Here is a 143,760-nt window from a genome sequence, read left to right on the forward strand (position 1 = left end):
GTAAATACTATCTGGACAAGCGTATAGCCATCTGGAAAAAAGGAGAGCTGAATCCATCTCTCACACCGATATCAGGATACCTTTAAACAGATCAAAGATTTAAACAGGCCAGGCACAGCGGCTCACGCCTGTAATCCCAGCACTTTGGAAGGTCAATGCAGGGGGATCGCTTGAGCTCAGGAGCTGGAGACCAGCCTGGGCAACATGGTGAAACCCTATCGCTACTAAAAATACAAAAATTTAGCCGAACATGGTGGTGTGCGTCTGTGGTCCCAGCTACTTGGGAGGCTGACGTGGTAGGATTGGTTGAGCCCAGGAGGTGGAGGTTGCAGTGAGCTGAGGTTTTGCCTGTGATCTGGGAGAAAGGTAGATGCTGACCGAAGGCAAAGACTCAGAAGGGATTTGGTTGGCCAAAGGCTTGGAGAATTGGACCAGGTGCAGACTGTATGAGATCTTGAATGCCAAGATCCTAATCAGCACCTGTCACGATGTACTTAATCGTTGCAGTTGCAAAACACCCGTGTACATAATCACGTTGGATCCTCAGAGCAACCTAGGGACATTTTCCTTGGTTTGATTTTTAAACAGATGAAGGAAGGGGGTGAGAGGTTAAGGGCCCTGGTCGTGGCCAGGCGCCATGGCTCACGCCAGTAATCCCAGCAATTTGGGAGGCTGAGGTGGGTGGATCACTTGAGGCCAAGAGTTCAAGATCAGCCTGGGCAACACAGCGAAACCCCATTTCTATTAAAAATACAAACAACCAGCCAGACATGGTGGAACGTGCCTGTAATCCTGACTCGGGAAGCTGAGGTGGGAGAATCGCTTGAACCCGGGAGGCGGAGGTTGCAGTGAGCTGGGATTGCATCACTGCACTCCAGCTTGGGCGATAGTCTTGCTCTGTTTCAAAAAAAAAAAAAAAAAGGAAGAAAAAAGGGGAAAAAGGGGCCCCTGGTCACACAGCGAGGAATAAAGGCCCTGGCCTCAGGCCTGCGATCTCATGCTCTTTGTCCTACATCACACTGCTCCTGAGGGGCAGGAGCCTGGACTTTGCCCTCTTTGGACAGGCTGGGGAAAGAGGCAGGGTGGAGAGACAGGAGGAAGTTTTGTGGCAGTGGGGAGAGGGGGACGAGGGGCCGGGACCAGGATGGTACCAGGGAGCATTTCCCTGCAGCCCTGTCCCTGGAGCCCTGTGGCGTCCCTGGTGCTGTGGACTCTTGGCTCACCTCCTGCTGCTCTGGCCTCTCTCCTGTGTGCTTCCTGCCTTCCCCTCGCCCGGCCCTCAGGGTTGTGCTTCCTTATGGGGACTGGAGTATGTGAGGCCTCACCCGTGGCCATGGTTTCAGGGCCACCTCCACACTGACAACACCTGGATCTGGATCTCCTGTCAGATCTGTCTCCTGAGCTCCAGGTGAACACACCCTGCTGCTTTCTAGATGTTTGTCCTCAGGCACCTCAAATCCAACCCTCCAGCCTTTCTCTCTGCTTCACCCCACCCTGCCCCTCTTCCCCTAGTTCCCCATCTCAACAAACAAAAGCCACAGATCCCCCCACTGCCCTGCAGCCATCTGGACCTGCCTTTCCCTCCACCCCAGGTCTTCCCAGCTCCTCCTAAATAAGCTCAACGCCCTTGGCTTTCTGCCGCTCCCTTCACTGGGACATCATCAGCAGTTTCTTTTCTTTATTTTTTTTAGACGGAGTCTCACTCTGTTGCCCAGGCTGGAGTGCAATGGTGTGATCTTGGCTCACTGCAACCTCCGCCTCCCAGGTTCAAGTGATTCTCCTGCCTCAGGCTCCTGAGTAGCTGGGACTACAGGCACACGCAACCACGCCTGGCTAATTTTTGTTATTTTTAGTAGAGACAAGGTTTCACCATATTGGCCTGGCTAGTCTCAAACTCCTGACCTCTGGTGATCCACCCACCTCGGCCTCCCAAAGTGCTGGGATTACACGCCTGGCTAATTTTTGTTATTTCTTGTAGGGGCAAGGTTTTGCCATGTTGCCCAGGCTGGGGTATATGGTTTCTTTTGGGGTATGACAGTGTTCTAAAATGGATTGTGGTGGCTGGCACAGTGGATCATGTCTGTAATCCCAGCACTTTGGGAGGCCAAGGTGGGAGGATCGCTTGAGGACAGGAGTTTGAGACCAGCCTGAGCAACATAGTGAGACCCTGTCTCTACTAAAAAACATAAAATAAAATGGATTGTGGTGATGATTGCATAACTGTGAATACTAAAAAACATTGAGTAATATACTTTAGATGGGTCACTTAAAAATGTTACATTGATCATATCTCCATAAAACTTTTTTTTTTTTTTTTTTTTTTTTGAGACAGAGTCTCACTCTGTCGCCCAGGCTGGAGTGCAGTGACGCCATCTCAGCTTGCTGCAACCTCTGCCTCCCAGGTTCAAGTGATTCTCCTGCTTCAGCCTCCTGTGCAGCTGGAATTACAGGCGTGGGCCACCATGCCCGGCTAATTTTTGTATTTTTAGTAGAGACTGGGTTTCACCAGGTTGGCCAGGCTGGTCGTGAACTCCTGACCTCAGGTGATCTGGCCCCCTCGGCCTCCAAAAGTGCTGGGATTACAGGCATGAGTCACCATGCTCGGCCTAAAATCTTCAAAAAATTTAAAAATTCGCTAGGTGTGGTGGTACCACCTATAGTCCCAGTTCCTTGGGAGACTGAGGTGGGAGGATGGCTTGAGCCCAGGAGTTTGAGGCTGCAGTGAGCTATGATCACACCACTGCACTCCAGGCTGGGCCATGGAGCAAGACTCTTGTCTCTTAAAAAAAAAAAAAAATTGGCTGGGTGCGGTGGCTCATGCCTGTAATCCCAGCACTTTAGGAGGCCGAGGAGAGTGGATCACCTGAGGTTGGGAGTTCGAGACCAGCCTGATCAACATGGAGAAACCCCGTCTCTACTAAAAATACAAAATTAGCCAAGTGTGATGGCTCACGCCTATAATCCCAGTTACTCGGGAGGCTGAGGCAGAAGAATCGCTTGATCCCAGGAGGCGGAGGTTGCGGTGAGCCGAGATTGCACCATTGCACTCCAGCCTGGGCAACAAGAGCAAAACTCCGTCTCAAAAAAAAAAAAAAAAAAAAAAAGGCTGAGCACAGTAGCTCATGCCTGTAATCCCAGCATTTTGGGAGGCCAAGGCAGGCAGATCACTTGAGGTCAGGAGTTCGAGACCAGCCTGGCCAAATTGGTGAAACCCCGTCTCTACTAAAAATACAAAAATTAGGCCACGGGCCAGGCACGGTGGCTCACTCTTGTAATCCCAGCACTTTGAGAGGCCAAGGCAGGTGGATCACGAGGTCAAGAGTTCAAGACCAGCCTGGCCAGCATGGTGAAACCCCATCTGTACTAAAACTACAAAAAAATTAGCTGGGCATGGTGGCATGCCTGTTGTCCCAGCTACTCGGGAGGCTGAGGCTGAAGAATTCCTTGAACCCGGCAGGCAGAGGTTACAGTGAGCCGAGATTGTGCCACTGCACTCCAGCTTGGGCGACAGAGTGAGACCGCATCTCAAAAAAAAAAAAAAAAATTAGGCAAGGTGGCGGGTGCCTATAGTCCCATCTACTCAAGAGGCTGAGGCAGGAGAATCACTTGAACCCAGGAGGCGGAGGTTGGAGTGAGCAGAGATCGTGCCACTGCACTCCAGAGTAAGACTGTCTCAGAAAAAAAAAAAAAAAAAAAAAAAGGTCAAGTGTGGTGGCTTATGCCTTTAATCCCAGCACTTTGGGAGGCTGAGGCGGGAGGATCCCTTGAGTGCAGGAGTTCAAGACTAGTCTGGGCAATATAGTGAGACCCCATCTCTGTGAAATTTTTTTTTTTAATTAGCTGGGCATGGTGGTGCGCACCTCCAGCTACTCGGGAGGTTGAGGCAGGAGGATCACTTGAGCCCAGGACTTCAAGCAAGCAGTGAGCTATGATCATGCCACTGCACTCCAGCCTGAGACAAAGCAAGACTTCGTCTCAAAAAAAAAAAAAAAAAAAAAAAAAAAAAGACATTCAGAGAGAAATTGGCTTGTCCTATGCAGCTAGGTCTGGAGAGTGGGGTTCGTGCCGAAGAGCCAGCCCCGTCTGTGAGGAGATGGCGCAGATGCTGGTCTTATGAGAGCTGTCACTGCTGCTTCCTTCTATTTTAGATGACAAGCAATTCTACTTCCTTTTCCAAAACCTCATGTTTTTTTCTTTTCTTTTCTTTTTTTTTTTTGAGACAGAGTTTCACTCTTGTTGCCCAGGCTGGAGTGCAATGGCATGATCTTGGCTCACCACAACCTCCACCTCCTGGGTTCAAGTGATTCTCCTGCCTCAGTCTCCTGAGTAGCTGGGATTACAGGCATGCACCACCATGCCCAGCTAATTTTGTATTTTTAGTAGAGATGGGGTTTCTCCATGTTGGTCAGGCTAGTTTGAAACTCCCAACCTTAGGTGATCCGTCCTCCTCGGCCTCCCAAAGTGCTGGGATTACAGGTGTGAGCCACCACGCCCGGCCAAAACCTCATATTTTTTCTGGGCCTCTCAAGTTTCTCCCCAGGTCCTATCCCCAGCATTGTCCCTGGATAGGCAGTGTGGCTGCTGTAACAGACACCCCTCCTCCCCCCGTCAGTGATGCAACACAGCTGATATTTGTTTTGTTTTTTTGAGACGAGGTCTCGGTCTCTGCTACCCAGGCTGGAGCGCAGTGGCAGAATCATGGCTCACTGTAGCCTCGACCTTCCAGACTCAGGCAATCCTCCTGCCTCAGCCTCCTGAGTAGCTGGGACTACAGGAGCACACCACTGTGTCTGTCTAATTTTTTGTAGAGACAGGGTCTCACTATATTGCCAGACTGTTCTCAATCTCTTGGGCTAAAGTGATCCTCCCAAAGCGCTGGGATTACAGGCATGAGCCACTGTGCCCCGCCCCAGACATGTTCCAAATCTAGCAGGTGCTCTGGGTCTTCTGCTGGCTCTCCTGCATCCACCCACAGGCAAGAGAAGCAACAAAGTGGGGAGGCCACAAGGCCCCAAACACACCACACACGTCAGGACTGGAGCACATGGCTGCTTGGAACTGCAGGGAGGTTGGGCACATGGGCCAGACAACTGGTTGGGAGACAGCCGGGTGAGCACTGCGCAGGCTCTGCTGCAGAGCCTGACTTCACTCAGCTAACACGACCCTAGCCTCTTCCAGGCTATCCAGATTCTGGTCTCCGCACCACTGCAAGTCAGATGTTCCTAAAACTTATCTTTCATCGTACCACTGATCTATAAGAGCTACAGAAGCAGCCAGGCATGGTGGCTCACACCTGTAATCCCAGCACTTTGGGAGGCTGGGGCGGGTGGATCACCTGAGGTCGGGAGTTTGAGATCAGCCTGGCCAACATGGCAAAACCCCATCTCTACTAAAAATACAAAAATTAGCTGGGCGTGGTGGCGCACACCTGTAATCCCAGCTACTGGAGAGGCTGAGGAAGGAGAATTGCTTGAGCCCAGGAGGCAGAGGTTGCAGTGAGCTGAGATCGTGCCACGGCACTCCAGCCTGGGTGAGTGAGACTCTGTTTAAAAAAAAAAAAAACTACAGAAGCCTCCTGTGTCAACAGGCAGAATGGGCATCGCTCAGCCTGCATTCGAGTCCCCCACAAACCCCACCTGGGCTCTTTCTTCCTCGTTGCAGGAGGCTACTCAGGCTCCCTCAAGCCATGTGTAGGCAGGTGCTCGCTAACACCGCCACGCCTCTACTAGACCACCTGCTCTGGGTGTCTACTGTCCTATTAGTAACTGTCCAAACTCATTTCACCCAATCCCCAGGGCAAGTCCCATCTGCCTCCAAGCCTCCCTGTGAGCCTGTGCTGTCTACATTTCCTCTTTGAGTCTCTCATGCAAGGGCTTGCATAATACAAGAATCAGGACTGAAGAGTGCGTCTGTGCCAAGGACAGAAGGCTCCAGTGGGGCAGTTTCCAGTTTCAGAGTGACTCAGGGCAGCAATGCCACTGTGCAGGAATGGAAAGCGGTGGTTGATGGTGTGGGAAGACATGGGGGCCCTCCTCAGCCTCCAGTTAGAGGGGAGATAATTGCCTCCAATTCCACACGCCCCAGGAATGACGTTCACCATCAATCCCTACAGGTGTGGGCAACACATGTGTAACAGAGTAAATGAAAAAGGGTACACCCTTGCCCCTTGCTTCCCTAGCACAGAGCAGAATGAGGGGTGGGGTTACAGCAGGAGGCAAACGTCCACCCTTTCACCCCATGTTCGGGCCCTTGCACAGGCCTGCAGCACGAGGCGAGCCCTCAGGACCTGGCAGCTGCTATTTTGGAGGCCAACACTGCTGACGCCACGACTCACACTCAGAGAATGGCTGCAATAGCCGTGCTTTCTCAACCCAAATCCAGGAATGTTAAAAAAAAAAAAAAAAAGGCTGGGGCAGGGCCTGGTGGCTCACGCCTGTAATCCCAGCACTTTAGAGGCCAACGTGGGCAGATCACGAGGTCAGGAGATCAAGACCATCGTGGCCAACATGGTGAAACCCCATCTCTACTAAAAATACAAAAATTAGCTGGGTGTGGTGGCAGGCGCCTGTAGTCTGAGCTACTCAGGAAGCTGAGGCAGCAGAATCGCTTGCACCCAGGAAGCGGAGGTTGCAATGAGCTGAGATGGTGCCACTATACTCCAGCAACAGAGCCAGACTCCAACTTTAAAAAAAAGAAAAAAAAGAAAAAAAGAAGGCTGTCCTTGGAGACCTAAGACCAGTGTTGCTCTTGGGTGGGCCAGAGTCGAGACTTAAAATACGTCTTAGTAATTTCTTTTTTGGATGGGGTATAGTATGGCTTTTAGTGTTAGTTTTAAAAGTAGTGTTTGGAATGCACTAAGCAGTAAGTGGCTTAATCAGTATCACTATCATGTAATATTGATCTATCAGTGCTGTTGGCACACAGAATTGTACTTTTTTTTTTTTTTTGAGACGGAGTCTCACTCTGTCGCCCAGGCTGGAGTGTGATGGCGCGATCTCGGCTCACTGCAACCTCTGCCTCCCGAGTTCAAGCGATTCTCCTGACTCAGCCTGCCGAGTAGCTGTGATTACAGGTGCCCGCCACCATGCCCACCTAATTTTTGTATTTTTAGTAGAGACAGGGTTTCACCATGCTGGCCAGGCTGGTCTTGAACTCCTGACCCCAGGTACAAAAATTAGCTGGGCGTGGTGGCAGGAGCTGGTTATCCCAGCTACTTAGGAGGGTGAGGCAGGAGAATCACTTGAACCGGGGAGGTGGAGGTTGCAGTGAGCCAAGATTGTGCCACTGCATTCCAGCCTAGGGGACAGACGGAGACTCTTGTCTCAAAAAAAAAAAAAAGAAAAAAACAGTATTTCCAAGACGCATAAAACAGGTCCACTGTCATTTTTTCCAGTTATCCAGGAACTTCCATAAAGCGAACGTTTTGGGCTGAAGGTCACCCACCCCATGAGCAGTCAGGTGGAACTAGTGCCCAGGGAAGGCAGGCAGCCTGCGCCATCATGGCCTTTGGCTCAGAGGCCACCTAAGCAGCCCCGCGCTGTGGGTCACCACCATCTCCTCCACACTCAAGTCTGAAGGTGAGCCTGTCAGGGGCTCCCAGCTCACTGGGTGGAGGGAAGCGTGTCAGGGAGGGGTGGGGGGGGTGTGCCCTGAAGAGCGAGGCCATGCGTCTACCTCCAGCTTTTCCCCTGACACACTGAGCGACTCCCGGCTGCACGCCGGCCACAGGGCTCCTGTAAGATGCTGGGAGGCTTCCCAAGGCACCCCGCCCAGATGTCTTCCCAGGAATCCCGGATCCCTGAGGAGGGAAGATACCATCACTAAGAAATCTGTGACCAAACTGCTGATCACAGAAAAGGAGTGATTTTCCCATTAATTCTGAAACAGTTAGTCAAACACGAGGGAGGGGACAAATTGAGCAAAAAGCCTCAAATGAGGCTAAATGAGTCACCACGCCCGGCCTTTTCAATTACATAGCTCCATTTTGTAAACTTCTGCTCAGCTTCAAGGAGGCCAGCCCAAGTGGACCACAGGACTAGCAGCCTTGACTCTTGCTGGGTGAAGATCCTTCCCACACATGACTGCTGCAGGGGAAGGTCAAAAACGTCCCAGGCCAGGCACAGCTCACGCCTGGATTCCCAGCACTTTGAAAGGCCAAGCGTGGGGGGATCTCTTGAGCCCAGGAGTCTGAGACCAGCCTGGGAAACATAGACCCCACTGTACAAAAAAAATGAAATTAGCCAGGTGCAGTAGCGTATGCCTGTAGTCCCAGCTACTTGGGTGCAGTGGCGTATGCCTGTAGTTCCAGCTACTTGGGTGCAGTAGTGTATGCCTACAGTCCCAGCTACTTGGGAGGCTGAGGTGATCACTTGAGCCCAGGGGATTGAGTCTGCAGTGAGCTATGATTGCACCATAGCACTCCAGCCTGGGTGGCAGATAAAGACCCTGTCACAAAACAAAACAACCCACAAGCCTCCCCTGCTCAGTGTGGCTACACCAAGAAGAATTCAAGTCGAGATTTCTTGGGTATTTTTTTTTTTTTTTGAGATAGGTCTCACTGTCTCTCAGGCTGGAGTATAGTGGCATGACTCAGCTCACTGCAACCTCCACTTCAGCCTCCTGAGTAGCTGGGACCACAGGTGTGCATCACCACACTCAGCTAATTATTGGTAGAGATGGGTTTCACTATGTTGCCCAGGCTGGTGTGGCATTCTTGAGCTCAAGCAATCCACCCGCCTCAGCCTCTCAAAGTGTTAGGATTACAGGCGTAAGCCACTGAGCCTGGCCCTTATTACCTTTTTTTTTTTTTTTTTTTTTTGAGAGGGAACCTAGCTCTGTCACCCAGGCTGGAGTGCAGTGGCGCAATCTCGGCTCACTGTAACCTCCACCTCCCGGGTTCAAGCGATTCTCCTGCCTCAGCCTCCCGAGTAGCTGGGACTACAGACACCTGCCACCATGCTTGGCTAATTTTTGTATTTTTAGTAGAGATGGGGTTTCACCATGTTGGCCAGGCTGGTCTTGAACTCCTGACCTTGTGATTCACCCGCCTCAGTCTCCCAAAATGCTGGGATTACAGGTGTGAGCCACCCTGCCTGTCCCCTTTTTATTACTTTTTCGAGACAAGGTCTCACCCTGTTGCCTAGGCTGGAGTGCAGTGGTGCAACCACAGCTCACTGTAGTCTTGACCTCCTGGGCTCAAGTGATCCACCTCAGCCTCCCAAATAATCCTCACTACAGGCGTGCGCCACTGCAACTGGCTAATTTGCTTTTTGTAGAGAGGCAGGGAGTCTCCCTATGCTGCCCAGACTGGCCTCAAAACTCCTGGGCTCAAGTGATCCCCCACCTTGGCCTCTCAAAGTGCTGGGATTACAGGCATGAGCTACCATGGCCAGACCTCATTTCTTTTTTGTTCAGTCTTCTTTGCCTCTGTAGCCAACGTGTTTTGTAAATATGCCTAGTCTCACCCTAAAAGCAGCCTATTGAGCAAACAAGTATATTTCAGTTACTCAGCATATTAAAACCATTTCTTCACAGGTGTTTCTGTCCTTCTTGTTTAACACAGAAAACAGGAGAACCAAATAAGCCAAGCTCTTTATCTTCCCAAAGCCCTTGGTCTAGACCAGAGTTCCCAAAGCATGGTCAGTGGTTTCTCTACATCAGAAACAGCGGGCGTGTCTGTGTCCTCAAACGCAATGTCCGAGGATGTGAGGCGGGGTTTGCGATTCTGTATTGTTAACAGGCTCCCCAGGAGTTCCTGACAGCCAACTGCAGGCATCGCTCCCAGGAAGGCCTGTGAGCCCCACATGCTCCCCTAGGGGGATGTAAGCTGGGTGATCACGTCTGAAATAAGGACCCAAGATTCCTGACTCCCCGATGCGGTTTTTAAATTTTTAAGGCAGGCAAGGGGAAAAAAAGATACCAAGTGAAGAATTCATTGTATATTTATTATTCACAGTTAATCACTACCTACCAAATGCTATCCGCAGAGTTAAAGGATTAAGTACATAGGTCTTTATTTAAACACTGATTTTTTTTTTTTAAATATATACACACAAAACTTAGTTCAGCAAGGCTTCATGATATACACCAATTCCAAAATAAAACAATCAAATGGTCCAGGTGTAGAATGCCAGATTCCTTTTATCATCTGCGAGGAAAAGAGAAGCAGGATGAGGAAGAGTGAGGGAAGGCGGGGACAGGCTCTGCCCAGAAGAGCTGCCGCCTCCTGGCACAGCAAACGCTCCAGGCCTGGGCCCTGTTCATATCTGGAGTCGGAGGGAGACTCCCATTGGCCGCTTTGGGACTGAAAGGCCCAAGGCTGTCACCAGCTCCCAGAAGAGAGGGAGGCAGTCTTGTTTTTGTCGTGGTAAGGGGTTTGGGTGGAGAAAAAGATTACAGGCACATCACCACAGGGGACCAGAGGTGGAGAGAAGACAGAGTTCTGCCGAGGCCTTGGTCTTCCTGTCTTTCCAATCTTGCCTTTCCCAACTCTCCCTGCTTCCTGGGACCATCGGTAGGGGTGGGGAGCAGCAGTCAACACAGCCCACTGGGAAGGGAGGCACAAGCAGCACTCCAGCTTCCCAGTGCTGCCCTCACACTCACCTGGACAGGTCAGGGGACACAGGATGAAAGCCATGGCCCAATCTAAGAGCAAGACAAGTGAAAAGTGAGTACTCTCACTGTGTACCCCAGCATAGGAATACAGTGAAACCTGCTACAACTGGAGGCTGCATTCCCACGACTTCCTCCTCCGCTCTCCTTGACTGGGACTTGCTGGTTCCAGGGGTGCATATAGGGAGGGGGCGGGGGCCACAACCCCCGAGACGGTGAGGACAGGCTTCCGACCCCCCTGTAAGCCAGATCCAGTGGGATGTGGGAGAGCTGGGCGGTCACCTTCCCTCTTGCCCCGGTGGCCCATCACACTCACACTGCACCCTGGGCAAGCAGTTCCCTGAACCCCCAAGGGGCTCACAACCCTTAAAGCTGGAGCTTAAAGCCTCCTGGCTTAGTACAAGCAGGAGAACGCCTCACCTTCCACTCCTGCTTGTCTCCTTTGCTCTACCCTGGCTCCCCTGCCCGGAGGGAAAAATATTTACACAGAGTAGGAGACAAATTGGCTGAAAAGCTCTGGACTGTCTTTAACTTATTTTAAAACAAAACAAATTAAAAAAAAAAAAAACACCACTCAGAAGCAACCCTTGAAATAAGGAAAAAGGCACTATGAAAAAACAACATGCTCGATAATCCCACTGGAAGGGCCAACAAAGTGGAAAGAGACAGGCTTTCAGGTGGGCTTTTTTTTTTTTTTTCTGAGACGGAATCTCGCTCTGTCACCCAGGCTGGAGTACAATGGCACGGTCCCAGCTCACTCAACCTCCACTTCCCAGGTTCAAGCGATTCTCCTGCCTCAGGCTCCCGAGTAGCTGGGACTACAGGCGTGTGCCACCACACGCGGCTAATTTTTTATTTTTAGTAGAGACGGGGTTTCACCATGTTGGCTAGGTTGGTCTCGAACTCCTGACCTTGTGATCCGCCCACCTTGGCCTCCCAAAGTGCTGGGATTACAGGCGTGAGCCACCGCGCCCGGCCCAGGTGGGCTTTCTCAGGAAGCCATGGAAGCAGAGACATGCTTTCCTTCTACCCCACTCTACTGCGAACTTGGACAAAATACACTGGGGGTCTGGGCTGGAAGGCAGATTCCTGCAAGTCCCCTCCTCTGGAGGAAGCTAAACAGCAAAGGCGTCGAGCGGCCCTGCCCGCTCCTTTTTGTGTGTATATACGAAGAACACAGGAACAGCTGTTCTTCTTTCAGTCATTCCAACTAAAACAGACATTTTGCATAGAGAGAATACCAGCCCACTTGGTTTCTTGTTTTTTATTATTGGCGTCAGCTAGGACTATACGTGGCCTTAAACGTCATGCACTGATGGACAGAAGAGAAAAAAGGATGAAAAAAAAGACAAAGGAGGGGAAAGAGGAGCAGCAGTGAAAATTTGTAATAAAAACTCTTCTTAATTTATAGGTAAGTTTTGGCATTTTTAAATCCAACGCCCCCTCCCACCCCCTAAAGTTCCAACCAAAGTGAGAGGGTCACAGGGTGACCCGGCCAGGTGTTCTGCACTCCCTCACAGGCTGCTGTCAGAGGCAGCTTGTGGGTTTAATTCTTTTGTATGTGTTTTACATTTTTCACTTTCTTTAAATAATTGCTTCTTGACTCTTAGACGTTCCGGTTCACGGGGGTGACATAATTGCGGGGAAACATGCCGGTCTGCCCGTGGCAAGCTCCTTTCCACCAGTTGGGGTCTGAGTTATCCATGACATGGATAAAATCTCCCCGGCGGAAGCCCAGCTCTCCATCCTCCTGGGGATCAAAGTCAAAGAGGGCCTGGACGTATGTCGGCTGCTGCAAAACAGGAGCAGGAAAAACCCACATTGCATTCCTGGTCTGTGACTGGCCACCTCTGAGGCCAGATGGGTTCCAGGGGGAAACGAATGCGTGCCAAATTCTCCATGTTTCTTAAACTCACCTCCCATCTCCCATCTCCCCGTTTATTCTTACCTATTCTAAGTTTACAGGCCAAGCAGGTTTAGTGTGATATTTCCCAGTGCTCAGAAAATATTAGAGTATGTCTCCCAGAGGAGGGTGGCCAATTATGCCGTATTATCAAGTAGAGGGCAGGCAGTGCTTGGAGGAGAAAGTTCTTCAGAAACAGCCATCTGTGTTTAGGCCGTGGGCCCAGAATCTGCAAATCCCTTCTACGACACCCTTAAGGTATTAAAGCCTAAAGTTCTGGAGCTCGAATAACATAAGGGGCTCTAACCGTAACTTACAACCAGGGCTCGAGGGACAGGAACGGGTGCCGACTCCATTCCCTCACAAGCATAGTTTTCCTCATAACTTGCTTCCAGGGACAGGATCTTTGGGTGGGTGTGTTAAAGACCATCTCCCTAGAGAGGCTGGCAAGCTGGCTACACACTACCTCTGGAAAAGCAAAAACCTTGTATTTGAAACAACAAATCTTTTTTTTTTTTTTTTTTGAGATGAAGTCTCCCTCTGTCGCCCAGGTTGGAGTGCAGTGGTGCAATCTCAGCTCACTGCAATCTCCACCTCCCGGGTTCAAGCAATTTTTCCATTTTAGCTTCCCGAGTAGCTGGGACTGCAGGTGTGCGCCACCACATCCAGCTAATTTTTGTATTTTTAGTAGAGACAGGGTTTCACCATGTTGGCCAGGCTAGTCTCAAACACCTGACCTCAAGAGATCTGCCTGCCTCGGCCTCCCAAAGTGCTGGGATTATAGGTGTGAGCTACTATGCTGGGCCAGAAAAAAGAAATCTTTAGTGTGAATGGAGGGTAACATTTTCAGTAAGGAGCACAGAAGCCCCAGCGGCAATCCCTGAAGGGCGCCTGCATGTTGAGGGGCGCCTCCCCTTTCCTACAGGAATACACACTGAGGAGCTATTCTTAACTAAAAATGATCCCATCTCACCCTGATGAGGCTTACCTGTGGCACCTGTTCTATGTCCCGCAGGAATATCTGCTGGTTTCTGGAGACAGATGTAGATCTGTGATAATCCACCAGCTCATTCAAAGAATTGAACTTCACCACCCAGAGGAAGTACTTCCCGGCTCCATCTCGGAGCACCTTGAAGTGCTGCACATCGTTTCCAAACCTGGGAGGGACAGAAAGCACATGTGACCGGCTAAAGGCTCTAACTTGGCAAATCGAGGGTATTCCCATATAGGAGATATCTCGAGAGAACCACTGTCCCAGCAGCACTCCTCAGGGACTGCAGAGCAACAAGTTTCCTCACTGCGTGTCCCTGGGACGGACCTCTCCCTATGACTGATGGGCACCAGGACAACATCCAGAAACCAGAGAGGGACAGGCCATCAGTCATTCTCATTCTGAAGATGTTTGTAAGATAAAGAGTCCAGGCTGGGTGCGGTGGCTTACACCTGTAATCCCAACACTTTGGAGGCCGAGGTGGGCAGATCACCTGAGGTCAGGAGTTCGAGACCAGCCTGGCCAACATGGAGAAATCCCATCTCTACTAAAAATATAAAAGTAGCTGGGCGTGGTGGTGCATGCCTGTAATCCCAGCTACTCGGGAGGCTGAGGCAGGAGAATCACTTGAACCTGGGAGGCCGAGGTTGTGGTGAGCTGAGATCACGCCATTGCACTCCAACCTGGGTAACAAGAGTGAAACTCCGTCTCCAAAAAAAAAAAAAAAAAGTCCATGTGCCCTGAACCCTACCAAATAAAAACAGCCGTACTTAAGACAAAGGAGTGTGACTTAACATCCTTTGAATCAAAAAATAATTAAAATCTTATATGCAGGAAGAAGGTGAGGAGGGCTGGAAATACTTTCAACAATTCTCTCGTAACTGGGAATAGTTCAAAGTAATGTTTTCCATTCAGGAATTTTAGCTCCACTCATGGGGAAAAGGTCTCTGAACAAAAGGACATACTGGGACAATAAAAGAGGCCCAGACTTCAAAACCCAAAAGCTTCTCCTTCACTAGATCACACCCTTTTATACTGGCAAGCAAAACCGGCAACAGCGTGGCTGGCTGGTACTAGCTCACAGGGTCTGTCACAGAATATCTGGCTAGAACACCAGCCTAGCAAGGGCGCATCTGCCTGTCCTGTTCACCTGGCCGGGCACTGAAAAAGGCATTCTCGGCCGGATGCGGTGGCTCATGCCTGTAATCCCAGCACTTTGGGAGGCCGAGGTGGGCGGATCATAAGGTCAGGATATCGAGACCACCATGGCTAACACAGTGAAGCCCCGTCTCTACTAAAAATACAAAAAATTAGCCAGGTGTGGTGGCAGATGCCTGTAGTCACAGCTACTCGGGAGGCTGAGGCAGGAGAATGGTGTGAACCCGGGAGGAGGAGCTTGCAGTGAGCCGAGATTGGGCCACTGTACTCCAGCCTGTGTGACAGAGTGACACTCCATCTCATTTAAAAAAAAAAAAGGCATTCTCTGAGAGTGCTTGTTCAATGAATGAATGAGTCCCTCCTCTCCTTCAGTCTTTCAGCTGATGGAAACCAAAGGCTTCAGAAAATCAATCCGGCAGGTGGCAGCACTGAGCCTCAATGAAGCCACTCAGCACAAGATGCCTCGCATTTGGAAAAAATACTGCTTTACATGTAAGACAAAATGTGGAAGGTGAGAAAGCTTCATTAGCAAGGGTATATTCCACGGCACTTCTGGCCCCACAGAGGCCCACTTCCACCCATGCAATGCAGGTGGTTTCTAAAAGAGCCCAGGGCCCTAATAATGAGCAGTGTTTCAAATCACAGGCTCAAAACATCCTAAAACTAAGAAACATCTGACAACTGTTGATTCTTGAACCTCTTTTGCAGAGGTGTGTGTGTTGTTAAAGAGAGTCATGACACCTGCTTTGCTTCTAAAACAATAAATGCATTAAATCCTTAAAAGATTCTACTTGAGAAAATGGAAGTTTGAGAGTTTCTGCTGAGCAAACAGGCAGCATCCAGCCGAGCACGTGGCTGCCCCCGTGGTTTTGGCCACCACCCAGTGATTTACTGCTTGTTCCCCTCATCTTATAAGGTTTCAGTTACACTTGGGTCAGTATAAAACTAAAGAAAGACAGGTGTCACACATGTTTTTCTTTTCTTTTTTTTTTTTAAAGATGGATGGAGTCTTGCTCTTTCACCCAGGCTGGAATGCAATGGCTCAGTCTCGGCTCACTGCAATCTCTGCCTCCTAGGTTCAAGTGATTCTCCTGCTTCAGCCTCCGGAGTAGCTGGGAATACAGGCGTGTGCCACCACGCCCGGCTAATTTTTGTATTTTTTAGTAGAGACATGGTTTCACCATATTGGTCAGGCTGGTCTCAAACTCCTGACCTCATGATCGGCCTGCCTCAGCCTCCCAAAGGGCTGGGATTACAGGCGTGAGCCACCATGCCGGGCCACAACTATAAATTTAAAATCTACGCTTCAAAAAAAAAATCTACATTTTAATCACACATTAAGTGGTTCTAAAACCAAATAAGATATTCAGTTTGTTTGTTTGTTTGTTTGTTTTGGGAGACACAGTCTTACTCTGTCACTCAGGCTGGAGTGTAGTGGCACGATCTTGGCTCATCTGCCTCTCGGGTTCAAGTGATTCTTCTCTCTCAGCCTCCTGAGTAGCTGGGATTACAGGCACACGCCACCACGCCCAGGCCATTTTTGTATTTTTTTTTTTTTTTAGTAGAGACAGGGTTTTACCATGTTCGCCAGGCTGGTCTCGAACTTCTGACCTCAGGTGACCTGCTTGCCTTGGCCTCCCGAAGTGCTGGGATTACAGGTGTGAGCCAGCGCCCCCAGTCTTTTTTTTTTTTTTTTCTTTTTGAGACAGAGTTTTGCTCGTCGCCCAGGCTGAAGTGCAATGGCGCCATCTCGCCTCACTACAACCTCCGCCTCCTGGATTCAAATGATTCTCTGGCCTCAGCCTCCCAAGTAGCTGGGACTACAGGTGTGTGCCACTATGCCTGGGTTATTTTCTATTTTTAGCAGAAATGGGGTTTCACCATGTTGGCCAGGCTGGTCAGTTCATTTTTGAAATGGAAAAGTCTCACGCTTTACATCAGTTATAAATGGGAAATGGTGGCTGGAAGCAGTGGCTCCAGCCTGTAATCCCAGCACTTTGGGAGGTCGAGGTGGGCGGATCACCTGAGGTCAGGAGTTCAAGATCAGCCTGGCCAATATGGCAAAACCCCATCTCTACTAAAAATACAAAAATAAGCCGGGCGTGGTGTCAGGCACCTGTAATCCCAGGTACTCGGAGGGTGGGGCAGGGAGAGCTGCTTGAACCTGGGAGGTGGAGGTTGCAGTGAGCTGAGGCATGCCACTGGACTCCAGCCTAGGGGACAGAGCAAGACTCTGTCTCAAAAATAAATAAATAAAATAAAAGGAAAATGGTTTTCTATCCCCCATTCAAAAACAAAACAATCTTAATGTAATCTAAACTAAGTAGTGATCTGAGTGTTGAATCTAATCACTTCTCTCTATATAACTGATGAAGTGATCTGCTGGACTCCTGGGGAGGGTCCTATGATAATACATTAACTAGAAAATAACTGAAAGTAAAAAACATATGGAAGTAACAATTTAATTCAAAATCCCGACTTCACAGCTGAGGTGTAAATTGTTTAGAATCTTCAAGTGCTGGTTTCTATTCTCCACACTCTCCATGGCGGCAGAACTTCCTGTCTTCTTCATTCCCTGCTTACCTGCTCCCTTTCACACCTGAACTTTCCACCGGGGAAATGCAAGCCCCAAATCCCCTGCAGCAGCCTTCTTAAGTGACTGTGAGGGCCTAGGATGGGGCTGGTGGATATAAGTCAGTGGACCTGAGCAAGGCAAGCCAAGGCAGCCGACAGGCGCTCCACTATCCCATTAGAGAGAGCTGCGGGAATCCCTCGGAGGGCAGAAGCTCAGGAGTGCTGGGCACTAGGGAAAACTGGCAGGCTCCAGCTGGCTGCAGGGAACTGCTGCTCACCTCCTGAAGGCTGTGTCCACGTGGGAATCTACATCCAGTGCTTCTAGAACTCATTTTCAGAGGAGCCAGAAATTAGGATTTTAATGTGAAATGAAGATACTGTTTAGGCTAAGCCTCCACCATTTTGTGTGTAGCCAGGCACCTGACCAACGGCTTCACAATTTGGATCAGTCAGAGACAGGATTCCAGGCAACTGCAGCAGGAAATACTTACTTGACAGAGAGGGAGAAGTCCCCAGGAGCGCTCTCACTCTCTCGGATAAGAAAGGCCCCATCGTGCCGCTGTTTGCTAAGCATTTCTTCTGCCTTGGCTCTGGGGATTTTGCCAAAAAACCACCTAAGGAAGGAAGGCAAGCTGGTCAACATCTGCTTCCCCACAAAGAAACGGGATATCCAGCCTTCAAAATGTGAGTAACACAACACTCCTTGCCAGAGGAAGGGGCCTCCCTCCTCATCCTCCAGCCTCACAGTGCCCAAGATCGACACTGGGTTGGGTCCCCAGAGATGGACCTTCAAAGGTCTTTAGCCTACTCCATTTCCCAGAAAGCGACTCACCAAGGCACTAACCGTGGGTCACTCTTTCTATAGAGGGAGACATTTGAAAATGGGCCCCCCAGGCCAAAGCCCACTGGACTCCCTACTGACTCATGACAAAGGCGCCTGGGGAAAAGCTCAGGCCTTTGGGCTTGGTGTACGGGATGAACTGCCAAGGAGAGACTGGCCCCTTCCTGCAGCCATGTGATAAGATCACAGCTTCACCACAGTGGGACTAAGGGAAAGTGGGGAGGAAACCTGGACGGCCAGGAGCTGGAGGCAGGGTTACTTTTGCTAACAGCCCAAAGGCAAAAGGTTCAGACAGTATGAGGGTGCCTCTACCAGTAACTAAGGTCAGCATTCCTCTCAAGGCCTGCCTCTGGGGCCACTGCTCAGAGTTCAGCTTTCAGAAGCCACCAGGAATATTGTAATTTACCATATGCTCAGCAGCTAGCTGCAAAATTCAGATTTTTGAGGCAAGTTGCAGACTCTTCTGCTCCCAATTGCTGATTCACCTTGGCCAGAAGAAAAAGTGGCTAAATTCATGAAAAACTGTGAAGCAACTGGCTGTGGCTTATCAAGAGGAAGAGGAGAGGAACACTTCTACAAGAGCTTCAAGTCAAGCTGCCTCACTATTTCAAATGAAAACTATAATTAGGAAGAAGAAACTGTGAAAACCATGTTCTCTTCTCAAAATTGTCTTTAGTTATCATTTTTAAAAGCAAAAGTTATAGCAAATAAAGACCTATAAACATGGAAACTGGCATTCATTTAATATGCTAATTATAATATCAAAAGTTCTTTTAATGGACCAAATAGTCCATTAAAGTTGTAAATCTAACTTACATATCTTTTCTTTTTTTTTTTTGAGGAGTCTAGCTCTGTCACCCAGGCTGGAGTGCAGTGGCACGATCTCGCTCACTGCAAGCTCTGCCTCCCGGGTTCACGCCATTCTCCTGCCTCAGCCTCCCAAGTAGCTGAGCAGCTGGGACTATATATAGGCGCCCGCCACCATGCCCGGCTAGTATTTTGTATTTTTAGTAAAGACGGGGTTTCACCATGTTAGCCAGGATGGTCTCGATCTCCTGACCTTGTTGATCCGCCCGCCTTGGCCTCCCAAAGTGCTGGGATTACAGGCATGAGCCATTACGCCCGGCCCTTTTTTTTTTTAAGATAGAGTCTCACTCTGTCATCAAGGCTGGAGTGCAGTGGCACGATCTCGGCTCACTGCAACCTTCGCCTCCTGGGTTCAAGCAATTCTCCTGCCTCAGCTTCCCTAGTAGCTGGGATTACAGGCGGCCACCACCACGCCCAGCTAATTTTTGTATCTTTAATAGAGATGGGGTTTCACCATATTGGCCAGGCTGGTCTTGAACTCCCGACCTCGAGATCTGCCCGCCTCAGCCTCCCAAAGTGCTGGGATTACAGTCGCGAGCCACCACGCCCGGCTAATTTACATATTTACTTATAAGCAACCATATTGGAAGATGTCCCTAAAATAATATACTATACTCAAATTCAAACAGAAAGATGTGAACTGCTAGGAAGGATACACTTAGAAGCTGCCCTTAGTAACTTTGTCCTTGTGTGTGTGTGTCAGCCTCTAGGGACTCTTAGTAACTCTGAATAGTCCGACATCTACCTGCTGGAGTCTTTCTCATTTTGCATACTCTACTGCCAGGCTGCTGAGGAGCTGGGACAATAGATCCTCCTGCTTCTACAAATAACTCAAGGCTAGGGCCTGCAGTGCCTGGAAATCAGGCCACACAAGAGAAATCACATATCACTAGAATAGAATGCTCTCTAAATATAAAAGGACAGGCTGGGCCTGGTAGCTCATGCCTGTAATCGCAGCACTTTGGGAGGCTGAGGTGGGGTGAATCACTTGAGGTCAGGAGTTTGAGACCAGCCTGGCCAACGTGGTGAAACCCACTCTCTACCAAAAATACAAAAATTAGATGGGCACGGTGGCGGGCACCTGTAATCCCAGCTACTCGGGAGGCTGAGGCAGGAGAATCACTTGAACCTGGGAGGCAGAGGTTGTAGTGAGCTGAGACTGTGCCACCGCACTCCAGCCTGGGTGACAGAGTGAGACTCTGTCTCAAAAAAATATATAAATAAATAAAATAAAAAAGGAGGCTGGGTGCGGTGGCTCAATGCCTGTAATCTCAGCACTTTGGGAGGCCAAGGTGGGCGGATCACCTGAGGTCAGGAGTTCGAGACCAGCCTGGCCAACAGGAGAAACTCCATCTCTACTAAAAATACAAAATTAGCAGGGCGCGGTGGCGCATGCCTGTAATCCCAGCTACTCGGGAGGCTGAGGCAGGAGAATCGCTTGAACCTCCTGGAGGCAGAGGTCGCGGTGAGCCGAGATCGTGCCATTGCACTCCAGCCTGGGCAACAAGAGTGAAACTCCATCTCAAAAAAATTAAATAGGCCGGGTGTGGTGGCTCACGCCTGTAATCCCAGCACTTTGGGAGGCCGAGGCGGGCAGGTCACAAAGTCAGGAGATCGAGACCAACCTGGCTAACACGGTGAAACCCTGTCTTTACTAAAAATGCAAAAAAATTAGCCAGGTGTGGTGGCAGGTGCCTGTAGTCCCAGCTACTCGGGAGGCTGAGGCAGGAGAATGGAGTGAACCTGGGAGGCGGAGCTTGCAGTGAGCCGAGATCGCACCACTGCACTCTAGCCTGGGCGACAAAGCGAGACTCGGTTTCAATAAATAAATAAATAAATAAATAAGGACACTTAACGGTATTGAGACCATTTAAACCTTCTCATATCGGGGGGCCTTGGGTTTCTAATATAAGTGTATGCAGCATGCATCTGACTGGGTACAGCAGTGAAAATCCACACATGGCCTCGGCTGGCTCTCCCCACACTGCCCCACACTCCCCACCATTGCCACTTCCAATAGCAATGGTGAGGGTGAAGCTTCTCAATCAGTAAGACTCTCTTTCCTCCTAGGCCCCCAAGATCTCTCCACTAGGGAGGTTTTTTCCCATTTGTAGGTATAAAATAATGAATGTAAACTGAAATAGCCTAGATGTACATGAAGCAAACATAAAAAGTAAGATGCTTCCCTCAAACTCCCCAGAGGCAGCACGTGTTGGCAGTTCTAACACTTAGGTTTCCAGACCTTTCTGTCTGGTGTCACATAGACATGGCTGCTGTGTTTTCTTGCCCCCAGCTTAAAATTAACGCAATTTTATTTTCAATTAAAAAAAATGAATTGTAGTGAAGTACAAATTATAATGTTTAAAAAGTACTCTAACTGGAATTTAAAAAACCAAAAACCAAAAAAAACCACAACTCTGTTATAAGCACCCAGATCAAGAAATAAAAAATCTGGCACCAGGCGCGGTTGCTCACGCCTGTTAATTCCAGCACTTTGGGAGGCTAAGGTGGGAGGATTGCTTAAGCCCAGTAGATCAAGACCAGCCCGGGAAACACAGTGAGACCCTGTCTCTACAAAAAATAAAAAATTAGCCAGGCATAGTGGTGCACAGCTGTAGACGCAGCAACTTAGGAGACTAAGGTGGGAGGATAACTTGAGCCCAACCTGGATGACAGAGCAAGACCCTGTGAATAGCTGTCACTACTAAAACACTGAAATACCACCATTCTACATTTCTATAGCATTTTATATCATTTATAAATTTGACTAACTTTTTAAAATGATGATATGTACATGTGACTACATGCTTACGGGTGAATTTTTTTTTTTTTTTTTTTTTTTGAGACAGAGTCTTGCTTTGTTGAATAGGCTGGAGTGCAGTGGCATGATCTTGGCTTGCTGCAAGCTCTAACAGGCAAATGTTTTGAAAGTCTTTAAAAAGATGGGCTTTGGGCCGGGTGTGGTGGCTCAAACCTGTAATCCCAGCACTTTGGGAGGCCGAGGCGGGCGGATTAGGAGGTCAGGAGATTGAGACCATCCTGACCAACAGAGTGAAACCCCATCTCTACTAAAAATACAAAAATTAGCCAGGCATGGTGGCGCATGCCTGTAATCCCAGCTACTCAGGAGGTGGAGGCAGGAGAATCCCTTGAACCAGGGAGTTGGGGGTTGCAGTGAGCCGAGATTGCGCCACAGCACTCTAGCCTGGCGACAGAGCGAGACTCCATCTCAAACAAACAAACAAACAAACAAACAAACAAAAAAAAGATGGGCTTTGGCAGGGTGCGGTGGCTTACACCTGTAATCCCAGCACTTTAGGCCAAGAGCTCGAGATCAGCTTGGCCAACACAGTGAAACCCCATCTCTACTAAAAATACAACAATTCGACGGGAGTGGAGGCACGCGCCTGTAGTCCCAGCTACTTGGCAGGCTGAGGCACAAGAATCGCTTGAACCCAGCAGGCGGAGGTTGCAGTGAGCTGAGATAGCACCACTGCACTCCAGCCTGGGCAACAGAGCAGGACTCCGTCTCATAAAAACAACAACAACAACAAAAAACAAAAAAAATAAAGGTGGGCTTATACAACAGAAATAGCAAGGGCGAGTGCTAAGGGGGTGAGGGGAGAAGGCTAATTTTCCAATATAATTCTTTACTACATCCCATAGGCTCCCATCCATATGCATTTAATGTGAAAAGCACATATTTGGATCCACCCCTCAAGCATATACAACTCATGCTGCAGCACTAATGCCAACAATCATTTTGTAGTCTAATTTGTTAACTTGAATGCTGCATTAGCTGACATGGTGCTATATTTTATGCTTCCCTCTTCCTCCATAACCCCTGCTCCCCACCTCCACAAACAAACAAACAAACAAACAGGAGGTGGTAGGATGCGGAGGAGAAGGCCTGGTACTGACCCTGACCCTATACTCATGAACATCCAGCCACAGAGCAGCCCTATACAACAGCAACTACATCTGCAAGGCCAAACACCTACATAGGCACAAGCATGGTCTTTGTTAGCAATATGGTAGACCTGAATAAATAAGGGTTTTTAAGTTGCTAGTTGCCTTTTCAGAGCTCAGAGTGGCTGAGCACTGCCCACCCTTTGGGCAGAGTCTGCAAATAACAACACAGCTGAGCCTGTGCTGGGTGCTTCTCCATCAATTCTTCTAAAGTTCTTCATAGTGGGGACAAAAGGTCAAGGCAAGGGAGTGACTGTCCCAGTCAGCCTGGCAGTAAATACAACTTTCCAAGGAAGGTAGCCTTTCCTATCTTTCCTCAACAGTCAGACTTAAATGCCTGTGTCACCCGAAACACTGAAGAAAAATAAGAATTTCGAGCCACAGGCATGTCATATAAGAAGTGTAGTATGATGTTCTGTTGAATTCCCTTTCAATCTGAAAATATGAAAACAAAAGGGAACTGAAGTCGATGTTATGTTTGGATCTAATGAAGGAGCCAGCAAACAATAATGGCCTTCTGCCTAAATCTGCCCACAACCTAAGACTGTTTTTTAAATTTCTACTCGATTGTTAAAAGAAAATTTTTACAAGGAATATTTGACAGGATTGTATGCAGCCCACAAAGCCGAAATTACTTGCTATCTGGCTCTTCACAGAAAAAGTTTAGCCAACCCTTGACCTACAGTTTCTTTTGAGGACGACTGAAGGAAACAGAAGTACACAAATTATGTGGCTTATATGGGACCTGGGGAGGATGTGCTGTGATCCAACAGGCCCCTCCCACTCAAGATGTGACAAGCCACCTGAAAGTCTCCGCCACCAGCTGCTGTAAAAGCAAGTGGACAATGTCCAATGGCATTCTAGTCTGAGCGTGGAAAGCCTCGGCTCCCCTGACACACTTGTAAGGCAAGCCAACAACTGCTTCTGCGCTAGGAGCAGGGCCTGTGAATGAGGGGTGGGTGAGGATGGGAGGACAGTGGTCTGCAGGGGCTCTCAGGGGTCCACTATGTTGCGTTATTAATAAAATCGTGACAAGGGTAGCTTCTGAAAAAAAATTAAAAATATTCACTGCTCCCAGCAGCCTGGAGGACAGCATATTTTGTTCTCTTGTAAGTAGGAACACTAAGATGGAGGGATAAACATTTATTGAGAACTATTAGATGCCAAGCACCGTGCTGTGGGGATACAAAGATATTAAGATACTGTCCCACAGGATTAGCACATATAAACACAAAATCATCTAAGCACCTTTTCTAAAACTCAAAAAAAATGCAGAATTATGAAACACATCTGGCCCTAAGACATATTTAACAGAAAAAGAATTACGGACCTGCACCAACTATGGTTTTATTTTTGAAGATCACTGACAGTTATTATCAATCTAAAACATATAATATTATTGACTATATTATTATATACTATTAACATGCACAATCAATATCCTTTGTTAATTCCCTAGAAACGTGAATAAAAAGTATGACATCCATCCCAGTGATCTCAATTTTAAAAAGAGTGTTGGAAACAAGGAGGTGGGTCCAACCCTTCCAAGACTAATGGAGCTCAACTTACGGATGTGGTTTCATTTCTATGTAGTTCTTGGGAATGAAGCCGTCTTTTCCATTAAGCTCTGCCTTGTACCAGTTCTGATCACATTCTTCGTTCAAAACCTGAAAATAAATAAGACAACAAAAAAACCCAATCATTTCCTTTTCCCTTTCAAAAGATAGTTACAAGACAATTATGCTATCTTTTAGGTCTGTGAACGGTTTCACTCGAAGTATTATCAGTTATACGGATACAAGACTCCTTTTAACTTCAAACAACCAGCATTATGTTAAACTCTGTTAAAATGAAACAGAAATTATCTCTGAAAATGAAAATTCAGGCTCCCAAACATCTGGAATGAAACCCTCAGTAAGGAAGGAGAAAGAAGAATGGCAAGTATTAGCTTTTTTTTTTTTTTTAGACGGAGTCTTGCTCTGTCGCCCAGGCTGAAGTGCAGTGGCGCGATCTTGGCTCACTGCAACCTCCGCCTCCTGGGTTCAGGCGATTCTCCTGCCACAGCCTCCCGAGTAGCTGGGATTACAGGCGCATGCCACGTTGCCCAGCTAATTTTTGTATTTTTAGTAGAGATGGGGTTTCACCATGTTGGCCAGGCTGGTCTTGAACTCCTGGCCTCAGGTGATCTGCCCACCTTGGCCTCTCAAATTGCTGGGATTACAGGTGTGAGCCACTGTGCCCGGCCAGTTTTTTTGTTTTGTTTGGTTTTTCTAAGAGAGAATCCTGGAGAAGAGGTTCTGGAAAATGGCAAACACATAGGAGAATAAGGGAGCCTGACCAAGACAAAGTCTGCTTTCTGGGAGAGAGAGGTGTCACAGCAGAACTAAGCAGCAACAGAACCTTTTATTAGACTCCTCTAGAGATCTTCCAACTGACCTCCAGAATCTACAGTGATACAGTCCTGGATCCCCTCATGGCTTCTCTGGGTTACCGCAAGTACGGGTCACCCACCAAACAGCTCCAGAACACTGCTGCTTGTGAGGACAACCACATGCCCTCGTATGGGAAAACTATTTTCAGGAAAAAGCATGGCAAATCCTACTCAGTTCAATAACCCAAATGCCACATTGTATTAAAGTTAGATAGTGCTGAAAGCATATCAACCAGCAGAATTCAGGCAGATGCCTTGGAAATCCTGGAACTGAACCACTGCATTCTACAGATGTAAAAAAACAAGATCAATAGTCACCCCAGGTTACGAGGTAGTGACCCCACAGAGCTAACATCACGCCCAGACTTTCATATTCCCAATGACCGTTCTCTCCAATGCTGCCTCTTGAATTGCATGTACCAGGCCATGCATAGGCTAGGCCATGACGCTGTAATGTGTAGAGTAATACAGTAGTCCTCCTTATCATGATGGATACGTTTCAAGACCTCCAATGGGTGCCTGAAACCGTGGATAGTACAGGACTCTAGATATGCTATGCTTTTTCCTACACTATACACATACCTATAAGTTTATTTTTTTTTAGATTTATTTATTTATTTATTTTTGAGACAGAGTCTCGCTCTGTCGCCCAGGCTGGAGTGCAGTGGCGCGATCTCGGCTCACTGCAAGCTCTGCCTCCCGGGTTCACGCCATTCTCCTGCCTCAGCCTCCCGAGTGGCCGGGACTACAGGCGCCCGCCACCACGCCCGGCTAATTTTTTGTATTTTTTAGTAGACGGGGTTTCACCATGTTAGCCAGGATGGTCTCAATCTCCTGACCTTGTGATCCACCCGACTCGGCCTCCCAAAGTGCTGGGATTACAGGCACAAGCCACCGTGCCCGGCCGATTTATTTATTTTGCCCAGGCTAGTCTTGAACTCCTGGACTCAAGGGATTCTCCTGCCTCAGCCTCCCAAAGTGCTGAGATTACAGGTGTGAGCCACCATGCCAGTCCTACCTATAAGTTTAATTTGTAAATTAGGCACAGTAAGAGATTAATGATGACTAGTAGTAAAATAGAAAAGTTTTAACAGGCCAGGTGTGCTGGCTCAAACCTGTAATCCTGGCAGTTTGGAAGGCTAAGGTGGGAAGACTGCTTTAGCCCAGGAGTTTAGGACCAGCCTGGGCAACATAGTGAGACCCTGTCTTTATATTTAAAAAGTGTAAAAGAAAAGTTATAACAATATACTGTAATAAAAATTTATGTGAATGTGTTATCTCTCAAAATTTCTTTTTTTTTTTTTTGAGTCAGGGTCTTGCTCTGCTGCCCAGTCTGGAGTACAGTGACACCATCACGGCTCATGGCATCTCAACTTCCTGGGTTCAAGCAATCCTCCCATTTCAGCCTCCTGAGTACCTGGGACTATAGGCACTTGCCATGTTGCCCAGACTGGTCTTGAACTCCTGCGCTCAAGTATCTTCCTGCCTCAGCTTACCTAAGTGTTGATATTACAGGCGTGAGCCACTGCGATTGGCCAAAATATGTTATTTATATGTTGGATTGCAACTGGCTGCAGGTAAGGGGGGACTAGTATATACGGAGCAGAACAGAATCAGGTACAGCGTGAAAGCCACCCTATGAATTCTAGACTTACAATAAAAGGCAAAGGGCAGAAGGCATAAAGTTGGTAAAAGATAAAACAAAAATGTGAATACAACCCCAAAATGGTGGGCCCAGGAAAATGTTGGCTAGTACAGTGGTAATCTACACTACATAACAAAGTTCTGAGAGGAAACTGGTAAAATTCTTTACAAAATGATTTATTCAAGATGTTGAACAATGCTGTACTCGTAGCCAATCAGAAGCTGGATTGCTCTAAAGTGAGTGCTGTCTGTGTACTGCCATGCAAAGTGAGATGCAATAGAAAGGGTAGATAAGAATGACAGATAATCAACAACTAGCCAGGCTGCATTAATGACTACGCTTTCTTAACAGAGGGTATGCCCTGCAGAGCTTTGCAATGCTGGTGCTTATCTGCTATGCTTACCAAACTCTGACTGCAGGTGCCAGACACTGGGTTTCAATGCTTAGGATAAGGTGATAAATCCTGCAAGAGCTAATAAATATGTGCAGCAAACTCTCAAAAAAAATTAGCTAGTGGTAAATCCCAGTGTATTCAAAGTTTCCAAGAGTCACATAAATATTGATAGAGTATTGATGAAAACTTTCTTCTAGTCATCATTTTGTTTCTCGTAAAAAAACCACATCAAAGACTGGAATGAGATAAAACAATATATGCAAGGTACACTCATAATTTTTAAGTCTTCATTTTAAAAACACTGCATTGTGCTGCGGCCAGCAATGGTGCTGTATTGATAGACAATTATAAAGCACACACCAAGGACAAGTTTGAGGAGGGAAAGTGCGCTTGAACCCTGCCGGGCCACCACCACCTGCCCCTGTACTGGCAGCACAGAAAACTCTGAATAGCCTTTGAGAAAAGGAGCTACTTTAAAAGTTATTTAAGGCCAGGAATCTGTTATCTACCAAAAATTAAGGTCTAGAAGGAAAATGTGGTCTAATAATGATCTTATAAAGAATCATCCTATAGTAATAATAAAAACCCCACAGGCTTATAAACAATATTTATTATTTTATTTCAGAGACAGAGTCTATGTTGCTCAGGCTGGAGTAGCTGGGACTACAGGTGCGTGCACCCATACCAGCTATGAAGAGTTTTTGAAAATGTCTTAACTCCTGAAATGGTGAGGTGTGTCTACTTTTACTGTATACACTTGTTCTTGGAAGATAGAGAGTCAGACTGACAAAGAGCTGCTTGTAACCTATTTGTGCATCAAAACAGAACAAAGTAATCATTAGAAAGGGACACTTTTGATTTGTGACCAATAACTTTGCAGAAAAAGATAACTCTATTTACCTGGCAGGAGTTCATAGAGCTACACTCTCTTCTTGTCACCTTTACCAAGACAGAGGCAAATCCCTCTAAAAAGTGTCCCCTCCCCCAATAAACACAACTCCAGGGCAACTCCTAGATTTGACATCAACTTAGAACTATGGCTGTCTACAGAACAAAAATTATTACTTGGTGTTTAGTATGTTTTTCTCCCCCAGAAAGAAGGAAAATATGAAATTAATGCTTTTAAAAATGTAATTTTTTTTTTTTTTGAGAGAGTCTTGCTCTGTTGCTCTGTCACCCAGGCTGCAGTGGAGTGGCATGATCTCGGCTCACTGCAACCTCCACTTGCCGGGTTCAAGTGATCAAGTGCCTCGGCCTCCCAAGTAGCTGGGATTACAGGCATGCGCCACTATACCCAGCTGATTTTTGTATTTTTAGCAGACACGGGATTTCACCATGTTGGCTAGGCTGGTCTCATATTCCTGGCCTCAAGCAATCCACCTACCTTGGCCTCTCAAAGTGCTGGGATTATAGGCGTGAGCCACCATGCTGGCCAAAAATGTAACATTTGAGTACATGAATGGTTACGATTTTGGTTATCTGGAAAATTCTAGTATCCAGAATATCATGTTACCAGATAGCCCAGGTATTGCTGCACATACCTCTAAACCTCTTCACTCTAGAATTTCAGAAAAAGCTTGGTTCTGCCGGAGGCGAAACACAGGAGGAATAATGCAGCTGCAACCCTGAGCCAGAGACCAGGTCTTTCAACCCAACTGCTCCACCTGCACTGGGAGCTTGCACACAGAAGCCCTGAAACTGGAGTGATGTAATTAGATGCTTAAAAATTAAGTTTTACTCAAATGTTTCAGTATACAAAACAGCTACTGAAGTGTCAGGTTAAAAAAAAAAAAAAGAAAGAAAAAGAAAACAAAACAGCAAAGAACACAAATGAATGTTGGAGAGCTCGAGGGGGCAGAGACCAGAAGCATCTGTGGATGAGGCTGCGCCTACAAAGATTGCTTCATTTGCTGTGGCTTTAGGTGAAAGCTCACATCCTTCACAAATAATTTTTATTTTATTACTATTACTATTTTTTTTTTTTTGAGATGGAGTCTCGCTCCTTCGCCCAGGCTGGAGTGCAGTGGCGCAATCTCGGCTCACTGCAAGCTCCGCCTCCTGGGTTCAGGCCATTCTCCTGCCTCAGCCTCCCGAGTAGCTGGGACTACAGGCGTCTGTAACCACGCCCAGCTAATTTTTTGTATTTTTAGTAGAGACGGGTTTCACTGTGTTAGCCAGGACGGTCTCGATCTGACCTCGTGATCCACCTGCCTCGGCCTCCAAAAGTGCTGGGATTACAGGCGTGAGCCACTGCGCCCGGCCTACTATTACTACTATTACTACTACTACTACTACTACTACTACTACTATTATTATTATTATTATTTATTGAGACAGAGTCTCACTCTGTTGCCCAGGCTGGAGTGCAGCGGCACAATCTCGGCTCACTGCAACCTCCGCCTCCCAGGTTCAAGTGATTCTCTGCCTCAGCCTCTCGAGTAGCTGGGATTACAGGCACCCGCCACCACGCCTGGCTAATTTTTGTATTTTTAGCAGAGATGGGGTTTCACCATATTGGTCAGGCTGGTCTCGAACCTCTGACCTCAGGTGATTTGTCTGCCTTGGCCTCCTGAGTAGCTAGGATTACAGGCGCCTGTCACCATGCTCAGCTAATTTTTGTATTTTTCATAGAGACGGGGTTTCACCATGTTGGCCAGGCTGGTCTCGAACTCCTGGCCTCAGGTGATCTGCCCATCTTGGCCTCCCAAAGTGCTGGGATTACAGGCATGAGCCACCGTGCCCGGCCACAAATAATTTTTAAAGGCCTAGTCAGACTCCTGAGCACGAGCAAGCTGCTCCCATCACTGTGTCTTCACTTGCTTATTCACTCCCTCTGCACAAATCTACGGGTGAGCTCACAAAAAAAGTTTCCTTCAGCTTTAAAATCTCCAAGGAATGTTTTTAGCTATTACCCCACAGCTGCATTTTCTATTCCAACCCCCATATTCCCTCGAGTTATGACTTTGTAGCCACACAAGACACTTTGGTTTAACGGAAGCAGATTGATCAAGAGATGAGATTATAAAAGGAGGAAGAGACAAGTTTCAGTGAAGACAGTTCTTTTTGTTTTTTGGTTTTTTTTGCAAAGAGACTGAAAATAATGTTAAGAGCCCAAATCAGGAAGAAATTTAAGAGATGAGGAATGAGGTGAGCTTTATACAGAAGAATTAAAAATATACAAGTCCTTTCTGTGCTGATAGCACTCACGCAAATGGTCAACGTTCCTAAAACTCGCTGGACTTTCTCTAAGAAGTGTGGCAAGCATCAACCCCACAAAGTGACACAGTACAAGAAGGGCAAGGATTCTCTGTATGCCCAGGGAAAGCGGCGTTATGACAGGAAGCAGAGTGGCTATGGTGGGCAGACTAAGCCGATTTTCCGGAAAAAGGCTGAAACCACAAAGAAGACTGTGCTAAGGCTTGAGTGCGTTGAGCCCAACTGCAGATCTAAGAGAATGCTGGCTATTAAAAGATGCAAGCATTTTGAACTGGGAGGAGATAAGAAGAGAAAGGGCCAAGTGATCCAGTTCTAAGTGTCATCATCTTTTGTTTTATTATGAAGACAATAAAATCTTGAGTTTATGTTTTTTTTGAGACAGAGTCTCGCTCTGTTGCCCAGGCTGGAGTGCTGTGGCACGATCTCGGCTCACTGCAAGCTCCGCCTCCTGGGTTCACGCCATTCTCCTGCCTCAGCCTCCTGAGTAGCTGGGACTACAGGCGCCCACCACCACGCCCGGCTATTTTTTTGTATTTTTAGTAGAGAGGGGGTTTCACTATGTTGGCCAGGATGGTCTCGATCACTTGACCTCCTGATCCACCCGCCTCGGCCTCCCAAGAGTTTATGTTTACTTCAAAAAATATATATATGTACAAGTCAATGGAAGGGGACATGAAGGAATTCTGGAGGTGCTGTTTATCTCACACTTCCTGACCTGGGTGTGTTGTTTGTGAAAATTCACTGGCCTATAATGATATATAAATTTTCCTTTTCCTTTTTTTTTTTTTTTTTTTTGAGACAGCTTCAGTTTTCACTCTTGTTACCCAGGCTGGAGTACAATGGCGCCATCTCAGCTCACTGCCACCTCTGCCTCCTGGGTTCAAGTGATTCTCATGCCTCAGCCTCCCAAGTAGCTGGGATTACAGGCATCTGCCACCACACCTGGCTAATTGTTTTGTATTTTTAGTAGAGATGGAGTTTCGCCATGTTGGCCAGGGTGGTCTTGAACTCCTGACCTCAGGCGATCCACCCGCCTCGGCCTCCCAAAGTGCTGGGATTACAGCTGTTAGCCACGGCGCCCGACCCTTGCACTTAATTTTCTATACAAATTATAGAAAAAGGTGTCATTTAGAAAAATGGCAAGTATTTTGTTTATAGATTGCTGCATTTTGAAATAAGGGGATATTTTCTGGCCTGAACATATTCAGTCATCTGTAAACGAATAAAAAATAGAAATCATAATTTTTTTAAAAAGAAATAGGCTGTACAGTTATGGTCCCATCAAGCCTTTCAACACGCGCTCCAATTCCAACAGCTTGCAGAAAGTTCAACATTTCTTCAGGGAAAAATTATTCAAAGTTTTATCAATCTGTGAAGCAATTTGTGTGAGAACATTTGTGCATGAATGATAGGAAGAATTGCATTTTAAAGCTCTTAACACATAAAAAACCAAAAACACCATTTATAGTTGGTCCCTGCAGTGCAGAAATTCAACATAAGCCAGTGAGGTGTCCCCAGTTCTTCAAAGAACCCAGATAAAACTAGTCTAACTCTTGAGTATCACTCAGGCAATCCCAAAAGAGCGATACTGAAATACTGCCATGACTTGAAAACAAATTTCAAGAATTCTAGTGACATCTACTACATAATTTCAAGTTCCTAGAAAAGAGAAAACACACATGCATGCATGCTTTTAAAAGACTTTAGCCCCTAAGAATAAATTCTAAGGGCCCTGGCTAAGGTAACAGTAATGGGAGAGCCACTCAAAGTCAGTTCTCTTCAGGTGCCTGATTACGTATTTTATTAGAAGCTATTACAATGTTCTTCAACTTCCCTTAGTATGGATAACTGACTCAGTTTCAAGCTATAGTGATTCATTACTAACACTTTAAATAAGTGCTTTACAATCACCACCTCCATCTGTTACAGTTTTTCTGCAACATGAAAAACATCTTGGCAATGCTGCCTGCTATGCTGTGTGCCAAATCATGAAAAACACCCACAGTGTAGATAAACTATTAGGAATTTTAGTGATGAGATAACCAGCAAAGGTAGTTCAATAATTAAGGTTCCTGGTCCCACAGAAAGCTTGAATTGCTCACCCAGGAACACAGAGAGAACAGTTCTCACATATGCCGAGCAGATCAGTCTCCATTTGGAATGACCGCAACTACAGCAAGGCCACAGCTCAATAAAAATCTGAAAAGCATCTTCACCAACCAGGCCAGGTGATACGTACTTGGCTTTTAACAACCAGAAAGTTGAGAAGAAATGAAATGCATTTATGAAGTTTTAAAACTCTCCTGGCTGGGCGCAGTGCCTCACGCCTGTAATCCCAGCACTTTGGCATGCTGAGGCGAGTGGATCACCTGAGGTCAGGAGTTCGAGACCAGACTGGTCAACATGGTGAAACCCTGTCTCTACTAAAAATATAAAAAATTAGCTGGGCTTGGTGGCACGTGCCTGTAATCCCAGCTACTCAGGAGGCTGAGGTAGGAGAATCGCCTGGAGGCAGGAGAATCGCTTGAAGCCAGGAGGCAGAGGTTGCAGTGAGCCGAGATCACGCCATTGCACTCTAGCGTGGGTGACAGAGTGACTCCATTAAAAAAAAAAAAAAAAAACCACAAAAGAAAAACAAAGGGTATTTGTTAGTCAGGTATACCTCCTGACCCCTGGTGATGGAATGGTGAGAGGTTCTGACTTAGCACCTTTTAAACGTTTTTAAAGGAAAAGAAGAAAAAAAAGGGAAGGAGGAAGGAAAGACAGGGAGGAGGACAAAGTCCCCAAACTCCAACTTTCCATGGTAAAAATCATTCATTACTTTATACTTCCCTCTGCCTATGAAGGAAGGAGTTGTGCCCCATGAATACTGCTTTCTTTCCAACTGCAACCTTTCTGAAAAGTAGCTGCTTAAAGTGGAGATCAGTGTGACAGGGAAACACTGGTGAGTCAGGAGATAGGGACCCACCAAATGTCCAGGCAACAACGCTTAAGTGCTCCAAAGTTAACCACCACAATTTTTCTGTTAAAAAGCCTTAAGTATCCTTCTACAAGTGCAAATACAGTCTGGCATTCCAGTTTTCATAATTTGGCCATCACCGACTATCTGCTCTGATCTCCCATTGCTTCTCCAAATGAGCCCTGCCGTGCAGTCAGCTAGTCAACTCACCGACCTCTAAACACACTGTACTCCTCCCCACCGCCTGTCTGTACTTTTCCTTGTCTACCGAAATCTTTCAAAATTCAGTTCAGAGCTTACAACCACCCTGGTCACCTTTCCCTCTGCTTCAATCTTATAGTATTTAATGGAGGATTACTGTCAATAATATAATCCCTTATGGGATCTCGTCTATCACTACTTGGACCATGTGCTGCTATGTCTTGGCCCCCTCCCAAACTAACCCGCAAGCAATGAAGCTGGCTCCATACCCAGTTCTCATTTGTCTTCCTCACAGCTCTTAGTATGGTATCTAGCATATTTTGGGGAACTGACTTATATGTGGGGGCTTTGTTCTAAGTGTTCTAAGTAATACATTTAGTGCCCTAGAGCAAGCTGGGTCTACAACAATTTATACATTCTCTCTCTTCTTTTTTAATAAAAAATTGAGACGAGGGTCTTCATATGATGCCCAGGCTGTTCTCCAATTCCTAGGCTCAAGTGATCCTCCCACCTCAGCCTCCCAAAGTGCTGGGAATACAGGCATGAGCCACCGCACCCGTCAATTTATACATTCTTGGTGATAAACAAGAACCTCCTAAATAGATCCTAGAAAGACTGCCATGAGTTTGTTGATCCAAGCAAGGAGAGGTAAAGGAGGTAAGAGAATTAAACAATCAGTCTGCCTGGAACATAAGCACCCTGCCTAAAGGCTATGTGGAGTACCTTTCCACAAGGCCACCTACTTCTTTGTCTAAGTAGGCTGGGTGCAGTGGCTCACGCCTGTAAAATTTCAGCACTCCAGGAAGCCAAGGCGGGAGGATGCCTTGAGCCTTGGAGTTTGAGTCTAGCCTAGAGGGTACAGGGAGACCCTGTCTCTACAAAATATTCAACAATTAGCCTGGCATGGTGGTGTGCACATACAGTCCCAACTACTCAGGAGGCTGAGGTGGGAGGATTGCTTGAGCCTGGGAGGTCAAGGCCTGCAGTGACCTGTGATTGCACCATTGCACTCCGGCCTGGGTGACAGAGAGAAACCTTGTCTCAAAAAAAAAAAAAAAAAAAAAGGTATAAGATTGGGAAGGAGTGGGGGTGGGGGGGTAGAGCAGGGAACTTTCAGTATGACAGGGATAAAGGGGGCTGGACCAGGGAGAGAGGAGGTGTAAGTCTGTTTCTACACATGTCCTATAATCCCTCTCAGGATGGAGCGCTTCCTGGCAATGTGATGTCTAATTCTGATTTGGTCTGCCTGTCTGATTGTGACAGACTTTTGCAGGGTGCTAATTTTAATAGCTACAACTCTGCCAGCAAAGTTTTTATGGAACAGTCTGCAAGACCTTGGATTTTTTGATTCACCCACTGACCAGCAACTAGGTTGATGGAGAAAAATGATCATATTAAGAGACCAGGACTATTCATGTATTAAAAAAGTTTCTTTATAATGTTCATACATGTTAGAAGATCAACAATTAAGACGACTAACCAAATTACAGGATATTTCTTTCTCTGAGAAATATTTTAGTTCAAAAGATAACTAGGATATGCTCATCAACCTCTTCAGTTGACCTCTTATCATCAAGAGAAATTGCTCTTGATATTTTTAACAAAACAGGAAGGTAGTTCACACTTATGTGATATTACTCCACCCAGATAAATCTGGAGGCAGTGAAACCTAAATGCATAGACAATACCCCAAAATAAACTTCTACCAAAGGGGTACAAAAAGTTCCCATTCAAAATAACTGTCTTGCGTTTTGTGACATGTGGAAGTCCTATTTGGTGGAGCTGAAATGCTCTTGGAATGTCAGAATTTCAACTGCAGGAGCAGGGAGAAGAAAGGAGAGGAAGGGAGGGGGCAGGAAGAGACCGACACAGAGATCAAGAGGTTTCAAGAAAAATCTGTGTATTTGAAAAATTCAACAATCATATGATGACCTGTACTAGACAAACACCAAGCCCTGGGCTAGGTGAACTGAGGATAAAATGGATACCCTTCCCAAGGAGCTTAGGGGACTAGAAAGCTGCCAGGTGCATCACAGTGTGACAAATGTCAGGAGCGGGGAGTTATGGGTACTATGTAGGCATCAATTCAATAGAAAACATCTGACTTCCAAACACCAAAGACGATGACTTAACTCCAGGTTAGGGGGTATCAGGAAAACATCCTAGATGAAGTGTGAACTTGGTTATTCCCTGTCTGCATCTTTAGCTCTGCTTAGTCTGTGTGGATTGTGAGTAGAAGGAACATGGCAGACTCTGCAAGTTTCAAATAGAGGGATAGATTGTTCTCTTGGCCAGATTTGGCTGCTATTAACTAAAACACTGGTTAAGCTTCTTTTAGCTTAAAGGTAAAATATTTATTAATGGTATCAGAACTTCTAACTGGAAATAACCTAAATAACCTCAACTGTAGCTAATTTTTTTTTTTTTTTCAGACAGAGTCTTGCTTTTGTTGCCCAGGCTGGAGTGCAATGGCGTGATCTCAGCTCACTGCAACCTCCACCTCCCAGGTTCAAGCGATTCTCCTGCCTCAACCTCCTGAGTAGCTGGGATTACAGGTGCCTGCCACCAAGCTGGCTAATTTCTGTATTTTCAGTACAGACAGGGTTTCATCAAGTTGGCCAGGCTGGTGTTGAACTCCTGAGTTCAAGTGATCTGCCCACCTCGGCCTCCCAAAGTGCCAGGATTTACAGGTGTTGAGCCACCGCGCTCGGCCTCAACTGTAGCTAATTCTTTACTTTAATGACACATATTTAGCAACTGTCCTTTTCATCCTTTCACTAACAGAAGGAGGCTTTTACTCTTACGTGAAATCCTACACTCCTCTCTTCAAAAAATAAAACACAAAGCCTCCCCAACCCCCCACACCCCCAACGCCCCGCCTGGGGGAGCAGCTGTTACTCATGTTTTGTGATGCTAACAGGCAAACCCGCTCCTGTGTGTCAGTTCCACCCTCTAAGGTCTCTACTCACTTCCCACTGCCTCAGCATAAAGCAGAAAACAGGAGCTCAAACCTCTCCCCAGAAAATTAATGACAACAGAGGTTTTTTTTTATTTTATTAATTATTATTATTTTTGAGATGGAGTCTTGCTCTGTCCCCCAGGCTGGAGTGCAGTGGCGCAATCTCGGCTCACTGCAACCTCCGCTCCTGGGTTCATCCCATTCTCCTGCCTCAGCCTCCCGAGTAGCTGGGACTACAGGCGCCCGACACCACGCCCGGCTAATTTTTTTTGTATTTTTAGTAGAGATGGGGTTTCACCGTGTTAGCCAGGATGGTCTCGATCTCCTGACCTCGTGATCCGCCAACCTCAGCCTCCCAAAGTTGTGGGATTACAGGCGTGAACCACCGCACCCCGCCCGACAACAGAGTTTATTTAATTCCACGTAAGACTATGATTCAAGGGGTCAATGAAAGGACTGATCGATTTTCAGTCATTCTGTGACCCAAGAACCACCTCAGAGGATGTTATTGAAAGAAGAAAACGCAATGTTGGTCACAGAACTATTCACCAACGTGTGCATAAGGATACAGGACTGAAAAACTCAAGGCTGGGGTCCTCCCACCAGGACACCGTTAATTTCCAACTCAAAAAGCTAGTTCCAAATGCATTTTCTACTTCTGAAGCAGTTAATCTAGTTCCAAATCGGGAAAGGCTTGTTATAATCACATGACAGAGGAAGAGGAACTGGGGTGGAGTGGCAAGTCCCTACCCCCACCCCCACCCCCACCCCCAGGGTGGAGGCGAATGCAGAGAGTTCAACAGGTAATGACAATACAAACTGCAAATGTGGATTCGAGCTAGTGGACAGGGTCAGGGAGCAGAAAACACAGGGACCTAAACTAGTCTCAGGGTGGGGGCTGTCTGAGAAAGCCTCCTCAAGCCAGTGACATGAAGGGAGATCAAAGGCTCTCCTGTGGGTGGTCTGGCAGAAGACCACAGTATGCAAATTAAGAAGCTCAAGCTTATATGTTACAATCATCAGAAGTCGCTGAGAGTGACATTCAGGTTTGCATTTTTCAAAAGCTCCTCTGGCTGACTGTGAGATGAACTGCAAGGAGGTGCAGGTGGGTGGGGCAGTGCGGGAGAGAGGAGAGAGTCGAGGTATTTCTGGAGGTACAATCAAAAGGACTTGGTGATGAGATGCTGCTCAGTGGTCTTCCTCTCGGCCACTGATTTTTTTTTTTTTTTTTTCCTGAAAACTGCTTTAGAAAAACTGCTATATTGGCTGGGCACAGTGGCTGATGCCTGTAATCCCAGCACTTTGGGATGCCAAGGCAGGCGGATCACTTGAGGTCAGGAGTTCAAGACCCGCCTGGCCAACATGGTAAAACCCTGTCTCTACTACAAAATACAAAAAATTATCTGGGCATGGTGGCGGGCGCCTGTGGTCCCAGCTACTCGGGGGGCTGAGACAGGAGAATCGCTTGAACCTGGGAGGCAGAAGTTGCAGGGAGCCGAGACTGCGCCACTGCATTCCAGCCTGGGCAATAGAGTGAGACTCCGTCTCCAAAAAAACAAAGACAGGTATCAATCTTATGCTGGTATCCTCCATCTGTCTCTCCAGATCCAGTTACACCTTGCTTTTCTTGCTTTTTTTTTTTTTTTTTTGAGACAGAGTCACACTCTTCGCACAGGCAGGAGTGCAGTGGTGCAATCCTGGCTCACTGCAACCTCCACCGCCCGGGTTCAAGTGATTCCCCTGCCTCAGCTTCCCAAGCAGCTGGGATTACCACACCTGGCTAATTTTTGTATTTTTTAGTAGAGACGGGGTTTCATCATGTTGGCCAGGCTAGTCTCAAACTCCTAACCTCAAGTCACCTTGGCCTCTCAAAGTGCTGGGATTACAGGCATGAGCCACTGTGCCCAGCCTGCTCTGACTTTTTGGCTCTGTAAGAACCACATCAACAGGCTCCCTCACTCTCTGGCTCCCAGTGCTGTTAATCAATGGGGAGGCCTGCAGAAGGTCAGAGGAAGGGAGGGTCAGGTCAGGGCATTCATTCTCCCAGCTCCCACCCTGGGAGTGTCTGTGGACAGTCTTGGACTCTCAATTGAAAGTAAGTCCTTTCCTTCTCCAGGTTTGGGCAACTCCTCCCCCTTCCTTCTCCCTGTCGTAGGCCTCATGGTGGTAACCTGATTACCAGCTGTGGACACTGCATTATCCCTGTGGTTTCTAGAGAAACTTCGCCCACACTGATAGCGGCAGGAGGCAGACAAATGCCTCACAGGGGCGGGTCCCCAGTGAAACCCCACCTCTAAGCCAAAGACAACTGAAAGCCTGAAAGCCACACTACAGATCAAATCCATGGACCGGACTGAGAACCCATCTTCCCATTTGGTAGGCTTTCCTCTGATTGATCCCCACTCTTCACCTATTTTACATCTACCTACCCTTTCCGAATTGATTTTCTACACTGCCATGCCCACCTTTGAGTGGTGCCTTTGCTTTAGCCTTTCTTTGCATGCCCACAAACCATTCAGCATGCATGCCCCTGTTCTGAGCCCATAAAAGCCCCCACCCAGCCACACTGGGAGAGAAACCATCAGACTTCAGGGGTGGGGAACCACTACCCCCTCCGCTCCTGAAAGCTGTTCACCGCTCAATAAAATTCTTCTCCACCCTCCTCACACTTAAATTGCCAGTGTAACCTCATTCTTCTCAGACACAGGACAAGACCTTGGGAACTGCTGAACCTGGGAACAAGCCATAACACAGGCGAGCTGGGGCATACCCAGCCCAGCCATGAGCTGAGCTGGTGCGCAACCAAGACTTAGCCTGAGTGGGCTGAGTGTGGAGGTCCCCAGCTGGGGTCAACACCTTGCAAATAGTCTCATTATTAAAATCCTCTCAATTTAAGTGTGTCAGGTGTTCTCTACCAGGACTCAGACTGAAATTAGCCTAAAATCAGTTGTATATGTCTTTTGGAATGCATTAAGGACATGCTCCTTTATATAAAGTGACATTTGTTACGGGGCAGAAAGTATCCAAATTCTACCAACTACTTGGGAGAAGAAAACTATAAAAGAACCAAACAATTCTGTTCTGTTAACTGCTTTTTCAAAATTTGAGACAGGGGTCTTGCTCTGTGGCCCAGGCTGGAGTGCAGAGGCACAATCACAGCTCAATGCAGCCTCAACCTCCCGGGCTCAAGTGATCCTCCCGTCTCAGATCTTCCCACAAATAGCTGGGACTACAGATGCGAGCCACTACAGCTGGCTACTTTTAAAATTTTTTTGTGGAGGCAGGGTCTCACCATGTTGCCAAGGCTGGTCTGGAACTCCTGGTCTCAAGGTATCCTCCCATCTCAGCCTCCCAAAGTGCTGGGCTATAGGCATGAGCCATAATGCCCAGCCCTATTCTGTTTACTATTAAAAGTTGAGAAAGGGGGTGAAGGTATAAAAACCTGAGATTTGTAATCTGACCATTACTAGACTGGCATAATGTCTTGCAGTAGCTGCCCCTTTGAATTGCACTTTAGATATTGTTCAAGTGTCTACTACACTGAAAGCATTGTGTTAGGAAGCTGAAAAGGGAATAAGAATAAAAGGCATGGTCCCTGCCCTCAGAAGTGTTTATGAGCTAAGGGAGCTATGTGTGTAAATAAAGAGAAAATAAGTGAAAAAGTGAGATAAGGGAAATTGCTGATTTTGAGTTGGACACAGAATTCACAGCTACATGTTTCTATTTACTTTTCAGTTTTGGAGACAGCGTCTTACTCTGTTACCCAGGCTAGACAGGGCAGTGGCACAATCTCTGCTCACTGCAGCCTCTGCCTCCTAGGCCAAGTGAACTTCCCACCTCAGCCTCCTGAGTAGCTGGGACTACAGGTGCACGCCGCCACGCCTGGATAATTTTTGTATTTTTTGTAGAGATGGGGTTTTGCCATGTTGTCCAGGCTGGTTTCGAACTCCTGAGTTCAAGCAATCCGCCCACCTCAGCCTCCCAAAATGCTGGGATTTCAGGCATGAGCCACTGCGCCCAACCCAGCAACATGTTTCTAAATTAGCTGCATGGCTGACATGGAAAATTCAACTCATGTATGGACGTTCTAGAAAAAAGGACAACTTCAAATAGTCTACGAATAGGGCAAGAACCTAAAGGTAGAACAGTTTATAACAGGTGAGAGGATATAGTAAGCAAAGTAATTTTCCCTCTTGTATTTTCATTGAGTTTAAATAAAAGAAGCCATTCTTGTTTAATCCTACTGTCCTCTGCCAGACTACACATTGCTCTCTTTTGATGGAGCTGTCATATGTTTCAATGATAAATGGTAATTACATACACTTGGGCAGCTGGATGTGGCTCAATCCAGCAGGGTCCTCTCTTACAGGTAACCATGCTGGCCATGTTACTAAAACTACTGCCTAACAGATAAGACAAGCTGTCCTCCCTGTTGCCTTTAGCCTGCTAAGGCTGTAAAACCTGAGAGCCCAGAAACCTTCGAGGACACATGTAGGCTTGCCTAGAATAACTAGATCAAGGGGCTTGTTCGAGCCTTCTGTTTTCATAACTCAGACTTTTTTTTTTTTTTTTTGAGGTGGAGTCTTACTCTGTTGCCCAGGCTGGACTGCAGTGATGCGATCTTGGCCCACTGCAACCCCCGCATCTTCTGCCTCCCGGGTTCAAGCGATTCTCCTGCCTCAGCCTCCCAAGTAGCTAGGATTGCAGGCGCCCACCGCCACGCCTGGCTAATTTTTGTATTTTAAGTTGAGACGAGGTTTGACCATTTTGGCCAGGCTGGTCTTGAACTCCTGACCTCAGGTGATCCACCCGCCTCAGCCTCCCAAAGTTTGTAATCCTGGGATTACAGGCGTGAGCCACCACGCCCTGCTGACTCAGACATTTGATGGCCACCCACTGCCTCACTTTGGATGATCATATTGGCAAAGATGAAAATAAGTTAATACTCAGTGATAGGGATAGTATCGGTGGGAATATAAAAAGGTATATGGCTTTATGAAAAGTAATTTGACTGTATGTATTAAAGATCTAATGTTCATACCTATTAACCCAGTAATGCCATTCTTAGGACTCTATCCTAATAAAACAACCAAAAAAAAAAAAAATACATAGTCAAGACTAAGGGAGCAGCTGGGCACAGTGGCATATGCCTGCAGTCCCAGCTACCTGGGAAGATCCCTTAAGCCCAGCAGTTTAAGGCTATAGTGTGCTATGATTGCACCTGTGAATAGCCACTGCACTCTGGCCCAGGCAATATAGCAAGATCTCATCTCTGAGGGGGGAAAAAAAAAAACAAAACTGAGTAAACAAGTATGAGTGAGTGCCTATTTTGAGTTAGGAGCTATGCTAGGTCCTGGGGATACAATTTTAAAAATGAGCCTTACTTTCAAAGAGCTGACAGTAGGGGAAGCCAAGTTCACTACAACTTCAGGTGTAAGTTCTATGAGTCCAGAGTGCTCTGTATGAAAGCACGTCTTGGGGAGACCGAATCTAATCAATGCAAGGAAAGCTCACTTGGGCGGTAACATTTATTTATTATTATTTTTTTGAGACGGAGTCTCGCTCTGTCGCACAGGCTGGAGTGCAGTGGCGCAATCTCGGCTCACTGCAAGCTCCGCCTCCTGGGTTCACACCATTCTCCTGCCTCAACCTCCCAACTAGCTGGAACTACTGGCACCCGCCACCACGCCCAGCTAATTTTTTTGTATTTTCAGTAGAGACAGGGTTTCACCGTGTTAGCCAGGATGGTCTCGATCTCCTGACCTCGTGATCCGCCCACCTTGGCCTCCCAAAGTGCTGGGATTACAGGCGTGAAGCACTGTGCCTGGCCACTTGGGCGGTAATATTTGAATGGAAACCCTCAATGTAAGTAGGCTGTAGTGAGGCTGGGGGGCAGGCATTGAGGACACAAATGAGAGCAAGAAACATTCCAGGCAGACGAACGGGCAGGTGCAAAAGTTCTCAGGCAGGAAGGGGTGTGGCATAGTCTAGGGGAGACCAGGGACAGAGAACTGAGCCCGACTGTGCAGGGCAGAATAAGGACTTGGGGAATTTGCTCATTAGGATGATGGTTCTGGCTTGTGTGTGGCACACAGCTCTGAGGGGACAAAGAGCAGCAGCAGGAAGATCAGGTGGAGAAGGGGTTACTGCAGGGAGCCAGGAGGGAGCAGACAGGAATTGAGATTAGGGTAGGGGGCTTCTGACTGTTCTGAAGAGAATCTAAAATGAACACTGAAAAACCCACATGCATTATTTTTAAGAATCTAAGTTTATCCCTCCCTCCCAAAAGATTCCCTCTGTACTTCTGTAGGAACAGGGTGCACAGGACCACACAGGATGAGACATCAAATTCCATGTCATATCATAGGCTTCTCAAAGTGAAAAAATTAAAAATTAGAGGAAGACGGCCAAGTGCTGGTGGCTGACACCTGTAATCTAGCACTTTGAGAGGCTGAGGCGGAAGAATCACTTGAACCCAGGAGATCAAGAACAGGCAGAGGGATATAGCCAAGACCTGTCTCTACAAAAAATAGAACAAAAAAGTTAGCTGGGTGTAGTGGTGTGTGGCTGTAGTCCCAGCTACTCTGAGACTACAGTGGGAGGATCAGTTGAGCCTGGAAGGCTGAGGCTGCAGTAAGTTATGATCATGCCACTGCACCCCAATCTGGGTGACAGAGCAAGACCTACCTCCAAAAAAAAAAAAAAAGTTTAATTATTCTCCACCATAAACAAAGACAAAGAGAAAGAAAATATATTAAAGGGATAATCCCTCACCTAGAAGGAATGATCCCATTCTTCCAGAATATAGGTGATATCTTAATTGTTGTACAATTAAAAACAGCTACACCAAACTGCTCATAACCAATTACCAATTCAAATAAATATATAGAAAATCTTTACAATCTATGAAAATTCTAAGTAGTACACTCTGACACATTTTATTCACTTATCACGTATAGTTACTTCACTTCAAAGAGTGACATTAGGGGGCTTACAAGACCCCAAGTACAGGCCTTTGCATTAAGAAAATGGACATCAGGGTTCAGGATATAAAAACCTTTTCCTAAGCATCTCTAATGGAATCGGAGACAAATATAACTATTGTTAACAGGCAGGCTAAATTAACTACCTCCTTTTGCTGCTAGACCAGAGGCTTCTCTAGTAATTAATTACCCGGGTCCTGGCCTCCTTCAGGCAGCTACACAGCTCAGGAGGAGCAGGTTCAGGTTCACTGGGAGGGCTGGGGGGCAGGGCAGCCGCAGCACAGCCCCTGCTCTTGGCAGGCACCATCATGAAGAGACATGCCCAGCCTTGCTCCGCCTCTAGTTCTTTCTCTAAGCACCTACACGCTGCTCTATGTGAAAAATCAGCACTTTTGTCCCACAGAACTGTCACAACCTGCAGAGAAGAGAGGGACTAAGACGGCTAAATGATAGGATGTATTAACGCAAACAACAGGCTTGTCAGACCCGCAACTCCACGTTACAAGAACAACTTCCTGATTTCATGTTGTGCTTAAAGGAGAAACGTGTGTACAATCCCATGATTCTGGGTCAGGCCCCAGTACCAACAGAACATCCACGCTCCCTGGAAATGGAAGGGTGACCAGGCATAAACGGTTCATTCTCCTGCTCACAATAACAAGTAGTTTCCCAAAGGAGAAAAGCGATCAGACATATTATGTGACAACTAAGATATCCCTACTGTTTGCAGCTACAGCCTGGTATCACTCAGCCTTATGATCCCCTCTATGCAGTAAAAGTGTTTTAATGTCACGGATGTCTATGTATAATAAATCAATAATGATTAAGGCTATCAACTCTGAACTGACTAGCACCAAAATTTCCAGTTTTCTCTAGTTGAATTTTCATCATCAAGCTCACAAGACCGTTCTCTGGGAGAAAAAGTTAACTTGTTTTTTTTTTAAAAAAAAGACATAGTTGGCCAGGCACAGTGGCTCACGCCTGTAATCCCAGCACTTTGGGAGGCCGAGGTGGGTGGATCAGAAGGTCAGGAGATCGAGACCATCCTGGCTAACATAGTGAAACCCTGTCTCTACTAAAAATACAAAAAATTAGCTGGGCGTGCTGGCGGGCACCTGTAGTCCCAGCTACTCGGGAGTCTGAGGCAGGAGAATGGCGTGAACCCGGGAGGCGGAGCTTGCAGTGAGCCGAGATCGCGCCACTGCACTTCAGCCTGGGCGACAGAGCAAGACTCCGTCTCAAAAAAAAAAAAAAAAAAAAAGACACAGTTGTACCTTGTATTCATGGGGGACTGATGCCAGGAACCCTGCATATACCCAAATCTGTGCATACTGAAGTCCCACAGTTGGCCCTCTGCGTAAGTGGGCTGTGCATCCTGTGAATACTGTCTTTTTGACACACATGTAGACTGAAAAAAATCCGTGTATAAGCGGAACCATGCAGCTCAAACCTCTGTTGCTCAAGGGTCAACTGTACTTCCTTTACTGGTTGGCCTTCTGTATTTCCTCGAGTTTCTATGCCCTTAAAAAAAAAACCATTTTTACCGGGCGCGGTGGCTCACACCTGTAATTCCAGCACTTTGGGAGGCCAAGGCAGGCAGATCATGAGGTCAGGGGTTCAAGACCAGCCTGACAACACGGTGAAACCCCGCCTCTACTAAAAACACAAAAATTAGCCAGGTGTGGTGGCACATGCCTGTAATCCCAGCTACTCAGGAGGCTGAGGCAGGAGAATCGCTTGAACCTGGGAGGCAGAGGTTGCAGTGAGCCGAGACTGCGCCACTGCACTCCAGCCTGGGCAACAACACAAAAAATTCTGGCCAGGTACAGTGGCTCATGCCTGTAATCCCAGCACTTTGGGAGGCCGAGGCAGGCGGATCATCTGAGGTCAGGAGTTCAAGACCAGCCTGGCCAACATGGAGAAACTCCGTCTCTACTAAAAATACAAAAAATTAGCCAAGCATGGTGGTGCATGCCTGTAATCCCAGCTACTTGGGAGGCTGAGGCAGGAGAATTGCTTGGACCCGGGAGGCGGAGGTTGCAGTGAGCCGAGATCACACCATTGTACTCCAGCCTGGGTGACAGAGCGAGACTCTGTCTCAAAAAAAAACAAAAACGAAAGGGTGCGTGAGGGGCAAATGTTTTGAGTCCTTGCATGTCTGGAAATGTCTTGATTCTATGTTTATACTTGAAGGCTATTTCGGCTGGGTATAGATTTCAACAGAATCCTGGGCTGAGCAGCATTTTCCCTCAGAACTTGGAAGAGACATTGTTTTCTGGTATTCAGAGTTGTACAAGCAAAGTTTATTCACGGTCTTTTTTTGGGGGAGGGGGGAGATGGGAGTTTCACTCTTGTCTCCCAGGCTGCAGTGCAATGGTGCGATCTCTGCTCACTGCAACAACCTCCACTTCCCAGGTTCAAGTGATTCTCCTGCCTCAGCCTCCTGAGTAGCTGGGATTACAGGTGCCTGCCACCACAACCGGCTAATTTTTCTATTTTTAGTAGAGATGGGGTTTCACCACATTGCCAGTGCTTCTCGTAGGAACACAAACCCTACTGTAAACTGCTCACGCGAGGGATCTAGGTTGCCCGCTCCTTGTAAGAATCTAATGCCTGATGATCTGAGGTTGAACAGTCATCCCGAACCATCTCGACCCCCTACTTCCATGGAAAAATTGTCTTCCATGAAACCAGTCCCTGGTAGCAAAAAGGTTGGGGACTGCTGGATTCAAGAATTGCTGGAAGAGCCCACTGCAGTCTTCCAAAAGATGTGACAGCTATTATTCAAACTTCCAGAAAGAGAACAGTGAAAATAGAAGAAAAAACACTACGAAATGTTTTTTAAAAAGGAAAAACTTAACTTCTCATAGCTGATGAATATGAATTTTCAGATAGGAAGGGCCCACTGAGAACCCAGCCATAGTGAATAAAAACAGATCTATGGCCGGGCGCAGTTCACGCTTGTAATCTCAGCACTTCAGGAGTCTCCCAAGTAGTTGGGATTACAGGCGCATGCCAACATGCCTGGCTAATTTTTGTATTTTTAGTAGAGACGGGGTTTCACCATGTAGGCCAGGTTGGTCTCGAACTCCTGACCTCAGGTGATCCACCTGCCTTGGCCTCCCAAAGTGCTGGGATTACAGGCGTGAGCCACCGCGCCTGGCCAGGACCTGTACTCGTACTTTTGTCCCTGTTCCTAGCAAAACAAAATTCTACGAAGGTGCTGAATCCCATCTCTTCTTGCCTGCTCAAGGACATTAACTCAGTTATTTTCCTTTCTTCTGCATCATCAATTTTAATTAAAATCTCTACTGGATTTTTCTAATCAACAAATAAAAATGCTGTCATTTCTCTCATCTCTGGGAGTGGGGTGAAAGCAGACTTCTTTTGACTCTACTGCCTCATCTCTCTGTTCCCCTTTAAATCAAAACTTCCTGGAACAGTTGTCTATACTCTCTGTCCCAGTTCTCTCCTCCTCCCCAAACATCTTGTTATAAAAGCTTTCAAGCATAAAGCAAAGTGAAAAGAATTTTACAGTGAATACGTTTATCCATCACATAAATCGGGGATGTCCAATCTTTTGGCTTCCCTGGGCCACACTGTAAAAAAAAAAAAGGTCTTAAGCCACACATAAAATACACTAACACTAATGATAGCTGATGAGCTTAAAAAAAAAAAAAAAAAAAGCAAAAAAATATCATAATGTTTTAAGAAAGCACAAATTTGTGTTGGGCCGCCTTCAAAGCCATCCTGGGCCACATGTGGCCTGCGGGCTGTGGGGTTGGACAAGTTTGACTTAAATTATTTGCTCTGTCACATATCTATCCATCTATATACATCCCTCTCTCCTATTGATGTATCTTAATTTTCCTTTTTTCTTTTTTTTTTTTAAGAGACAGAGTCTTGCTCTGTCGCCTAGGTTGGAGCGTGGACTACAGTGGCGTGATCTCGGCTCACTGCAACCTTCACCTCCCGAGTTCAAGCAATTCTCCTGTCTCAGCCTCTCGAGTAGCTGGGACTACAGGCGCACGCTGCCATGCCCGGCTAATTTTTTTTTGTACTTTAGTAGAATCAGGGTGTCACCATGTTGCCCAGGCTGGTGTCGAACTCCTGAGCTCAGGTAATCCACCCGCCTTGGCCTCCCAAAGTGCTAAGATTACAGGCATGAGCCACCGCACCCGGCCCTATCTATCTTAATTTTTAATGCATTTCAAAGTTACAGATATGAGTACATTTCCCCCTAAATACTTCAATATACATATTATTACCTATATTTAAATATTTGGGCCACGTACAGTGGTTCATGCCTGTAATTCCAACACTTTGGGAAGCTGAGGCAAGAGGTTCGCTGGAGCCCAGGAGCCAAGACCAGCCTAGGCAACATGTTGTGAAACCCTGTTCTCTAAAAATTAGTTAGGTGTGGTGGTGTGTGCCTGTGGTCCCAGCTACTTGGGAGGCTGAGGCAGGAGGATCGCTTGAGCCCAGGAGGTCGAGGCTGCAATGAGCCATGATCACACCACTGTACTGCAGCCTAGGTGACAGGGCAAGACCCTATCATTCGTTCTTTCATAAATATTAGTTTGCATGTATAATTTACATATCTGCTACCTTCGAGATAAAGAACACATCTATCACCACAGCAAGTTTCCTTGTGCAGCTTTCCCTGTGCATACCCATTCTCTCTGAACCAGCTTCCAAGCACGATTCCGCTCGTACCACTCTACTGAAACTACTCAAGGTCACCAATCAGCTCCTGTTGCTGAATCCAAAGGTCAATTCCCTGCCCTCGTCTGACTTGGCCTATAAGCAGGGCAAAACAGAAGTGATCATTTCCTTCACCTTGAAGCACTGTCTTGGCTTCCAAGACACATCATTTCCCAGCTTTTCTTCCTACGTAACTGGCCACTTCCTGTTGGGTCTCCTTTGCTAGTTTCTTATCTCACTAACTTTTAAACATTCAGGTGCCCCAAGGGCTCCATCCCTGGAACTCTTTTCTTCTCTATCTACACTCATTCCTTTAGTTTCCCCATCCAGGCTAATGGCTTTTATAACATCCCCAAATGGAACACTTTTCACTTTTACCACCATCATTCTGATCCGGCCTATCATTATCTCTGCCTTGGATTACTGCAGTGGCTTCCTAATCCGTCTCACTGCTTTCACTTTGCCACCATCAGAATCTTCTGAATCCTGCAACCAGAATTAGCATCATTAAAATGTAAGGCAGACATGTTTGAGGTTTTTTTTTCTTTTTAATTTTTATTTCTCACTCTACACTGATGTAGTTAAGTCAGAAATGTCACAGCCAAGAGGCGTCTAGAGAGACATGATGACTAGGTATAATGTGGTGTCCTGGATGGGACCGTAGAACAGAGAAGGACACTGGGAAAAACTAAGGAAATACTGAATCAAGTATGAACTTTAGTTAATAATAACGTATCAATATTGGCTCATTAGTAGTAAATACGCCATAATAATGTTAGTAATAGGTGAAAGTGAATGTGGGGCATATGATAACTCTTTGTACAACTTCTCTATCAATCTAAAATTGTTCTTTGAAAAAATAAAGTTGTCTTCTTTTAAAGTTGGACTGTCAGGTCATTTGGCTTAAAATCCTTCAATGGCCCAAATATTCCATTCCTCAAACATCTGGTGCTCCCTGACGGTCTATTCATGCTTAAAACTGAGGCAGGCCAGGAGCAGTGGTGCACGTCTGTAATCCTAGCACTTTGGGAGGCCGAGGAGAGTAAATCACCTGACGTCACAAGTTCGAGACCAGCGTGGCCAACATGGTGAAACTTTGTCTCTACTAAAAATACAAAAATTAGCTGGGCGTGGTGGCAGGCGCCTGTAATCCCAGCTACTGGGGAGGCTGAGGCAGGAGAACCGCTTGAATCTGGGCAGCAGAGGTTGTAGAGAGCCAAGATCGCGCCACTGCACTCCTGCCTAGGCGACACAGTGAGACTTTGTCTCAAAAAAAACAAAAAACAAAAACAAAAATTAGCTGGGCGTGGTGGCGCATGCCTGTAGTCCCAGCTACTCAGGAGGCTGAGGCAAGAGAATCGCTTGAACCCGGGAGGTGGAGGTTGCAGACGACATGCATGAGCCACCATGTCTAGCCTGAAATTACTATTGATGTAATCTAAATGATGGTCTTTGCTATGTTAGTCAAAGGTGAGCTCTCTGGAATTGATTTTTTTAATCCTTTAACCTAATTATTAGGTTCACTGTACACACAAGTATAGAGGAAGAAAATAGCTAAGTAAATAAATATTTAAACCAAAAATGTGGCCACAAGCCCTGTTAAAATTATTCCAAATTGCATTTTACCTAAATTGCTAGAAAAGAATTCAAATATTTAACATTTTGACTAGAGTTTTAAAACTCCAATTCATGTTACTAAATATCTCCTACACTATGGGTGGAGTGTGTTTTTGTCTGTTTTAAATTCCAATTTAAGTTGCATTCTAGCCTCTTTCCATTATTTATCTGTGGCATGCTCATTCCCCATTACCTTTGAGTGTTTGCTGAGTGGTTAGCTCTGTATATTCATGGCATTATCCTAAAACGGAGAAACATGTTAACACTGACAGAGCTGTCATTAAGATCATTAAGAGTAACAGACAGGGCCAGCCGCGGTTGGGCATGCCTGTAATCCCAGCACTTTGGGAGGCTGAGGCAGGCGGATCACGAGGTCAGGAGATCAAGACCATCCTGGCCAACATGGCGAAATCCCATCTCTACTAAAAAAAAAAAAATACAAAAAAGTAGCTGGGTATGGTGGCGCATACCTGTAATCCCAGCTACTCAGGAGGCTGAGGCATGAGAATCACCTGAACCCAGGAGGCAGAGGTTGCAGTGAGCTGAGATTGTGCCACTGCACTCCAGCATGGCGACAGGGCAAGACTCTGTCTCAAAAAAAAAAAAATTTTATATATATATATATATATATATATATAAATAAAATAGGTCAGTGGCTCACACCTGTAATCCCAGCACTTTGGGAGGCTGAGGTGGGTGTATTACCTGAGGTCAGGAATTCAAGACCAGCTTCACCAACATAGTGAAATTCTGTCTCTATTTAAAAAATGCAAAAATTAGCTGGGTGTGGTGGCACACGCCTGTAATCCCAGCTACTTGGGAGGCTGAGGCAGGAGAATCCCTTAAACCCAGGAGGGTTTGAGACTACATCTCAAAAAAAAAAAAAAAAAAAAAAAAAGAGGAATAATAGACAGTACAACTTTGGTTAAATTGTCTCCAAATAGCTGATGGCTCATACATGTGATCTAGCACATTGGGAGGCCAAGGCAGGAGGACTGCTTGAAGCCAAGGGCTCAAGACCAGCCTAGGCAACAAAAGTGAGACCCATGTCTACAAAAAATACAAAAATCAGCCAGGCACGGTGACACATGCCCATAATCCTAGCTATTTGGGAGGCTGAGGCAGGAGGATCACCTGAGTCCAGGAGTTCGAGGTTGCAGCGAGCTATGATCATGCCACTGCACTCCAGCCTGGGTGACAGAGTGAGGCATTGTCTCAAAATAATAATAATAATAATAATAATAATAATAATAATAATAATAATAATTTCAGATTGGTGTGAGTAAGCACAGCACTGAACACAAAGCTCTCCATGGCCCAGACCTTGCCTAACTCCCCAATCTCCACCTGCCAGTCCCTGTCATCTCCTGCCTTCCTGCCTTGAACTCCAAGTTTCAACAACACTAAAGCTACCTGCGGTTTCCCAACTGCCAGAATGTTTTATGATTTTCACACTTGTATATGTTGTTCTCTCTGCCTAAAATGGCAAACTCAAGACCTAATTTAAGAATCACTTTCTTCCCACCACTGAACCATGTATACCTGTCTCAATATACTCTTTTCTCTACTAAATTGAACTACTTGTGGGTAGTAGCCTCGGCTATTAATCTTGGTATATACTCAAGGGCATTCAGTAAGTGTTTGACTTGTCTTGGAAAGATAAATGTTGTTGGAAAAAATGGTGTGTTACAAAGTTGTCTTAAAAAAAAAAAAAAAAAGACAGACTGGGCATGGTGGCTCATGCCTGTAATCTCAGAAATTTAGAAGGCTGAGGTGGGAGGATTGCTTGAGGCCAGGAGTTAGAGACCAGCCTGGGCAACATGGTGAGACCTTGTCTCTAATATACTTAAACAGTCAAATTAAAAAGAAATGATAAACGATCTCCCAAATGTAAACAAGGAAAAGTGATTATGATTTTTTATTCTGTTTTCTTTTTATTCACAATAAACAAATGCATCAATAACTTAAATCTCAAAAATATGTTTTCAACAGATTACAAGTTTAGTCCTCCTATTACTATCTTAGAAACATAATTCTGGACAACAGGAACTAGTTTTCTGTGTCTGGAACAATTCCTGGTAATTTTAAGCCCTTCACACACAAAAATCAAAGGACCAGATGGGATTTTAGAGTATTTTCCAATCCATATTCCTATCATAAAGCCTAGTAACTGAAGTCACAAATACAAGCAAGGTAATTATCTGATTTTAGAAGGCTTCCACAGAACTCACAGAAATGTAATCCCCTACTGATTCAACTGAGGTCAAACTCAGCACTAGTTCACACAGGACAGCAAAACACCATCATTACCACTTGTGTCTGTACAGTAAAGAGTGACCTAATACAAAAGCAAGGTTTGTGGGGCAAAAAGGACACACAGGGACCTTGTGGCATGGGCCCAGCTGCTCCTGCTCACCTTGCTCTCTGGCCACTTGGCTTCTCTGGGCCTCAGATAAATCCCCTTATAAAATAAGAGTCCTGTGATGCTATGTTCTTTTTTACTTTAAACTTTTTTCAATTTTTTCTGAGACAGGGTTCTTGCTCTTTCACCCAGGCTGGAGTGCAGTGGCGTGAACACAGCTCACTACAGCCTTGAACTCCCACCTCAGCTTCTGGAGCAGTCAGGACTACAGGCATGTGCTGCCACGCCCAGCTAATTTTAATTTTTTTTTTTGGTAGAGATGGGGTCTTGCTCTATTTAACAGGCTGGTCTCAAACTCCTGGCCTCAAGCGATCCTCCCACCTTAGCCTCCCAAGTGCTGGGATTTCAGGCATCAGCCACTATGCCTGACCTAAAGTCAAACTTTTAAAAGGTACAATATATTGTGTACCTGTTACACTTCCTTCCTGTATTAAAGGCAACCCTTCCCAGAGATAGTACTTTTATTTTACAGATGAACAAACCAGAGCTCAAAGAGGTCAGGTGTCTTGACCACAAACAGCTAATAAAAAGAAAAAGTGCAATTCAATTCAAATTCCGGTCTGTGTTGTTCTCAAAAACATTTTGCGAACCTGTCTTAAACGAGGACAAGGGAACAAACTAAACTACAGAGTGGCAAAGATCCAAATGCACATCTTTCCTTCAGGCAGTATAAGGACGGAAAAATAGGACAAGATGGTTTCCTATGCTGTGGGAAAGACAGGGAAATCCTCAGAAAAATGGGTCTAAACACTTGACTCTTAAAAATGTCATCATAAATCCTATCGTCTCCTTACCAACTAACTACGTAATTTATCAGGAAACACTACTTCCTTCATCTATCTAGACTTATCATATTACAAAGGTACCAAGTTATCTACTTGCAAAAATACCAAATATGGTATGAGGGAAATACTCATACACAGAGTCTGAGGAGCCATCCTTAAAAATTACAGAGTGGGGAGACGGTGATGCATGCAGGGCAATAAACTCCCCACCAAACGAGGGGAAAAAGCTTCCCAATTTACTAAGTTTTAATATCCCTGAAAACATTAGGATTTCATGAGCAAAATATACTACGCTCATTACATGTCCATTACTAACTGAGCAACTCTATTAAAATGAGAGATGAGAGGACTGCTTGAGGCCAGGAGTTCGAGACCAGCCTGTGTCTTTATTAAAAAAAAAAAAAAAGGATTATTAAAATAATATTCATTTCTTGTCATACTTGGTATTTTTTCAGATTTTTTCCCTCATGTTTAATGCAACCACTAGGCTCTCCAATACAAGGAAAGTATGTAAAGCACTGCTTGTATTCCTGGTAAGTGTCAGAACCACATACATTGTGCCATAATAATCCTAAGAGTACCCACTGGCATTCCTGAAGCACTTCAGCTAGTGACACCATTCATCACCCTCAGGCCAGTTTTAGAGATGAGAAAAATAAAGAAGGGCCACTAGCCTCTCCAGGACACAAATACGTAGGTCCTACAGGTCCTCAAAGGGGAGAGCCCCATATCTCAGTCTTTTTATTAATCATCATCACCTCCGCCATGTCTTTGTAGACATTTTTTCCTTAATTACCACTTCTCATGAAATTCTGATACCACAGATGAAAATACACATATATGTATGTACTGTACTGTTTATCTGTGCTTTATGCATAAAGAGTTGAGTTTTGTTTTTTCACCCTCCAAGAACCAAATTTCAATCCTTTGAGGGAAAAATCAAGACCTAGCTCATTCACTCCACCAAATCACTCAGAACACACGTAAGTCAGAAACTATTAACAAGTTGGGAGCCAAAAGATATTTTTTGATGTGTTGGTTTTACCAGTCAGCAATAGATACAAGGGCTTAATAATTTTCACTTTATCCCTGTTCTTAGCATTTTTATTGCTGGGTGTTAAACAGAAACAGAAGTTCTATCTGTTGTAAAGTTTATTCCACTGGCCTCATTAGGTACATGGTTTTTGCCTTACTTTAAAAATTCTAAAACTATACATGCTCCCACCCACAATATCATGCTTTTGTATTCAAAATCTAGCCAACTTGCTCTGCTCCTGTGTGGGTACCTAAGTACAATGGTGTGTGGGCCAATCTTAAAAAGGGCAGAACAGCCCCCCACCTCCAACCAAGCTCACCCAATTACTAATGTGACAAATACTGACAGCCAAATAAAGTACTACAGTTAAATACTAAAGGCTTTACCATTTTGGGGGTAGAGGAAGGAAGAGGGCTAATCCTAGGGAATGGAAAGGAAAAAAATTATGACTGCTTGAGGTGGGTAATAAATGGAGACAGAAGGGAGAGTAAGTGCTCTAGGTGCCCAGCAGAAAGTATAAAATCCTTTTAAAAGCCCAGCAGACAGTTTGTTCTGGACACCATATTTCATAATCTATTCCTGTCACAAAGTATGTGTATCTGTTTGATTTGGGGGAAAGGGAAGGCTATTTTCCATCCCATAGATCTCCTGGTTTCTAATTTTAAGAGCCAAGAGTCCCATTCTCAAAGATAGGGTAGCACCTCACCTAAATTATCTTCTTTGGTCAATGTGTGCCCTGTACCCACTCATAAATAAGGAACTGCCAGGTCACAGGTCACCTCTAAAATCAGTTACAGAGGATAGGCTACTTTTACTTCCACACAGTCTCATTTCATTTTCTGCTTCTAAACTTTCTCCATGGAGTATCTTTTCTACTCTGGAAAGCTATGTGGATTGTGGTGAGGACAGTGATAGATACACTGTCTATTATTTCAGGAAACCAAAAGTACAACAAATGCAAGGAATGTTATACTCTATTTACAAAATGCTTTACTAAGTCTCACGCTTATTAAATCACAACTCTGAATTTTTGCTGAGCTTAAGAGCAAACTAGCGGGCCGGGCGTGGTGGCTCACGCCTGTAATCCCAGCACTTTGGGAGGCCGAGGCGGGTGGATCACCAAGTCAAGAGATCGAGACCATCCTGGCCAACACGGCGAAACCCCATCTCTACTAAAAATACAAAAAAATTAGCCGGGCATGGTAGCGGGTGCCTGTAGTCCCAGCTACTCGGGAGGCTGAGGCAGGAGAATGGCGTGAACCCGGGAGGTGGAGCTTGCAGCGAGCGGAGATCGCCCCACTGCACCCCAGCCTGGGCGACAGAGCAAGACTCCGTCTCAAAAAAAAAAAAAGTTTGGCATTCCTCAAGGTTTGCTTTTTGATACTGTTCTCACTCTACAGTTTCACTTTAGAAAGAGCCAACCTCTGCACAAACTTCATTGCTGCCTATATTCTATTTGGATATGCCCAAATCTCTGCAGCCTAAACCAGCATATCTAACAGCCCAATACATCTCTTTCCCTCTATGTCTCACAAGAACCACAAACTTAACCATAACCAAATGGAACTCAGTATGTTCCAAAAAATATTCTATCTCCCATATTACCTTGCCCAATTAATAGTACGCATAGCCACCAAGTTGCCTTGTACATTGCCTCTACTAGTGAACTCAAACCAACTGGGCTTAAATCGCCAGCCCATATCCTTCACAGTAGTGGCTGTGGTTTTATTACATACCTATGTAGACACTCAACATGTTTGAGAAATGAGTTAGTCTCTCCTTTAACAAACAGCAGCTTACATTTAGTAAAGATTTATTATGTACCAGAATTCATGACAAATTAGGCCATTTCATCTTCACAACTCTGTAAGGTGTATAGGTACTATAACCATTTTACAGATGAAGAATCTAAGGTCCACCCAGAAAAACCAGATACCTTGCCCAAGGAGACAGAGCTTACAAGTGGAAGAGGCAGGACTGGAACCCAGGTTTGACCAATTCCAGAGTCCATGTTTGTAACCACTATGTAAACTTCCCTCCCTGTGTTGTTTTATACCGTCTTTAATGGACCCCCAAAGATCATCGTCCATACTATTTCTGACCAGTACTTCCTGTAATCAGTCATCTGATAGGTTTCTATTAGGGTTGTCTATTTTCTGCAGCTGTAGGGGATGGAGGTATTTCAGATTTAAGACTGTTATGGACAATGAACTCAGAATAACAGGATTACTCTAAACTGCTTCACAGACAAGTATCTAGTACCCAATCTAATCTCTCCATTCTATCCAAACATAAAAACCCAGCCAAGCAGAAAAAGGCGGTGTTTTGAGGTCCATTTAGGAAAAAAATCTACTAACTACTTATTTACTTAGGTCAATTCTCAAAGGGAAAAAGCATCTCTCATTTTTCAGAAGACAGAGCAGTCTGAAAACATCGAAATTGTTTTTATTTGGTAGTTTTGAGCCTAACACCCAAACTTCTAATGGCAGACCATGAAGAGTAAAATCAAACGAATCTTGTACTGGCCATCTTTATTTTTAGGACATTCTCTGGCAGTTCTAGTATCAAATGATTGCTATAATGAGAATATGTGAGCTCCACAAGCTGGCAGGTGTCCGACACCAACCCCACTGCAGCTCCATCTGCTGCCCACCCAGAGGCTTATGTTTACAGTGGGAAAAGTCCATCAAGGGGGCAGAAACGAATGGCTCATCTTACGCTAGATCTCCTACGGTTAACTTTCTCAAAACAAAACAAACAAAAAACAAAACCCCGAAACCTCTAATTAGAACCATTTAAATCTTCCTGGACAGAACTTTATATCCAAGAAATTCTAAATCCTACTTTAATGAATTCTACTTTGCTATAAATAATGGTACAGAAAAGTCAGCTATTCTTTTACTCAGAATAAATCAGTTTTGCATTTTTAATAAAAGTGAAACACAGAAGACTAGATGGGGACAGGTTATTCTGGTAAGAAGATGACTTAAAAGGTTCACCTTATACAACTGTGGTAGTAATGGATTGCTTGGTTTAACTTGAAAAGGAACATCTGGTACAATCTATACCAAAGCGAAAAAGTTCAAATTAAAGTACAACAAAGAAAAAAGGAAGTACAATGGAACTAGGGGGGATAGAAAGAAAATGAGTGAAAGAAAAAAAACCGCCAGTACAATGAGTCATTAAAAGATAAAATAGAAGTGATTAGAAACAATTAATAACCAGTGGGTGCCCAGGGGTTGCTCAGGAGCACCAAAAAGATGAACAGAATGGCTAGAGGAATGGACTCACACTCAGCATGCCCAACCCAACCCATCAGCTGCCCATGTCTCCCTTCTACTGAAATTGCCCATTTCTACCTGTAGAAATACCATTTTTCACACTATTTCTCCTCTTTCCTCTTTCATAGTCGTACCTAATCACATATCAAGTCTTACTCTTCCTTTAAAACACATGTAAACACAACAAGGATGTTTACCTAAGCATTATTTTAATAGTGGGAGGCAGAAAGGAAACACCCTACAATGTCCAGTAGTAGAACAGTTAAATATTTATTTATAGTGCATTCATATAATGAAATACCTTGCAGCCGTTACAAATTTCAGAGCAGAACTTGGAAAAAAAAAATCATGGAGATGCTGAGCTTCAGCCCTGATCAAATCTTATCTGATCTCTATACTACCTTTCAACGTTTTGATTATGTGAGCCAATACACACATAACTCGACTGTGTAGGCTAGTATAACACATTCTGTTAACTGCAAATAACAGTGGCTTAACACAATGGGAAAATGTTTATTTTTCTAAAAGGCAAGTTATATACAGTATGAGCTCTACTTTTAAAATGCCCAGGACAGGCATAGTGGTTCACACCTGTAATCCCAGCACTTTGGGAGGCTGGCACAGGCAATCATTTGAACCCTTGAACACAGGAGTTTGAGATCAGCTTCCAAAAAAAAAAAAAAAGGCCAGCTGCCATGGCTCACACTGTAATCTCAGCACTTTGGGAGGCTGAGGCCGGCGGATCACTTGAGCCCAGGAGTTCAAAACCAGCCTGGGCACCTGGGCAACATGGCAAAACCCCATCTCTACAAAAAAACAAACAAAAATTAGCCGGGTGTGGTAGTGCATGCCTGTAGTTTCAGCTACTTGGGAGGCTGACGTGGGAGGATCACCTCTGAGCCCAGGAGATGGAGGTTGCAGTGAGCCATGATCGCATCACTGCACTCCAGCCTGGGTGTCAGAGTGAGACCCTGGCTCAAAAAACAAGAAAGTAATCCAACAAATTTTTTTTTCCCTGAAATAAGCCAATGAAAACGAAAAATACTTCTTAAATCTCTAATAACTAGATCACCAATAAGCTTAAGGTTCCCAGGTAAAATTTCCTGTGATATATACTAACAAAAACTCAAAAAAGAAAAAAAAGGAAAAATACGTGAGGCTTCAGTACATGAGGGTCTTACAATTTAGATGTGGGAATTCTCACTCGAATCTATCATTTATAGGGCCACACTATTCTTACGAGGCACAAATAAAATTAAGGCTTACTATAACCAATTCAGAAAGTCTATGGTAATGGGATCTAGTGTCACAAAGGTTATAATCAGACCCACTGCTCTTTTTTTCCCCCTATTCAGGACAGGGTCTTACTCTGTCACCCAGGCTGAAGTGCTGTAGCGTGATTATGGCTCACTGCAGCCGCGACCTCCCAGACTCAAGCGATCCTCCCACCTCAGCCTCTGGAGTAGTTGAGACTACAGGTGTGCACCACCACACCCAGCTAATTTTTTTAAAAAACTTTTTGTAGAGGTAAGAGTTTTGCTGTGTTGCTCAGGCTGGTCTTGAACTCCTGGGCTCAAGTGATCCTCCCATCTCAGCCTCCCAAAGTGGTGGGATTAGAGGCATGAGCCACTGAGCTGGGCCGTTACCCTCTTTTTAAGGGAGATCATGAGGTAGAAACTGCCTAGAGCAGTAAAGCCTCAGAAGTGACTCATGTTTCTCAAGGTTAAGGCTGCTTCTTGCTGGGAAATATGCATAAAGAAGTTTACCTTGTGAGAAATGAGTTCAGCCCTTCATTCTTTACTTGATACAGGAGTGGGCAAAGATTCTAAACTATCCACAGTACTTTTAGTCAAACTTTTTCCTATGGTTTTAGCATTCAGTATCTTCCTTTCTCCAATTAGATAATTCCTAATTTACTCATTTCTGTTAATGACACCAATATTTCCTCGGCCTCAAAGCCCTGGAATCCTCTGGCTAAACAGAATGTCTCATCTAATCATTAAATCCTGTTATTTCTTCTCTTAAAATACCCTTTAGATTTTTTTCGTTGTTTTGGTTTTTTTTTTTGAGATGGAGTCTCACTCTGTAACTGAGGCTGGAGTGCAGTGGCGCGATGTCAGCTCACTGCAACCCCTGCCTCCCAAGTTCAAGCGATTCTCATGCCTCAGCCTCCCAGGTTCAAACGATTCTCATGCCTCAGCCTCTGGAGCAGCTGGGATTACAGGCACTCGCCACCACGCCTGGCTAATTTTTGTACTTTTTGTAGAGACGGAGTTTTGCCATGTTGGCCAGGCTGGTCTCGAACCCCTGACCTCAAGTGATCCACTCGCCTTGGCCTCCCAAAGTGCTGGGATTAAAGACAAGAGGCACTGCGCTCAGTTGTTTTTTTTTTTTTTTTTTTGAGACAGAGTCTTTCACTCTGTCACCCAGGATAGAGTGCAGTGATGCGATCTTGGCTCACTGCAAATGGTCAAGCGATTATCCTGCCTCAGCCTCCCGAGTAGGTGGGATTACAGGCGCCCCCCCACCGTGCTCGGCTAATTTTTGTTTGTGTGAGTGTTCTAAGCAGAGATGGGGTTTCACCATCTTGGCCAGGCTGATCTCAAACTCTTGACCTCGTGATCCATCCGCCTCAGCCTCCAAAGTGCTGGGATTATAGGCGTGACCCACTGCGTCAGGCGTTTTTTTTTTTTTTTTTTTAAAGATAGGATCTTGCTCTGTTACTCAGGCTGGAGTGCAGTGGTGAGATCATAGCTCACTGCAGTCTCAACCTCCCGGGCTCAAATGATCCTCCCAGATCCTCCCACCTAAGCCTCCTGAGTAGCAGGGACTACGGGCACATGCCACCATGCCCGGCTCATTTTTTTATTTTTATTTTGTAGAAACGGAGTCTCACTGTGTTGCCCAGGCTGGTCTTGAACTCGGCTCAAATGATTCTCCTGCCTCGGTCTCCCAAAGTGCTGGGATTATAGGTGTGAGCCACTGCACCCAGATAAATATGACTCTTTTCCATTTCCACTAACATACTCCATCAGCTTGCCTGAAACAAAACTGCTTCTTATATACTTGCTGTTTTAAGTGCTTCCATATTTCAGTTAGTTTAATCCTCACAATATCTAATGAGTCAAGGACCATTATTATCCCCATTTTTCCAGTGAGGAAATTGTGACACAAAGAAGTTTAAAAAAAGAACAAAACTTGCCCAACATCATGATCATGGCAAATGGCACAGCCAAAGTTTGAACCCAGATAAGCTGGCTCCAGCCTAGGTCCTCTGTATCTGGCCTCTCCCCTACTTCAATCCACACTACTCAAAGTCATCCTTCTAAAACACAGCTTTGGTATATAAAAAGAACATCTTAGAAATTTAATAATTAATGATTATCCTCATTTTGCATCAACTTACCACTAGACATTCCTAACCTAGGAGTTCACAATGGGACATATCAAAAGTAACGTATTTAAATGATTTTAAGCTGGAACAGGAGTAGCAGCACAATGTTATAGGAAAATTGAAGGTTTCTTTACACCACAGTCCATGAGCCAAAGATATGAAAATTTAAGAAGGCAAAATATAAGAAGGCATAGTCAACCTTATATTGAGAAAAACTCCCATTTATTCCTTTGCTGCTCTGAGCTCAGCTGTTAGATCAGAATGTGAGACTGAGACAAGGACTCTGGATGGATGGGTATGAGTTGCACTGGTTAAAAACTGTTTCTGGGCCAGGCGCGGTAGCTCACACCTGTAATCCCAGCACTTTGGGAGGCTGAGGCGGGCTGATCACTTGAGGTCAGGGGTTCAAGACCAGTCTGGGCAACATGGTGAAACCGTCTCCACCAAAAAAAAAAAAAAAAAAAAAAAAAAATTAGCCGGGTGTAGGGGTGCACGCCTGTAGTCCCCAGCTACTCAGGAGGCCGAGGCAGGATAATTGCTTGAACCAGAGAGGCAGAGGCTGCAGTAAGCCAAGATCGTGCCACTGCACTCCAGCCTGGGCAACAGAGACTCCGTCTCAAAAAAAAAAAACTGTTTTTGACTCTGGCTGATGGTATTTAAGAACTTACTGACTCTGATGCAAATGTACCTACCACTACCAGAAAAACAACTCAAAGCATATATATGTTCCTTTGCTTAAAGGATGGCATTACTTACTCAAAACATGGACCATCACAGTACTAACTAAGAGACAGGGACACTCAATGAATGAATGCTTAAAAGTGATGCTCAGACTGACTCTCGAGGTAATGGCTAAAGCCAGGTGCCATGAGAAATGTAAATTCATTATTTTGTGGATATCATATGGTTAGCTGTTAACAGAGGTCACTGATGCAATGTTCAAGCTCCAAGGTTGCCACTAATATTCATACACCCCAAAAGCTGGCTACTATGGGCAAATTTAAAAAGATATTGGTGCCTTGTTGGCTGAAACCCACTATTCCAGGCCTGGAAGAACTGAAATGTCAGTTGATGAAAAAAATTTTCAGAAGTGTGTCAAATCTGTCCGCATGAATTTCAATACGAAGGCTTTCCAAACTCTGACTAAGAGAGAATTTGTACCACTTGTTCCTTCTGACTTCAATATCTTGTTTGGTTTGGATACCTTCCAGGCTGGTACAGCTATGTTTGGCACCACAAAGCATGCCAGCCAGCCCTAGCTGTGTTGCTAGTAAGAGGTCAGAACGCATCCCTGGAAATACAGAGACACAATTAAGACTTCAAACAGCTGTTTGTTAAGCCAAGTGTTCTGGCAAAGCTTGAAAAAAAGAAAACCTTCCCCTCAATCCAGCTCACTTTTTTAGCAGCAAAGTAAACTCAAGAGAGCCATCTGATGCGAAGGGACTCTTCTTCCCAGGAGGACTTCACTCCTCTGCAAAGCTGTTCTTTGGCACTTTCCCTAGGGCTATGGGTTGTGTAAACTATGTAAATTAGAACGAATCTTCACAGTTCCTTCAAACTCTCCCTGTGAGTTTTATTCTTGTTTTTTATACATCCAAAGAATAAAGAACAAATTCAGGTGGGAAAGCCAATGTGTTCGACACCTCCTTTCATAGTTGATCTTTCTTATCCATGTTTGGACAATCTACTAAAATATAATGCCACCATGATGTTGGATGGAACAAATGTCCAAAAACAAAAACTAGTGGAAACTTGGAATGTTTATTGGGCAGTGACTTTAAGAAATAAAAGTGAGGCCAAGTGTGGTGGCCCATGCCTGTAATCCCAGCACTTTGGGAGGCCAAGGTGGGAGGACTGCTTGAGTCCAGGAGTCCGAGACCAGTCTGGGCAACATGGCAAGACCTAATCAATACAAAAATAAAACATAAAAATAAAAAATAACACTGATTAAGTATTCTTTAGATCGTAAGCACAGTAAAGTGTAATTATACTTTACAAAGACTCAAGAAAAAAGTAGTTAAGAAACCTAACCAAGGTGCTGGCAAGGAAAATAAAGTAATAAAAAAAAAAAAATTCAAGGGTTTCTATTTCTGGTCTGTTGCCTAAATAAAGGCAAAAGAGCTGCCGCAACGTAAGAACTAAGCCTGAACTCAGGCAGGACAACATTGAGTGACACAAAGAGGATATCAACTACAGACTCAGTTCACACTGAGTAGGATGAACATGGTGTGAATTTCCTCCCTTCTTGCCTCCAACACATTAAACTATGTTGCTAGGCAACTGTGCAAGATGCTGATAGAGGAACCTACTGTGAAATGGAGAAACAAAAGCACACTGTGGCAAGAGGTACACAATGGTGCTCGGGGCAGCAAAGGGGAACCCGAGGGAAAAGAAGAACACCCAGAAAACCTTCTGGAGATTGGGTCTGTTCTAAGCAACGAGAGGTGGCCAAGGCACGTAAATGCTAAAGGTTACACCACACAAAAGGAACAACATCACTGAAGACCAGAAATACGAGATAGCCCAGTGGTCAGGGAAAACAAGCAACTAACTGAAAATTGACAAAATTTTGTTTAAATATAGAAACTAAGATCACCCAACCCATTATTTCTGACATTACTGGCAAAAACGTTGACCAATGGAACACTGTAGAGCTTTCTGGAGGAGGATAGTAAATTATGCAAAATTGTGGTGCAAGTTAACACACAGAATTAAAATGAGTATCTACAATAAGAGTAAGACTTTGCCGAAGATTATTTGCGTAAAACACAGTTCTGAAAAGAAAACACAATAATTATGGTTTTGCTGAATTCAAAGAAATGCTGCCTCTGCTCTCTGGATATGTCTCAGATGCTGCTGTCTGCACATTTAGCTCGAGACCACATTACACATCCAATGACACAAGGCACCCAAATTAAAAGAGAAAGCACTAGACTGAAGAACATCTTACAGGCCACCCCCGAGCAGTGAGCCTAAGAGAAGAACTCTTATTTCCACTAGTGAAGATGCAGAACAAAGTACAACAGGTCCCCAGTATCTATCTGCCTCTGCACAGGCTGGAGGTGGAAAAGGTGAAGAAGGGGTTTGGGAAATAAAGGTTCACAAGGAAAGGGAACAGTGCAGACAGGGAAGGGACTCATGAGAACGGGAACACCTCATCCCAATTCTACTTCTAGTCCACAGCAAAGCAGTTTACTTTCCACTCCCATTCCAATTCTGCCCAAGGGCTTCACCTCCAAAGACCACAATAATCACCAAGAGTTTACAATGTGAAGGGAAGATACGATTTCCTAGCATTTCAAAGTGGAGCACAAAATACTTCAAGCACGAAAACAGTGATTCCAGAAACACTGGTGACATTCTACAGCAGGGTTGTCCAATGATAATTTCTGCATATGTCCTATATCTGTACTGTCCAATACAATAGAGCCATTGGCCACTCACAGCCACTGAAAACTTGAAATATGGCTGCACTGGTGAATTTTTAGCCTAATATAAATTTAAATAGCCATATAAGCTAGATGCTACAGTACTCAACAGTGCAGCTTAGAGTACCATGTAAATATCAGGCACATGGAAGACAAATACTTTGTGGTCTAACCTTAAAACACTATCAATACGCATTCGATGAGAAATAACATCTTCCACAGAAACACCAATTTATAAGCTTTTAGAAAATAATTTGTCACTACAAAGGAACTATCAAAGAGCTAAAAGAACAGATATTTGGCTGGGCGCAGTAACTCATGCCCGTAATCCCAGCACTTTGGGAGGCCGAGGTGGGCGGATCGCTTGCGGTCAGGAGTTTGAGACCAGCCTGGCCAACATGGCGCAACCAAATCCCCGTCTCTACTAAAAGAACAAAAATTAGCCAGGCGTGGTGGTGGGCACCTGTAATCCCAGCTACTCAGGAGGCTGAGGAAGGAGAATCGGTTGAACCCAGGAGGTGGAGGCTGCAGTGAACCAAGATCATGCCACTGCACTCCAGCCTGGGAGACAGAGAGACTGTCTCAAAAAAGAAAGAAAATCTACTTTCAGAGTATTTCCTTAAGCAAGAGTGAGGCTGGAGGCATGATGTTTGGAGGTACTTATCTATAGCCTTTCACAGAATGTCAAAGAAGTGTCATAAGTATTCTGAAGCTCTTGATATGCCGTGCCGCTATCAATATGGCTCATGTCTACTTTTATAACTCTGCCAAACACATTGAAAGACAATTTAACTTCCAAGTTTAAGTGTTCTAGGACAACTCCAACATCTCTTCAGAGTTGACAGTAAGCTTGGCTAATGTTAGAAACAAAAGTCCCCAGTAAGTCAGCCATATCTGCATGGACAAAGCAGTCCTGAGTGCTGCTAAATTAACTGAGAAAACTTTTCAACACTCATGTCTTACTAAGTCTGTTTCATTCAGAACATTCCATACACATCTTTAGCAAAGCTCTTAAAACAGGGTATTTATTAAATTTCACATCTTTAATTCTGCTTAGTATCAACCTTAGCACTAAACACAGTACCCTTTGCTTAGGAGATACTCAATAATTTGTTGCTATAATTCATCAAGGTACTGGTATTTTATTTATTTATTTTTTTTGAGACAGAGTCTCGCTCTATCGCCCAGGCGCAATCTCGGCTCACCGCAAGCTCCGCTTCCCAGGCTCATGCCATTCTCCTGCCTCAGCCTCCCGAGTAGCTGGGACTACAGGTGCCTGCCACCATGCCCGGCTTATTTTTTTTGCATTTTTAGTAGAGACAGGGTTTCACCGTGTTAGCCAGGATGGTCTCAATCTCCTGACCTCACGATCCGCCCACCTCAGCCTCCCAAAGTGCTGGGATTACAGGAGTGAGCCACCGTGCCCTGCCAGGTACTGATATTCTTAAGAATTTATCAAGGCCAGGCGCAGAGGCTCATGCTTGTAATCCTAGCACTTTGGGAGGCCGAGGCAGGCGGATCATCTGAGGTCAGGAGTTTGAGACCAGCCTGGCCATTATGGTGAAACCGTCTCTACTAAAAATACAAAAATTAGCCAGGCGTAGTGGCGGGCGCCTATAATTCCAGCTAGTCAGGAGGCTGAGGCAAGAGAATCGCTGGAACCCGGGAGGCGGAGGTTGCAGTGAGCTGAGATCGCACCACTGCACCCCAGCCTGGGAGACAGAGTAAGACTCCATATCAAAAAAAAAAAAAAAAAAAAAGAATTCCTCAAAATGCTACATTTGGCTGGGCACAGTAGCTGACACCTGTAATCCCAGCATTTTGGGAGGCCAAGGTGGGTGGATCACTTTAGCTAAGGAGTTTGAGATTAGCCTGGCAACATGGAAAAATCCTATTGACACACACACACACTAGCCGAGTGTGGTGGCACATGCCTGTAGTCACACACACACACACACACACACTCTCTAGCCGAGTGTGGTGGCACATGCCTGTAGTCCCAGCTACTCGGGAGGCTGATGTGGGAAGATCGCTGGAGCCCAGGAGATTGAGGCTGCAATGAGCCATGATCAATCACGCCACTGCACTCCCAACCTGGCCAACAGAACAAGACTCTGTCTCAAGAAAAGAAGAAAAAAAAGCTACTACTATCATGACATTCTCATATAACTCTATATGGCATATACTCTCTGCACAGCATTCAGATTCATGCATTTAAATAATTCTGTTTCTTTTTCTTGAGATAAGGGGTCTCATTCAGTCGCTCAGGTTTATAGTACAGTAGCGAGATCATGGCTCACTGCATCCTCAAACTCCTGAACTCAAGTCATCCTCCTGCCTGAGCCTCCTGAGTAGCTGGGACTGCAGATGTGTGCCACCACGATTGGCTAATTTAAACATTTTTGTTTCTTTTTGTAGACTGGGGGTCTCACTGTTTTGCCCAGGCTGGTCTCAAACTGCTGGCTTTAAGGGCTATTCCTGCCTCAGCCTCCCAAAATGCTGGGAATACAGATGTGAGCCAGCTAGCCTGATCTACATAATTCTATCACTATACTTCTTATGCCAATCATCACATCACATTCTATGGCTGATCTTTCATGTTCTCAACTGGATATAAGTCCACAAAAGCTCACACTATTCTTTCCTGTAATTGCTGATTATGAATTATGATGAATTTCATGGTAGTTAAATCCATTTGAACACAATCTTCAGGAAAAAAAAAAGAGAAAGTAATTAACCAATAGATCTAACAACATCTATAGAAGACTCTACCCAACAACAGCAGAATAAAAATCTATCTCAAGCGCACAGGAGAACATTCTCAGGACAAACCAGATGATAGGCCATAAAACAAGCCCCAATAAATCTGAAAGGATTAAAATCATACAAAGTATGTTCTACAACTACAATGAAAATAGAAATCAGCCAGGCACAGTGGCTCACACCTGTAATCCCAACACTTTGGGAGGCTGAGGCAGGCAGATTAACTGAGGCTAGGAGTTTGAGACCATCTTGGCAAATATGGTGAAACCTTGTCTCTACAAAAAATACAAAAAGTACTGGGGACTGGGCGGGCGCAGTGGCTCAAGCCTGTAATCCCAACACTTTGGGAGGCCGAGGCGGGTGGATCACGAGGTCAGGAGATCGAGACCATCCTGGCTAACACGGTGAAACCCTGTATCTACTAAAAATACAAAAATTTAGCCGGGCGTGGTGGTGGGCGCCTGTAGTCCCAGCTACTCGGGAGGCTGAGGCAGGAGAATGGCGTGAACCCAGGTGGCAGAGGTTGCAGTGAGCCAAGATTGCGCCACTGCACTCCAGCCTGGGCAACAGAGCAAGACTCCGTCTCAGAAAAAAAAAAAAAAAAAAAAATTACCGGGGCCTGCATGAGCGCAGTGGCTCACGCCCGTAATCTCAGCACTTTGGGAGGCCAAGGCAGGCGGATTGGCTGAGCTCAGGAGTTTGAGACCAGCCTGGGCAACACGGTTAAACCCCATCTCTATTGAAATACAAGAAATCAGCCAGGCATGTCGGCATGCGCCTATAGTCCCAGCTACTTGGGAGGCTGAGGCAGGAGAATTGCTTGAACCTGGGAGGCGGACGTTGCAGTGAGCCGAGATTGTGCCACTGCACTCCAGCCTGGGTGACAGACAGAGACTCTGTCTCAAAAAAAGAAAAAAAAAAAATTTTTACCCCGACCTGGTGGCATGCTCCTGTAATCCCAGCTACTCAGGAGGCTGAGGCAAGAAAATCTCTTGAATGCGGGAGGTGGAGGCTGCAGTGAGCTGAGACTGCACTGCTGCATTTCAGCCTGGGCAACAGAGGGAGACTCTGTTTCAAAAAAAAAAAAAAAAAAAAAGAGGCCGGTCGTGAACTCCTAGGCTTAAGCAATCCTCCTGCCTCCGCTTCCCAAAGTGCTGGGATTACAGGTGTGAGCCAGCACGGCTGACCAAAATGACTATTAATTTTTTTTAAAAATAGAAAATCTCCCTCTCCCTCCTCTCTCTCTCCCTCTCCCCGTCTCCCCACGTCTCCCTCTCCCTCTCTTTCCGCAGTCTCCCTCTGATGCCAAGCCAAAGCGGGACTGTACTGCTGCCATCTCAGCTCACTGCAACCTCCCTGCCTGATTCTCCTGCCTCAGCCTGCCGAGTGCCTGCGATTGCAGGCACGCGCCGCCACACCTGACTGGTTTTCGTATTTTTTTGGTGGAGACGGGGTTTCACTGTGTTGGCCGGGCCGGTCTCCAGCTCCTAACCGCGAGTGATCCGCCAGCCTCGGCCTCCCGAGGTGCCGGGATTGCAGACGGAGTCTCGTTCACTCAGTGCTCAATGGCGCCCAGGCTGGAGTGCAGTGGCGTGATCTTGGCTCGCTACAACCTCCACCTCCCAGCTGCCACCCCGTCTGGGAAGTGAGGAGCGTCTCTGCCTGGCCGCCCATCGTCTGGGATGTGAGGAGCCCCTCTGCCTGGCTGCCCACTCTGGAAAGTGAGGAGCGCCTCTTCCCGGCCGCCATCCCATCTAGGAAGTGAGGAGCGTCTCTGCCCGGCCGCCCATCGTCTGAGATGTGGGGAGCGCCTCTGCCCCGCCGCCCCGTCTGGGATGTGAGGCGTGCCTCTGCCCGGCCGCGACCCCGTCTGGGAGGTGAGGAGCATCTCTGCCCGGCCGCCCCGTCTGAGAAGTGAGGAGACCCTCTGCCTGGCAACCGCCCCGTCTGAGAAGTGAGGAGCCCCTCCGCCCGGCAGCCGCCCCGTCTGAGAAGTGAGGAGCGTCTCCGCCCGGCAGCCACCCCGTCCAGGAGGGAGGTGGGGGGGGTAACCCCCTGCCAGGCCAGCCGCCCCGTCCGGGAGGGAGGTGGGGGGGTCAGCCCCCGCCCGGCCAGCCGCCCCGTCTGGGAGGGAGGTGGGGGGGTCAGCCCCCCGCCCGGCCAGCCACCCCGTCCACGAGGTGAGGGGCGCCTCTGCCCGGCCTCCCCTACTGGGAAGTGAGGAGCCCCTCTGCCCGGCCAGCCGCCCCGTCCGGGAGGGAGGTGGGGGGGTCAGCCCCCCGCCCGGCCAGCCGCCCCATCCGGGAGGGAGGTGGGGGGGTCAGCCCCCGCCCGGCCAGCCGCCCCGTCTGGGAGGGAGGTGGGGGGGTCAGCCCCCCGCCCGGCCAGCCACCCCGTCCGGGAGGTGAGGGGCGCCTCTGCCCGGCCACCCCTACTGGGAAGTGAGGAGCCCCTCTGCCCGGCCACCACCCCGTCTGGGAGGTGTACCCAACAGCTCATTGAGAACGGGCCATGATGACAATGGCGGTTTTGTGGAATGGAAATGGGGGAAAGGTGGGGAAAAGATTGAGAAATCGGATGGTTGCGGTGTCTGTGTAGAAAGAAGTAGACATGGGAGACTTTTCATTTTGTTCTGTACTAAGAAAAATTCTTCTGCCTTGGGGAAAAAAAAATAGAAAATAACAATTGTTGGTGTGGATGTGGAAAACCAAAATCCTTGTACATTGCTAGTAGAAATGTAAAATGGTGTAGCCACTGTGAACAGTATGGCAGTTACTCCAAAAATTAAAGAATTATCATATGATCCACCAAAAAAAAAGAAAAAAGAAAAAAAAATTAGCTGAAGCATGAACTTCTACTGATTGTCTTGCACATAGACATTTTTAGCCTGTATAACATAATTTGTAACCAATGATTATAACTTACATATTGTACCATCCAATGAAAAGACAACTCTGGTATGAGGAGGAGTACCCTTCCCTCTTTTAAACTTTCCTAAAAACCTTTCACAGGCCAGGCAAGGTGGCTCACACCTGTAATCTGTAATCCCAGCACTTTGGGAGGCCAAGGTGAGAGGATCCCTTAATCCCAGAAGTTTGAGACAAGCCTGGGCAACATAATGAGACTCCATCCCTACAAAACAAAACAAAACAAACAAACAAACAAAAACTAGTTGGGCATGGTGGTGGATACCTGTAGTTCCAGAGACTAGGGTGGGAGGATCAACTAAGCCTGGAATGTTGGGGCTGTACTGAGCCATGATTGTACTTCTGCACTCCAGCCTGGGTAAGAGAGCCAGACCCTGTCTCAAAAACATAAAGACAGACCTTCATAGCTGGGCCCAGTGACTCACATCTATAATCCCAGCTACTTGGGAGGCTGAGATGGGAGGATCACTCGAGACCAGCCTGGGCAACACAGTGACCCCCCCTCTACAAAAAAAAATATTAAAAGTTACATTTTTAAATATAATACAGGGTGTGGTGGTGCGCATCTGTAGTCCCAGCTACTGAGGAGGCTGAGGTGAGATGATCACTTGAGCCCAGGAGTTCGAGGCTGCAATGAACTATGGTGGGGCCACTGTACTCCAGCCTGAGGTGACAGAATGAGACCCCATGTTTATTGCAAACAAAAAGTGGCCAGGCACAGTGGTTCATGCCTGTAATCCCAACACTTTGGGAGGTCAAGGCGGGAGGACTGCTTGAGGCCATGAGTTCGAGATCAGCCTGGGCAACATGGCGGGATCTTGTTTCTACAAAATACAAAAAGTTAGCTGGGCATGGTGGTGCTCACCTGCTGTCCCAGCTACTCGGGAGGCTGAAGTGGATGAAGTGCTTGAGCCTAGGAAGTTGAGGCTGCACTCCAGCCCAGGCAACAGAGCGAGACCCTGTCTCAGAAAAAAAAAAAAAAAAAGGCTGGGTGTGGTAGTTCACGCCTGTAATCCCAGTACTTTGGGAGGCTGAGGCAGGTGGATCACTTCAGGTCAAGAGTTAGAGACCAGCCTGGCCAACATGGCAAAACCCTGTCTCTACTAAAAGTACAAAAATTAGCCGGGTATGGTGGCACACGCCTGTAGTCCCAGCTACTAGGGAGGCTGAGGTGGTAGAACTGCTTGAACCTGGGAGGCAGAGGTTGCAGTGAGCCAAGATCATGACACTACACTCTAGCCTGGGCAAGAGAGTAAGACTCTAAAAAAGAAAACAACCCACGAAGAAACAAACAGCAAAACAAAAACATCTTTCACCTTGTGACAGACTTCAGAACAACCCCCAAGTCTGCTGGTGTGTCTTCCCAGGTCGATTCTCATTTGCCAGGCCTTCCAATAAACCTTTATGAAATCATTTCTGCCTCAATAGTCTTAGTTTCAGTTGACAATATAAATCCCAAACCCAGGCCAGGTGCAGTGGCTCACGCCTGTAATTCCAGCACTTTGGGAGGCCGAGGTGGGGGGGAGGGTCACCTGCAGTCAGGAGTTCGAGACCAGCCTGACCAACATGGTGAAACACCGTCTCTACTAAAAATACAAAAATGAGCTGAGCGTGGTGGTGGGCAGCTGTAATCCTAGCTACTTGGGAGGCTGAGGCAGGAGAATCACAGGAGGGCGGAGGTTGTAGTGAGCTGACATCTCACCACCGCATTTCAGCCTGGGCAACAGAGACTGTCTCAAAAAACAAACAAACAAACACCCAAACACAAAAGCAAGTTACACAAGAATAATTTTTCATGTGGTCACCTGAGGATATGCGGGTGAGAGGCATGTCCTTTTTGCCAGGCCTTTAATATCTAACAGGGAAGGGATGAAGTGAGAGAAAAACATATAGAAATTTCACACATGAACGTACAACACTAACAAACTCATAGCTAAATATGAAAATTACTACTAAGAACTTTAAAGGTAACAACTGTTCAGGTGGGTGTAGTTCTAGTACAAGCTTAAACATGGCAGATTGGACAGGCCTCTGAGCAGATATAGTGTGACTTTCTCCAAGTTTACGAACAACTACAGTATTAGTTCTTCTGTACTGGTAACCTAAGTATAGAAGGAGACGAACCAATTAATTAAGGGAAGGCTTGTACGGTCTACCAGTTCTCACTTCTAGCATTAAATGAGGCCATTAGTTACAAATTCACTGGGATATATGACGTGGACTACTTCAGCACAATGTTTTGGAAAATTCACACAAATTTCGGTTCACAATCTATTCTGATTAGCTTTAATATGATTTTGAGAAAAGTCTTAATCATTGTATCTTTTCTAAGAGCCTGGCACAGAAATCCTCTGAGCTACTGCCACTTTCTAAAGAGGTACACTTTAACAGAAATGCCATTCTTCTCTCCAAAGATGAAGTACCTGCTTACTTTCATTATAAAATTTTGAATATGGTTTCATTGTTATGTTTTATGGTACCCAGGAACTGCAATAAAAGTAACTATGGCTATATGCATTAAACGTTTTTTCTGAAAGGTTATAGAAAACCTGAATAGTGATTTTCTTTGGGAAAGTTTGTCACATAAATTTTCTAATGATGAGTGAGACATTTATTTATTTGCTTATTTAATTTCAAAATTGTTATCTGGGCATCAGGAGGGAATTATGACCTAATTTCTTTTATGCTTTTTCTATTAAATGATTCTAATAAAAATTTTAAAAGAATTAAATAAAGAAGACACTTGATTTCTTAAAAAAAAAAAAGAAAGACAGGGTCACACACTGTCACCCAGGCTGGAGTACAGTGGGGGCAAACATAGCTCACTGTAGTCTCCACCTCCTGGGCTCAAGCAGTCTTCCCACCTTAGCCTCCCAAGTAGCTGGAACTACAGGCATGCACCACCACACCTGGCTAATTTTTTTTATTTTTAGTAGAGACAAGGTCTTGCTATGTTGCCCAGGCTGGTCTCAAACTCCTGAGCTCAAGTGGTCCTCCCACTTCAGCCTCCCAAAGTGCTAGGATTACAGGCCACCTCACCTGGTCACTTGATTTCTTAATGCATGATAGATAGCTAAAACCCACTATTAATTTCAGATCTTTGTCTTTTAATTATACTTTTCAAAGCCTAGCATTTTATAAAAAGTTGATACATAATAAATAGAATTTTGACTGGAGCTAAAAATGCAGGAAAGCCAAGGAAGGAGAAATGGAAATACGAACCTCTGGAAAACTGCAATTTGTCTCATTAGTAATTTTAATGCAGTGTGGAGACTGACCTAAGTCAAAAGTACGTACATAAGAAAGCATATAACATTACTTTCACATCCCATGTGGGGAAAAGATAATTGAGATATAACTAGAAATCTAGATAGCAAGACCAGTTTTAGCGCCAATCTGTTTATTCGTAAACAGCTGAACATGTCATGTTTCTAGTTTATCTTATTAGATTCTACAAAATTTCTATGTAATAGCCTTATACAGGTGGAAGATGATGTACTGCCTACACCAAGAAGAGTTTTAATAGGAAACGAATTTGCTCCATGAAGCTGTGCACAGTGATTTTTTTCTTTCCTTATTAGACAGCAAGACGGCCCTAAAATATTTGTTGACCTGCAAACTGACATCTGGAAAACTACTGTAGTGTTTTTGTTTTTTACTGCTTTTTCTGATTACAAAACTAATAGCTTGCAGTAAAAAAAAAAAAAAAAAAAAACTATTACAGAGATGCACCATATAGAAAGTTAAAGTTCTCCATAATCCCTACATCCAGAGAAAACCAACTGTTACCCAACATCACACTCTTCTTTTTTCTTTATATTGCAGTATATGTGAGTAAGGATGTTTTATTAAGTTACAATACTTGTTTCTCAAAAGCTCTCAGCAGAGCCTCCTGGCTTAAAGCTAAACATTTGCAGCATAAACTAAACAAAGACTGGTTTGTCTGTCTTCCCATCTTGTTCCAAGCATGAGTTAAGATGGATGGTCTCCCTCTAGAAAATATTCATTTAGTTCAAAGACAAATTAAATTATGAATACATGCCATATTTCTCTATCATAATCACTTATTAATTTAACCTGACAAAGCTATAAAAAAAGGAAATTAACCACTTAAAAATAGCACAAAATAAAATGTGCGGCCGAAAAACTGTGTCAAGCATCTTACATGCTGAGGGAAGGATGTTTAATCATCCCAGAAATCTGGTTAACATAGTCCTATAAAACACTGTCAAACTTTGAAATATGTTCTATTGTTAAAGGAGACTAGAGAATGAAGCCAACATTAGCTGTGCTATTATTATGTATTCTGGTTAGGGATTATGGGCCATTCTCACTTAAGGTCATCTTAAGTAGGTAACCATTTGTTCAGCCATTCAGACAATAGGACAATACATATATCAAAACCTCCCTTGAGATTACGAACTAAATTATTAACAAAAACAAGTGAAATATACAGCAATAGGGAAATAAGTCAACTACAGAACATTAACTTGATATGTTATACAACCACTGAAAATAATTAGTAAAACTAATATGGAAAATGGTAACATTTTAAATTCACTACAATTACAGAATTATAAAAATGTATACATAATGATAATGCTTAAGAGAGATCTGAAATAGTAAAAATACTGGAATAGAGGGACTTATTGACTTTCCTATCTATTAATGTAAGCTAAAGTAATTTAAATGTTAGTGAGGTGGAAATATTGCTAATAAAATAATCTATACTTTTCCCCCAGCATTCCTTTTCAAACTCCTCTTCATAGTTATGTATGAAAATAAAGATACGGCTGGGTACAGTGGCTCATCCCAGCACTTTGAGAGGCCGAGGCGGGCAGATCATGAGGTCAGGAGTTCGAGACCAGCCTGGCCAACATAGTGAAACCCTCGTCTCTACTAAAAATAAAAAAAAAATTAGCCAGGCATGGTGGCAGGCACCTGTAATCCCAGCTACTCGGGAGGCTGAGGCAGGAGAATTGCTTGAACCTGGGAGGCAGAGGTTGCAATGAGCCAAGATCACGCCATTGCACTCCAGCCTGGGTGATGGTGCAAGACTCCGTCTCAAAAAAAAAAAAAGAAAAAAAAATAAAGAAAATAAAGATATATGAAATAATGACATGAAATGATCAACACTTCCCAAAAACACATACCCCTTTCTTGTTCTCAGTGAATCCTACAGTTTCAGGGTCCAAAATACATTTTTTCTCACTTTATAACTAAACTAATGCTCTTGCATTTTTCAAAAGAAAAATGTTACCAAGGGCTTTTGCCATTTTGTTAAACTTAGATTTTAAAAGTCCTGGGTTCCTGTAATCCCAGCACTTTGGGAGGCTGAGGCGGGTGGACCACAGGGTCAAGAGATCGAGATCACCCTGGCCAACATGGTGAAACCTCGTCTCTACTAAAAATATAAAAATTAGTTGGGCGTGGAGGCGCGTGCCTGTAGTCCCAGCTATTTGGAAGGCTGAGGCAGAAAAATCACTTGAACTCGGGAGGCAGAGGTTGCGGTGAGCCGAGATCGCGCCACTGTACTCCAGCCTGATGACAGAGCAAGACTCCGTCTCCAAAAAAAAAAAGTCCTGGGTAATGTATCGAGACCTTGTCTCAAAAAAAAAAAGGAATAAAAAGTCCACTATTAAACTAAAGAATAAATTAGTTGAAAATAAAAGCCACTGTTAAAACGAAGAAAAAAACTTTTACTATTTTACTGCTAATAATTAATACAGGTTGTATATCCCTTAACTGAATAAGTGACCAGAGGCATTTCAAGGTTTCTGGATTTTGGAATATTTGCATTTATATAGGTTCAGCATCCCTAAATCTCAAAATCCAAAATGCTCCAAAAGGCACTTCCTTTGAGTGCCATGCTGGCGCTCAAAAAAGTTTCAGATTTCAGATCTTTGGATTAGGGATACTCAATATGTAGTTCTTTTGATAAAAATGTTAGGACAGAAAGTAAAAGAACTACTGCTAGAAACCAGACCAAGGTGGGCTAAACTTTCTAGTAAAGAAGGAAATACTAAGCATTATCTATGGCATCCTTAAGATTTTTATTTATTTATTTATTTATTTTAGACGGAGTCTTGTGCTGTTGCCCAGGCTAGAGTGCGGTGGCACTATCTGGGCTCACTGCAAGCTCCGCCTCCCGGGTTCACGCCATTCTCCTGCCTCAGCCTCCTGAGTAGCTGGGACTACAGGCGCCCGCCACCACGCCCGGCTAATTTTTTGTATTTTTAGTAGAGACGGGGTTATCACCATGTTAGCCAGGATGGTCTCGATCTCCTGACCTCGTGATCCGCCTGCCTCGTCCTCCCAAAGTACTGGGATTACAGGCGTGAGCCACTGCGCCCAGCCGGCATCCTTAAGATTTTTAAAAGTTGTTTGGGAAAAATACGCCTATTCTCATTATTGAGACTAGAGAGAATGTTTACCCATGGCTTCTCACTGAGGGCAGTTAGAGATAATGAAATCGACCTTAATATCCTTAAAGTAAATACTATGAGTTTTTCCCAAGGCTGTTTTTTCAAACATTCCTTACTGTTAGCCAATTGCACAATCCCAAAGCTTCGGTAAACTACAGAAACTTACAAAAGAGGCTCCCAATAGGACACAGCATAGGTATCCATCTATTTGCTATAGATGTGTAAGAATGGAGAAAAACTCTCCATCAATACTGTGCTTTCAGCTGAGCTCTGGGACAGGGCTGGAACAGTTCTGAGTCTGAGGTAATAGCAGATAACCTTTGGCCACTTTTATGCGTAGAGCCATGTGACTCAATAGTTTCCTGAACCCGGGATCTGGACTAATCACCTCTTATCAATGCTGTGTACTGAATAGCATTAATAAAACTAAAAGCTAGCAATTACTGTCTACTTTATGCTAGTTACTGCTTTAAAAACACCAACATAGGCTGGGCGGGTGGCTCACGCCTGTAATCCCAGCACTTTGGGAGGCTGAGGCGGGCGGATCACAAGGTCAGGAGTTCGAGACCAGCCTGGCCAGTATGGTGAAACCCCGTCTCTACTAAAAATACAAAAATTAGCTGGGTGTGGTGGCGCGCTCCTGTAGTCCCAGCTACTCAAGAGGCTGAGGCAGAAGATTCGCTTGAACCCAGGAGGCGGAGGTTGCAGTCAGCCGAGATAGCACCACTACACTACACTGCACTACAGCCTGGGTGACAGAGCGAGACTCCTTCCCAAAAAGAAAACAACAACAAAAAACACCAACATATTGGCTCTTTTAATCTTCACTATGACCCCAGGAAGGTAGGAAACTATTGTTCCCATTTTACAGATGTCAGAACCAAAACACAAAGCCATCCCGTAAATTGCCCAAGATCGCAATGCCCGATCTGTCTGTGACAGAGCTAGGATTCCAAGCAGGCAGGTCTCGCCTAGAGCCAGTATTCTTTAGAATACTTCAGATGTCTCTCATTCCACATCCAGAAGGAGGTAAAATTAAGGGAGTAGCTGCCAAAAGGTCAAAGGTTTTCCTCAAAAAGTCATTTTGGGTCATTTTTTCAAATGTCTCAAAGTTTTATGATACTGAGCACAGTCACAGTGAACTTCAGCCTAAGATTTAAAATCAGGTTAAACCTCAACGCTTAAGAAACAAAACCACTCCTCAGCAGAGCACTTCACCTTCCTAGAATATCCTTCAAGGTAAACTAGATGCAGAATGTAAACTGCTGACTATCTGAATGTAACTTTTTTCTTTTAATAAAACTGATAGCTGGGCATGGTGGCTCACCCCTGTAATCCCAGCACTTTGGGAGGCCAAGGCGGGTGGATCATCTGAGGTTGGGAGTTTGAGACCAGCCTGGCCGACATGGTGAAACCCTGTCTCTACTAAAAATACAAAAAATTAGCCGGGCGTGGTGGCACATGCCTGTAATCCCAGCTACTCAAGAGGCTAAGGCAGGAGAATCGCTTGAACCCGGGAGGTGGAGGTTGCAGTGAGGTGAGATCACACCACTGTATTCCAGCCTGGGCGACAGAGACTCTTGTCTCAAAATAACATAACATAAAATAAAATAAAATAAATAATAAAACTGATACATATGGTAACTAATTCAAAAGAGTATGAAGAGTAAAAGTCACCTGAAATTCAGTTACTTGGAGACAACAATTACTCCTTGGGAGACCATTCAGAAAGAGATCTATGTATATGATAAAAAAAGAGGAAAAGACAGCAATTTTTCCTAAATGGCCTCTCTCTCTAGTTTGACCTCATTTGTGTACAGAAAGGCTTTATTTACAGAGGCCGGGCGCGGTAGCTCATGTTGGTAATCCCAGCACTTTGGGAGGCAGGCGGATCGCTTGAGCCCAGGAGTTCGAGACCAGCGTGGGCAACAGTGAGATCTCCTGGCTCTACCAAAAAAAAAAAAAAAAAAGCAAACAAACAAACAAACAAACAAACCCTTAAATTATCCAGGTGTGGTAGTGCACAGCTGTAGTCCCACCTATTCAGGAGGCTGAGGTAGGAGGATTCCTTGAGACTGAGAGGTCAAGGTTGCAATGAGTCAAGATCATGCCACCGCATCCCTGCCTGGGTGACAGAGCAAGACCCTGTTTCAAAAATGAAAATAAGGCTGACCGTGGTGGCTCACTTCTATAATCCCAACACTTTGGGAGGCTGAGGCAGGCATATTACCTGAGGTCAGGATTTTGAGACCAGCCCGGCCAACATGGTGAAACATTGTCTCTACTAAAAATACAAAAATTAGCTGGGCATGGTGGTAGATGCTTGTAATCCCAGCTACTCAGGAGGCTGAGGCAGGAGAATCACTTGAACCACGGAAGTGGAGGTTGCAGTGAGCTGAGATTGTGCCATTGCACTCCAGCCTGAGCAACAAGAGTGAAACTCCATCTCGAAAATAAAAAATAAAAATAAAAAAAGGGAAAAGAAAAAAAGAACATAAAATCAGGACTAAACCAGATTGGATCTGAATCCTACCTTGTGAATTTGGGCAAATTAAGCCTCAGATTTTTTGTCAGTAAAATGGGGATAACAGCATCTGCCTTTACAAGATTTGCGTGAGATTAAAAGAGAAGGGAAGTTGAATACTTAGCTTAGAGCAAAGGCATGCTAAGTATTTAATATGTTAGTTATATTATTACTTATTAAAACAGGATCCATTTAAACATTTCTCTGTGCAAGTGTAGGCATTATTCTGTGTTGATACAGATCAACGTTAACACCTTCATTGCCACTTAATAGGTGCCATAATCTACCTCTGTAAACCCCACTAATTGGTTTTGCTTTTTGGCTAGTATGGCAATTTCATGAACTGGAAGGTGCATGCCACTTTCATGTGTTTTAACATCTCTAAAACGCATCTTACAATTGACAGTATTGGCAGGAAAAAATTTTTCTAGGTGGTATATACATAATTGAAATAAACATCCTTATGTCTACATCTTTAAAAAACTTGTTTATGAGTTTCTTAGAATAAATTCTTTTTTTTTTTGGAGACGGAGTCTCACTCTGTCGCCCAGGCTGGAGTGCAGTGGCATGATCTTGGCTCACTGCAACCTCTGCCTCCCGAGTTCAAGCGATTCTCATGCCTCAGCCTCCTGAGTAGCTGGGACTAGAGGCACACACCACCACGCCCAGCTAATTTGTGTATTTTTAGTAGAAACGGGATTTCACCATGTTGGCCGGGCTGGTCGCAAACTCTGACCTCAAGTGATCTACCCGCTTTGGCCTCCCAAAGTGCTGGGATTATAGGCATGAGCCACTGCGCTCGGCCTTAGAACAAATTCTTAAAATGTTACTTGCTGGATCATTTTATGTTCTGATACCTATTACCAAGCCACCAGTGAGAAAGACAATATTGGTAAAAATCTCCAGAGACATGGGAAAGTGGTACCCATTTCTTCACACTGTAGCCAGCAGAGGATGGGGTCAATCTTTGTTATCTTTGGTAATCTGACATACAAAATGACAAACTTACTCTAGACAGGAAGTCCAATAAATCACTCATGGAAGCAATGCCAGGCAGCTGAACAAAGCAAGACTACTGATACCCTAACATTTCTGGTTTACTCATACCTGGACAGTTAAGAGGGGTATCCATGTATTGTGATGGGTACACCCAGTACGCCACAGCAAGACCTAAGATCAAACTTCACCTCTGTCACTTGCTAGATGTGTGAATCTGAGCAAGTTTCTTAAGCTTTGAGCCTGTTTCTGCACCCATAAAATGGGGTTAAGAATGCCGATCTTGGCCAGGCGCGGTGGCTCACGCCTGTAATCCCAGCACTTTGGGAGGCTGAGAGGGGCGGATCACGAGGTCAGAGGATAGAGACCATCCTGGCTAACACAGTGAAACCCCGTCTCTACTAAAAACACACACACACAAAAATTAGCTGGCTGTGGTGGCGGGTGCCTGTAGTCCCAACTAATCAGGAGGCTGAGGTAGGAGAATGGCATGAACCCAGGAGGCGGAGCTTGCAGTGAGCTGAGATCCCACCACTGCACTCCATCCAGCCTGAGGGACAGAGCGAGACTCCATCTCAAAAAAAAAAAAAAAGAGTGCCAATCTTGCCCAGCACGGTGGCTCAAGCCTGTAATCCTAGCCAAGGTGGGTGGATATTTTGAGGCCAGGAGTTCGAGACCAACCTGGCCAACATGGTGAAACTCATCTCTACTAAAAGTACAAAAATTAGCAGGGTGTGGTAGCACGTGCCTGTAGTCCCAGCTATAGGCTGAGGGGGGAGGATCGTTTGAGCCTGGGAGGCAGAGGTTGCAGTGAGCTATGATGGCACCTCTGCATTCCAGCCTTGTTGACAGGGGGAGACTCTGTCTTAAAAAAAAAAAAAAAAAGGCAATATTTCAGCATTCAAGATTAGAAATGATCTATAATTTAGTAGGCTGGGCATGGTGGCTCACACCTGTAATCCCAGCACTTTGGGAGGCCGAGGCAGGTGGATCATTTGAGGTCAGGAGTTTAAGACCAGCCTGGCCAACGTGATAAAACCACATCTCTATTAAAAATACAAAAAATTAGCCAGGTGTGGTGGCAGGCGACTATAATCCCATCTACTCGGGAGGCTGAGACAGGACGATCACTTGAACTCAGGAGGTGGAGGTTGCAGCAAGCCAAGATCGTGCGATTGCACTCCAGCCTGGGCGACAGAGTGAGACTTCGCCTAAAAAAAAAAAAAAAAAACAAACAAACCCAACAACTTAGAAGCTATTCTACCATATGGTTTAGAGGTGAAACTGAAAGATTCTGAAGGAATACTACATTTCCTTACTCATTTCTTTCTCCAAACAGGGGGAAGAATCATCTTCAGCCAGTCTCCCAAAAAGAATCTTTTATAGGAAATGAAAGTTCATTCTCAGCACCTATTTGGAAATAGTCCATTCAGCTGACAAAATGAATATAATAAAAAGCAAGCAGATTATTTGCTTTAAGAGCACTCAAACAACAAACTGCTCCCTTCCTTTTTTGTTTTTGTTTTTTTGAGATGGAGTCTCTCTCGGTTGCCCAGGCTGGAGTGGAATGGCACAATCTTGGCTCACTGGAACCTCCATATCCCGGGTTCAAGCGATTCTCCTCCCTCAGCCTCCCGAGTAGCTGGGATTACAGGTACGCACGCGCACCACCGGGCCCGGCTGTTTTTTGTATTTTTAGTAGAGATGGGGTTTCACCATGTTGGCCAGGCTGGTCTCGAACTCCTGACCTCAAATGATCCATGCGCCTCGGCCTCCCCAAAGTGTTGGGATTCAGGCGTGAGCCACCACGCCTGACCACAAACTAACCTCCTTCTTAAAGATTAAATGCAATATTCTGGTTTAGTCAACAAGATTGATAAGAATTCTTACCAAAAGGCAAAGGCTGGGTGCAATGGCTCACACCTGTAATCCCAGCACTTTGGGAGGAAAAAATAAATGCTTCTACAGAGTATACTGATACTAGGACTTTAAAATAGTTGGGGGGGGGGAAGAAAAACATTTTTTTTTTTTTTAAATTTGGAGATGGGGTCTCGCTTTGTTGCCCAGGTTGGGCTCCAACTCCTGGGCTCAAGCAATCTTCCTCTCTCAGCTTCATGAGCAGGTGGGGCCTTCAGGCTTGCACTAGCATACCTGGCTTTTTATTTAGATTAGGTAATTTGAACCCCTGAAATGGGACTTGTGCACGAAACTCAGGACTTATAACTTGTGAAAACTCTAACCAACCAAACTAGGGATTGGCTCTCCACTGATCTTCTCCATTGAGGATCATAATCAAAGGGCATTACTTTCTTAGGAGACTTATTAAAATGCCCCTATCTGACAGGCAGAAATCCCATGATTCTTGCTTTCAGTATCTTTCAAACCACTCCCCTCCTTCATTTCTAGTATCCCAGGTTGATACAGACACTTGACACACAACCCGATTACTTGCCACCATCCAGGCTTGGGGCCCCAGCCTTGCCCCCTTGCAATTCTTTATACACACACACACAATGCTCTTCATCGCTAAAAACCTTCCGAGGCTTCTTAAGGACCAGATCAAACTCTTACTGGGCTTTTCTCACCTCGCTCCAACTCTACCTTATTTTCCACTATGTCAGTCTAGATTCTTATTCCAGCCTTCCTATCTCAAACACAACAAGCACAAGTTCCGTCTCCCTTGAAATGTCCTCCTTCTCTTAACCTACACGTCCTGTTCTCCTTACAAGGTTCAGTTCAAGTCACAACTCTGCACACACCTGACTGATGTCAGCGCTTGCCAGTTTCATCCTTCCTGAACGACTCTAGCAGTTACAGTGTGCAACCCGACTCAAGTATACCATCAAATACTACTAAGAATCACTACTACAAATCACTACCAAGAATGATAGTTGTGTGATCTTGGATAGATCATTTAACCTATATGGGCCACCATTTCCTCATCTGTAAAAGGGTAAGTCTAACTTAAGAAATTTTAAAAGATCTTGCCGGGCGCGGTGGCTCACGCCTGTAATCCCAGCACTTCGGGAGGCCGAGATGGGCGGGTCAGGAGATCGAGACCATCCTGGCTAACATGGTGAAACCCCGTCTCTACTAAAAATACAAAAAATTAGCCGGGCGTGCTGGTGGGCGCCTGTAGTCCCAGCTACTGGGAGGCTGAGGCAGGAGAATGGCGTGAACCCGGGAAGCAGAGCTTGCAGTGAGCCGAGATCGCGCCACTGCACTCCAGCCTGGGTGACAGAGCGAGACTCCATCTCAAAAAACTAAAAAAATAAATAAAAATAAATTTTAAAAGATCTTTTCCTGTTCTAAAAAAATTTTTATATACCATCTTGTACTGTTTCACATATTAATCTCAATTCTCTTACTTGAGATTTTGGAGCTTCTGAAGGGAGAAAGTACATCTTATATTTCTCTCCCAACTCTCAAAGCAACTTATCCCAGTATCTGGCTCAAGAGATGCTCAGTCAGTGTGACACTGAAATAGGCCAGGCAGTGCTGAGACAGAATGCTTTGAAGATCTCAATGTGAACTCAAGACCTGTTTTTAAAGTAGTTTAAGAAACTGGTAAAGGTAATTAGTGCCAGAGAGGGTAGAATACACCTAGATGATCCAGGCTGGCTCTCCACTAGAGCTGAAGAAAGCAAGAAGCTGGCTCTAGAATGGAATGAGCACAGATTTGAGAGCTCAAAATGGGTCTCTTAATTCCTATAAGCACAGTTTGAAGTATGTATACATAAGCCCTTAAATGGCAGCTGCAACTCCTAGGTAAGTTTTATGTGCTCTAATGTAGACTATTTAGGGGTCTTGTCAGTGGAGAACCTCTGGGACTGTCTCAAGCCTGCCCTACAATGGTGGGAGGAATTCGGATGTATTCCAACCACACCAGGCCTGAAACCTGCAGTGGAAGGGCAGTTCCTTCTATTTTACATCCCAGTGTCCTCTCCCTCCCCCAGCCAAGAAAAACATAAGCTTTTATAAGAGAGAGAAACAAAGGCAGACATATTGAACCATTCAACTCTATTTTAGGCTTCCAGTAAAATGCTTTTATTTTTTCCTCTTTTTCTCAGGACAGTAACAGGTCAATGTGTAGACAGAAAGTAGGGAAGGGGTCTGCTGGAGGAGAGGAGTCACCATTTTTAACTAAAAGTTAACCAGGAACTCCAAGACAGGAGAAGATGTGATCCTTCTGAACTATAGACAGAGGATGAAGGCTAAGTGCCTTTCTATTTCATTATCTTGAAATGAAACTTATTCAATATCCATATGCACGTCTCCTTTATCAAGAGAAGGCATATATATGCCTATTTCAATGAAAGTTAAATTGTTCAATGCTATTCCAGCAACTTTTAAAACATGTTTTGGCTTACAACTAATACCCTCAAGACGTCCCAAATCAAAGCAATTCAAATGAAGCCAGTTTACTTCTTGAGGAATCAAATGAGGAAAACTCCGTTTTTTTAACTAACAGCTTTTAAGAAAGCATGTTCCTCCTCTTCACCCAGCCATTTCACACAGTTATGAGACAAAGGGCAACTACTGTATCGTCACTCTTTTTTTTTCTTTTGGAGTAAAGCCACAACATTACCAACAAACAGCTAATGGCCACCGTTCAAAAGCAATAATGGCATTATGACTTCATATCTCAGTTATCTACCAAATTGAAAAGAACCACATATATGTATTTTTCTCTCTCCTCAAAGAAAATCTAAAAGTGAATGTGAGTATTCTGATTTACTTTCTCCTCCATAATAAAAATTTCTGAGGGACTGTTAAACAGGATCTTCTTCCCTAATAATAGGATGGGAAAGAAGGTTTTTACACTTGCTCCAGAATTTACTAATTTAAGTTAAAGAATTTATAAAATGTTCATGGTCTAGGTCTAGGACAAACTTCAAAGACAGAAATCAGGGAAAGTTCTTGTTTAAAAATTTTTTAAAAAGGCTGGGCGCAGTAGCTCACGCCTGTAATCCCAGCACTTTGGGAGGCCGAGGTGGGCAGATCACGAGGTCAGGAGATTGAGATCATCCTGGCTAACATGGTGAAATCCCATCTCCACTAAAAATACAAAAAATTAGCCGGGCGTGGTGGCGGGCGCCTGTAGTCCCGGCTACTCGGGAGGCTGAGGCAGGAGAATGGCGTGAACCTGGGAGGTGGAGCTTGCAGTGAGCCCAGATCGTACCTCCGCACTCCAGCCTGGGTGACAGAGCGAGACTCCATCTCAAAAAAAAAAAAAAAAAAAAAAAAAAATTCTTAAAAAGAGACCGCATGCCCCTAGTTTTGTTTTAATTTGTTGCTTCAGTGCTTAATGTGCAATGGGACAGATTTAGAGAAAAATATGAACCACCAGCCTTCTAGGTTCAAGTTTCTAAGATAAACTTATGAAGAAATCTAAGTTTGTATCAAAAACAAAAAATACTAGCCCAAAAGGGCTTTTGTACAGGCTATAGATGTGGGCATTTTTGAGTAGCCCATCTTATATCATCACAAGTGGGTTATCTACGGAAAACAGTAATCACCTACAGAAACATCAAATTACCTCTCCCATACACCAATGAAAACTGAGCAATTTTGTAGTCTAAGTTAACTTTGCCCTGATCTCTAGCTGGGCATATTTTCTCTAGTTCAAGAAAATAGAAACCGAGTTTCTAGAAAATGGTTCCGTCTGCTTTCTGACAATTTAGTGTTGACTTTGAGAATACCCTCGAAAAGTGTGGTGTCACAAACACAGCTTTGAAATGAACACACAGACACAAAGTTTTCTTCTCTTTAAAGGGCTCTGCAGCATCATCTTCTATGAGGCTCAACCTACATTTCTAACATTAAGAAATTACTGGGCAGTTAACTTCAGAGTAGAACTCTACGCCTTGGGCAATGAGGGCAAAATAGAGACTATCAATAAGTCCACATAACTTAAAAGTAAAAAGACTGCACGTCCTTTTATAAAGAACCATATTTCTACATCTCCACTTGCTTTCTCTTCATAAAATTCTAAGAATTTCATTCAGGGGTAGTAAACAAATGAAGTAGCAAATTCCAACAATCAGTCTAAGGCTCAGAAGGAAAAATGTCAAAACTTGAGACACAGGGAACACTCAAACATGAAGCTTCAGCCTTTCCTCCTTTAAAGTTAACATACTCTTTGATAACACTCATCCTCGTTAAAATAAATTACACATCCAAAAGGGCAAACTGCTACAGTCAATTGGGTAAACAACATAATTAACATGTGCTGGGGGAGAGCGAATCCTCACGTAAACAGTGGGGCTCAAAATAAGCTGCACATGGTATAGAAGCTGATTTTTAAACTGTCAGCAGGTTTCTTTTCGTGCAATTAGAGTTTAATATGGGGTAACTGCTCCTCAAGTTTCTTTTAAGAAAGTCGAAATCTGACTTGTACAATAGCAGGTTGCACCTTATTATTTAGAACTCCATTTGTTTTTTCACAAAGAATAAAAATACACTGAGGTCTTTAATGAGTTTTGGTATGTACTTCTAACAACCTCTCTAAACTGGGAAAATTAATTTCTAACCTACCAAAATCATATTCCAGAATGCAAAATCCTTTGGCTATACAAAATAAGACTAACTGAATGCTTTTACATAAATACTTCAGGTCTGGGTCTTCTTAAAAAATGCTATTTTTAAAATAAAACTCTACAGGGCAAATCAATCTACTCATATACTTCCTTTCTACAATCACATTACTTTGACTTTACTTGAAATATTACCAGTATCAACAGACAAATGAGGCATTCACACAAAGGCAGTTAAACACCACACATCACACCAACTCACTTAAGTCATATTTAATATTCTACTCAGCATCTAAAGCTCTCCAGAACAAATATGATGGTAAATGTTAAAAGTGTACAATGAAAAACACAGCTTCTTTGTGTGTAATCAGGGCGAAAGAAGGTGGGTGAGCACAGGGAGAGCGATCTCAGCATTGTGCTCGGCATCAGCACTTACCTTGAGGATGTCCCCCCTTTTGAAGCTCAGCTCGTCGTCTGCAGTAGCTTTGAAGTCATATTTGGCGATGGCTTCCATTCTGAGCGCTGCTCAGTGCTCAGCAGCCTGAAGCAGGGGGAAGGGAGTCTTCCCTGCTGAAGCAACCCAGCGCTCTGGGCTTAGCCTCGCCTCTCTTCTGGGACTCGCTCCGGCACTCTGAGACACACAATGCCACCCTGAAGCAGGAGAGAGACGATTAAGAGCAGTGGCCAGGATTGAAGGCAACCCCGCCCTGCCAATCGGCCTGCTGTCCCAGCCCCCACGCCCCCTGGCTCGGCCTGGCTCAGCCCTCCCCCCTCCCTTCCAGGCAACAGCGCCCCCCTCCACTTCTTCCTCTTTTCAGCCTCAGCCCCCAGGCGACTGACAGGCCTGCCGGCCAATGGCACAGCTGCCTGAGCTATTCCTGAACACACTTCCTCTTCCTTCCCGCTGGGTGTGCACTGCGTGCAGGAACCGGCTGGAGTCCCGCTCAGTCTCCGCCTTTCCTCCTTTACTCCTCACAGGCTCTTCTCCAGCACCAAATACGGTCCACTGAAAGGAAGGCCTCACCCTGGGGATGGCACCTGTCTCTTCTCGGTTAAACAGGCCTGTCTCCCTCCCTTCCCCACCGCCATCCTTTCTGGTCTTCTGAGAATGCTGGCTTCCCTACTCCACAGTCAAGAGCAAGCAAAGCAAAACTCTTTGGTCTCGAGCTGCTGCACTCTTCTCGAAACTAAACCATGATCTGCTCCCAGGAGAGCAGGAGAAAGTAAATGTAGGAACTGCTTTTTCAATCCATTTACTGCTACAAGCACCGGCGGCTTTCCCCCTGCACTTCCATGTTGTGATCGGCAAGCTCAGGTAACCAGAGAAAGATCACAGCTCCGAGCTGTGTACCAGTGGAAATGGTGGGGATGACGCTCTCGCATAAGGCTCCCTTTCCCCGGCAGATCCCCAAGGCTCTGGGGTCCCCACCAGGAATGAAATAAATGACCAAGGCTCAGCACTCCAGAAATAGCTCCACATTATTTCTAACTAACCTAAGGAGCAGAGCTGAAGTCCTAATCTACACTTGAAAGGAATCCCTTTTTCAGAATCTGAGCTGCCAAGTATCTTGTTTGGGAAAGAAAGTGCAGGGAGATGGTGCCCGAAGAAGGTCAAAGAGAAGTCTCTCTCACAGTCACCCTGTGCACAGCTTCTTAGAGCAAGCAGAGTATAAAACTGATGCAAACTGCATTTTGCAGGTAAAAGATTCTGTGAGAACCCTGAGATACTGTATCAGACGATGAGGAACTGGCAGTAGTACAATGACTGGTGTAGTGAAGCGTCTCCAGCCATGAATATAGGACACAACCTAGATCTGTGGATAACTAAATAAAAGCCCCGTTCTGGTTAGCTCGGTCACTGTTTTCATACTTGCTAAACAAAAGCAGAAAACAACAGAACTGGGACAGATTATTTATAGTGACACCTTTCTTGGATAATTACGACCCAGCAGCTCATTTGAGGGGCACAAGTGATTATTATTCCTTTGTTCTAAAGTTGACAATTGGGGCACTAATCAAGCATAGCTGCAAATGGACCAAGTAGTAAAGCAGTGGGGAATATTAAGATTAGACCGAGATAAGTATTATCAAAAAGAAAATAAATCGTCTGACAATGAGTCCTTCAGTCAAATTCTGAAAGCCAAACATTCTGCTGCAGGTAACTAATAAACCAAACCAATGTTTATTCCTTCAGGCCATATCTAAGATATTCCATGTGGCGCTGGCTGTAACAGGGAAAGTAAAGAAAGAGTCCCAGCAAATATTAAAAAATACAGAGGTTGATCTGCGAATATTTATACTTGTGTATCCTTAAATGCCCTTCACTTACACTCTCTGTAGTTACTTTGATCAAACTAATCCATGTACATAATTTTAAAAGTCAGAGTATTAAAAGGCTTATGAAAAAGAGCAGCTCCTTACCAACACCCACAGGCGATCACTCCCGATTTTGTTTTTTGCTTTCTCTTTGTATTTACTTATTTTTCTTTTTTTAAATCTTGTGGTCAATGCACAAAATGGATAGAGTATTTCTAAAGAATGTGCTTCTACTGCTTTCTCAGTTTATTCCAGCCATTATCTATTGCCTGAAAGGTGAAGATTTAGTTTCCCCCTGACCTATACCAGTAATATCACATATTCTGGTTTAATCAGTAGTATGTTATGAAATACTACTCACTGATAATTTAAATAATGCACTAAAACCAATCATACTTTTTGTGTTTTTTTTTTCTCTTTTTTGAGACAGAGTTCTCTAAGATTGCCCAGGCTAGAGTGCAGTGGCATGATCTCGGCTCATTGCAACCTCCACCTCCCAGGTTCAAGCGATCCTCCTACCTCGGCCTGTAGCTGGGACTACAGGCACGTGCCAACAAGCCTGGCTACTTTTTATATTTTTAGTAGAGACGGGATTTCACCATGTTGGCCAGGCTGGTCTTGAACTCCTGGCCTCAAGTGATCCGCCCACTTTGGCCTCCCCCAGTGCTGGGATTACAGGCATCAGCTGCTATGCCTGACCCAATCATACTTTTTTGTACAATCCTTAGATTTTTCCCAGCATTAGCAACTGCTTAATGTTCTATTTTTTACTTGCCTAGTTCCCTGTGTATCTACTTTTACTTTTTCTTTTCTCTTTTTTTTTGAGACAGGGTCTTGCACTGTTGTCCAGGCACGAGTGCAGTGGCATGGTCATGGCTTACTGCATCCTTGATCTCCTTGGCTCAAGTAATCCTCATGCCTCAGCTTCCCAAGTAGCTGGAACTACAGGTGTGGGCCACTATGCCCGGCTACTTTTTCTATTTTTTGTAGAGACAGGGTCTCACTATGTGAGACCAGTCCAGTACAGCTTAGTGTTGAATTTGCATGGTCTCTAGAGGCAGGCCCCTCACGCTAACTGCTACAATTTTGGGCAAACTTTTGAAACAAGCTCCAGTTTCGTCATCTGTAAAATGAGAATAATATCTACCTTTTAAGACCCAGGCTGGTCTCAAACTCCTGGCCTCAAGCAATCTGCCTGCCTCGGCCTCCCAAAGTGCTAGGAATACAGGGGAGAGTGAGCCACCACGCCCAGCCCTATTTTTACTTTTAATGAACGCTCCAAAATCTCTCCTACTATCAAGATTTTCCTCAGCCTATTTATTTTAACTGGTCTCTAATGCCGAGACTATGTATTAGTGATAGGAAGCTGAAGAATACTTACAATGATAGGAAAAGAATAAGGAGTTTTATTTTTGAAAAACAGAAATCAGATAGAAATGAAAAGCCCTGTCACTTTCAAGCTGCTATGTAGTACGACCAGCCATAAGCTTCTGTGTCATTCAGGATTTAAGACAGCTGCAATGTTACTCAACAGCAGTACAAAAACCAAGACAGTTCTCAATACCTGCTTTCCTGCTGCTACTCAGCTCATCTGCTGAAAGCTTAAGAAGAATAACCTTCTTGAAAGTCGTGTTTTGAGTAACTATTGCTTTGTGAGATGCAGAGTTTGACAGAAAATTGAATCCCTACTTCCATGGCTGTGCTGAGTAAAAAAACAGAAAACTCAAAGAGGAAAGCTTATTAGGTTATCCACCCAAAAGAGCATATTCGCTAAAGGAATTCCAAAGGGTGTGTTTCAGTAAAGACAAAAAAAAATCTAACACATACACAACACTAATTACTAAAAGGAAGAAATCTGAAAGCAGACACAATGTATAATGATTTTAACAGAGTAGATATTGCTGTTCACTTCCCAAGAAAATGGGGTATAGTGTACTAAACACTGAAGCCTAATGAGAGTAACCTCGAAACTGTTACCAGCCCATCCCATGCAGTGAATTTTAAGAAAGGTAAGGACAGCTTTAATCATTCATTTCAAACAATGTCTACTGTATCCAAAAAAACTACTATCCTAAAGGTATTTGCAAGATTTTTTTCTTTCTTCCATTTAACTCTCTTCTTCCCAAAATTCACAGAAAATAAAATACATGACAACAGTCCAGTATAGCTTAGTGTTGAATCTTCATGGTCTCTAGAGGCAGGCCCCTCACACTTACAGCTACAGTTGTGGGCAAAGTTGTGAAACAAGCTCCAGTTTTCTCATCTGTAAAATGAGAATATCTACCTTATAAGATCCACTGAGGATTAAATTAGACAACATATATAACATACATTAAGTGCTTTGGATAGAGCCCGACATGTAATAATCACTCAAATTTTATTTATTTATTTATTTATTTTTTTTCTGGAGACAGCATCTAGCTCTGTCGCCCAGGCTGGACTGCAGTGTCATGATCTCAGGTCACTGCAACCTCTGCCTCCTGGGATCAAGCAATTCTCCTGCCTCGACCTCCCAAGTAGCTGGGACTACAGGTGTGCACCACCAAGCCTGGCTAACTTTTGCATTTTTAGTAGAGATGGGGTTTCCCCATGTTGGCCAGGCTGGTCTCAAACTCCCACCTCAGCCTCCCAAAGTGCTGGGATTACAGGCATGAGCCACTGCACCCAGCCTTCAAAAGAAATTTAAAATGTTACTCTATTTAAAACATATGAAAAGAAATGCAAATTAAAACAATCAGAGTTCTTTCATATACTAATTGGCAAATTTTAAAAATATTTATAATATCCAATCTGCAATACTTTGAGTAAACACACTTTTATTTATTTATTTTTCAGAAAGGGTCTCATTCTGTAGCAAAGGCTGGAGGGCAGTGGCGTGATCTTGGCTTACTGCAACCTCCGCCTCCTGGGCTCAAGGGATCCTCTCACCTCAGCCTCCTTATTGGGGACTACAGGCACCAGCCACCATAGCCTACTCATTTTTTTTTTGTAGAGACGGGGTCTCCCTATGCTGCCCAGGCTGGTCTCAAACTCCTAAGCTCAACAGATCTGCCTGCCTTGGCCTCCCAAAGTGCTGGGATTACAGGTATGAGCCACCGCACCAGGCACAAAGACTTTTTACCCTACCCGGTGTCCACTGATTCAACATTTTGAGAAGTTACTAACTGACAATGTGGCTTGGTGTTACATTATAATAATAAAATCACCACAGAACCCACACTACAGCAAGGAATTAATGAGCTCAGCTCAATCTTTTCAGTGAGTTCTTTGGTAATCTATTGACAACTTTTATTTATTTTTATTTATTTTTTGGAGACAGAGTCTTGCTCTATCCCTCAGGCTGGAGTGCAGTGGCGTGATCTCCGCTCACTGCAACCTCCACCTCCTGGGTTCAAGCGATTCTCCTGCCTCAGCCTCCCAAGTAGCTGGGATTACAGGTGCCTGTAACCATGACCAGCTAATTTTTCTGTTTTTAATAGAGACAGGATTTCGCCATGTTGCCCAGGATGGTCTTGAACTCCTGACCTCAGGTGATCCGCCCACTTTGCCCTCCCAAAGTGCTGGGATTACAGGCGTGAGCCACTGCGCCCAGCCTATTTACTTTTATTATTTGAGACAGAGTCTCGCTCTATTGCCCAGGCTGAAGTGCAGTGGAGCAATCATGGTTCACTTCAGCCTCAAACTCCTTGGCTCAAGCCATCCTCCTGCCTTAGCCTCCCAAGTAGCTGGGACTACAGGTGCACACCACCATGCCTGGCTAATTTGTGTGTGTGTGTGTGTGTGTGTGTGTGTGTGTGTGTGTGTGTGTGTGTGTGTGTGTGTGTGGTGACCAGGTCTCACCATGTTGCCCAAGCTGATCTCAAACTCCTGGACTCACGTGATCCTCCCCATCTCAGCCTTTCCAAGTGCTGGGATTACAGGGGTAAGCCACCACACCTGGCCTTGACAATCTTTTCTTTTTTTTTTTTTTTTTTGAGATGGGAGTCTCGCTTTGTCACCCAGGCTGGAATGCAGTGGCACGATCTTGGCTCACCACAACCTCTGTCTCCTGGATTCAAGCCATTCTCCTGCCTCAGCCTCCCAAGTAGCTGGGATTACATGCCCCCACCACCACGACTGGCTAACTTTTGTATTTTTAGTAGAGGCAGGGTTTCACCACGTTGGTCAGGCTGGTCTTGAACTCCTGACCTCGTGATCCACCCGCCTTGGCCTCCCAAAGTGCTGGGATTACAGGCCGTGAGCCACCGCGCCCGACCAACAATTATTTATTTATTTTTTTGAGACAGGGTCTCACTCTGTCGCCCAGGCTGGTGTAGTGACGCAATCTTGGCTTGCTGCAAGCTCCGCCTCCCAGGTTCATGCCATTCTCCTGCCTCAGCCTCCCGAGTAGCTGGGACTATAGGTGCCCGCCACCACACCTGGCTAATTTTTTTGTATTTTTAGTAGAGACGTGGTTTCACCACGTTAGCCAGGATGGTCTCGATCTCCTGACCTCGTGTTCCGCCCGCCTCAGCCTCCCAAAGTGCTGGGATTACAGGCATGAGCCACTGTGCCCCGCCCTGACTGACAATTTTGAAATATTAATACATACTCTTCTTTTTTTGAGACAGGGTCTTGCTCCGTCACCCAGTCTGGAGTGCAGTGGGTGCCATCTTGGCTCATTGCAGCCTTGACCTCCCAGGCTCAGGCCATCCTCCCGCCTCAGCTTCCCAAGTAGCTGGGACTACAGGTGCGTGCCACCACACCTGGCTAATTTTTGTAAATACATACTCCTTTTATTTGAGATGGAGTCTTGCTCTGTCACCCAGGCTGAAGTGCAATGGCATGATCTCAGCTCACTGCAATCTCCGCCTCCTGAGTTCCAGCAATTCCCCTGCCTCAGCCTCCCAAGTAGCTGGGACTATAGGCGTGCACCACCATGCCTGGCTAATTTTTGTACTATTAGTAGAGACGGGCTTTCACTAGGTTGGCCAGGCTGGTCTCAAACTCCTGACTTCAGGCAATCCACCGGCCTTGGCCTCCCAAAGTGCTGGGATTACATGCATACCACCATACCCAGCCTCATGCTCCTTTTTTCTTTTTGAGACAGAGTCTCGCTCTGTTGCCCAGGCTGGAATGCAGTGGTGTGATCTCATCTCACTGTAACCTCCACCTCCTGGGTTCAAGCGATTCTCCTTGCCTCAGCCTCCCAAGTAACTGGGATTCCAGGCGTGTCACCACCACCTAATTTTTGAATTTTCTTTTTTTGTGTGTTTGTGTGTGTTTTTAATGTTTGTATTTTCAAATAAAGACGAGGTTTCACCATGTTGGCCAGGCTGGTCTCCAACCTCAAGTGATCCGCCCACCTCGGCCTCCCAAAGTTCCAGGGTGACAGGCGTGAGCTACTGTGCCTGACCAATACATACTCTTGACCAAGCAATTCCACTTCCCAGATTTATCTCACTGAAACAATGAGACAAAATACAATGTGCAACATACACATATACACCCACACCCTTGATCAATATCCATGAGCTTGTGTATGGAGTATCTACATAAATACCAGGATATATCAATTTTTTTTTTTTTTTTTTGAGACGGAGTCTTGCCTGTCCCCCAGGCTAGAGTGCAGTGGTATGATCTCTGCTCAAAGCAACCTCCACCTCCCGGGTTCAAGCCATTCTCCTCAAATTTTTAAAGCTGCAGAAAAATTATAGTTTATCCTATTTCTGTAAGGCAAAATAATACATCAGTATGTGCTTAAAAAAAAGGCTAACAATGGTTATCTCTGCTAGCGAGATCACAGAACACTTTTACTTTCTGCATGATACACCTCAATTGTATTTTCATTATTTTTACAATAGGCATGTGTTACTTTTGTAGTTACAACACAAACCAAAAAGCTTACTGACGCTCTGGAGTTAGACTTAGATTCAAATGTCACTTTCCACTTACTAATGAGGGGACACTGGAGAAGTAACTTATATTCTGTAATCCCTAATATCCCTTAACTGGAAAATGGGAATAATAACAGCCAACTACCTTATAAAGTCATTTTGATAGTTAAAAGAGATAATGGTTGTAAACTGTTTGGCAGAAGTCTCTGGCTCTCTCCAAAAGACTGAGCTAACTAATTATCCACTATAGTGTGGGCTGTGATGATTTTATTATTATAACCTAGTATAAGCCAGAGACCTTAACTAGTATTTTCAGTCTCTTTTCAAATACTAGCCTACAAGTTCTAAGAGTAAATGTGGAGCTTCCATCTGCATAGGCAGATATCCTGATGAAACCATCATCAGTTGAAAATATTGTTACATGGAAATGCATTTTAATACACCTAACCTATCAAACACCACAGCTTAGCCTAGCCTACCTTACCTTAAATGTGCTCCAAACACATGAGCCTACAGTTGAGCAAAATCATCTAACACAAAGCCCATTTTATAACAAAGTGATGAATATCTCCTGTAATTTACTGACTATGGTACTGAGAGTGAAAAACAAAAGTTATATGGGTACTGGAAGTATAGTTTTTACTGAGTGCTATTGCTTTCACACCACTGTAAAGCTGAAAAATCTTTAGTCTGAGTCTACAGACTCAGAAGAATTCTCTGGTAGGCAAATTAATGACCCTATTAAGTATAAATTTCAAGTTAAATCACTCCACATCACAGTATTAAGAATGCTAAAAAATTTACACATGTAAAAATGAATCATGCTTATAGTCACTCATTCCATTAGGCTATTCTAAATACTGACTTTGTGTATACACAGAAAAATGTAATTTTAAGTTGAATTACTTAAAGCCACACAGCAGTCTTATTATTTATGGCTGCATTTGGTAACAACAGTTTTGATCCTTAGACCATCTGTATCAAAATCCACCCATTCAGAGACTGATTCACTGTGGGGTACATCCTGGAGTTCTACCAGAACCTAATTTTAAAAAGATCTCCCAGTGATTTTTATGGATACTAAATTTTAAATAACTGCTATACCATAAGCATGCCTTAACCAGATTTTAAAATTTGCATTCCAGATAATGCACTACAATGTCCTTGCATGAAATGAAAATAATGCATATTGGCTGGGCGCGGTGGCTCACGCCTGTAATCCCAACACTTTGGGACGCCGAGGCGGGTGGATTACCTGAGGTCAGGAGTTCAAGACCAGCCTGGGCAACACAGTGAAACCCCATCTCTGCTAAAAATACAAAATTCGCTGGACGTGGTGGTGGGCGCCTGTGATCCCAGCTACTCGGGAGGCTGAGGCAGGAGAATCGCTTGAACCCAGGAGGCAGAGTTGCAGTGAGCCGATATAGCACCATTGCACTCCAGCCTGGGCAAAAAGAGCAAAACTCTGCCTAAAAAAAAAAAAGTCACTGAGCTGACCCAATCTTCCTATTATAAAGACATACTAGAAGAAAACATAAGCAGGCACAGAAGCATAATCTTAAAAGAAAAAGAGTAAAAGACAAAAATAATACAAGCAAACCACACTTGTGACCTAGTGGCAGGACTGATTTCTTAGGGATGAATTCAATATTTTGAGCCTCCCCGTTCTCAGAGAGGGGACTTCAGCCTCCCACGGCTCTCTAGCAACCCTTCTGGCTGACTGCAGGGAACGCAGGGGACGCGCAAAAGTAAACGAACGAAAGCAAGGAAAGAGAGTCTCTTCCCGAGAAAAAAGACGGAATTTTGAAATGAGAGAAAACGAACAGCACGAAAGGGAAGAAACCTCGAAAAATTACGCCAGAGTGGGGACTACAAGGAGGAAGGGGAAGTACATTAGAAAAAAAGTGGGGGGGGGGGTGGGGGGAGGAAGGGGCAAATGACTTGCATTACACAAGCATTTCGTGTCCCTAGTGGAAAGGACAGAAGCAGATAGAGAGGGAAGGAAATAACTGGAGAAAGAGGAATAAGAAAGCCAAAATAGACTAATGCTAATTTCTCTCATGTGTCTGACATTTCGGAAAGTCAACAGCATCAAAAAGAGACAGACCTCAAGTGCACTTCAGTCCCCTGCAAACTGCACTTTCACAGCGTTTGAAGCCAGCCTTGAAAAACTTTCTAAACAAGCCATAACTCATGTGTGGCTTACAATCATAGAGAGAGCGCGCTGCAAATGAAAATTACCAGCGCCCGCTCTCACCGCAATCCTTCCTCGGTGCAGTCCAACCTGCTACTGCTGAATTTTTCTTGACAAATATTTTTCAAATAGTTTTTTTTTTAAGTGTCAGAAAAAAGGTATCTCCCCCGGCTCCAGCAGCAAACGTTCTACCCCAAAGTGGATTCCCGCACAAAATTAAGCCCAAAGACGCCAGGAGATGGTGACGTGGTTGCCGTGCAGGTCGAAGGCACATCAATCACCGCAGCGGCAGCCCACACCAGTCCCCCGCCGCCAGGCTCGGGTAGACTGACTCAGTCGGCGTTCGGCCCGCCTGGGCTTCCCGGGCCCCTTCCGTGCAAACCCTCCCGATGAAGGCAGGGGACCTCGCCAGAGAACCACGACCTCTTCCCCCGGACTGCCCAGAGCCAAGAGCCGGAGGAGGACGGTCCCCAGGAAGGAAGCGCCCCAAAAGGGGAAACGTAGAGTCCGGAGCCCCGGGGATTCCGCTCCACGTCCCAAGCCTCGCCGCCCCGACGCGAACCCCGGGGCCGGTCCCGGTTCCCCCGGGGCCCACTCCCTCTGTAGAGCCGAGAGGAAAAGGCACCAGAGAGGCGCCGAGCGCAGCCTCCCGTACTCACCGTGGCGCAGCTGCTCCGCTCAGCGTCCGGCCCGCCCCTCCACAACGCTGCGAGCGGCCGGCGACCCCAAGGCTGCTCTGCGAGGGCAGCGCTTGCTCCCGCCGCCGTCACCGCCACAGGCACAGGCTCTGCCACAGCCGCCGCCGCCGCCGCCGCCCGGTCGCCGAAGCAGCAATGCCTCCTGGCTTCCGCTCCCCGTCGGTGTCCCGCGAGAACTTCTCCACGAGGCCCCGCCCCGCCCCGCCCCCGCGAGACTTCCCCCGGCGGAAAAGGCCCAGAGCGCAAGCGCTCCTCCTCAGCCGGGCCCCTGCAGGTAGGGAACCAGCTAGGTGTCAGGCGCATGCGCCAGACCGCCCCGCAGCAGGTGGCCTCGGCACGGCTCCGCCCCCGGGTCGCCGTAACCCTCTCGGTGCCAGAGCGGGTAAATGACAGCTTAGCCCTGAAGGACTCTTCCCCCGTCTAATCACTTTCTTTTCCTCTTCTACCAAACCTAGGCAGTTGGATGGGTAGGGGCTGGGGGGAGGAAGAGATCTTCCAGAATGAAGCACTCCAAATAGAGGACCAGGTCTTAAAATGTTTGAGAATCCGGTCCGTACAAACTCTGCAGTGTTGAATGATTGGTGAGTTTGTTTGCTCATTGATTGAATCACTGCAGAGTTTGTACGGACCGGATTCTCAAATATAGGCCGAACACTGTGCTGGGTATAGAACAGAAATCTTGGCCCTTAAGGAATTCACGGTCTAGGAAGTAGCAGAAAAATAAACAAATAATGCCATAAGTACTGTTATAATTATTTGGAGTTTGCTGAGGAAGCTAAAAAAATGGAGGGGGTACTGCTACACTGCCCATTGCAGAAGAGCCTTCACAGATGTGATGCGGCGATGTCTGAGCTGAGTCTTGGAGGATGAGTAGGAATTTGCCAGGCAGAGAAGCCAGAGTAAGGGCATTTCAGGGAAAGGGAATGGCACGTAAGTACAGAGGCTAAGTACAGAGGAACGGAGGCGTGAGAGAGAAAGTCGTGTTCTGTGCAGTGCTAAGTAGTTCAATTCCTGTATGAGGCCGGCGAGTACGGGGGAGTGGCAGAAGATGAGGCTTGGAGTAATAATTCTTATTTTTCAGTTCCCAAAGCTCTTCCAATTAAAGGATAGAACAGAACACACCTAGTGTTACTGTGCCTTCTGGAAGCCGACAAAATAGCGCTGAGGTGAGAATAACCAAGCATCTGATTCTATAGAGAAAACAAGTCCATTGAAACACAGAAAATGAATTGTGCTTTCACCAAGTATTTATTGAGCATCACCTGTGTGCAAGGGGCTCTGCAGGGTCAAAGACCAACCAGATGAAGCCCCTGCTTTCAGTGCTTTGTAATCTAGAGTTGCCTAATCTGTAAGACAAGCAGTTGGCCCCAAGTGCCACTGAACTACACATAGGGATGGCTGAGGAGGGAGCCAGTACTTGGTGCTGAGCTAATCAAGAAGGATTTGGTTTGAATGGCAAAGTGAAAGCAGGGAGGAAAGAGGAAAGAGTAATGGAATCAGCCATTTTTTTATTTTTTTATTTTTTTTGAGACGGAGTTTTGCTCTTGTTGCCCAGGCTGGAGTGCAATGGTGCGCGATCTTGGCTCACCGCAAGCTCCGCCTCCCGGGTTCAAGGGATTCTCCTGCCTCAGCCTCCCGAGTAGCTGGGATTACAGGCATGTGCCACCACACCCAGCTAATTTTGTATTTCTAGTAGAGATGGGGTTTCTCCATGTTGGTCAGGCTGGTCTCAAACTCCTGACCTCAGGTGATCCGCCCACCTTGGCCTCCCAAAGTGCTGGGATTACAGGCGTGAGCCACCACGCCTGTTTTTTTTTTTTTTTTTTTTTGTTTTTTGAGACTTGCACTGTTGCAAGTGCAGTGGCATGATTTTGGCTCACTGCAACTTCCGCCTCCCGGGTTCAAGCATTCTCTCACCTCAGCCTCTCAAGTAGCTGAGATTACAGCAGCCTGCCACCACACCCAGATAATTTTTGTATTTTTAATAGAGACAGGGTTTCGCCATGTTGGCCAGGCTAGTCTCGAACTCCTGACCTCAGGTGATCCACCTGCCTCAGCCTCTCAAAGTGCTGGGATTACAGATGTGAGCCAACACTCCTGGCCATCAACCAATGTTTTTGATTAGTCCAAGCCCCAGTAATTGGGGGGAAGAGTGATGAGAGAGAGGGGCCAAAATGCAAAATGCATGGCTTAGGTGTCATAGTCAAGTGATGGGCAACCTCTGAAGGTTTCTGAGCAGGAGGTGTCTGATATGAGGTGAAAATAAGAAAAGGACCCTCTATTTACCACTTGATGCATACTTAAGTCATAGCGCCTCCACAGGGTGGGTAATATCCCCATTTTACAGACTTGGAAACTAAGCCTTAGAGAGGTTAGTAATTTACCCAAGGAAGCCAAAATATAGTAGACCTAAGATTTGGACTAAGGCCTGTCTTGTTCTAAAATCCACATTTTTTTCCCGCACTATGCCACTTTGTTCTAAAATAGCAGCCAGAAAAAAATAGAAATGGAAGGGAGGGACTTAGCTGCTAAGCAGAGAGGAAGACGTGAGGGAAGAATTGCAGTTTTTTGTTTTGAGTGGGCCTGGATAACAGGGAGAACACAGAAATTTGCCAGTCAAGAGGCATAGCTGACTGGAGGGGGCAGGCACAGAGAACAGGGAAGGGCAGGTGAGGAGATGATTGTAGGGGTGAAGGGAATTTTTCCCTTCCACTCTGACAGTTTGAGTCTGCTGAAATAAACTGGCAATAGATTAACAGGAGAAAGCACATACAAATTTACTGACATGCAGTGTGCATGGTTACCATACAGAATATGAGACTCAGAGAAGAGCCAGGTGGCTGAAGCTTAAAGAGCACCATCTTTGCAGAGGAGAGGGAGATGAGCGGAGGTCAACAATACTGAGAGGTAGTCAATTATTTTTAGGGAAAAGGAATGAGCCCAAACAATGCCTGGGACAAAGTTCCTCTGAGCTCTGGGAGCTGGAGGTTGTGACAAATTTCAGGAAGGTGAGGTGCAGGACTTCACTGTAAATAAAGGTTGTCTTACTATGCAGATAAAGTCTCCTAAATAATCTCAGCTGTCCTCAGGAGAATAGATGAAAAGTCTGTTTGGATGTGGTGACAACTTTTAGTCTTTTCTCTTCTCTGGTAGTTAATATTTCCTGGTTATTTGATGAGAGTCCTAGGGAGGAAATTTTAAGACAATCGCATCTATTTTTTTTTTTTTGAGATGTAGTTTCGCTCTTGTTGCCCAGGCTGGAGTGCAATGGCATGATCTCAGCTCACCAAAACCTCCACCTCCCAGGTTCAAGTGATGCTCCTGCCTCAGACTCCCGAGTAGCTGGGATTACGGGCATGCACCACCACGCCCTGCTAATTTTGTATGTTTAGCAGAGATGGGGCTTCTCCCTGTTGGTCAGGCTGGTCTTGAACTCCCGACCTCAGGTGATCCGCCCGCCTCGGCCTCCCAAAGTGCTGGGATTACAGATGTGAGCCACCGCCCCTGCTCTTTTTCTTTCTTTTTTTTTAATGGATCCCTTCACAAATTTGCATGTCTTCTTGCTCAGGGGCTATGCTAATCTCTGTATCATTCCAATTTTAGTATATGTACTGCCAAAGCAAGTACACAATTGAATTTCTTTTGGTTTCTCAGTCAGCTAAGGGAACTTTCAGACAGCCCCTGCATGCACGTGGGGTGGTGAAACAAGACTTTAAAAATCCTTGGTTCTGAGGCAGCTTGTAAGTCCTTCCAATTTCCTTTCATTCAAAAGTTCTCAGAATGCCAGAGGAGCATACTTTGGGGTATCATTCTCTGAGCCCCAACATGATGATGACTCATTTTTGGAAATGCAGAATTCAGCATTCCAGGAGACATGCAGGTGGAAATATTCAGTATGCTGTTGAAAAGCTTGACAAGCTGGGCGCAGCGTTCTCTCCTGTAATCCCAGCACTTTGGGAGGCTGAGGCAGGTGGATCACATGAAGTCAGGAGTTTGAGACCAACCTAGCCAACATGGTGAAACCTCATGTCTACTAAAAATGCAGAAATTAGCCGGGCGTGGTGGCACATGCTTGTAACCCCAGCTACTCGGGAAGCCGAGGCAGGAGAATTGCTTGAACCCAGGAGGCGGAGGTTGCAGTAAGCAAAGATCATGCCACTGCACTCCAACCTGAGTGACAGAACCAGACTCCGTCTCAAAAAAAAAAATAAAAAAATAAAAGAAAAGCTTAATGTATTCATTCATTCTCTTTGCCAACATTAACTAAGCATCTATTCTCTTTGTTTGTTTTTTTTTGTTTTTGAGACAGGGTCTCACTCTTGTCACCCAGGCTGGAGTGCAGTGGCGCAACCTCAGCTCACTGCAGCCTTGACTTCCCAGGCTCAGGTAATTCTCCCATCTGAGTCTCCCAAGTAGCCGGAACTGCAGGCACATGCCGTCACGCCCAGCTAATTTTTTGTGTTATGTAAGTATGTATGTATGTACGTATGTATGTATGTATGTATGTATTGAGACAGGGTCTCACTCTGTTGCCCAGGCTGGAGTGCAGTGGCACGATCAGGGCTCACTGCAGCCTCAACCTCCTGGGCAAGAGATCCTCCTGCCTCAGGCCCCCAGTACCTGGGACAACAGTCATGCACCACCACGCTTGGCTAAATTTTTGTGTTTTTAGTAGAGATGGGTATCATCATGTTGGTTAGGTTGGTCTCAAACTCCTGGGCTCAGGCAATTTGCCCGCCTTGGCCTCCCAAAGTGCTAAGATTACAAGCGTGAGCCACCACGCCCAGCCTAGAGCATCTACTCTCTAGAGAGGAGGACAACCCTCCACAGAGTCTGCAGCCTGAAGGGGAAGACATGTCTCTGAGAATTTGACCAGGATAGTGCTGGTGGCTTTGGAAGCATACAGCAGGGGACCTGACCTCATCCACTATGAGGAAAGGCAGAGGAAGTGGGCTTTAAGCTGAGACCCTGGTTAGCCTGAGAGGGAGAAATGATACAGCAAGTGTGAAGGCCAGACAGTAAGCAAGGATGTAAGGAAGCCAATAGCTGGGACAAGGAAGGATGTGTGGCATGTGGGTAAGGCAGCTGAAGAGGCTCGTGAAGGGCCTTTGCTTTTCTCTCTCTCTCTCTTTTTTTGAGATAGGGTCTTGCTGTATTGCCCAGGCTGAAGTACAGTGGTGTGATCACAACTCACGGCAGCCTCAACCTCCTGAACTCAAACAATCCTCCTGCCACATAGCTGGGATCATAGGCATGCGCCATCACCATGCCTGACTAATTTTTTTTTTTTTTTTTGAGACAGAGTCTTGCTCTGTCACCCAGGCTGGAGTGAAGTGGCACCATCTTGGCTCACTGCAACCTCTGCTCCCAGGTTGAAGCAATTCTCCTGCCTCAGCCTCCCCAATAGCTGGGACTACAGGCACGCACCACCACGCCTGGGTAATTTTCGTATTTTTAGTAGAGATGGGGGTATCACCATGTTGGCCAGGCTGCTCTCGAACTCCTGACCTCAGGTGATCCACACACCTCGGCCTCCCAAAGTGCTGGGATTATAGGCATAGGCCACTGCACCCAGACTAATTTTTTTATTTTTTGTAGAGAAGGAGTCTGACTTTGTTGCTAGCCTGGTCTTGAACTCTTGATCCTCCCACCTCAGCATCCTAAAGTGCTGGGGTTACAGGCATGAGCCACTGCACCCACTTTTTCATTATTGCTAAAGACTTGAGACTTGACTCTGTGGAATACTGAAGTAGGAGTGGGCCATGATCAAATTTTTATCTTCCAAATATTTTGTCACTCTGGCTGTAGAGTAGAAAACCAATTGGAACTAAGACATTTATCATCTACTGTCTCAAGTCCCTTACAAGGCTCTTAAAGATCTGGCCCTTCCAGCCAGTGCCACCTTCTCAGTCTCCAGTAACACATACTCCACCAATACTAACCCACTTGTGGTTTCCGGAAGGTGTCATGATCCTTTGAGTGTCCATATCTTTACACATGCAATTTCCTCTGTTCATTTGGCTTTCTACCCTTCCTCTAGGTCCCCAAGTCAGTTTTCTTCTTCAAAATTTCCATGGTAGTTCAGGCACAGTGGCTCACATCTCACTTTAGGAGGTGGAGGTGGGTGGATCAGTTGAGTCCAGGAGTTCAAGACCAACCTCGGCAACATGGTAAAACCCCACCTCTACTAAAAATGCAAAAATTAGCTGGGCAGGGTGGCAAACACCTCTAGTTGGGAGCTACTCAGGAGGCTGAGGTAGTAGGATCATCTGAGCCCGGGAGATGGAGGCTATAGTGAGGCATGATCGTGTCACTGCATTCAACCTGGGCAACAGAGCAAGACCCTGTCTCAAAAAAAAAAAAAAAATTTCCCACCATACTTCCAATCTCATTGCATCATGAATCATTCACTCATTGTCCCCCAGCCCTCCCCCCTCGGTGGTCTACAAGCTCCCAAACAGACAGGGTCACCTTTTCACATTTGTATTCCCAGTACCCAGCACAGTGCATGCAGTGAATAAATGGATGGATGGATGGATGGATGAATAATAAAGGCTGACCAGAGACTGAAATGTGGCTGCTTTTCTGTGCCGTGGTGGTATTTAAAGCTAAGGAAGTGGGTGAGATCTCAGAAAAGAGTAGATGCCTAAGAGAACAGGAAAAAAAAAGTTAAGTATTTCCTTTTAAAATACACCATTGATAAAAACAGACATTGAGTATGTTCATGTAAAAGTATATGCATGGGAAACAGATTTGGAAGGGAACATTTAAAAGTAAAAATAATATGTGTTAAAATGGTAGGCTCGTGGGTGACTTTTTTTTAAGTCAACATTTGTTATATTGTCTTTTTGATAAATTTTTTTTTCTCACAGACACAGACTCAGAAACTTGAGACAACGTTGCCCAAGATCATTCCACACTGAGAAAAAAACACATTAGAGGCAGCAGTGTTTTGAATAGGTGCATGGCTAGTGTTAAATAATGGAAAGAAATTGGAACAAGAGGCAAGTTGTAAAGTAAAAGTCACACCCTGGTATGAAAACCTGTTGTCACTGTAGCGAAACTTGCTAGTTACAAACCGGCTCCATCAGTAGCTTCACAATGCACAAAATCACCAAAAAAGTCTCTGTTTTCCTTGGGGGTTTTTAGTCGTTGGAAAGGGCGTCGGGCTTTGTTTTCTGTGAGTTACGGGGCTGCCACCTGCAGGTAAAATCTGGACATTGCCCTGAAATTGACCGAACCTTGGATACAAACCCGGCCTGACAGTGAGCCTCTTTCCCTTAGGACCTGGCTCAAGACCCTCTCTGGGTCATCCTGAGCCCATATTTCCAAGCTTCTCTTTAGTGGGAAAGCACTAGATACCCAGTAACAGCCAGTGACAGCCTAAAATTGGGCATTTGAAATTCTATGCTCCCTTGCCCAATTGATCTTGGAAGTTCTCATCTAGAATTTCCTTCACTTAAGTTGTGAGCCAAGGCTGTGTACTCCTCTCAGGCTTCCAGTGTTCCCTCTGATGCTGAGTTTAGCAATGAGACCAAGTGCTGTGACCCCTCTCCAACATCCTGGCCACCTTTTCCTTCCTTCCTTCCTTCTTTCCTTTCTTCCTGCCTTCCCTCCCTCTTTCTTTCCTTCCTTCCTTCTTTCTTTCCTTTCTTTTTCCTTTCATTTTCTTTTTTTCTCTTTCTTTCTTCATTTTCTTTCTTTCTCTCTCTCTCTTCCTTTCTTTACCTTCTTTCCTTCCTCTCTTTCTCTTTCTCTCTCCCTCTTTCTCTCTTTCTCTCTCCCTCTTTCTCTCTTTCTCTCTCTCTCTTTTAGACAGAGTCCTGCTCTGTTGCCCAGGCTGGAGTACAGTGGCAAAATCTTGACTCACTACAACCTCTGCCTCCTCCGTTCAAGTGATTCTCCTGCCTCAGCCTCCCAAGTAGCTGGGATTACAGGCGCCCACCATCACACCCAGCTAATCTGTGTATTTTTAGTGGAGGTGGGGCTTCACCATGTGGGCCAGGCTGGTCTCGAACTCCTGACCTCAGGTGATCCACCTGCCTCGGCCTCCCAAAGTGCTGGGATTACAGGCGTGAGCCACCGCACCTGGCCTTCTTTCTTCCTCTTTTTTTCTTTTCTTTTTTCTTCTTTCTCTCTCTTTCTTTGTCTCTTTCTTTTCCTTCCTTCCTTCCTTCCTCCCTTCCCTTCCTCCCTCCTTCCCTCCCTTCTTTCTTTTCCTTCCTTCCTTCCCTTCCCCCTTCTTCCTTCCCTCTTTTTTCTTTCTCCTTCCTTCCTTCCTTCCTCCCTCCCTCCCTCTCTCTCTTTCTTTCTTTCCTCTTCTTCTTTCTTTTCTCATGGTCTCACTCTGTTTCCCAGGCAGGATTGCAGTGGCACAATCTTGCCTCACTGCAGCCTCAACCTTCCCTGGGCTCAGGTGATCCTCCCACCTAAGCCCCCGAGAATAGCTGGGACTACAGGTGTGCACCACCACACCTGGCTAATTTTTGTATTTTTTGTAGAGATGGGGTTTCCCAGGTTGGTTTTGAATTCCTAGGCTCAAGCAGTCTTCCCACCTCAGGCTCCCAAAGTGCTGGGATTACAGGAGCCACTGTGCCTGGCCTCCTGGCCCCATTTCTGTCACCTGACCTGACCCATGCCACCATCCTTCCTGGGTGGCTGCTTTAACCTGCTAACTAATCATCCTGGTCCCCTCCAAGACATTATCTATATTGGAACCAGAGTGGACTTCCTAAAACACAAATAGAATGGGGGTGGGGATCACAGATAAGGTCCCAAATTCCTCAGCATGCCCCATATGTCCCTCCATGGCTGGCCCCTGATGAAAACTCCAGCCTCAACTCCTTTTTTAAAAAGTTGTAAATATCTTCTACAAATGGCCTCAACTCTTAGCCTAACCTCCTTTTGAATTTTTTGTCCCCACTCTTTTGAACTATTTACAGTTTCTCGAATAGCTCCATAACTCTTTTACCTTGTGCAGGCTACTCCTTTGGTCTCAAATGCCTCCTTTCCTTGCCTTCCCCATCTTTAGCTGGCTCCTGTCTGTGCTTCACCACTTAACTCAGGAGCCACCTCCTACAGGAAGCCTTCCCAGAAGATCTGGTTCCTCCAGTGTATTCTGGTAACACTCCATCTTTGCTCTTTTCATAGCAGTATATGTTGGTATTATGGCTGAATTGTATCCTTTTCCCCAAAATCCATATGTTGAAGCCCCACCCCCAGTACCTAAGAATGTGACTGTATTTGAGGCTAGGACCTTTAAAGAGGTGACTGAATTAAAAGAAGGCTATTGAGGCTGGGCGCGGTGGCTCACGCCTGTAATCCCAGCACTTTGGGAGGCTGAGGTGGGCAGATCACGAGGTCAGGAGATCGAGGCCATCCTGGCTAACCTGGTGAAACCCCGTCTCCACTAAAAATACAAAAAAATCAGCCGGGTATGGTGGCGGGTGCCTGTAGTCTCAGCTACTTGAGAGGCTGAGGCAGGAGAATCATTTGAACCCAGAGGCGGAGGTTGCAGTGAGCCGAGATCATGCCACTGCACTCCAGTCTGGGCAACAGAGACAGACTCCCATCTCAAAAAAAAAAAAAAAAGAAAAGAAAAGAAAAAAGAAAAGGAAAAGAAAGAAAGAAAAGAAAAAGAAAGGCTGTTAGGCTGAATCCTAACCCAATCTGACTGGTGTCCACTTAAGAAGAAGAGATTGGGGCCGGGCGCGGTGGCTCAAGCCTGTAATCCCAGCACTTTGGGAGGCCGAGGTGGGCGAATCATGAGGTCAGGAGATCGAGACCATCCTGGCTAACATGGTGAAATCCCGTCTCTACTAAAAAAAAATACAAAAAATTATCTGGGCACGGTGATGGGCGCCTGTAGTCCCAGCTACTCAGGAGGCTGAGGCAGGAGAATGGCGTGAACCTGGGCGGTGGAGCCACAGCCATAAGGCCTCAGAAAAAAAAACCTGGCCAGGTGTGGTGACTCACGCCTGTAATCCCAGCGCTTTGGGAGGCCAGGGTGGGCAGATCGCTTGAGGTCAGGAGTTCAAGATCAGCCTGGCCAACATGATGAAACCCCATCTCTACTAAACATACAAAAATTAGCCAGGTGTGGTGGTGGGCGCCTGTAATCCCAGCTACTCAGGAGGCTGAGGCAGGAGAATCACTTGAACCCGGGAGGCAGAGGTTGCAGTGAGTCAAGATCGTGCCACTGCACTCCAGCCTGGGCAACAGAGCAAGACTGTCGAAGAAGAAGAAGAAGAAGAAGAAGAAGGAGAAGAAGGAGAAGAAGGAGAAGAAGAAGAAGAAGAAGAAAGAAGAAACCAAACCTGCCAACATCTTGATCTTGGACTTGATTTTAAAGATTTTAAAACGCTCAAAATTGTGAATTTTGTTATGGCAGCCCTAGGAAACTACCATCTACTCACTTGCCCCTCTCCCCTTTAGACTATGAGCTCCTCAAGCGCAGGGACCATGTCTTGTTTTTCTTGGCTTGCCACATCTAGCCTAATGCCTGGCAAGAGCACACTCCAATAAAAACCAAATGACTGGGCTGGCTTCTTGGCAGGAGGACAGAAGGAACCATGAAGAAAAGTAAATGGGCCAGGTGTGGCGATTACGCCTTTAAGCCCAGCACTTTGGGAGGCTGGGGTGAGTGGATCACTTGAGCCTTGGAGTTTTGAGACCAGCCTGGGCAATATAGCAAGACCTCATCTCTACAAAAAGTACAAAAATGAGCCAGGTGTGGTGTTGCGTGCCTGTAGTCCCAGCTACTTGGGGGGTTGAGGTGGGAGAATTGCCTGAGTCTGGGAGGTTGGGGATACAGTGAGCCATGATCGCACCACTGCACTATAGCCTGGATAACAAAGTGAGACTCTGGCTGAAAGAAAGAAGGGGCCGGGCACGGTGGCTCACGCCTGTAATCCCAGCACTTTAGGAGACCGAGGCAGGTGGATCACCTGAGATCAGGAGTTGGAGACCAGCCTGACTGACATGATGAAACCCCATCTCTACTAAAAATACAAAAATTATCCAGGGGTGGTGGCACATGGCTGTAATCCCAGCTACTGGGGAGGCTGAGGCAGGAGAATTTCTTGAACACGGGAGGCAGAGGTTTCAGTGAGCCGAGATCGCACCACTGCACTCCAGCATGGGCAAAAAGAGCGAGATTCCATCTCAAAAAAAAAAAAAAAAAAAAAAGGAAGGAAGGAAGAAAGGAGGGAGGGAAGGAAGGAAAGAAAGAAAGGTAAGAGAGAGACAGAGGAGATGAAAATGGTTCAAAGGGGGCCAGGCATGGTGGCTCACGCCTGTAATCCCAGCACTTTGGGAGGCCAAGGTGGGCGGATCACCTGAAGTCAGAAGTTTGTGACCAGCCGGCCAACATGATAAAACCCTGTCTCTACTAAAATTATAAAAAAATTAGTCCCTCTGCCTCTCCCTCTCCCTCTCCCCCTCCCCCTCCCTCTCCCCACGGTCTCCCTCTCTTTCCACGGTCTCCCTCTGATGCCGAGCCGAAGCAGGACTGTACTGCTACCATCTCGGCTCACTGCAACCTCCCTGCCTGATTCTCCTGCCTCAGCCTGCCGAGTGCCTGCGATTGCAGGCACGTGCCGCCACGCCTGACTGGTTTTCCTATTTTTGTGGTGGAGACGGGGTTTCGCTGTGTTGGCCAGGCCGGTCTCCAGCTCCTAACCGCGAGTGATCCGCCAGCCTCGGCCTCCCGAGGTGCCGGGATTGCAGACGGAGTCTCGTTCACTCAGTGCTCAATGGTGCCCAGGCTGGAGTGCAGTGGCATGATCTCCGCTCGCTACAACCTCCACCTCCCAGCCGCCTGCCTTCGCCTCCCAAAGTGCCGAGATTGCAGCCTCTGCCCGGCCGCCACCCCGTCTGGGAAGTGAGGAGCGTCTCTGCCTCGCCGCCCATCGTCTGGGATGTGAGGAGCCCCTCTGCCTGGCTGCCCAGTCTGGAAAGTGAGGAGCGTCTCTGCCCGGCCGCCATCCCTTCTAGGAAGTGACGAGCACCTCTTCCCGGCCGCCATCCCATCTAGGAAGTGAGGAGCGCCTCTTCCTGGCCGCCATCACATCTAGGAAGTGAGGAGCGTCTCTGCCCGGCCGCCCATCGTCTGAGATGTGGGGAGCGTCTCTGCCCCGCCGCCCCGTCTGGGATGTGAGGAGCGCCTCTGCCCGGCCGCGACCCTGTCTGGGAGGTGAGGAGCGTCTCTGCCCGGCCGCCCCGTCTGAGAAGTGAGGAGACCCTCTGCCTGGCAACCGCCCCGTCTGAGAAGTGAGGAGCCCCTCCGCCCGGCAGCCGCCCCGTCTGAGAAGTGAGGAGCGTCTCCGCCCGGCAGCCACCCCGTCCGGGAGGGAGGTGGGGGGGTCAGCCCCCCGCCCGGCCAGCCGCCCAGTCTGGGAGGGAGGTGGGGGGGTCAGCCCCCCGCCCGGCCAGCCGCCCCGTCCGGGAGGTGAGGGGCGCCTCTGCCCGGCCGCCCCTACTGGGAAGTGAGGAGCCCCTCTGCCCGGCCACCACCCCGTCTGGGAGGTGTACCCAACAGCTCATTGAGAACAGGCCATGATGACAATGGCGGTTTTGTGGAATACAAAGGGGGGAAAGGTGGGGAAAAGATTGAGAAATCGGATGGTTGCCGTGTCTGTGTAGAAAGAAGTAGACATGGGAGACTTTTCATTTTGTTCTGTACTAAGAAAAATTCTTCTGCCTTGGGATCCTGTTGATCTGTGACCTTACCCCCAACCCTGTGCTCTCTGAAACAAGTGCTGTGTCCACTCAGGGTTAAATGGATTAAGGGTGGTGCAAGATGTGCTTTGTTAAACAGATGCTTGAAGGCAGCATGCTCGTTAAGAGTCATCACCACTCCCTAATCTCAAGTACCCAGGGACACAAACACTGCGGAAGGCCGCAGGGTCCTCTGCCTAGGAAAACCAGAGACCTTTGTTCACTTGTTTATCTGCTGACCTTCCCTCCACTATTGTCCTATGACCCTGCCAAATCCCCCTCTGCGAGAAACACCCAAGAATGATCAATAAAAATAAAAATAAAGAAAAAAAAAATCAGCCGGGCATGGTGGTACATGCCTATAATCCCAGCTACTCAGGAGGCTGAGGCAGGAGAATCACTTGAACCCGGAAGGCGGAGGTTGCAGCAGTGAGCCAAGATTGCGCCACTGCACTCTAGCCTGGGCGATAGTGGGAGACTCTACCTCAAAATAAATAAATTAATTAAATTAAATAAAGAAAAAAAGAGGCCAGGCATGGTGGCTCTCACCTGTAATTCCAGCAGTTTGGGAGGCCCAGGTGGGCGGATTGCCTGAGGTTGGGAGTTCAAGATCAGCCTGGCCAGCGTGGTGAAACCCTGTCTCTACTACAAATAAAATAAAATAATTAGCCCAGCGTGGTGGCAGGTGCCTGTAATCCCAGCTACTCAGGAAGCTGAGGCAGGAGAATTGCTTGAACCTGGGAGTCAGAGGTTGCAGTGAGCTGAGATCGTGCCATTACACTCCATCCTGGGCAACAGAAGGAGACTCTGTCTCAAAAAAGAAAAAAAAAAAAAAAACTTCAGATAAGCAAATGGACTCTGGTCCTGACAGCTCCCTGTAGCGATGCCGGGGTCAGTTCAGAGGAGCCTGGCCTTTCTCCTTTCTTTGTGTTTCAGTTTCCACATCTCTTTTTCCTTAGCACACACTCTGCCCATTAAGGAGATGAAGTCAGTTCCATTTTGGCCATGAGCTAAAATGCAAGTGATGCATCCAAAGGGTGGAAATTTCCTCTGTGTTCCTACGCCTACAAGAAAGAAGCATTAGCAACTTTAGCAACTTAATACTAGGAAGTCTCTCCAATGTTGGTTTTTATAAAATTAAAAATATTTCAGGCCAGAAGCGGTGGCTCACGCCTGTAATCCCAGCAATTTGGGAGGCTGAAGTGGGAGGATTGCTTGAGGCCAAGAGTTCCAGACCAACCTAGGCAACCTAGCAAGGCCCTTGTCTCTACAAAAATTCAAAAAAATTAGCCGGGTATGGTGGCATGCACCTGTGGTCCCAGCTACTCAGGAGACTGAGGTGGGAGGATTGCTTAAGCCTGGGAGGTTAAGGCTGCAGTGAACTGTGATCATGGCACTGCCTGGGTGACAGATCGAGACCCTGTCTCAAAAATAAATAAATAAATAAATAAAAATTTCAGTAGCCATGCATGGTGGCACATGCCTGTAGTCCCAGCTACTCAGGAGGCTGAAGTGGGAGGATCACTTGAGTCCAGGAGTTCAAGGCTGCAGTGTGCTATGATCATGCCTGTGAACAACCATTGTACTCCAGCCTGGGTAACATAACAAGACTCCATCTCTACACCAAGTTTAAAAACTAATGCAAAATAAAAATATTTCACTGACAAAGTTTGTATATATTCAAGGTGTACATTGTGATGATCTATGTATACGTCGTGTAATGATTATCACAAATTAACACATTCACCACCACCTACGCTGTACATTAGATCCCCAGAACTTGTTTATTTTAAAATAGTAAAATATTATCCCTATGAGATTCTCCCTTTTCTTCTCCTTAACATCTCCCGTTAAAAAAAAAATTCGGGCCGGGCGTGGTGGCTCACACCTGTAATCCCAGCACTTTGGGAGGTGGAGGCAGGCAGACCACCTGAGGTCAGGAGTTTGAGACCAGGCTGACCAACATGGAGAAACTCTGTCTCTACTAAAAATACAAAATTAGCCGGGCATGGTGGCACATGCCTGTGATCCCAGCTACTTGGGAGGCTGAGGCAGGAGAATCAGTTGAACCTGGGAGGCGGAGGTTGCAGTGAGCTGAGATCATGCCATTGCACTCCAGCCTGGGTGACAGAGCAAGACTCCATCTCCGAAAAAAAAACGAAAGCATGGGAGAAAGAGGAACAATGAGCAGCGAGGATAAGCTGTTCTTTTTCAGAGTTTTGCTATAAAACAGAGCAGAGCAAAGAGTGGGAGTTGGAGGGTCAAGGAAGGGATTTTAAATATGGGGCCAACTACAGCATGTTTTGTGTGCCGAAGGGAATATCTAGAAGAGGAGAAACTCAGCTATGAGAGAGAGGAGAGAATTGAGGAATAAAATGTTTGCACTTCCTACATTTCCATGGACAAGAAGTAGCATCTCAGGCCAGGCACTGGGGCTCAGGCCTGTAATCCCAGCACTTTGGAAGTCTGAGGCGGAAGGATGGCTTGAGCCCAGGAGTTCAAGACCAGCCTGGGCAACATTGTGAGACCCCATCTCTATAAAATGTAAAAAAAAAAATTAGCCAGCCATGGTGGCATGCACCTGTGGTCCCAGTTACTTGGGAGGCTGAGGTGGGAGGATTGCTTGAGCCCAGGAGTTTGAGGCTGCAGTGAGCTGACATCATGCCACTATACTCCAGCTTGGGCAACAGAATGAGACCCTGTCTCAAAAAAGAAAAAAGAAAAGGAAGCATTTCTGAGAACAGAGCTAGGTTGGTGGGTAGCAGTGGTGGCAGGAAGATGTAATCTTTCTAGATATTTCTGTTCTGACGGCTTCCATTCTCTCAGCTGAATTAATGAGAACACCTGTGGTGGGGATGGCAAAGCCTGGAGGAGGTGTGAAAAGACCAGGAGGCTTGAAACTATCCTTTTGGACAGTGGGGGAGCAATAGATTCAGGAGACATTGCAGGCAGTGCTAAGGTCCAACTCAGACTTATGGTTGTAAATTTCTTTTTTTTTTTTTCGAGACGGAGGCTTGCTCTGTTGCCCAGGCTGGAGTGCAGTGGCACAATCTTGGCTCACTGCAAGCTCCGCCTCCTGGGTTCATGCCATTCTCCTGCCTCAGCCTCCCGAGTAGCTGGGACTACAGGCGCCCGCCACCACGTCCGGCTAATTTTTGTATTTTTAGTAGAGACGGGGTTTCACCTTGTTAGCCAGGATGGTCTTGATCTCCTGACCTCGTGATCCACCCGCCTCGGCCTCCCAAAGTGCTGGGATTACAGGCGTGAGCCACTGCGCCTGGCCTCGGTGGTTGTAAATTTCAAAAGGCTGCTCAGCCTAGTTGAGTGTGGTTTTTTTTTTTTTTTAGACGGAGTCTTGCTCTGTCGCCCAGACTGGAGTGCAGTGGTGCGATCTCGGTTCATTGCAAGCTCTGCCTCTCATGTTTACGCCATTCTCCTGCCTCAGCCTCCCAACATGCTGGGATTACACGCATGAGCCACTGCGCCCGGCCAGTTGAGTGTGTTTTTAACCTAGTTGGGTTTTTTCTTTTTTTCTGTTTTATTTTACCTGATGTCTACAACAACAACTAGTTGTGTATGTGTTTTTTTTGTAGTTTTTTTGTTTTGTTTTGTTTTGATTTTTTGAGACGAGGTCTTGCTCTGTTGCCCAGGCTGGAGTGCAGGGGCATGATCTCAGCTCACTGCAACCTCTGCCTCCTGGGTTCAAGCAATTCTCCTGCCTCAGCCTCCTGAGTAGATGCGATTACAGACGCCTGCCACCACGCCAGGCTAATTTTTGTATTTCTAGTAGAGACAGGGTTTCGCCATGTTGGCCAGGCTGGTCTCAAATTCCTGACCTCAGGTCACCCTCCCACCTGGGGCTCCCAAAGTGTTGGGATTACAGGCATGAGCCACTGTGCCTGACCTAGTTGTATTCTCCTTTTTTATTTTATTTTATTTATTTTTATTTTTTTGGTAGGAGGGAGACGCAGTCTCACCCTGTTGCCAGGCTGGAGTGCAGTAGCACTATCTCAGTTCACTGCAACCTCTGCCTCCTGGGTTCAAGCAATTCTCCTGCCTTAGCCTCCCGAGTAGCTGGGACTACAGGCACATGCCACCACGCCCGGCTAAATTTTTTTTTGTATTTTAGTAGGGACAGGGTTTCACCACGTTGCCCAGGCTGGTCTTGAACTCCTCAGCTCAGGCAATCCCCCCGCCTTGGCCTCCCAAAGTGCTGAGATTACAAGCATGAGCCACCACGCCCGGCCTTTGTTCTTAACCAGTCAAATTCAGTGGCCTGGTTGCAGACACGGAGCAGGCATAGATTCTGGTTTAACCAGGTTAGGGTTTTGCCAACTTGATATCACCCGAGGAGAGAGGGCTCAGAGTGTTGAGGATGTGTGTGCAAGGCAGCAGGTACAGCGCTGAAGCATGAAACCCAAGCCCAATGAAAAACAGAAAGGGAGGATTTGGGCGCGTTTAATGGCTATGGAGTTTCAATGTGAGATGATGAAAAAGTTCTGGAGATGGACAATGGTGATGGTTGCATAATGATGTGAAGTTAACTGACATTAAATTAATGTCAGTTAATTGTACACTTAAAAAGGTTAAAATGGCAAATTTTATGTGCATTATACCATAATAAGTTTTTCAAATATTAAAATTGGTCAGGCACAGTGATTCGTGCCTGTAATCTCAGCACTTTGGGAGGCCAAGGTGGGCAGATCACTTCAGCCCAGGAGTTTGAGACCAGCCTGGCCAACGTAGTGAAACCCCATCTCTACTAAAAATACAAAAAATATCCAGGCATGGTGGCGCATGCCTGTAATCCCAGCTACTCAGGAGGCTGAGGCAGGAGAATCTCCTGAACCCAGGAGGCAGCGTTTGCAGTGAGTGGAGATCGTGTCACTGCACTTGGCCTGGGTGACACAGCAAGGCTCTGTCTCAAAAAAATCCCAAAAATAGGCCGGGTGTGGTGGCTCAAGAGTGTAATCCCAGCACTTTGGGAGGCCGAGGTGGGCGGATCACAAGGTCAGGAGATCGAGACTATCCTGGCTAACACGGTAAAACCTCATCTCTACTAAAAATACAAAAAATTAGCCGGGCGTGGTGGCGGGCACCTGTAGTCCCAACTGCTAGGGGTGCTAAGGCAGGAGAATGGCGTGAACCTGGGAGGCGGAGCTTGCAGTGAGATGAGATCGCGCCACTGCACTCCAGCCTGGGTGACAGAGCAAGACTCTGTCTCAAAAAAAAAAAAAAAAAAAAAAAAAAAAAAAATCCCAAAAATATTAAAATTAAAAAAAATTTGTTTTTGATGGCCAGGTGCAGTGGCTCACGCCTGTAATCTCAGCACTTTGGGAGGCCAAAGCAGGTGGATCACCTGAGGTTAAGAGTTCAAGACCAGCTTGGCCAACATGATGAAACCCTGTCTCTACTAAAAATACAAAAAATTAGCTGGGCATGGTGGCGGGTGACATAATCCCAGCTACTTGGGAGGCTGAGGCAGGAGAATCGCTTGAATGAAGGAGGTGGAGGTTGCAGTGAGCTGAGATTGCATCACTGCACTCCAGCCTGGGCAACAAGAGCAAAACTCTGTCTCAAAAACAAAACCAAAAAAAACCCCAAGAATTGTTTTTGAGACAGGGCCTCATTCTATTGCATGTGCTGGAGTTTAGTGCTACAATCATGGCTCACTGCAGCCTGGAACTCCTGGGCTCAGGCGATCCTCCCATTTTAGGCTTCTAAGTAGCTGGGACTACAGGGTCACGCCATCATGGTTTGCTCATCATTTTGTATTTTTTGTAGAAATGAGGTTTTGCCATATTGCCCAGGCTGGTCTTGAACTCCTGAGCTCAAGCCATACACCCGCCTTGGCCTCCCAAAGTGCTGGGATTCCAGGTGTGAGGCACCATGACCAGCCAATATTAAAATTAAAAAAAAATTGATATCTGGCCCCATCTCAGATAAATCAGAATCTCTGGGGTTGGAGCCTAAACATCAGTATTTTATTTTTTATTTTTGGAGACAATGTCTCGCTCTGTAGCCCAAGCTGGAGTGCAGTGGTGTAATCATAGCTCACTGAAGCCTCGAACTCCTGGGCTCAAATGATCCTCCCACCTTAACCTCCCGAGTAGCTAGGACTACAAGAATGCACCATCACACCCAACTAATTCATTTTTTTTTTTATTTTTAGAAACAGGGTCTTACTATGTCGCTCAGGCTGGTCTTGCAATCCTCCCATCTCAGCTTCCTGTGTAGCTGGAATTACAGGCATGAGCTACCACACCCTCAACATCAGTATTTTAATAGACTATGGAATTGCTGAATTAGTACATTTTCTTTCACTCATTCATTCAACAAACACATACTGAATGTGCATTATGAGCCAGGCACACCACCAGGCACTAGGGATGCATGAGTGAATTAAAAAGGACAGGGTTGGGCCAGGGCGCAGTGACTCACGCCTGTAATCTCAGCACTTTGGGAGGCCGAGGCGGGTGGATCCCTTGAGCTCAAGAGTTTGGGACCAGCCTGGGCAACATGGTGAAACCCCGTCTCTACTAAAATTACAAAAATTAGCCAAGTATGGTGGTGCGTACCTGTAGTTGCAGCTACTCAGGAGGCCAAGGTAGGAGGACTGCCTGAGCCCTGGAAGTCAAGGCTGCAGTGAGCCAAAATTGCACCACTGCACTCCAGCCTGGGCAACAGAGTAAGACCCTGTCTAATAAATAAATAAATAAAAGGACAGGGTTCCTGCCCTCTTGGAGCTTACAATCACATGAGGAAAGGTGAGCAACGAGCAACAAGCCAGTAAACAAATATGATTTAATTACGATTTTTTTTTTTGAGATGGAGTCTCGCTGTGTGGCCCAGGCTGCAGTGCAATGGCACAATCTCAGCTCACTGCAACCTCCGCCTCCTGGGTTCAAGTGATTCTCCTGCCTCAGCCTCCTGAGTAGCTGGGACTACAGGCACCCGCCACCATACCCAGCTAATTTTTGTATTTTTAGTAGAGACGGGGTCTCACCAGCTTGGCCAGGCTGGTCTCGAACTCCTGACTTCAGGTGATCCACCCACCACGGCCTCCCAAAGTGCTGGGATTACAAGGGTGAGCCACCGTGCTTGGCCTAATTACAAATTTAGAAGCCTGTTTCAACTATCTAAGTGGACTTGAACCAAGAAGGGGGATTAGAGATCCACCTTGATCTCCGTTGGAGGCATTGGAGATGCCGTGGGATGGGTGGACTTGAGATATTACTGTAATGAGAAAACACAGGTGGCAGGGTTGGAAATGAGAGGTGAGTGAGAGTGAGAAGCAGGACGACATCCAGGTTTACAGCTTGAGCACTAGAGGACCAACCCGAGAGACACAGTGAAATAAGAACAGGATTTAATGTAGGAGAGACGGTTCCAGTGCCAACCAGCCGGTTCCCAGTGCTGAGTGAGGAATCTGTGACATGTCTTGTCACTTGTTTGTGACTTAATTTCTTCATCTGGAAAAGTGTTGATAATAATATATCTCAAAACAGGCCGGGCACGGTGTCTCATGCTTGTAATCCCAGCACTTTGGGAGGCTGAGGAGGGTGGATCACTTGAGGTCAGGAGTTTGACACCAGCCTGGCCAACATGGTGCCAACATGGTGCAACCCGGTCTCTACTACAAATACAAAAAAATTAGCCAGGCGTGGTGGTCGGCGCCTGTAATTTCAGCTACTTGGGAGGTTGAGGCAGGAGAATCCCTTGAACCTAGGAGGCGGAGGTTGCAGTGGGCTGAGATCATGCCAATGCACTCCAGCCTAGGCAACAGAGTGAGACTTCATCTCAAAATAGTAATAATAATAATATATCTCAAAACAGAGTTGACATGAAAATGAAACAAAATAAGACAATGCGTATTGGCTGGGTGTGGTGACTCACACCTGTAATCCCAGCACTTTGGGAGGTCAAAGCAGGAGGATCTCTTGAGCCCAGAAATTTGACACCAGTCTGGGCAACACAATGAGATCCCGTTTCTCTAAAAAAAAAAAAAAAAAAAAAAAGATTATTTATTTTTCTTTTCCTTTTTTTTTTTTTTTTTTTTTTTTGAGACGGAGTCTCGCCCTGTCTCCCAGGCTGGAGTGCAATGGTGCAATCTTGGCTCACTGCAAGCTCCGCCTCCCAGGTTCACGCCATTCTCCTGCCTCAGCCTCCTGAGTAGCTGGGACTACAGGCGCCCGCCAAAACGCCCGGCTAATTTTTTGTATTTTTAGTAGAGACGGGGTTTCACCATGTTAGCCAGGATGGTCTCGATCTCCTGACCTCGTGATCCGCCCGCCTCGGCCTCCCAAAGTGCTGGGAATATAGGCGTGAGCCACAGCACCCGGCCAAGTGTTGTAAAATGTTTCTTAATTGACTGGGCGTGGTGGCTCACACCTGTAATCCCAGCACTTTGGGAGGCTGAAACCTGCAGATCATCTGAGTTTGGGAGTTCAAGACCAGCTTGACCAATATGAAGAAACCCCGTCTCAACTAAAAATACAAAATTAGCCAGGCATGGTGGCACATGCCTGTAATCCCAGCTACTTGGGAGGCTGAGGCAGGAGAGTCAGTTGAACCCGGGAGGTGGAGGTTGCGGTGAGCTGAGATTGCACCATTGCACCCCAGCCTGGGCAACAAGAGCGAAACTCCATCTCAAAAAAAAAATTTTTTTTTCTTAATTATTACCTTTTAGACATTCTCCTCTCAATTTTCCCTTTCTTCGTCTTAACAATTCCACTTGGATCCACCGTTGTCATAGTTATTAAAAGCTTCTCAGACTGTATCTTTTAGCTGTTCTCTCCTGAGCATACCTGTATTGCCAGTCACCCAATGATCTCAAAACGCTTTGTAGATTACGACCATTATTTATTTTATTCTTCTTATTTTTTTTTTGAGACAGGGTCTCCCTCTGTCACCTGCCTTACCCTCCTTAGTAGCTGGGACTACAGGTGGGCACCACCACACCACACCCTGCTAATTTTTGTATTTTTAGTAGAGACTGGGTTTCTCCATGTTGCCCAGACTGGTCTTGAACTCCTGGGCTCAAGGGATCTGCCCACCTTGGCTTCCCAAAGTGTTGAGATTACAGGTGTGAGCCACTGTGCCCAGTGCCTTAAAGCTTTATAGAAAAAATAATGGCAGGCCGGGCGCAGTGGCTCACACCTGTAATCCCAGCACTTTGGGAGGCCAAGGCAGGCAGATCACCTGAGGTCAGGAGTTCGAGACCAGCCTGGCCAATGTGGAGAAACCCCGTCTCTACTAAAAATACAAAATTAGCCAGGTGTGGTGGCACATGCCTGTAATCCCAGCTACTGGGGAGGCTGAAGCAGGAGAATCACTTGAACCCGGGATGCGGAGGTTGCGGTAAGCCGAGATGGCGCCACTGCACTCCAGCCTGGGCAACAAGAGTGAAACTCTGTCTCACAAAAAAAGAAAAGAAAAAATAATGGTCCGGAGCGGTGGCTCACACCTGTAATCCTAGCACTTTGGGAGGCCGAAGTGGGCGGATCACAAGATCAGGAGTTCGAGATCAGCCTGACCAACATGGTAAAACCCCGTCTCTACTAAAAATACAAAAATTAGCTGGATATGGTGGCAGTCCCCTGTAATCCCTGCTACTCGGGAGGCTGAGGCAGGAGAATCACTTGAACCTGGGAGGAGGAGCTGCAGTGAGCCGAGATCGCACCACTGCACTCCAGCCTGGGCGACGCAGTGAGACTCCGTCTTAAAAAAAAAGAAAGAAAGAAAGAAAAAAAATGTTTTAAGGCCCCTTTACAGAGAAAACATGCCACTCCAGCCTGTAGCTAAGCAGATGTACCCCTGGTGGACAAGTGACTTACCCAGGACGATCACTGCCGAGGCCAGGATTTGGGAACATTCAAATGTAACTCGGTGGTTTCACATTTTACATGAAAGCATACTTCACGGTTTTAATTAGCAAGTGGAATAACTTCTACTTGCTCATGTTGTCAGCCCTACGTGTTGCCATCAACCACAGGGTAATTAGTGAGGGAAAGGATCAAGCGGCTTCTGTTGTGACAAAGAGTGCAGCATTTCTAGGTGATCCTTACCTAGGCTGGAAAATCGGGTACTTCCCTTGGTTGCCATTAGATGTCACTCGAGACAGGCAGGCATTTCCTCAGAGGTGGTTGTAGAACTAACTAACTGTAAAGGAATGCAGTCCTTTGGCTCCAAAAATGGATTCGACCTTGCTGCCCGGACTCGCCGCACTAGAAGTGCCAGGAAACGTTGTTTGATGGAGCGTGGAGGAAATATCCTGTTGCACCATATGTAATGGAAACCCTATTTCCCTGGAACCAAAACAGAATTCACGACCCAACAAGACTGCTCTCTCCCTCCCCCGCCAACCCCTAAATCTTTGTTAACCACAAGTTTCTTTTCTTTTTTTTTTTTTTTTTTGAGACCGAGTCTCGCTCTGTCGCCCTGGCTGGAGTGCAGTGGCGCGATCTTGGCTCACCGCAAGCTCCGCCTCCTGGGTTCAAGCCATTCTCCTGCCTCAGCCTCCCGAGTAGCTGGGATTACAGGCGCCCACCACCACGCCCGGCTAATTTTTTTGTATTTTTAGTAGAGACGGGGTTTCACCGTTGTAGCCAGGATGGTCTTGATCTCCTGACCTCGTGATCCGCCGGCCTTGGCCTCCCAAAGTGCTGGGATTACAGGCGTGAGCCACTGCGCCCGGCCAACCACAAGTTTCAATTCTTTGTGGTTACAAAAGAACAGAAATAATGTTTTCCCATTTACTTAATAAACTCAGAAGCTGCATTTTCTCTGCCTTCTATGAAACATATCTTCCCTTTCTACTAGACTCTTTTTTGGTTTTATGGCTCAAGGGCAGAAAGTTGTGGAATTTATTCTCTTTTTTTTTTTTTTTTTTATTGAGACGGAGTCTCGCTCTGTCACCCAGGCTGGAGTGCAGTGGCACAGTCTCGGCTCACTGCAAGCTCCGCCTCCCAGGTTCACGCCATTCTCCTGCCTCAGCCTCTCCGAGTAGCTGGGACTACAGGCGCCCGCCACCACGCCCGGCTAATTTTTTTTGTATTTTTAGTAGAGACGGGGTTTCACCGTGGTCTCGATCTCCTGACCTCGTGATCCACCCGCCTCGGCCTCCCAAAGTGCTGGGATTACAAGCGTGAGCCACCGCGCCCGGCCCTCTTTTCACTTCTAAAACATTTTCAGACTTAGATTGCTCAGTGGCAAAGTCTGATGTCTTCCTCTCTGGTTAGGATCCTGAATGTATGGACATTTTGTCTTAGGAGCAAAAATGAAATAATGCACACAGTGTGTTTAGCTCAGAGTCTAACCCTCAGCAAGCTCTTAAATGTAAGCTACAGCTGGGCACAGTGGCTCATGCCTGTAATCCCAGCACTTTGGGAGGAGGCCGAGGTGGGCGGATCACTTGAGGGCAGGAGTTCGAGACCAACCTGGCCAACATGATGAAACCCCGTCTCTACTCAAAATACAAAAATTAGCCATGCGTGGTGGCAGGCACCTGTAATCCCAGCTACTTGGGAGGCTGAGGCAGGAGAATTGCTTGAACCCGGAAGGTGGAGATTGCAGTGAGCCAAGATTGCACCGTTGCACTACAGCCTGGGCAACAGAGCGAGACTCAGTCTCAAATGAAAAAAAGTAAGCTACTACTACTACTGCTGTTATTATTGTATGTCTGGATCATGACAGTAAGATAATTGCCAGTTAGAACCTAGAGGAACAAGATTGGTTGCAAGGATGCAAGCCTGCCCCAAGCCCCCACCCCCAAGGCATCTGGGCACCCTGAACCAGGCTGTCACCGGGAACAACCCCCTCCCCGAGCAATCTGACCACAGGAGAAGGTGAAGTAACGTGGCATAATGAAAACCAATAGTTTTGGTGGTAACAGACACTGTTTACTGGCTGTGTTTTATATGACAATACAGCTAAGGGTTTTTTTTTTTTGAGATGGAGTCTCGCTGTGTCGCCCAGGCTGGAGTGCAATGGCACAATCTCAGCTCACTGCAAGCTCCGCCTCCCAGGTTCACGCCATTCTCCTGCCTCAGCCTCCCGAATAGCTGGGACTACAGGCACCTGCCACCACGCCCGGCTTATTTTTTGTATTTTTAGTAGAGACAGGGTTTCACCGTGTTAGCCAGGATGGTCTTGATCTCCTGACTTCGTGATCCACCCACCTCGGCCTCCCAAAGTGCTGGGATTACAGGCGTGAGCCACCGCGCCCGGCCTGGGTTTTAATTGGCAACTAGAATGTCCACTCTATTAAGCCTGTCTTTAACCCTTCTTATTACAAGCAATTAAATTAGGAGGAGAACTAACTCGTACAGAATACTGACTATGTTTTCGGGCCCTGCGCTGGACACTTGGCATAATTTCTCAACTAACTTCTGCAAACCTCAGAGTCCTCATCTATAATAATGTAAGGTGTGTGAGAAATAATTGATAATATCCATTGTCCTGCTTTCTAGAGGCTTGTTTCATTTGCAAACAGGATAGGAGTGCTTGCATATCAATTCTAATGCTTTCTGCTTTTCCAATCCTTTCTCTTTTTTGGCCTAGCTGAGTGTTTTATGAGACTTCACTCAGTCACAAAGCCCCCGGAAGTTTACCAATACTGCCTCTGTTCTGAGCTCCAAAGAAATCAAGCAACTTGCTTCAAAGTTCTGCTGGCAGCTTCTCTGGGGCTAACAATCAACCCGTTCCTGAATCTTTGGCCCTGCTCAAGAAATCAAATCTCGGCCGGGCGCGGTGGCTCACGCCTGTAATCCCAGCACTTTGGGAGGCCGAGGCGGGCGGATCACGAGGTCAGGAGATCGAGACCATCCTGGCTAACACGGTGAAACCCCGTCTCTACTAAAAATACAAAAAATTAGCCGGGCGTGGTAGCGGGCGCCTGTAGTCCCAGCTAGTCGGGAGGCTGAGGCAGGAGAACGGCGTGAACCCGGGAGGCGGAGCTTGCAGTGAGCCGAGATCGCGCCACTGCACTCCAGCCTGGGCGACAGAGCCAGACTCCGTCTCAAAAAAAAAAAAAAAAAAAAAAAAAAAAAAGAAATCAAATCTCCATCCTCTCCCAAATTAACATGAGCATTTGGTCTTTAGGAAAATTAAATCTCTATAAGTATCCTGAGCTAAGATCCATATAAATACCAGAACTGCCTAGCAACCAGAACGGATTACTCATTCTCTCTGATATTTAGCTGTGTCAGATGGGGAAAACCTTTTGCTTTATATAGCTGCGCTTACATACACCCAGGCTGAAGATGAATCAGGGAAGCCGCTCCAAATGCAAGGGAAGTGAAAATAGAAAGACAGGAGGGATCCTTCCTGATATTCTGTGCAGAGAAAATTCTTCACCAGATTCCATCCTGGTTTGGAGGCCGTGAAAGGAGGAGCCTGAACCACAGGCCTCCGTGTAACTGAGGAGTTAGAAATTGAACACAAGTAGAGGCTGGGCGCGGTGGCTCACACCTGTAATCCCAGCACTTTTGGAGGCTGAGGTGGGCGGATCACTTGAGGCCAGGAGTTTGAGATCAGCCTGGCCAACATGGCGAAACCCTGTGTCTACTAAAAATACGAAAATTAGCCAGGTGTGGTGGTGCGCGCGTGTAATCCCAGCTACTTGGGAGGCTGAGGCATGAGAATTGCTTGGACCCGGGAGGCGGAGTTTGCAGTGAGCTGAGACCATGCCACTGCACTCCAGCCTGGGTGACACAGTGAGACTCTGTCTCAAAAAAAAAAAAAAAAAAAAAAAAGAAAGAAATTAAACACAAATAGAAGATGAAAGAACTTGAACGTGCTTTCATTTAGTTTTAAAGGGACAAAGGCTTAGTGAACATCTTAAAGTACAAACTGTGATGAAAGACAACCACTGTTGCTTTCCCTATTTATTGGAAACCAGACAAATTCTAGCTTAGCAAATTCAGGTTAGATCAAGTGGGACCTTTTTGACATGAGTTAAATACTGGAATGTGTTACTGAGGTTGCAGAATATCTTTCAGTTGCGGTGATTAGGTACCTGTTTTTTTGGCATAAGGTCGGAGGCAAGGCAGTGAACTCTCTAAGCTCTCTAAATATATTTAATATATTATATCTAAGCTCTGTAAATCTATAATAATACATAGTGGCCAGATGTGGTGGCTCATGCCTGTAATCCCAGCACTTTGGGAGGCTGAGGCAGGAGGATCGCTTGAGCCCAGGAGTTTGAGACCAGCCTGGGCAACATGGCGAAACCCTGTCTCTACAAAAAGTAGAAAAATTAGCCAGGCATGGTGGTGCCTATGGTCCTAGCTACTTGGGAGGCTAAAGTAGGAGGATCATTTGAGCCCGGGAGGCGGAGGTTTCAGCGAGCCGAGATCATGTCACTGGACTCCAACCTGGGTGACAAAGTGAGACCCTGTCTCGAAAAATAAATAAATAAACATAGTTACCCTATTAACAGTGTGGCACAAATAGCCCTGTTTATCCAATAAACAGGTGTGCCTAGGACTTCAACAAGTTTAAATTTGTCAAGTCGATCATAGATAAATATAAGATCTGTACATTTTACAGAACAGAAGCTGGACTCCAGCAGCCAGGGGGAGAATGCAGGAAGGAATCCTTGCTCTTTTCACATAGCCTCTGATCATCGTCTCTTCCACCCTGTCCGTGGGACTCTCTAGCAGCTGAAGGCAAAGCTATGTGACCCCAAGTATGTCTGTCCAGGAGGGAAGAAAAGCATCTAAACCCTAGGGGAATGTCGGCAATGTGGGCTTGGCAAATGGGGAATGCCGGGAATGAGACCACAGTCCACGGTTCAGATAGCCCAGTGTGGCTCGCCCCGCCCTGATATCCTTCATGAAAATGAAGCGAGGCGGCTCCTGGAGAGGGGCTGTCTGCTTTGGAAGCTGTAAATTCTGCTTCTGAATCATATTGCTTTTCTGAGCCCATGTGTCTTAATATAGCTAGAAAGACTTCATCCAGTCTGGCTCAGGCTGCAGAGAACTAAATATGTTGTCAAAATACTCCCTAAACTCAGGGTCCAACAAGACCACACAGGCAGCTGTCTTTATTATCACACTGTTCTGCCTAATACTTAGCAAAATATTTGTGAGAATGCTCCCATCGTGGTGCTCTTCAACATGAATTTCCCTTGGAGGTAGTTTTTTAAGTTAAAGAGAATTTCTGGGAGGGTACTCATATATTAGTTGCCTCAGAGTAGGAAACCTAAGAGGTAGGGGACAGGGGTGGGAGAGTGACATATTTTTCACTGTATACCTCTTTATGTCTCTTTTTTTTTTTTTTTTTTGAGACGGAGTCTTGCTCTGTCATCCAGGCTGGAGTGCAGTGGCGCTATCTCAGCTCACTGCAACCTCTGCCTCCCGCATTCTCCTGCCTCAGCCTCCCTAGTAGCTGGGATTACAGGCGCCCACCACCATGCCTCGCTAATTTTTGTATTTTTGTAGAGACGGGGTTTTACCATGTTGGCCAGGCTGGTCTCAAAATTCCTGACCTCGTGATCCACCCACTTTAGCCTCCCAAAGTGCTGGGATTACAGGTGTGAGCCACTGCACCTGGCCTTCCAAAATAAATTTTAAACATGGGCCAGGTGTGGTGGCTGACGCCTGTAATCTCAGCACTTGGGAGGCCAAGGTGGGTGGATCACGAGGTCAGGAGTTCGAGACCAGCCTGGCCAACGTGGTGAAAACCCGTCTCTACTAAAAATACAAAAATTAGCTGGGCGTGGAGGTGCGCGCCTCTAATCCCAGCTACTCGGGAGGCTGAGGCAGGAGAATAGCTTGAACCCGGGAGGCAGAGGTTGCAGTGAGCCAAGATGGTGCCATTGTACTCTAGCCTGGGCAACAGGGCAAGACTCCATCTCAAAAAAAAAAAAAAAAAAAAAAGAAAAAATTTAAACATAAGGCTTGTAAAATACTGTGTGGAATTTAACTTAGCTCCTTCTCTTCCAATTCAGGAATTCAGGAGTTTATTTCCCAATGTTTTTTTCTTTTTTTGCCCAAGCAGGAGTGCAGTGGAGCCATCTTGGCTCACTGCAAGCTCCGCCTCCCGGGTTCACGCCATCCTCCTGCCTCAGCCTCCCGGTAGCTGGGACTACAGGCGCCCGCCACCATGCCCGGCTAATTTTTTGTATTTTTAGTAGAGATGGGGTTTCACCGTGTTAGCCAGTATGGTCTCGATCTCCTGACCTTGTGATCCGCCCGCCTTGGCCTCCCAAAGTGCGGGGATTACAGGCGTGAGCCACCGCGCCCGGCCATTTCGCTGTCTTTTTTAGCTCTGGATTTAACTAATCATCACAACAACCTCATCTACCTTTTGCTGACCACTTCCTCCACATCTTCTGTTCATTATCTCATTTAACAAGCCAACGAGAAAGTTCCATTATTATTCAAATTCTACATACAAGGAAACTGAGGCTTAGAAAGAAGTCCCTTTGTCAGTTAAGTATCAGATCTAGAATTCAAACTTGGGTCTGTCTGACTAGCCACAGCTTGTAACCCCCACACCTACTGCCTCAGTAGCTGTAAGAACACTGAAGTATTAAACTGCATCAAACACATTAGAAATTTTCTCGGCCGGGTGCAGTGGCTCACGCCTGTAATCCCAGCACTTTGGGAGGCCGAGGTGGGCGGATCACGAAGTCAGGAGATCGAGACTGTCCTGGCAAACATGGTGAAACCCCGTCTCTACTAAAAATACAAAAAATTAGCCGGGCGTAGTGGTGGGTGCCTGTAATCCCAGCTACTAGGGAGGCTGAGGCAGGAGAATGGCGTGAACCCGGGAGGCGGAGCTTGCAGTGAGCCGCGATGGCGCCACTGCACTCCAGCCTGGGCGACAGAGCGAGACTCCGTCTAAAAAAAAAAAAAAACCAACTTTCTAACACGTTTCAACCAATTTCCTGGCTGGTCCCAGTGCAGTGGTGTTTACGGCTAGTTGATCACAATCAGTTAGAGATTTTTATGTTCCTTCTCCAATCCCACTGCTTCACTTGACTAGCCTTTAAAAATAAATAAATAGGCTGGGCGTGGTGGCTCACGCCGGTAATCCCAGCACTTTGGGAGGCCGAGGCGGACAGATCACCTAAGGTCAGGAGTTTGACACCAGCGTGGCCAACATGGCAAAACCCCACCTCTACTAAAAGTACAAAAATTAGCCGGGCATTGTGGCATGTGCCTGTAATCCCAGCTACTCAGGAGGCTGTGGCAGGAAAAGCTTGAACCCAGGAGGCCAAGGTTGCAGTGAGCCGAGATCGCACCACTGCACTCCAGCCTGGGCAACAAGAGCAAGACTCCGTCTCAACAATACGATACCATACGATATGATACAATACAACTCTAAAAGACACTAAAGTGGCCGGGCGCAGTGGCTCACGCCTATAATCCCAGCACTTTGGGAGGCCGAGGCAGGCAGATCAAGAGGTCAGGAGATCGAGACCATCCTAGCTAACATGGTGAAACCTCATCTCTACTAAAAATACAAAAAATTAGCCAGGCGTGGTGGCGGGCACCTGTAGTCTTAGCTACTTGGGAGGCTGAGGCAGGAGAATGGCGTGAACCCGGGAGGAGGAGCTTGCGATGAGCTGAGATAGCGCCACTGCACTCCAGCCTGGGCAACAGAGCGAGACTCCATCTCAAATAAATAAATAAATATAAATAAATAAAAAATAAAAGACACTAAAGTAATGAAGCACATTTAATGCATGCTCTTTGACAGCAAAGCTGGGTTTTCAGTACACTATTTCTGCAGGATTACTGGCCAGCCAGTTTACCAAAGTATGAGGTCTCTGGTCCCCTACAACCAAATCCTGAGCAAGGTCCCTTAGTGGGACACATCGTAAACAGCATTCAAATGGAAAGGGAAAACTTGGCCGGGCGCAGTGGCTTATTATGCCTTTAATCCCGGCACTTTGGGAGGCCAAGGCAGGCGGATCACCTGAGGTCAGGAGTTCAAGACCAGCCTGACCAACATGGTGAAACCCCATTTCTACTAAAAATACAAAACTAGCCAGGCATGGTGGAGGGTGCCTGTAATCCCAGCTACTTGGGAGGCTGAGGCAGGAGAATTGCCTGAACCTGGGAGGCGGAGGTTGCAATAAGCTGAGATCGCACCACTGCACTCCAGCCTGGACAACAAGAGCAAAACTCCGTCTAAAAAAAAAAAAAAAAAAGGAACATTTTGGTTTGAGTTAGAAGACATCACCAACAGACATACCAGCCCTACTTCTTGGTTTAAGGGGAAACGCTCTTGGGTTCAGAGCAAAGCTGTGAGAATCTTAGAAGCCCCATGAAAGGACAAACCCCTGCATTACTAGTAGTTTCTATGGACACAAGAAGAAAGGACAGGATTGCAATGAAAACTAACCAAGCAGCCCTCAATTCAAGAGGAGGCTGCAGAAGGCCAGGTGGAATAACAGCTGATAATATATCACACACTCGCACAAAGCCTCTGTCATCCAAAGATAGAAAAGGGGTTTTACAAACAGCCATCAATTACTCCAACTTTTTGTGGTGAAAATCAAGGCAGGGATCTGGAAATCATGTTTAAATAAAGCTGCCTTCCTTACGGAGCTCATTCCTGCTGTTAGAGGAGGCTTTATAAGCGTATTCTTGATAGTCTTTGCAGTTCAAAAGTATCTCCACGTGCATGATTTCATCTGAGTGAGCAAGGGTCCTGTCTTCCTCTAGTACTGGTATCCAATACCCTCTCTCTCTACATGCCCCAACAAATAACCAGGTGAGGTGGGCTGCCTTGGATAGCAGCCCCTGGAAGGCAGCAGCAAGCAGGGTTCCAAGTCTGCAGGCTCTGACCAGGGTAGAACATCTGGGGAGATAGACTTGATTTCAAACAATGAGGGTCATGGTGATTCAGTGTTGGCACTAGAACAAAATGTAGGAGAGATTTCTCCTACCTTCAAAGTTTGCATCCATGATGCCTTTTTTTTTTTGATATGGAGTTTCACTCTGCTGTCTGGGCTACAGTGTAGTGGCGCAATCTTAGCTCACTGCAACCTCCGCCTCCAGGGTTCAAGCAATTCTCGTGCCTCAGCCTCCAGAATAGCTGGGATTACAGGCATGTGTCGCCACGCACAGCTAATTTTTGTATTTTTAGTAGAGACAGGGTTTCACCATGTTGGCCAGGATGGTCTCAATCTGTTGACCTCGTGATCCACCCACCTCAGCCTCCCAAAGTTCTGGGATTACAGGCATAAGCCACCGCACCCGGCCTTATTTTTAAAATAAATAGAGACATCCAACTCCTGGGCTCCAGCGATCCTCCTGCCTCAGCCTCTCAAAATGCTGGAATTATAGGCATGAGCCACTGCACCCGGCCAAATGTTTATTTTTTAGGAATATAATTTTTTTCCTAGGTGCAGCTGGTATTACAATGCTAAGAAGGAAGAAAAGCCTGTTGTGTATGTTTTTATATTTTAAAAATTTGGGTTTTTTTCGAACTAGATAAATTTGGTCTTTATCATCTGTTGGATGCTCATGCTTGTGCCTGGCTCATTTCAAGAGCATGATGAATGAAAATTTTAAAGAGCAGGGCGGGAGAAATCTCTCTGACATTTTGTTTCAGCGCCGACACTGAGTCACCATTACCCTCATTTGTGGACCACAGATTTTAAAACATCTTTGACCAAGTTGTTCCTCTGCAACCTTGAATAGCCTGGTTGTATTTATTTATTTGAGATGGAGTCTTGCTCTGTCACCCAGGCTGGAGTGCAGTGGCGCAATCTCAGCTCACTGCAACCTCCGCCTCCCGGGTTCAAGCAATTCTCTGCCTCAGCCTCCAGAGTAGCTGGGATTACAGGGGCCCACCACCATGCCCGGCTAATTTATGTATTTTTAGTAGAGATGGGATTTCACCGTCTTCCAGGCTGGTCTTGAATTCCTGACCTCATGATCCACCCGCCTCAGCCTCCCAAAGTGCTGGGATTATAGGCGTGAGCCACCACGCCTGGCTAACTAGGTTGCTTATTAAGGACAAAGAAAACAAGGTTGCATACTGTACCTTCAAGTTAAGCTCGAATTTTCCCTTTTGGTCTGGAAGCTGGAATGGCATGTTCACATTGGCTGGGGTCACCAGGGGTGTGTGAAGCAAGCATCTGCTCCCTAAATAACGTGCCCTATCCTCTTGCAAACTCAGCAATGGAAATCAGCCTAATGTCTCCCACTGTGGAAAGGGTGTGATGAATGACAAGCTTAGGGCTTATTTTCAGTGTCCACTCACAGTCCATTTATTGTGTGATACTGAATAAAACTACTTATCCTGGTTGTCCCACATTTCTGCCTTCCAGAACATGGATACGGTGTTGATACATCTGCAGGGATGTCTTAATAGGAAGAGAGGTCAGTGGTAGAAAGCCCTGTGAGTACTCAAAAAAAATGTGTGGGAATTCAAGGGTTTAGTACTAGAAAGGCAAATAGATCTGAACTTCAGTCTAATAAAGACATCCAAGGAGTTCTATTTTTTCTTTTTTTTGTTTTTGTTTTTTCTTTGAAACGGACTCTCATTCTGTTGCCCAGGCTGGAGTGTAGTGGCGTGATCTCGGCTCACTGCAACCTCCACCTCCCAGGTTCAAGCAGTTCTCCTGCCTCAGCCTCCCGAGTAGCTGGGATCACAGGCACCTGCCACCAAGCCTGGCTAATTTTTGTATTTTTAGTAGAGATGGGGGGGGTTTCACCATGTTGGTCAGTCTGGTCTTGAACTCCTGACCTTGTGATCTGCCCACCTAAGCCTCCCAAAGTGCTGGGGTTACAGGCGTGAGCCACTGAGCCCAGCTTTTTTTTTTTTTTTTTTTTTTTGAGACTGAGTCTGACACTGTCGCCCAGGCTGGAGTACAGTGGTGCGATCTCAGCTCCCTGCAACCTCCACTTCCCAGGTTCAAGCGATTCTCCTGCCTCAGCCTTCTGAGTAGCCAGGATTACAGGCATGTGCCACCACGCCTGGATAATGTTTGTATTTTTTTTAGTAGAGATGGGTTTTCACCATGTTGGCCAGGCTGGTCTTGAACTCCTGACCTCAGATGATCCGCCCACCTTGGCCACCCAAAGTGTTGGGATTACAGGCATGAGCCGCTGTGCCCAGCCTGTAAGCCACCACGCCTGGCCCCAAGGAGTTATAAAGTTCATTCGTTTCTAAACCACACGCTAACCACACCCCATGATAAAATCAAAACAAAACCAAGGCAACAACTTGTGTCCCTCAGCCTTCTCTTCCTAGACAAACTGCTCAGCCACAGGGTATCTCTTCCTGAGCACAGGAGGACTGCTTTCCCAGAGAGAGAGCATCTCCATTTATTAGCTGACATCGCTCACAGTCATTGCTGTGCCAACTCACCCCTGACCCCATCCCCTCACCTGGAGAAAGTGGCAAAAAGGAATAGTGACAACTTGGACATCTGACACCACCAACCTGGCAAGGGACTGTCAAAAGCTAAGCAGAGGCCAGGTGTGGTGGCTCACATCTGTAATCCCAACACTTTGTGAGGCTAAGGTGGGCGGATCACCTGAGATCAGGAGTTGGAGACCAACCTGGCCAAAATGGCGAAATCCCGTCTCTACTGAAAATACAAAAATTAGCCAGGCATGGTGATGGGTGCCTGTAGTCCCAGCTACTGGGGAGGCTGAGGCAGGAGAATCACTTGAACCCAGGAGGTGGAGGTTGCAGTGAGCCGAGATAGAACCACTGCATACCAGCCTGGGCAATAGAGCAAGACTCTGTCTCAAAAAACAAACAAACAAACAAAAACTACTAAATCTCTACTAAAAAAAAAATTTATTTATTTATTTTTTGAGACAGAGTTTTGCTCTTTTTGCCCAGGCTGGAGTACAATGGCGCAATCTCCGCTCACTGCAACCTCTGACTCTCGGGTTCAAGTAATTTTCCTGCCTCAGCCTCCCAAAGTGCTGGGATTACAGGCATGAGCCACCGCACCAGGCCTAAAAAAATTTTTTGGTAGAGACGGGGTTTCACCCTGTTGGCCAGGCTGGTCTTGAACTTCTGACCTCAGGTGATCCATAGGTGTGAGCCACCGTGCCCGGCCTGACCAATTGTTTTGAATAGGAATATTATATTCCCAGGTATTGACAGCACCTCCAGACACCAACCAGTCACACTGCAAATTCCTGCCCTTGATCAGAAAGGATCCTGGGCAAAAAGTTGCAGGTGAGCTGATACAAACACATCACTCCCCTTACACAAGGAGGAATAAGCATATGGGGAAATGACCTTCCATAAGGAAGTGCAACAGGCAACAGTTATTCCTCTGGGGGCATCTTCCTTCTCTGGGCAACTCATCACCTCTCAGATTTGAGTGTACTCAGAAGTGATCAGGCCATTGGGTCAGGCAGGTGCTAACTGTGCTAACCAGGAATCTTAGGACTGATGCGTGAGGCTGGGCACGAGGGCTCATGCCTGTAATCTCAGCACTTCAGGAGGCTAAGGAGGGCATATGGCTTGAGGCCAGGAGTTTGAGACCAGCCTGGGCAACATGGCGAAACCCCACCTCTTACAAAAACTAAAATAAGAGTTAGTCAAGTGTGGTGGCTTGCACCTGTAATCCCAGCTACTTGGGAGGCTGAGGTAGAAGGATCACTTGAGCCTGGAAGGTTGAGGCTGCAGTGAGCCATAATTGTGCCACTGCACTCCAGCCTGGGCAACAGAGCAAGACCTTGTCTCAAAATAAATAAATAATAAAAGAATAAAAAAAATTAGCTGGGCGTAGTGGCAACTGCCTGTAGTCCCAGTTACTGGGGAGGCTGAGGTGGGAGGATTGCTTGAGCCCAGGAGCTGGAGGCTGCCATGGAGCCGCAATTGTGTCACTACACTCCAGCCTGAGTGACAGAGCCAAAACCCTGTCTCAAAAACAAAACAAAATAAAACAAAAATATGTCAGGCATGATAGTTCACGCCTGTAATCCCAGCACTTTGGGAGGCCGAGGAGGGCAGATCACTTGAGGTCAGGAGTTCAAGCCAGCCTGGCCAACATGGTGAAACCCCCATCTCTACTAAAAATACAAAAATTAGCTGGACGTGGTGGTGCACACTTGTAATCCCAGCTACTTGGGAAGCTGAGGCAGGAGGATCATTTGAACCAGGAGGTGGAGATTGCAGTGAGCCGAGATTGTGCTCCTGCATTCCAGTCTGGGTGACACAGCGAGACTCCGTCTCTAAATAAATAAATAAAGACCGATGTATGAACACATTGGAGCCACAATTGTGCCACTGCATTCTGGCCTGAGCCACAGAGCAAAACTCTGTCTCTAAAAAAATTAAAAAGGCCGGGTGCGGAGGCTCACTCCTGTAATCCCACCACTTTGGGAGGCCAAGGCAGGCAAATCACCTGAGGTCAGGAATTCAAGACCAGCCTGGCCAACATGGTGAAACCCTGTCTCCACTAAAAATACAAAAATTAGCTGGGTGTGGTGGCGGGCGCCTGTAATCCCAGCTACTAGGGAGGCTGAGGTGGGCAAATCGCCTGGGGTCAGGAGTTCGAGACCAGCCTGGCCAACATGGCGAAACCCCGTCTCTACTAAAAATACAAAAATTAGCCGGGCGTTGTGGCATATGCCTGTAATCCCAGCTGCTCGGGAGGCTGAGACAGGAGAATTGCTTGAACCTGGGAGGCGGAGGTTGCAGTGGGCAGAGATTGTGCCATTGCACTCCAGCCTGGGCAACAGAACGAGACTGCCTCTCAATAAATAAAATAAATAAATAAATACTGATGTATGAACCGAATAGATGACGAATTCCCTCACTACAGGAGGAGGTATAGCGAAGCAGTTAAGAACCTACCTCTTTACCCACATGACCCAGCAGTGCCACTCCTAGGCATCTACCCAGGAAAATGGAAAATACACGTCCACACAAAAACTCTTATATGAATGTTCATAGCAACATTACTCATAATAGCCAAAAAAAAAAAAAAGAAACAATCTAAATGTTCATCAACTAACTGATGAACAGGAAAACAAGTGTGATATATCCATATACTAGAATAGTATTCAGCCCTAAAGAGGAATGGAATGCTGATACATGTTATGACATGGATGAACCTTGAAAGCATCATGCTAAGTGACAGAAGCCAGGTGCAAAAGTCCACATAGTATATGATTCCATTTATATGAAATGTCCTAAATAGAAAAATCCACGGCCGGGCACGGTATCTCACGCCTGTAATCCCAGCACTTTGTGAGGCCGAGGTAGGCGAATCACCTGAGGTCAGGAGTTCGAGACCAGCCTCACCAACATGGCGAAACCCTGTCTCTACTAAATACAAAAAATTAGCCAGGCATGGTGGCGGATGCCTGTAATCCCGGCTACTTGGGAGGCTGAGGCAGGAGGATTGCTTGAACCTGGGAGGCAGAGGTTGCAGTGAGCCGAGATTGCGCCATTGCACTCCAGCATGGGCAAGAAGAACAAAACTCCGTCTCAAAAAAAAAAAAAAAAAAAAAAAATAGAAACATCCACAAAGACAGAAAGTAGACTAGTGATGGCCTGGGCTGGGGGAGGCAGTGACGGGGAAATAGAAATGACTGCTCAGGGGTGCAGGGTTTCTTTTTTGAGGTGATACAAACATTCTAAAATTGGTTGTGGTGATGGTTACCCAATTTTGTGAATATACTAAGTGTCATTGACTGGTATACTTTATTTTATTTTATTTGAGACGGGGTGCAGTGGCACGACCTTGGCTCACTGCCACCTGTGCCTCCCAGGCTCAAGCGATCCTCCCACCTCAGCCTCCCGATAGCCGGGACTTCAGGCGTGTACCACAATGCCTGGCTAGTTTTTTGGTATTTTTGGTAGAGATGGGGTTTTGCCATGTTGCTCAGGCTGGTCTTGAACCCCTGAGTTCATGTGATCCACCCACCTTGGCCTACTAAAGGGCTAGGATTACAGATGTGAGCCACTGCACCTGGCCAGACTGGCACACTTTAAATGGGTGAGTTGTATGGTATGTGGATTGTATTTCAACAAAGCTGTTTAACCCTTTTCCTGTTTGCCCAGAGAATACTTGGTGATGCTTGCGGCTGTAGTGTTTACCCTGAGATAATGTTGCAATGAAATATCTCATTTTTATTATTATTTTCATATCACTCTAGTATATTGACATTAGAAACAAAAGACATCATTCTATTTACAGCATTCTGGTTTTAGTAGTGGTATTTCCATTTACAAAATATAGTAATCCTTGGCCGGGCATGGTGGCTCATGCCTGTAATCACAGCACTTTGGGAGGCTGAGGTGGGCGGATCACCTGAGGTCGGGAGTTCGAGACCAGCCTGACCAACATGGAGAAACCCCGTCTCTACTAAAAATACAAAATTAGCCCGGCGTGGTGGCACATGCCTGTAATCCCAGCTACTTGGGAGGCTGAAGCAGGAGAATCGCTTGAACCTGGGAGGCGGAGGTTGCGGTAAGCCGAGATCGCACCATTGCACTCCAGCCTGGGCAACAAGAGCGAAACTCCATCTCAAAAAAAAAAAAGTAATCCTCGATCACTGAAAATGTCAAATCCTAGAAAACATAGCATTCCTACAAGTGATGTTAACATGTTCTCAAACAGTTGTTGGCCAAAGATTCATTTGATGAATTTGATTTTTCTGAAATAGATGATTTGGATGATTCAGACAGTTCTGATATTAGTTCTGTTTAGAAATAAATCCAAGAACAGTTTTTATATTTTATTTTCACATTGAAAATCAATCAGATGGCTGGGCACGGTGGCTCACACTTGTAATCCCAGCACTTTGGGAGGCCGAGGCAGGCAGATCACAAGTTCAGGAGTTCGAGACCAGCCTGGCCAACATAGTGAAACCCCCTCTCTACTAAAAATACAAAAATCAGCTGGGCATGGTGGCGGGTGCCTGTAATCCCAGCTACTTGGGAGGCTGAGGCAGGAAAATCGCTTGAACCTGGCAGGCGGAGGTTGCAGTTAGCCGAGATTGCGCCACTGCACTCCAGCCTGGGCGACAGAGCTAGACTCCATCTCAAAAAAAAAAAAAAAAAAAAAAAAAATCAATCAGATTTCCTTCAGCCTCAAAGAGCATGTTTATGTAGAATTAAATCAGGGCTGGCAGCGAGCTGCACTTTTTTCTACTAAACAGGAAAAGGGTTTAAAAAAAAGACTCTAGCCTCAGTTTTTTCATCTCTGAAATGGAGATGATAGTTATTATATAAAGCACTTAGAACAGTGTGTAGTACATAGTAAGCCCTACATAATGGTTAACTATTACTGATATTATTATCATTACTGATATGTGTCTCCTAGGACACCCCTTAGCTGGTTTTAAGGCCCTCAAGAAGCTGAGTCAAAAGAATGCTTAGAAAGCACAAAGTCAGAAGTACGTGGACGTCCTTGTGGGATACTGCATCAGACCTTGGAAAGCCCTTCATTCTCTCATCCGTCAGTTATATGAATATGTGCCAGGCACTGCTCTTAGTGGTGGGAAAACAACAATGACCAAAATAGACACAATTTCCTGCTCGTATGAAGCTTTTATCTTAGTAGAGGAAGACTGGAAATGAACAAATAAACAAACAAAAAAATGGAGCAGGCAGAGATCAGTATTCTGAAAAAACAAAAAGCAGGATGGAAACCGGGGAGCACGTTAGGTTGAGAGTCGAGGGAGTCCCCTCAGAGAAGGGGACATTCTGATCCTGAAAATGTCCTGGAGAAGGGCATTCTGGCTGTGGGAATAGCTGCTGCAAAGGTCCTGAAGAAGGAATGCACCAGGTATGTGGCAGGAAAAGAGAGAAGGCCAGTGTGGCTGGAATGTGTTGAGCTTGGAGGCAAGGAGTGGTGGGAAGCAAGGATGAAAACATAGGAAAAGCCTGCAGGTCATATGTGACAGCTGACTCCACGAGGGCCTCCGGTGAGCCCTGCCTTATTTTATTAATTTATTTGTTTTTTGAAGACGGAATCTCACTCTGTCACCCAGGCTAGAGTGCAGTGGAGCAATCTCGGCTCACTGCAACCTCTGCCTCCCAGCTTCAAGCGATTCTCCTGCCTCAGCTTCCCAAGTAGCTGGGAATACAGGTGTGCGCCACTACCACCCAGCTAATTTTTGTATTTTTATTAGAGACGGGGTTTCACTATGTTGGCCAGGCTGGTCTCGAACTCCTGATCTCAAGTGATCCGCCCGCCTCGGCCTCCCAAAGTGCTGGGATTACAGGCATGAGCCACCATGTCCAGCCAATCCCTGCCTCTTGGTGTTAACTCCCTGTGTGGTCCCCCTCCACATTGAACAGGGCTATCCTGTGTCCGATAGGATATTAGAGAAATGATGGGGTGTGGCCGGGCATGGTGGCTCACGCCTGTAATCCCAGCACTTTGGGAGGCCCAGGTGGGCAGATCACAAGGTCAGGAGATCGAGACCATCCTGGCTAACAGTGAAACCCCGTCTCTACTAAAAATACAAAAAAATTGTCCAGGTGTGGTGGCGGGTGCCTGTAGTCCCAGCTACTCTGGAGGCTGAGGCAGGAGAATGGCATGAACCCAGGAGGCGGAGCTTGCAGTGAGCCGGGAACTCCAGCCTGGGCGACAGAGCGAGACTCCGTCTCAGAAAAAAAAAAAGAGAGAAATGATGGGTTGTGACTTCCAGGGATAGATCCTAAGAGACATTGAGGCCTCCTCCTTGTTCTTGCTTGGATCATTTGCTCTGGGGGAAGCCAGAAGCCATGTCCCGAGGACACTCAAACAGCCCAGTGGAGAGTCCACGTCATGGGGAACTGAGGCCTCCTGTCAACACCCAGCATTAACTTTTCATGTGAGTGAGGCACCTTGGGTGTCCTGCCCCAGCCAAGCCTTCCAATGACTGCAGCCCTGGCTGAGATCTTGACTTTAACCTCATGACCCCAGAGCCAGGATTAGCCATCAGAGCTGCTCCCAGATTCCTGACCCACAGAAACTGTCTGAGATAATAGATGTGTATTGTTTTTTTTAAAGTCTCTCTCTTTAAATTTTTTTTCCCTTTGCTTTTCCTGTAAGTCAGGAAACAAAGATACATGTATTTATTTACTTATTTTTTTTGAGACACGGTCTCGCTCTGTCCCCCAGGCTGGAATGCAGTGGCGCAATCTAGGTTCACTGTAACTTCCACCTCCTGGGCCCAAATGATCCTCCAACTTCAACCTCCCAAGTAGCTGGGACTACAGGCATGTGCCACCATGCCCAGCTAATTGTCGTAGTTTTTGTAGAGACGGGGTTTCATCATGTTTGCCAAGGTGGTCTGGAACTCCTGACCTCAGATAATCCATCTGCCTCAGCCTCCCAAAGTGCTGGGATTACAGGCATGAGCCATCACGCCTGGCCCAGATTTGTGTTGTTTACGGCACCAAATTCCAGGCCAATTTATTATGCAGTAATAGACTACCAATATACCATAAGGACTTGGGATTTTAGTCTAAGTATGATGGAATGCCATTTAAGGAGTTCATGCAGAGGAGGGTCATGACCTGACTTCTGGTGTGGAAAGACCTTCTGGCTACTGGGTGGAATCTGGATAATAGGGAGCTAGAGAAGAAGCAGGGGTCTAGTTAGGAGCTTTTTTTTTTGAGACAGAGTTTTGCTCTGTTGCCCAGGCTGGAGTGCAGTGGCGCGATCTTGACTCACTGCAAACTCTGCCTCCCGGGTTCACACCATTCTCCTGCCTCAGCCTCCAGAGTAGCTGGGACTACAGGCGCCTGTGACCACGCCCAGCTAATTTTTTGTATTTTTAGTAGAGACGGGGTTTCACCATGTTAGCCAGGATGGTCTCGATCTCCTGACCTCGTGATCCACCCGCCTCGGCCTCGCAAAGTGCTGGGATTACAGGTGTGAGCAACCACGCCCAGCCAGAGCTTTTTTTTTTTTTTTTTTTTTTTTTTGAGATGGAGTCTTGCTCTGTTGCCCAGGCTGGAGTGCAGTGGCATGATCTCGGCTCACTGCAACCTCCAGCTCCCGGGTTCAAGTGATTCTCCTGCCTCAGCCTCCCGAGTAGCTGGTATTACAGGCGCCCACCACCACGCCTGGCTAATTTTTGTATTTTTAGTAGAGATGGGGTTTCACCATCTCAGCCAGGCTGGTCTTGAACTCCTAACTTCATGATCCACCCGCCTTGGCCTACCAAAGTGCTGGGATTACAGACATAAGCCACTGAGCCCAGCCTTTTTTTGTTTGTTTGTTTGTTTTTGATTTTGAGACAGAGTCTCCCTCTATCGCCCAGGCTGGAGTGCAGTGGCATGATCTTGGCTCACTGCAACCTCTGCCTCCCGGGTTCAAGTGATTCTCCTGCCTCAGCTTCCTGAGTAGCTGGCACTACAGGCACATGCCACCACGCCCAGCTAATTTTTGTATTTTTAGTAGAGACGGGGTTTCACCATGTTGGCCAGGATGGTCTCGATCTCTTGGCCTCATGATCCGCCCACTTTGGCTTCCCAAAGTGCTGGGATTACAGGTGTGAGCCACCACACCTGGTGTTAGGAGCTATTAAACTAGTACAGCAGGTGTTGATGATGGCCTGGACCCAGGTTGTAGAGTTGGAAATGACAGAAGCGGACATATTACGGTTATAATTGGAGTTAGAACCCACAGAACTTGCTGACAGATGAATATGGTAAGGGAGGCAAGGGAAGAAATCAAACATGCCAGGTTTTGGCTGAAGCAACTGGGTATTCGGCAGTGCCGTTTCCTGCCAAGGGGAGGCGGCTGGGATTACAGGCACCACGCCCGGCTGTTTCTTATTTTTAAAGACAGTGTCTTACTCTGTTGTCTTGGCTGGAGTGTATTGAAGCTGTCATAGCTCACTGAGGCCTCCAACTCCTGCCCTCGAGCAATCTTCCTGCCTCAGCCTCTCAGAAAAAAGTATTTCTAAGACGGAGAAGGGTGGGCCAAAAATAGCTGTAACTGTTTCAGGAAGCATGTCTTGTTACCCTACAAGGCCCTGACCATTCACTGACAAAGAGTGCTTCTCTGCACGATGTTTGACTGCCTCTCCAATACTCTCCATCCTGTTTCAAACAATGTGTCTCCCTCTGTAGATGAGCCAGTGTTCTACTGGACTGGGAGGAACCCAGCTACCTCCTCCCATTAGCGTACCTCCCATATTGAAGCAACTCAGTTTTTTATTTTTTTTTTGAGACGGAGTCTTGCTCTGTCGCCCAGGCTGGAGTGCAGTGGTGTGATCTTGGCTCACTGCAAGCTCCACCTCCCGGGTTCATGCCATTCTCCTGCCTCAGCTTCCCGAGTAGCTGGGACTGCAGGCACCCGCCACAACACCCGGCCATTTTTTTTTGTATTTTTAGTAGAGACGGGGTTTCACTGTGTTAGCCAGGATGGTCTCAATCTCCTGACCTCGTGATCCTCCGGCCTCGGCCTCCCAAAGTGCTGGGATTACAGGCGTGAGCCACCTCGCCTGGCCCCAACTCGGTTTTAGAGAACCCCAGAGGCAGCTATATAAATATTGTTTAGGTACAGCAGGGGGCTTCTTTGGCCCTTATAGATCTAGACACTGTTACTTAAACCCTGTTCGAAAGACTTCTTTGAGGCCGGACGCAGTGGCTCACGCCTGTAATTCCAGAACTTTTGTAGGACAAGGTGGGTGGATCACTGAGGTCAGGAATTCGAGATCAGCCTGACCAACGTGGTGAAACCCCATCTTTACTAAAAATACAAAAATTAGCCAGGCGTGGTGGCAGGCGCCTGTAATGCCCCCTATTCAGGAAACTGAGGCAGGAGAATTGCTTGAACCTGGGAGGCGGAGGTTGCAGTGAGCCAAGATCACACCATTGCACTCCAACCTGGGCAACAGAGCGAGACTCTGTCTCAGAAAAAAAAAAAAAAAAAAAGAAGAAGACTTCTTTGCAGGATCATAGGATCATATGTTCTCATGGTTGCTTCTGGTTCCCATGAACTGGTTTACTTGAGGGACTCTCCCCCCATCCCATGGGTGTAGTTCCTTATCCAAGAGCACAGACTGAGATGTGAAACATACCCTTGCCACTTGTCACTAAACCAACTGCTCACACAAGGTTTCTATACATGTAGAGATCTCTGTAGGACAGTTGGGAAGATGCAGGGATTTACATCGTAGAAACGTGAGCAGCTTTCAATTCAGTGTCAGTGTTTTTTCTCCAAAAGTCCTCTGCTATTTCCACCGTTCAGGCTCCAGCTTCCTTACACATGGCTCAGCCTTCCTCTCTGCTCTCTCCTCTCTTTCTCTTCCAATTCTAAATTTTTGGTTCATTTTTAAAATGCATGCTGGGTGTGGTGGCTCACGCCTGTAATCCCAGCACTTTGGGAGGTCGAGGCGGGAGGATCTCTCGAGGTCAGGAGTTTTAGACCAGCCTGGCCAACACAGCAAATTGGAGTTAGAACCCACAGAACTTGCTCTACTAAAAATACAAAATTAGCCAGGTGTGGTGGTGCACGCCTGTGATCCCAGCTACTTGGGAGACTGAGGTGGGAGGATTTCTTGAACCAGGAAGGCAGAGGTTGCAGTGAGCCTAGATCACACCACTGCACTCCAGCCTGAGCAACAGAGCAAGACTCCATTTAAAAAAAAAAAAAAAAAAGCAGCTGGGCGTGGTGACTCACGCCCTGTAATCCCAGCACTTTGGGAGGCTGAGGTGGGTGGATCACCTGAGGTCAGGAGTTCGAAACCAGCCTGGGCAACATAGTGAAACCCTGTCTCTCCTAAAAATACAAAAAATTACCTGGGAGTGCTGGTGGGCGCCTGTAATCCCAGCTACTAGGGAGGCTGAGGCAGGAGAATCGCTTGAACCCAGGAGGCAAAGGTTGCAGTGAGCCGAGATTGTGCCATTGCACTCCAGCCTGGGCAACAAGAGCGAAACTCCATCTCAAAAAAAAAAAAAAAGCAGTCACTCCTCATTCTTCTCCCCACACCCCAGCCCCTGGCAACCATTTATGGCTGGGCATGGTGGCTGTCACCTGTAATGCCAGCACTTTGGGAGGCCGAGGTGGGCAGATCACCTGAGGTCAGGAGTTCGAGACCAGCCTATCCAACATGGTGAAACCCCGTCTCTACTAAAAATACAAAAATTAGCCACGTGTGGTAGCGCGTGCCTGAATCCCAGATACCCGGGAGGCCGAGGCAGGAGAATCGCTGGAACCTGGGACATGGAGGCTGCAGTGAGCCAAGATCATGCCACTGTACTCTAGCCTGGGCAACAGAGTGAGACTCCGTCTCAAAAAATAAAAAAATAAAAAAATAAAAATAGGCCAGGCGCGGTGGCTCATGCCTGTAATCCCAACACTTTGGGAGGGTGAGGCGGGCGGATCACGAGGTCAGAAATCGAGACCATCGTGGCTAACATGGTGAAACCCTGTCTCTACTAAAAATACAAAAAATCAGCCGGGCGTGGTGGCGGGTGCCTGTAGTCCCAGCTACTTGGGAGGCTGAGAATGGCGTGAACCCGGGAGGCAGAGCTTGCAGTGAGCCGAGACTGCGCCACTGCACTCCAGCCTGGAAAACAGAGCGAGACTCCATCCCAAAATAAATAAATAAATAAATAAATAAATAAATAATAAATAATAAAATAAAATAAAAACAAACAGGCCAGGCATGGTAGCTCATGCCTGTAATCCCAGCACTTTGGGAGGCAAAGGGGGGTGGATCATTTGAGGTCAGGAGTTTGAGACCAGCCTGGCCAATATAATGAAACCCTGTCTCTACTAAAAATACAAAAATTAGCTGGGCATGGTGGCAGGTACCTGTAGTTCCAGCTACTCGGGAGGCTGAGGCAGGAGAATCACTCGAACCTTGGAGGCAGAGGTTGCAGTGAGCCGAGATCGCGCCACTGCACTCCAACCTGGATGACAAAGCGAGGCTCCACCTCAATAAAATAAAATAAAATAAAATAAAATAAAAATAAATAAATAAAATGCAGAGCATTTGGGCTCATTCTCTTACTGCTTTGATGCAGGCTGACCTGGGCTCTGGGTCTCATCTTTTCTTAAAACATTTACCAGTGATTTTCCTATGCAAAGACAGTTTCCTCCCCAGGAGGAATTTTGGTGTCAGTGTTAGGACACAAATGTACATGTCAACAATCCCTCTGATAATCTGAGAGAAATTAAAAAGTAGTAAGGCACTATCCCTGCTCTCAAAGAGCTTAAAATTTAGTGAATGAAGTGATATTTACACCTCAAATGCTAAGAAGCCGTTCAAAAATAGTCAAGAATGCTAGGCAGAGATGACTGGGATTGGTATTTGGGAAATAAAGTGCCAGATAAGGTTTCTGGGATGGGAGTAGGGCTGGGTATCTCGTCAGCTAGTGCCTGGACCACCACGGCTGGCTTCCTGTCCCCACTGGCTCCTGTCTCTCTCTCTCTCTTCTTTTTTTTTTTTTTTTTTTGAGACAGAGTCTTGCTCTCTCGACCAGGCTGGAGTGCAGTGGTGCGATCTTGCCTCACTGCAAGG

The 143,760-nt window shown here is 46.2% G+C and overlaps 3 protein-coding genes and 1 non-coding gene across 4 annotated transcripts; 2 read left to right on the top strand and 2 right to left on the bottom strand.

Annotated features, from left to right (window-relative positions):
* Window positions 1-9,923: 9,923 nt before the first annotated feature.
* Window positions 9,924-97,726, bottom strand: GRB2 (growth factor receptor bound protein 2). The gene is made up of 6 exons (XM_003813290.5): window positions 97,586-97,726; window positions 86,977-87,191; window positions 24,484-24,581; window positions 17,729-17,851; window positions 13,503-13,671; window positions 9,924-12,403 (listed from the first exon to the last, which is right to left on the bottom strand). Exons 2-6 carry the CDS (start codon window positions 87,052-87,054, stop codon window positions 12,218-12,220), a joined length of 654 nt encoding a protein of 217 aa, XP_003813338.1. The 5' UTR covers window positions 87,055-87,191; window positions 97,586-97,726; the 3' UTR covers window positions 9,924-12,217.
* LOC106634006 (large ribosomal subunit protein eL42-like) lies at window positions 30,581-30,952 on the top strand. Its single transcript, XM_014342227.4, has one exon. It carries the CDS (start codon window positions 30,596-30,598, stop codon window positions 30,914-30,916), a length of 321 nt encoding a protein of 106 aa, XP_014197713.1. The 5' UTR covers window positions 30,581-30,595; the 3' UTR covers window positions 30,917-30,952.
* Window positions 97,727-101,148: 3,422 nt separating the features above from the next.
* On the bottom strand, window positions 101,149-101,251 carry LOC112437613 (U6 spliceosomal RNA). Its single transcript, XR_003026180.1, has one exon. It is a non-coding gene; the product is annotated as a U6 spliceosomal RNA (small nuclear RNA).
* A 3,484-nt stretch (window positions 101,252-104,735) lies between these two features.
* Window positions 104,736-110,330, top strand: LOC129394426 (uncharacterized). Its single transcript, XM_055101493.2, has 2 exons — window positions 104,736-109,978; window positions 110,028-110,330. The coding sequence occupies exon 1, from the start codon at window positions 105,138-105,140 to the stop codon at window positions 106,158-106,160; it is 1,023 nt and encodes a 340-aa protein (XP_054957468.2). The 5' UTR covers window positions 104,736-105,137; the 3' UTR covers window positions 106,161-109,978; window positions 110,028-110,330.
* Window positions 110,331-143,760: the final 33,430 nt, after the last annotated feature.

This window comes from Pan paniscus, chromosome 19 (genome assembly GCF_029289425.2).
Source record: "Pan paniscus chromosome 19, NHGRI_mPanPan1-v2.0_pri, whole genome shotgun sequence".
In the NCBI taxonomy this organism is placed as follows: Eukaryota; Metazoa; Chordata; class Mammalia; order Primates; family Hominidae; genus Pan; species Pan paniscus.

Coding starts and splice junctions, on each gene's coding strand:
- LOC106634006 (XM_014342227.4), top strand. CDS start 30,596: ATGGTCAACGTTCCTAAAACTCGCTGGACTTTCTCTAAGAAGTGTGGC.
- GRB2 (XM_003813290.5), bottom strand. CDS start 87,054: ATGGAAGCCATCGCCAAATATGACTTCAAAGCTACTGCAGACGACGAG. Junction 24,582..86,976: donor AAAGGGGGGACATCCTCAAG/GTAAGTGCTGAT, acceptor ATTTATTTTCAG/GTTTTGAACGAAGAATGTGA. Junction 12,404..13,502: donor ACATAGAACAGGTGCCACAG/GTAAGCCTCATC, acceptor CCTGTTTTGCAG/CAGCCGACATACGTCCAGGC.
- LOC129394426 (XM_055101493.2), top strand. CDS start 105,138: ATGCTGAGTTTAGCAATGAGACCAAGTGCTGTGACCCCTCTCCAACAT.